This window comes from Cetorhinus maximus, chromosome 16, assembly GCF_964194155.1.
Source record: "Cetorhinus maximus chromosome 16, sCetMax3.hap1.1, whole genome shotgun sequence".
NCBI classification, from domain to species: domain Eukaryota; kingdom Metazoa; phylum Chordata; class Chondrichthyes; order Lamniformes; family Cetorhinidae; genus Cetorhinus; species Cetorhinus maximus.
The window spans coordinates 73,305,248-73,449,426 of record NC_135894.1 but is presented as its reverse complement, the minus strand read 5'-3'; the positions used below and the strand labels follow the sequence as shown (position 1 = coordinate 73,449,426).

Genomic DNA, 144,179 nt, shown 5'->3' with positions numbered 1-144,179 from the left:
GTCATTTAATCTCTCCTGCCTTACTCCCTTTTCCAGACCTTCCTTTTTTGTTCTTTCCTCCCATCCCCTCTTTCCCTGCCTCGGTACTTGCTTTAAACCTGTTACATCTCTATTTATTCCAATTCTGATGAAAGGTCATTGTTATATTGTTATATTATTCTTAAAGTTCTAGGAACTAACTGTTATGTGAATATAAATCTAGGTTGTCACATTCACTGTCACACTGGGCATATGCCGAGTGACAATGCTGCAGTTTATCAGTCCACCAGCCACATGGAGAGCAGCAAGAAGCATACTGAAGAAGCTCCAGCATCTTGAGGCTAAAGTGTGGTTACTTCTAACTTATGGGGACCAGAAGACATAACATGGTGGCAGCAGGGTGTCTGTGAGTAAAAACCCAAACATTTTAAACAAATTTAATGCTGAATTGGATTGAAAAAAATCACCCTGAATTAGTGTCTAGAGACAGAAAAACTGAGTGAATTGTGTGAAAATTAAATGGCCAACACAGCAATAAACACAGCTTCGACCCATGATGAATTGGGAGGCTGATGATGTCTTAGAGATATTTGAGAGCTGTGAACCGACATTTAGTAACTTTCTAAAAAGCATTCATGAAGAAGAAAGGGCCTACAACATCCTTTTGTGGGCAAGAGAGAAAATGTTCAATTTATTTAATAGCTGGGAGCTGAGTGAAGATAACAGTGAAAACTCAAAGGACAAAATTTTACGACAGCGGGATTTTACGTTCCCGCTGAAGTCAACGGGATTTATAACAGCTCGCCGCATTTAGCGGCCCCGTCCCCGCCAAAACAGGGCCGTAAAATTCTGCCCAAAGTTTTGAAAAATTCAGCAGACATCACCAGCCAAAGCCAAATCATCGGATCTACTGATGTAAATTTCAAGGCCTGAGGCAGGAATCAGGTGAGACTGTTGACAATTTCTTAACAAGTCTGAAAAACACATCCAGAAAATGTAAATTCAATGACACAGATGGAAGGCTGCAAAATCAGCTCATTTGGAACTCGGCACACACTGAAGTACAAAAAGATTTAATTGGATAAGACACAATTTCTCAGGCTGTAGACACTGCCAGAGCACAAGGACCACAAGTAGACCGATGAAGACGCTAACTATCCAAATGGCTTATGTTCAATTAAGTCAAGAGAAAGGCTGAAGCAGTGAAACCGTTACAAGAGAAAGCACATCAGACTGAGAGAGAGATGTGCAAGAGTTGTGGACGACAACATGAGTTCACAGACAGAAGGAAATCTCCTGCGTATGCATCAACCTGCAGATCTTGTGGAAAGCCCAATCAATGGGAAAAGATGTGCAGAAGAAAGAAAGAAAATGGTAAACAAGTTATCAGAGACAGAGGAATGCGAGGAATGAGAAGTAAAATGAGCCAAACATCCATACCCTGGAAGATGACAATGAGTTTGAGGACGCAATAGGCATAGGAACCATACAACTGCATGAAATGGCTGGATGCATCAGTTCCCAAAGAAAGGAAATTCATATAACCATTCAGTTCAGGAAGACAGTGATAAATAAGCCCACAACCATAAACCTGAAGCTGAATCTTGACACCAGACCAGTAATATCATCCCGCTCAGGCTATATCAGAAGAACTTACCTGAAAATTTGAAAGAAAATGGGTACCCAAGGAAAGGCACTCTGACACTGAGCAACAGTGTGTGAGAGAACTGAGATTCAACAGCTAGGAATAACCCAAATCAGATGGACACACAAAGGAAAGGCTGTTACAACAGAGGGAAACCTGCCACTCTGCAAGTAGATGCTTCTACAAAAGGAGTGGAAGAAGCCCTGGTACAAGAGGGAAAACCGATAGTGTTCGCATCCAAAGCTCTAACATCAGTTAAAACCAGATATGCAAAATAGAAAGAGATCTTTTAGCAACCATGTATGGATGTGAGACATTCCACACATGTCTCTTGGAGAGAAAGTTCATAGTAGAAACTGATCATCATCCACTGGAGCAGTGGAGCAGATCTACAAGAACAATCAGTATAGAGCTCCAGCAGGACTGCAAAGGTTACTCTTGAGGCTTCAGGGTTAAGGTTTTGAACTGAAATACAAGCCAGCAAAAGAAATGGTGCTTAACAGATGCCCTATCTCAGTTGTCACCAAATGAGGAATATGAGATCTAGGTACAAAGATGCATCACCTAGTGAACTTCACACCACTGAAACTGAGTCAAATTAGATACTGTGGGGAAACCCCAATGGAACAGACAGTTCTGCCATTAAAATGTGGTAAATGCCCATTAACTACAGTTTTAACCGAAAGGAAGATTCATCCTAGATTTGCACTAAGTGCAGTAAGCGAGCAGTTAAAACAGTGTTTTACCCATTGGCCGCAATGGCAGCTTCTCACACCATATCATCCCAAACACGCCACATTAATTATGCATTCCTGGGAAACACGCTGTTTCAATGGCTGATGAGCTCCGATTCACATGCCACGCCTTAACCTCACTGCTTCATCATGCCGGGCGCCACATTTAAAGTACAGCTGTGTGCACACCTCTCAGTGCTTCCAGCCTAGGGCTGCTGCAAATAAGACATGGCCCCGAAAGGTAAGAAGACTGCAGGCCCCAAGTTTAGTGATGCATCCCTCGAGCGCCTTTTGGACATTGTGGAAGCCCACCGTGATGTCCTCTACCCACGCTCTGGCCACAGGAGGGGCAGCAACATTATCACTCTGGCTTGGTAGGCGATGGCAGTGGCAGTGATCAGTGTCCCTCTGATCAGTGCCAATGCTGCACAGAAGTGCTTGGCCATCCAATGCAGTTAGAGTAGGAATGATCTGATCCATGCTATCAGGGTAAAGCAACCATCTCATCACTCTAAACTCACACACTCAAGCTCATCACACATTCACTGGCATCTCACTCACTGCCAACTCAAGGGACATCACCACTCACTCTCTCACACACACTTTCACATCTCCATCTGGCCTCATCTGCTCTGCAGACTGCCTCCTCAGCCCTCACCATCTTGAGGCCACTTGCACAGATCAACATGTGTCCCCACACAAATCCTGGGATACCCTCCTTTCCCAGTACAGCCCTCGCCCTGCAGCCTCTTCCCTTGCCTGAGGCCGCTTCTCCCCCTTCCCCAACAAGCCCTAGCCCTGCAGCCATTGAAAAGTCACCCCCACCAGGCTGGTCTGCCTGTCAGCTCCCCTAAAAGCGATGTGGTGCTGTCTGTCAAGCTGATGACTGCGAGTGCTGCCCAAAGCAAGATAGGAAAACAAAGCTCAAAGTCCCAAGCAAAGTGCAGCTTGCCAGGTGCACGTCATTTATATGCAGTTGTCTGTTTAAAGTCTATGGATTATTGTTATTGCATTCACACCATGTGGGCGGAGAATCCAGTGTGAGGGTACTAGTCCAGTGGGCTAGCCTTATAATGAGATGTAGATGTATTACAACGAGGTTCCCAACGTCCGATTGTGGGAAACGCGACCTGGCATCGACAGGCTGAGCGGACAATTGCAAACTGGTTTCACAACGTCATGAAACCGATTTTGGCCTTTTCGCCATATTGTCCAACACCAGCAAACGTGGAAAATTCTGCCCTAGGCGCCTGGCTTTAACACTGTAGGCACTGGTTTCCTGGGCTGACAAGTCCTTTATCTTCCTTTCTCTACCACTTCAAGTGGTGCTACCCCCTCTGGTTTTAGCATAAGTAGAGGCAGGCTGCTCATTCCCTTGCTCTGAATGCTCAGATGCTCTTGGCCAACATCCTCTGGGTTTTGGAGACTCTGAGAACCCCTTCAAAAACTGCCCCAATTGCACCTGTACAGGGGCAGACTCAGCCATTGGGGCAGGATGCAGCATGTGGGGCTTTGACTGAGGAGAGAGGCAAGTGTATGTCTTGTGGTTGTGTTTATATTTAATTCTGTCACCAGGTAGCTGGGAAACCCCCATCTCTCCATCACCAATGGCCAGGCATGCAGAGATCCAGCTTATGCCCATTGCCCTGTCCTCCACAGCTGTCAAGGTGGAGATGATTGGAAGATCACCTCTGGTTCTCAGCCTCTCCCTGGTCTCCCTGCTCTCTTCACCTCAAAGGAGAGAAGGATGACACTTATAAGTGTGATCTGTGGAATGTTTTGAGATGGGAAGACAACATTTTTGGAGGTCACTGTAAGGAATGGATGTTCTACTTCTATAAGGGTGAGTGTTACTGGTGGCTGTTCAGATTCTTTTTTATTCACTCATGGGATGTGGGCATCGCTAGGCCAACATTTATTGTCAGAATCCCTAATTGGGGATGTGAAGGCATGCCTCAGCAGAGAGCGATGGGCGCTTGTCTGGGAAGTGATGTGCTGGAGAGAGGCTGAGAAGGCGGAGAAAAGGAGTTTATACTTGAATATGCCATGCTACTAATGTCTCATCGCTTCATTAAACCTCTTGTGACACTAGCTATGAAGAGATATTAATGTCTATAATGTTATTAGAAATTATTGTTAAATTGGATTTGTAGTAGGGTCTGCATCTATGTGTGTCTATATGTGTCTGTGTGTGGCTTAATTGGTTTAAAACCAGCTAATCTTGGTGCTTTGATGTATGGTAGTTTTGAGATGTTAATTAGATAAACATAAGGAGTTAAAAGGTAAAGTGCAATTTACATTTGTTGAATAAACCATTCAAAAGAATGGGTGAAATCTTGCACCTAGTTGGGAGACGCCAAGCAATGTGTTTATATTACTGATACAATTGGTGGAATGAAAGGATTATTGTTAGAAGTAAAATTTAAAAACCAGTAATATAATGGAAAATTTACATTCAAACGGGAAGCTAGGTATAAACAGAAAGGAGTTTGTGTGTGTGAGTCAGAGGCATTTAAGATCTAACCAGCCTGTTAGCCTACAACTGTGTCTGGAAAAGAACGTAATTTTGAATTTGTAAGGTCAAATGTGCTTTGCCTGGTGTCTGTTTAAAGTCTATGGTTATTATTACCTTGGTGAAGATTTACCTGGGAGTGATTAATTTAGGGATTTGATTAAAAGTTATTATGGTAGTAATTTGTAGACATGTGTATGTGTTTAATTAGTTGTTAAATTAATAAATGTTTAATTTAATTTTATATAAAAACCTCTTGAGGCTTGGTGGCTTTATTCCTGAATTCAAAGCTGCATCTCAAACATACCAATTGAAAATATAGGTTATGACAGTTGTTCAAGTTTCCCTCTGGGATTTAAACAACTCAGCCTTTACCAACTGCTGTGTCATAACGCACTGTATCCAAGAGCAAGGCACCACACACCAGCTGCTGACATCCTCAGCCACCTCCAGCAATGCCGACTTGTGTTCTGTGACTGCCTTCTTCCTCCTATTCACAGGGAACAGAATCACCCTGTGGGCCCTTACAACCCACAGTATCATGTCCATGGACGTGTCAGAGATGCATGGTGCTGCATCTCCACGGTTCATCAGTCAACTTCCTGGTTCTGTCATGACTCTTTCACAATGTTTCAACTTAGATTCTTGATAAGCAAAGGGGTGAAAGATTAGCAGGGGTATACAGGAATGTGGAGTCGAGGCTACAATCAGATCAGCCATGATCTTATTGAATGGCGGAGCAGGCTTGAGGGGCCGAATGGTCTACTCCTATTCCTATTTCTTATGTTCTTATGTTAGGGAGCGAAGGGGAAAGTTAGGTTTTGTCAGGTTTTCTGGCTTTAAATAACATAAAGTCATTTTGACTTTCCCTATTCAATAAGAACTTGAGTCGCCCGCACTTTATTAACTCTAATTATAAACAGGCTCCCGTTTGGATTGCCGTTGAGCAGAATGCACATTGATGAACAGCAACAGGAAACTTCATCCATGATGCTCAATGCATCGGCCATGGCCCACGTAGACCCCTCCACCACTGACACCAAGCCAAGCAGAGCCTCATGTATCTCCACCAGATGCTCCTGCACACCCAGCCGCATGTCAGCAGTTGGCTGCATGATCCACGACTCCAGAGGCTCATCATCTGCCACGGACAGAGCATGTGCCTGGGCCCCTTCAGTCCTCCGACTGCTAGCGCCATGGGCACTCTCTGTCTCAACCAGCTGCTCCAGCGACTGTGAAGTGCCCTCACTGCTGTGATCCGGGACACTAGCCGAAGATATGATGCCCACCGAGGTGCCAGTATCTGCGCTGGTGCCTGCCTGGCAGAGATGGTATGACACTTCTAAAGATGCAACTTCATGCCCCTCAGGTGTCAGGGGGACCCTGCTGCTCTGGCTCCCGGCCCCCGCGCCAATGATGCTGAAAGGAAGAGTAAGGAAATTCGATCAGTTAGCCTGCGGACAATGTCAATGTACATGCCTGTCCCCCGGATCATCATGCGCTCATCATTCCACACGCACTGGGCAAGCCACATTGGTAACGTCACTCACTCAACAATCAGCACTGACATGGATGTTGGGAGACTACTGGTGACATGAGTGCTGGCCATACATACCTGCACGTGGAACCCCGGCCTCTCCGGCTCCAGCGGACCTGGGTGCGTGGCGCCTCTCCAGCTTGAGGGCCTCCTGTGCTCAAAACGACTAGGCAGCAAAATCTGGCCTGGCCCACCACCATCAGCCGCTCAGCGCTGTTATGTGAATTCTTCTCCTGTAAATGAAAAAATTGTATTGATAAGTGATAGTTGTACCATCAATCTCCTCGCGGCCACACAAATATGCCTAGTGTGTCCTTCGCACCCGCCCACCCACATGCTGCCTTCATCACAGTTGGGAACACACAGTTGTACCAGCCGTTGCAAGGAGGCACAATGACATGGAGCGCACAGGGCAGCACATCCATCTGTGCCACAGGACCTTGAAGATCCCCTCACACTATGTCATCACCCTGACTTCCACATGTCGTGGAGTTCAACCAGTGCGCCTGGGTGTAGATCCTCCAGGTTGACCGCACCACAGTCATGTGGGTGTCAGTCCACCACATGCTGCGGGTGCAGAACCCATCTCATCACAACTCTCTCATGCTAACAAATACATAGGCAATATCTGGTGGCCCGCCCAGCTAAGGACTCGTGCCATCATTGCACTCAGGCCACTCAGGCATGGGTGGTCCGCCAGCGGGGGAGAAGGTTACATGATGGGTGAAGTGAATGATGCCAACATGCTACTCACCCTTCCCATGTGCAGCAGGTCATTGAAGCGCTTGTGGCACTGGGTCCATGAGCACCGCACCACGCCGTGGGAGCTCACAACCTCTGCAACCTCCTCCCACACAAGTCAAGCGGGGTGGCCTCCTCCTCCTGTCTTCTGGGACAAGCACATCCCGCCGTGCTGCCACCTCCTCAAGGAGGGCAGCAAGGCACCCATCAGAAAACCTGGGTGCACAGTCGCCTTATCCTCCTGCATGGCTGTATTAGATGTGCTTTGCCCCCAACCTCTGGCCATGTACAACAGCCTTGGTGTGGCGGCAGCTTGGCCTTTAAACAGGCCGCCAGCTCGCCATGGGGCTCGGCGGCGATTGCCGTTCTGCCTGCGCCTGCACACTCCCGCTGTCCCCGGGAGTCGCCAGACACGCTGGGCGGGCCTTAATTGGCCTGCCTGCACAAAATGGCGGCGCAGTCCCAATCCTCGGGTGTGGTGCCCAGGCTGTTCATAATTTTTCAGGAGTGGTCTAACAAGGCCTCTGAATAGATGAAGTATGACTGCCACCCCCTTGTATTCTAGTTCTCTAGGTATAAAGGCCAGCAGTAAAAAAGCCTTTTTGATTATTTTCTGTATCTGTTCATGACATTTTAATGAGCTGTGGTGCTCATTTATTTAAAGATTTGCCAGATCTGCTGAGTAATTGCAGCATTTGCTGTTTTCATATCTGGATTTCCAGCATCCACATTATTTTGCTTTGGTTATGGAATGTGTACTTGGCTCTTATATCGTCCACAGGAAGAGAAAATCTATCTCAGGATGCAAGGCCCTTTCCTCTTCTCTCTGACCCACTCCACTCCCCGAGCAATGGAGTTGCAACAACGTGCGGTAAATTCTGTCCACAGTGTCAATCTGTTCACTTCTCATGTGAACACCAGCTTTTTCAGCTCCCTGCCCCAATGCTTGCTCCGGAGGGGAAAAAAAAACTGACCTGCATTTATGTAGCGCTGTTCATGGCCACCGGGCATTTCAAAGCATTTTACAGCTGAGGAAGTACTTTTTTGAAGTGTGGCAACTGTTTTGGGAAAAGTGGCAACCAGCATGCACACAAACAGCATTGTGACAATGACCAATTAATCTGTATTGTTTTGATATTAAGGGTAAATATTGGTCAGGACATTGGCAATTACTCGCCTGCTCTTCTTCACATTGGTGCCATGAAATCTTTTACATCCACCCGAACAGGCAGCCAGGACCACAGTTCAATGGCTCAGCTGAAAGACGGCACCATTTTCTTTTCGTTCATTCATTCACAGGGTGTGGGCATCACTGGCTAGTCCAGCATTTATTGCCCATCCCTAGTTGCCCTTGAGAAGATGGTGGTGAGCCGCCTTCTTGAACCGCTGCAGTCCACTAGGTGTAGGTACACCCATAGTGCTGTTGGGAAGGGAGTTCCAGGATTTTGAACTTGCGGCTTTGAAAGAACAGTGATATAGTTCCAAGTCAGGATAATGTGTGGCTTGGAGGGGAACTTGCAGGTGGTGGTGTTCCCATGTGTCTGCTGCCCTTGTCCTTCTAGATGGTAGAGATCTTGGGTTTTGAAGGTGCTGCCGAAGGAGCCTTGGTGACTTGCTGCAGTGCGTCTTGTAGATGGTACACACTGCTGCCACTGTTCGTCAGTGGTGAAAGGAGTTAATGTTTGTGGATGGGGTGCCAATCAAACGGGCTGCTTTGTCCTGGATGGTGTCGAGCTTCTTGAGTGTTATTGGAGCTGCACTCATCCAGGCAAATGAAAAGTATTACATCACACTCCTGACTTGTGTCACGTAGATGCTGAACAGGTTTTGGGAAGTCAGGAGATGAGTTATTCTCTGCAGAATTTGCAGTCTCTGACCTGCTCTGGTAGCCACAGCATTTATATGGCTAGTCCAGTTCAGTTTCTGGTCAATGATAATCCCCAGGATGTTGATAGTGGGGGATTCAGCGATGTAATGCCATTGAATGTCAAGGGGCAACGGTTAGGTTCGCTCTTGTTGGAGATGGTCATTGTTTGGCACTTGTGTGGCTCAAATGTTACTTGCCACTTGTCAGTCCAAGCCTGGATATTGTCCAGGTCTCGCTGCACTTGGACATGGATTGCTTCAGTATCTGAGGAGTTGCGAATGGTTGAACATTGTGCAATCATCAGCGAACATCTCCACTTCTGACCTTATGATAGAAGAAAGGTGATTGATGAAGCAGCTGAAGATGGTTGGGCCAAGGTCGCTACCCTGAGGAACTCCTGCAGTGATGCCCTGGAGCTGAGATGACTGACCTCCAATGACCACAACCACCTTTCTTTGTGCTAAGTATGACTTCAACCAGTGGACAGTTTTCCCCCTGATTCCCATTGACTCCAGTTTTGTTAGGACTCCTTAATGCCACACTCATCAAATGCTGTCTTGAAATCAGTCACTCTCACCTCACCTCAGGAGTTCAGCTCTTATTTCCATGTTCATATCAAGGCTGTAATGAGGTCAGGAGCTGAGTGGTCCTGGTGGAACACAAACTGAGCCTCACTGCGCAGGGCATTGCTGAGAAAATGCCCTTGGTAGCACTGTTGACGACGTCTTCCATCACTTTACTGATGATCGAGAGTAGACTGACGGGGTGGTAATTGGCCAGGTTGGATTTGTCCTGCTTTTTGTGCACAGGACATAGCTGAGCAATTTTCCACATTGTTGGGTAGATGCCAGTGTTGTAGCTGTACTGGAACAGCTTGTCTAGGGGCATGGCTAGCTCTAGAGCCCAAGTCTTCAGTACTATTGCCAGAATGTTGTTACAGTCCTTAGCCTTTGCAGTATACAATGCTTTCAGCCGTTTCTTGACATCACGTGGAGTGAATTGAATTGGCTGAAGACAGGCATCTGTGATGCTGTGGACCTCCAGAGGAGGCTGAGATGGATCATCCGCTCGGAACTTCTGGCTGAAGTTTGTTGCAAATGCTTCAGCCTTATCTTTTGCATTGATGTGCTGGGCCTCCTCCTCCTGTTAGTTGTTTAACTGTCCACCATCATTCGTGGCTGGATGTGGCAGGACTGCAGATCTTAGGTCTGATCCATTGGTTGTGGGATTACTTAGCTCTGTCTATCACTTGCTGCTTCTGCTGTTTGGCAAGCAAGTAGTCCTGTGTTGTAGCTTCACCAGGTTGATGCCTCATTTTTAGATATGCCGGTGCTGCTCCTGCACCTGTCATTGAACCAGGGTTGATCCCGCTTGATGGTAATGGTATTGTGGGGGGTATGCCGGGCCATAAGGTTACAGATTGTGGTTGAATTCAAGTATGCTGTTGCTGATGGCCCACAGCGCCTCATGGATGTCCAGTTTTCAGTTTCTAGATGTGTTGAAAATCTATCCCATTTAGCACGGTGATAGTGCCACACAACACAATGGAATGTTCCTTCAATGTGAAGGCAGGACTTGGCCTTCACAAGGACTGTGTGGTGGCGACTCCTACTGATACTGTCATGGACAGATGCATCTGCACCAGGTAGATTGGTGAGGACAAGGTCAAGTAAGTTTTTCCCTTTTGTTGGTTCCCTCACCACCTGCTGTAGGCCCAGTCTGGCAGTTATGTCCTTCAGGACTCGGCCAGCTTGGCCAGTAGTGGTGCGCCCGAGCCTCTCTTGGTGAAGGACATTGAATTCCCCCATCCAGAGTACATTCTGTGCCCTTGCCACCCTCAGTGCTTCTTCCAATTGGCGTTCAACATGGAGGAATACAGATTCATCAGCTGAGGGGGACAGTAGGTGGTAATCAGCAGGAGATTTCCTTTCCTCCATTTGATCTGATGCCACAAAACCTTGTGGGATTCAGAGTCAATTTTGAGAACTCCCAGGGCAACTCCGTCCTGAGTGCATATCACTGTGCTGCCATCTCTGGTGGTCTGCCCTTCTGAATGGGACATGATTTACCCAGAGATGGTGGTGTCTGGGATATTGCCTATGAGGTATGATTCCATGAGTATGACAAAGTCAGGCTGTTGCTTGACTAGTCTGTTGGACAGTGCTCCCAATTTTGGCACAAGCCCGCAATTGTTACTAAGAGGGACTTTGTAGGGTCAGCAGGGCTGTGTTTGCCGTTGTCCTTTCTGGTCCCTAGGTCAATTCTGGGTCCACCTGGTTTCATTCCCTTCAGGCTTTGTAGTATTTTAATATAACTGAGCAGCTATTTCAGTGTCAAACACATACATTGCCATGGCTGTGGAGTCACATGTAGGCCTGACATGGTAAGGTCAGCAGATTTCCTTCCCTTTAGTGAACCAAATGGATTTTTACAAAAATAGACAATGATTTCATGGTCACCATTACTGAGGCTATCTTTTTAATCCCAGATTTGTTAATTGAATTTAAATTCCACCAACTGCCATGGTTGCCTTCAACCCATGTCCCCAGGGCATTAGCCTGCACAGGTCTCTAGATTACTACTTCAGTGACGTTACCACTACACCACTGCCTCCCCAACAATGCACCACTTCCTCAGTACTGCACTGCAGTGTAACTCTTCGATCCAACCAAATAAACTAAATTAAGAAAATCAGGGACAAAGTAAAAGGCAGCCCCTTAAAGGGAAACTGCAAAAACAAAGACAAAACTTAAAGGAAACTTGCAAACATTAAACCAAAATGTGATTAGCAGGGTCAATAAAACATCCAGTCCCCGCGGCGCCTGCCGAGCACGGAAGGCCTCGACAGTGCCAACAGACACCGCCTGCTCATTCTCCAGGGACACCCGGCCGCGAACATAGCCAAAGAGGGGCAGACAGTCAGGTTGGATTACCCCCTCGATCGAGCGCTGCCTGGACCTATTAATGGCCAACTTGGCCAGGCCCAGGAGCAGGTTCGCAAGGAGGTCCTCCCCCATCCCGTCCCCCTCCGCACCGGGAGTGCACTGCAGTGTAACCCTTTTGAGTCAACCAAATAAACTAAATTAACAAAATCAGGCACAAAGTAAAAGGCAGCTCCTTAAAGGGAAACTGCAAAAGCAAAAGACAAAATTTAAAGGAAACTTGCAAACATTAAACCAAAATGCGATTAACAGGGTCAGTAAAACACCCAGTCCCCGCGGTTCCCACTGAGCACAGAGGGCCTCGACGGTGCTGGCAGACACCGCGTGCTCCCTCCCCAGGGACACCCGGCCAGGAACATAGCCACGGAAGTAGGGCAGACAGTCAGGCCGGACGACCCCCTCGATCGCCCACTGCCTGGACCAGTTAATGGCCAACTTGGCCAGGCGCAGAAGCGGGTTCACATGGAGCTCCTCCTCTCTCCAGGCCCCCCCTCCGCACCGGGTGTGCACTGTAGTGTGGTCAGCCTTGATTTGGAGATGTGATAACAAGCCGTGTGAGGTAGCTCCATAATGCATTGTGCCTCAATTCTTCCACAATTAATCAGAAGAGGTAAGCTGCAGTGGATTCTGTTATAATATGAGTTCTTTAGATATCTCAATAATGAGATCTTCTGACTCATATATTTAAATGTAACCCCTATATTGTTAACCTTTAACTATCTATAGATCCCAGGCTACGGTCATGCACGATGCTTTTACCTACATGCAGGCTGGTTCCAGAGTGATCTCCCTAGTCTGTTCTCTCAGTCTATTACCATGTGACTCTATGCATCATACTGTGGGCAGTGCTATTCTCCAGTCCCACATTAACCCATGCTCTGCTGAGCACCTTTACATTGCAGTGGCTTGCAGGCACACACGACAACATACAACAAACTATAGGGCAACTTCTCCTGTCTTCCAGCCTACAACATTACAAGGGATTGAAAATCATCATGTTTCAATGTGCAAGCTCAGAAACAAGGCAAAAATAGCACCTATGATCAGGATTATCCTGATACATTTAATGATGCACAGTTGTTTTTTTATTTATTCTTTCACAGGACCTAGCTAAGCCAACATTTATTGCCCATTCCTGATCATCCTTGAGAAGGTGGTGGTGAGCCACTGTTATCTTTTTAAGATAATATTTTTTTCTTATTTTAGAATAGCAAGACATTTTCATGCAATGAAATTTATGCTCTCTTACGTAATTTACCATCCATTTTATAGCCATGTTTTTGTAACACAAAAGAATTAAACCATAAAAAAGTAACTGATTTATAGTTTCCAGATGTAAACAGATAGAATTGCACAATTACATGTGGTAAATATGGAACTTCTCTCCTTCCTTTCAGCTTTTCCCATATTATATGGGTTCACCACAAAGCTGCTTGATCACCCTTCAAACCAACTATTATTTTTTTGTTTTAATTTGGTGGATGGTTTTACAGCTGGATAATCTTCCTGCTACTTACCCTCCCCATTTATTCGAGCTGGGGACTAACTCTGCATCAATGGCTGCTTTCCTCCAGGGCAAACAAGTTCTGGAGTGCAACTTGAACCTGGGTCTACTCAACAGGTCCGACAGCATCTGCGGAGAGGAACACAGCTAACGCTTCGAGTCCGTATGACTCTTCCTCTGATGAAGAGTCATATGGGCCCGAAACGTTATCTGTCTTCCTCCGCGCAGATGCTGTCGGACCTGCTGAGTTTTTCCAGCTATTTTTGTTTTTGTTTCAGATTTCCAGCATCCGCAGCATTTTGCTTTTAGCTTGAACCTGGGTCTCTCTGGTCCACAAACAGGAAAGCTGCCCACTGAGCCACAACATGGAACTTTATTCCAGCAACCATAAATCAATCAACCTGACCCCAGGCTGTGACTTATTACAGGCATTGGTCCTGGATTGGTCAGTAGGAACACTAATTCAAAAATAACCAATGACCAAGGTTACCTCAGTATTCAAACCTCTTCACTGTGAGGACGGATGGCAAAGCAGAGAGACTCAGGGCATCATTGCAACTTAGACTGAAGCCTTTATATTGGTTCAGCCACGTTAGTTGATAAAAAAGAAAAATAATTTTTAGCAGTTAACAAACATGCATGTTTCAAAAGACATTCGGTACTCAAAGGATAAAGCTCAATTTCATTTCAGTACCAGTGGCAAAACATTTGTTTTTGCAGTGGCTTCTATTTTTTGCAGTCCACTGCTGTTGTGATTAATTTGCTTTCAACATCCGTAGCTTTAAATATCTGTAATAAAAATATTTCTTCATTCTGACAAAATCTTATTTCTCTAGCCTCTCCTCTCTGAGGGTGTACAAAGTAAAATAGGTCCACAGATCCAGATCACTTAAACTTCATAGGGCAATTTTGGCAAAGGGTAAATCAGACACCAAGGCCCAGATTTTCTTCTCTTGTGGCAAAAATCCCAGAAAGGGCCGAAAATTCTAAGTCCCGCCCCTGGGGGTGGGACAGGAGTTGGGCCGGGGTTTGCACATGGGCGATTCACAGGGGCAGCTGGCAATTTAAATCACCAACTGCCTCTGATGAAGTAGAATTTTGATTGGCCAGGAGTGTGAAACCCGGAGTGTGCAGTTTAGAACAAGTAAGAGGTCTAAAACTTGCTGGATTCACTTGGATAGCGGGATCCCTTTGGAGAGAAAAGGTACCCCTTTGGATAGGGTCATCTGACATTTTTGGGAGACATAAGGCACCCTTTGGGATTGTTAAAAGTGAACATGATTATGCACTTTTTACGCACAAATTCATTGGAACTGTCAAGCTGCCAAAGAACTGTCCAGCTGTCACAGAACTGTTAAAGAATTGGCCAACAGTCAAAGAGCTGTTCAACTGTCGCAGAACTGTTCAAAAGCTCTCCAGTGGGCCAAAGAACTATTAAAGAACTGTCCTGCTGTCAAAGAATGGTCCACCTGTCAAGAACTGTTAAGGAACTATCTGGCTGTCAAAGAGCTATTAAAGAACTGTCCAGCGTTCAAAGCTGTCAAAGCTGTCAAGGAAGTATCCAAGGACATTAAGTGAATTGGCATGGAGGGGATAAGGGAAAAGGGTGGCAGTTGAAGATATGGGTTGGCAAGAGATGTCACTAAATTGGTATGTGGATGTGAGGGGCCATGGGGCTGGGTGAGGTGCATGGGCTGGCATAGGTTGGCATGGATGGAGCATAGGGGTTGTGTGGGGGTGAGCAGATGAGGGGTGAGGGCAGGAAGGACGTTTTTGCTTCATTATTATTTTTTATTTATTTAAACGCAGTGCCGGAGCACAGAGGAAGGCCTTACACCCATCCCACCTCTGCACCCAGCAGCCTCCGCCCTTGTTTCGAGTTGCCCACCCCGACTCCTATCTCAGTGCTTGCTCCCCAGGAGTGCTCCAGTGAAGACATTTCCCCAAAAGCCAAGAAGAGTGCAGTCCCCCGATTCAGTGCCACATCCCTTTGACATCGTGGAGGCCTGCCGCAATGCCCTCTACCCCCACTCTGGCTGCAGGAGAGCCATCAGTCTCACCACTCCGGCTTGGGATGCAGTGGCAGAGGTGGTCAGTGCCAACACTGCCCACAAACGTTTAGTCATCCAGTGCAGAAAACGGTTGAATGATCTCATCCGTGCCGCCAGGGTAAGTCAATCATCTCATCATTCTCAACTCACCGACTCACAAGTCCATCACACACTCACTGGCATCTCACTCACTGCCAGCTCAAGGGATATCATTACTCACTCCCACTCCCTCCATCTATCACTGTGCAGGACAAGATCACACACAATCAACGGGAGACATCCCAGACCAGGGGTGGGGGGGGAGGGTGGTGGGATGGAGTGCCGGACATCAAGGTCCTCATTCCATTCGAGAGTCAAGTGTTGGGGTAGGCTAGAGAGGACGTCAGCCATTCCTGCGGTGATGGTGAGGTCGGTGGCAAACACCCACATGACGATCCTGAACCACATCACCCCGCTTTCAATGCTACTCTGAGTCCACTGCTCTGTGTGCATCGTAGCAGCCAAGCACTAATAATCTCCATTTTCTGTCCGAGGCATATCTGACACGATGCGCTCAGGCAACTTTGACCTCAACTCAAGCACCGAGAGCACCTCGGATGAGGACCCTGAGGGCAGTACCGTTGAAGGCCCGTCAATGTGCTCACTCACACCCTCCACCAGCGCAGTGACACACACCTTGGTGGGACCTAGATGTAAAGCAGCCTCAGGATCACAATCTAGTGAGCACACCACACAATCTGTTCCACAGCAGGCGGAGGCCAGGACATCCTTGGTCGCCGGCACTCGGAGGGCTGCTGGAGGCAAGGAATCTTCTGAGTCCGAGTCAGATGATGAGCCTCTGGACTCAGTCCTCAATCAGCTGTTGGAGTATAAAGACAATCAGGGGAACATCAGGAAGGGATGTCTGGTGCATCCTCAGATTGCAAGGGACAATGGAGGAGTCCATCCGTCTTCAGTTCGAGGTGATAGTGTCAGCATGCTAACGCACTGGGGTCAACACTGGCAGGATGGAGGCCGCCATGGAGACCTTGGTCCAGGCCATGGGTCCTGCACTGCTGTGCGCACAGCATTTCATTGTTGACGCCATAGTTGGCCTCCAACAGTGTCAATGTGAGAGGGGTGCGGGGAATCTCAACCTCATGGAGTGCATTCTACTCAAAGAGTCAGCCAGGGGCCATCAGATATCCATAGGGAGGAGGATCAGCCAGTGCACACCTCGGGGCCATCCACCCAGGTGACTCTGGAATGTCCGACCCATCCAAATCCCCTCTTCCTGTGACCCTCGCAGCTCCAGATCCCCAGGCTGAGGAGGATGCAGCTGACCCACAGCAGGACATCCAAAGCAGAACAGGGCCTTCCAGGTCTCAGCCCTACAGGGGATGCATGCCAAAATCATCACACACAGGATGTCACAGTCAGCAGGCTGCCTCCACCTCCGCTGTGGATGTCTGGGGAGCACCAAGACGTAGCGGCAGGGTTAGGAAGGTTAAGGAGATGTATTTTCACAGCCTGGGCATGGGTGTTAATCAATTGTACATAACATTCACTATTGCAAATAACCTCCCAAGAATGTCTCCTTGCCTATGGCTCCTTGTTATGATGAGCAGTGTTCATGTCACTCAGATGTGAAACCTCGGTTCCTGCACAAGATGAAGGCAGGTCTCTCAGTCCAGGGCCTCTTCCCTGTGCAGTGTGTAACCTTCAGAGCAAAATAATGGTCTGGCTTCACACTCACTGGACACATTAGTGATGCCTGCACCTCGATGGTGCTTGTTATTGCAGCCAGAATGTTGTGGGCAGGCGTCAGGGAGTTCCGTCATTCTCTCTGTGTGCTCTCAACACCTTTGAGGTGGGGCTGGCCCCCCATCTCTTCAGCGTCTGTGACCAGTGACACTCTGCTCCTGACGCTACAGGTGCTGAAGGCTGACAAAGGTTCAGGTGCATTTAAAGTTTCATGGCTGCGTCTCCATGATATGACCATGTTCAAAGAGCGCAAGCGAGCTGCCCTCAGCCAGCCAGGAGTAGACATTGATAGAGGCTATGTGAAGATCTATGGAGTGTCCTCACTGCATGTCGTCATCATCCTCCTGGGTCTAGTGACTATTAGGGCCTCTGCTGCGTCTCCATGACATGGGCCTGAGCACTGAGGGTATGTACTCTGCCATCAGCCACACAGGAGTCAAACATTCACAGATGCAAGGTGAGGATACCAGAACTGTCCTCACTGCATCTCATCATCATCCTCCACGAATCACGCAGCTATGAGGGCCTCCCAAGCATGCCTGCCTCGTCTGGCCAGTGCGAAGGCCTCATTACCGGCACCCTTGCCTTCCAGGGCCTCACCCCCTTTGAGGAGCTCTTCCATCTCCTCCTCAGCCAGATCCTTCCCCCATTGCAGCGACAGGTTGTGTAGCATGCAGCAAGCTACGATGGTGTGTGACACCCTCTGGGGACTGTACTGGACCTATCGAGGCACCGGAACCTCATTTTCAAAATGCCTATCGTTTGCTCCATCAAAGTCCGGGTCGCAGCCTGAGCCTCATTATACCTTCGCTCTGCTGCAGTCTGAGGCCACTGAATGGGCGTCATCAGCCACGTCCCCTGTGGGTAGCCCTTGCCCCCCAGGAGCCAACCCTGCAGCCCCTGTGGGCCCAGGAAGGTGTCAGGGATCTGAGGCCTGCTAAGGATGTAGGAGTCATGGATGGTCCCTGGGAATCGTGCGCAGACCTGTAGAATGTGTTTGTGGTGGTCGCAGTCCAGCCGAACATTCAGCGAGTGGAATCTCTTGCAGTTGACGCAGTTGACTGCTAGTTGCCATGGAGATCTAAGCGCCACCTGAGTGCAGTCAATGGCACCCAGCACCTGTGGAAAACCAATGACCTGTGCAAATCCCAGTGGTCTTGCTTCTTGGCTTTTCTAATCCCCGGCAAAATGCACAAGTTCTGTGCCTTCAAGAAGATGGCGTCCTGGATACACTTGTGTGTGGAGGCTTGCGAGATCACACACAGATCACCTGTGGAGCCCTGGAAGGAGCCACTACTGTAAAAATTGAGCACCATGGTCACTTTCACAGACACTGGCAATGGATGCCCTCCATGTCCTCATGGTGCCAAATCCTGCAGTGGGTGGCGTATGTGGCTGACCAGTTCCCTAGACATGCACAGTCTTCAGCGACACTGGTCCTACGTCAACTGCTGGAATGACAGGCGTCATCTAAAGGCCCTGGGTCCAGTGAGGTGCCTATAAGCAACGGTTTGTTGTGAATCTTCAACTGCATGTGCAGCAGGGCCTGCTGCCCCGTCATCTTGAGGGAGCCAAGCCAGGTGCCTCCGCCGCACTCTTCTTCTTCTCTTGCTCTGTGTGAGCCATGACACATGCCGCTAAATCACCAGGCTCCATGATCCTGATGTTCTCCTCCTCCAGGATCAAGGAGAGAGATGTATGGGTTAGCATATATGTCCTCATAAGCTCTCCTGGTTAAGTCTGAAGGCCCCTTCACACATGTAGGAGAGTGCTGGCCACCACATGGCTGTCCGGAACCCCACCCAGCTCCGCCCCACTCCACTTGACCCGTTGGCAGCAGCTTCGCCCACTTGACCACATGCTGTGCCCTCAGCTCAGGCGCAGGCATTCTCCTAACCCGCACTGCAAGGCTGCACTGTTAGCTTGAACCATGGGGGAGGCTGGTCTAAACCTTAATAAAGACATTGCTGTGAGTGCCTTTACCATGGCCACCTTTTGCAAAGGGATTGTACAACTTGCCCTGTCGGCCGTTGTTCTGCTGCCCCCTAAAACGCACTTTAATTTGCAGGCAGTGCCCAAGGGGTGAAAAGTGCTGGAGCATGTGGTGGCCCTTTCATTCTTTTGTGTTGCTTGAGTGGGCAGTAAAGCTTCAGAGGCCTGACTCCCAGCATGTCAATGGAGCTGCTGCTGAACGGTCTCAGCTGTGGAACAATGCTCACTTTTGACAAGGTTTTCCAACTGCGTGGCCGTTTCCCTCACCACCACCCCCCCCACCCCCCCCTCCACCCTCCTCCCATATTGTGCTTGTGTACTTCCTTCAGTCTGTGCTGCCTTGCCCCCACTCCACCTCCCCAGCCCCACCCGTACTGGAGCCCTTGCAGCTGAGAAAAAGCGACTTGCCTGTGCCACCCCCACCCACCCCCTGAATAGGCGGCGCCTCTTCCTTGATGTCCTACAGGTGATGCTCACGAGCGCTGCGCAAGGCTATGGGCACTCACCTCCAACTTCCCTTCAAAGTTCAGGTCACCAGGTGCACGCCTATTAAAGGCAGTCATGAAGAACACCATTCTGAAGTCACAATAATATGGGCGGTAAATTTGGAGTGGGGAGTGATTCTGGCACAAGGGCACAATAATGAGCTGCAAATGCATTAAAATTAAAATTAAGTTCTTGACCAGCAGTGTAGCCGGCCGTTGACAGGTGGTGCAGACGATCAAAAACAGACGATGGCTTCATGACAGCGTGAAACCGATTTTTGGCCTTCTCGCTATATTGCCCGCTCACGCCCACCATGACACCCGCCGCCAATGGGGCGATTCCACCCATTGCCTTAAACAGATTAAATAATATTCAGTTCAACTGGCTCTTCATTCTTTCAGTTTACTCTTGAGAGCTCTAACTGACTTTTTGTTTATAAAGGTTTGTTTTTGGAGATACCCAAGTTTAAGAGACCTGCGTTGGATAAGTTTTATATATAAACATTAAACAATAATTAAAACTACCTTTTTAACTAGAAGCCCAAGCAACGTGTCCCTGCAATAATCTGTTGAATAATCTGTATTTTACAATCTTTTAATCATTGTTCTGGACTGGTTGGGCTCTAACAATAATTGAAATAAACAGAGAGCTTTTGAGTTCCTTTCAAGTGAAGCAGCATTTCACTTGCATTTCCCTCAATTTAGTCTACTGCATTCTTGCTCCCAATGCGGTCTCCTCAACATTGGAGAGACCAAACGCAGACTGGGTGACCGCTTTGCAGAACACCTTCGGTCTGTTCGTAAGCGTGACCCAGACCTCCCTGTCGCTTGCCATTTCAACACTCCACCCTGCTCTCATGCCCACATGTCCGTCCTTGGCCTGCTGCATTGTTCCAGTGAAGCTCAATGCAAACTGGAGGATCAGCACCTCATCTTCCGAATAGGCACTTTACAGCCTTCTGGACTGAATATTGAGTTCAACAATTTTAGATCATGAACTCTCTCCTCTATTCCCACCCCCTTTCCGATCCCCCCCTTTTTTCTTTTTTTTCCAATAATTTATATAGATTTTTATTTTCCCACCTATTTCCATTATTTTTAAATGTATTTCCATCCATTGTTTTATCTCTGCCTTTTAGCCTATTTCGATTCCTTCACCCCACCCCACCCCCACTAGGGCTATCTGTACCTTGCTTGTCCTGCTTTCTACCCTTAATTAGCACATTCCTTAGATAATATCATCACCTTCAACACCTCTTTGTCCTTTTGCCTATGACATCTTTTGGCTATCTCCACCTATCACTGGCCCTCTATCCAGCTCTACTTGTCCCACCCGCTCCCCGCCCCCCACCACCTTAAACCAGCTTATATTTCACCTCTCTTCTATTTTTACTTAGTTCTGTTGAAGAGTCATACGGACTCGAAACGTTAACTGTGTTCCTCTCCGCAGATGCTGCCAGACCTGCTGAGTTTTTCCAGGTATTTTTATTTTTATTTTTGTTTTGGATTTCCAGCATCCACAGTTTTTTGCTTTTAGCTTTTGAACTAACTTGTGTAGCCACTCTCTGCCCGATTAATTATCAAAATATTAAGAAGTACTTCCGCTGTACAGTTATAAAATAAACTTCTCAGTGCCTCTGAGTCATAAGGCATGATGTTTTCAATAATCTGATTGACAGTAACTGTCAATTTGTATAACGCATTTACTGGAGCAATAGTTTCTGCAAAAACAATATTCTTGTACCTGATCTGATTTGGACATTTCCAACCATTTTCTCATACAACTATGTGGAGATAGTCAGGATATTGCATTACTCGCTGCAACATTGAGATATGCTTTCAAAAAAATACATCTCTGAGTTGTGTTACCCCAGGACATCACTTGTAGGTGCTTCATGATTTCTGAGAGAGAAATCGAATTTTTACTTTTGCCCACAAATGCTGCCAATTCTAAATGATAGAGAAGGGGACAGCACAGCATTGTGAAACATGGGATTCAACTTAAGATTCCCCTTAGACTGAATTCTGGTTTCTGTCAGTTTGTGGTAAATGCTAATTGAAAGCCGTGTGCAACCCAACAGAGAAAAAGGGATAGAGAAGGTGGCTCTGCAATGTCAGGAAAGGCACCAGAAGCTACAATGCCAGTCATACTGGACTACTCTGATATATCTTTGTGAGGTGATAGATTGGCACTAACTGAGATGTAATTTATTTGGTATCTACTACAATTCACTTTCACAGTCACATCTTCCTCAGTGACTGTTTCCAGCTTTGGCTTCTCCCAAGTGGATCCTAATTGAAATCCTACACTTCTTGTTTCAGATCCACCCATGATTGCAGATAGTCAGTGTTCCTCGAACTATTGCTTTGCCACACTCTATGATACACACTCAAACTCCAGTATCATCACATACACATTCTCAGTTTTTCTCTTCAGCAGCATCGACTCGTTCTATCTCAGAGTTATCCTGAACTACAGTTCCATTTCATCCTTCAACTCATCCAACACTTTAACAAAAAACTTTCTCTTCCTTTGGGGTGTCAAGATCCACACAACAACATTAAGAGTGGAATCGTCCCAAATTTGCACTAAGTGCAGTTTGTCAATAAAACAAGAAGTTGTAATATTTTCCTTCTGTTAATAACCCTGTCATATTTCTTATGTACTGGAAGACAGGTTGTTGGGTGCTTTTGGAGTAAATATGGTAATTGGAGTAAGAGCCAGGGTGACCGCGAGAGTCTAAAACCAACAGTAAGAAGTGGTTTTGATATGTTAATGAACCAAGAGAAACTTCAATCAGAGTTTTACATAAAGCATTAATAGGAGTGGTTTTGAATTGAGTTGTTTTAGTTTGAAGATATATGCAGGTTGTAAAAAGGTGTAAGTAAGATAAAGATAGGGTAAGTTTGTTTTTTATAAGTCTTAGAGCTAGGGTAAAGAAACAAGTTTAATCAATTCTGGGAAGAAAGCATTTCTGAAGAGACCGGCTGAGACAATAGGGAAATCAAAGGGAAGGAATGCATTTAAGGAAATACTGAAGCCCAGGTGGGGGTAGCTGCTTAGATCTCCCAGAAGAAAGCAGAATAGCTGGTCAGAACTCGCAGAAGACAGTGTGAACAAAGCCAGACTGGGATAACCAGGTGCTGTCAGCCTCAGAGGACACACCAAGGAATAAAAGGTGCTGTATGTTTTTTTTATTCACTCACAGAATGTGGGCTTCACTGGCTGGGCCAGCATTTATTGCCCATTCCTAGTTGCCCTTGAGAAGATAGTGGTGAGCTGCCTTCTTGAATCGCTGCAGCCTATGTGGTTCAGGTAAACCCATAGTGCTGTTAGGAAGTGAGTTCCAGGGTTTTGGCCCAGCGACAGTGAAGGAATGGAGATATATTTCCAAGTCAGTCTGGTGAGTGACTTGGAGGGGAACCTGCAGGTGGTGGTATGATGTGAATGTTATTTGCCACTTGTCAACCAAATCCTGGATATTGTCCATGTCTTGCCACATTTGGACATGGATTGCTTCAGTATCTGAGGAGTCGCGAATGGTGGTGAGCATTGTGTAATCATCAGCGAAGATCCTCACTTCTGACCTTATGATGGAAGGACGGTTATTGATGAAGCAGCTGAAGATGACTGGGCCAAGGTCAATGCCTTGAGGAACTCCTGCAGTGATGTCCTGGGGCTGAGATGACAGACCTCAAACAACCACAACCACCTTCCTTTGTACTAGGTATGACTCCAAGGGAAGATGGTTGTGGTTGTTGGAGGTCAGTCGCCTCAGCTCCAGGGCATCACTGGTTTTCCAAATGCAGCAAGACCTGGACAATATCCAGGCTTGGGCTGACAAGTGGCAAGTATCATTCATGCCACACAAGTGTCAGGCAATGACCATCTCCAACAAGAGAGAATCCAACCATCGCTCCTTGATGTTCAGTGGCATAACCATAACTGAATCCCCCACTATCAACATCCTAGGGGTTACCATTGACCAGAAATTGAACTGGACTAGCCATATAAATACTGTGGCTTCAAGAGCAGGTCAGAGGCTAGGAATCGTGCAATGAATAATTCATCTCCTGACTCCCCAAAGCCTGTCCACCATCTACAAGGAACAAGTCAGGAGTGTGATGGAATACTCTGCACTTGCCTGGATGAGTGCAGCTCCCACAACCCAGAGGAAGCTGAACACCGTCCAGGACAATACAGTCCGCTTGATTAGCACCGCATCCAGAAACATTCACTCCCTTCACCACCAACACACAGGAGCAGCAGTGTGTACCATCTACAAGTTGCACTGCAAGAATTCACCAAGACTCCTCAGACAGCACCTTCCAAACCCAGGACCACTACCATCTAGAAGGACAAGGGCAGCAGATAGATGGGAGCACCACCACCTGGAGGTTCCTTTCCAAGTCACTTGGAAATATATCGCCATTCCTTCCTATCGCTGGGTCAAAATCCTGGAACTACCTTCCTAACAGCACTTTGGTGTACCTACACTGCCTTGGACTGCAGCGGTTCAAGAAGGCAGCTCACCACCACCTTTTCAAGGGCAACTAGGGATGGGCAATAAATGCTGGCCTAGCCAGCGAAGCCCACATCCCGTGAATTAATTTTTAACAAATTACTGGAATTCTATAGATTTTGAAATCTATAAGGATAGTTGCTAAACAGAAAAGTGGATGGTTAGCTCTGAGGGCAGTTAAATTAAGATCTTGTGGAACTGTTTTAAAGTACGGTTTTCTGTGTGCAGCCATTCTTGTGTTGATGTGTAATTGTGCTTTATTGTTTTTTGCTTTATTCTTTTAATAAATGTTTACTCTACTGTAAAATCAACACAAGTAGTCAGAGACATCATTTCCTGATTTCAGAACCTCTCCTCATACTATACAAATTGCAAAAACCATTTTGGCAGCTGTTTCAAGTTTCCATCTGGGATTGGGCTAATCGGCATTTACCTTCAGCCGTGCCATAACAGGTAGCGGGTGGGAAAAAGGACGTCTTACCTGCTGGCTGCAATGACAGATTTTCGTGCTGTATCATCCAAATCCAGCCTCAATAATCATGCATCCCTGGCAATACGCCGTTTCGCTGGTAGGCTGCCTACGATTCACCCGTCACACTGTCACCTTGCTGTTTCTTCACGCCAGGCACATATTTAAAGTGCAGCATGCACACCTCTCAGTACTTCCAGCCCAGGTCTGCTGTGCAGAAGATATGGTCTCAAAAGGCAAAAAGACTGCAGCCACCCCCTGATTTAGTGACGCATCCCTGGGATTCTTTTTGGACATCATTGAAGCCCGCCGTGATGTCCTCTAGCCCTGCTCTGGCCGCGGAATGTCCATCAGTGTCACCACTCCAGCTTGGGAGGTGGCAGTGGTGGTCAGTGCCAGAAGAGATTCACCATCCAGTGCAGAAAGAGGATGAATGATCTCACTTGTGCCGCCACGTTAAGGCAACCATCTCATCAATCTAAACTCACACAATCACAAGCCCATCACATTTTCACTAGCATCTCACTCACTGGCCACTCAAGGGTCATCACCCATTCTCACACACATACCCTCACATCTCCATCTGGACTCATCTCCTCTGGAGACTGCCTCCTCAGCCCTCAACCTCTTGAGGCCACTTGCACAGATCAACATGTGTTCCCACATACACACGCTGGAATGCCCCCCTTCCCCAGTATAGCCCTCACCCTGCAGCCTCTTCCGTTGCCTAATGCCTCTTCTCCCCATTCCCCAAACAAGCCATAGCCCCGCAGCCGTTGTAAAGCTACCTCCAGCCGGTCTCATAAGTAAAGATCCATCCATCAGTCCCCCTAAAAGTGATGTGGTGCTGTCTGAGAAGCCTGCTGCTGATGACCGCTCATGCTGCCTAAAGCAAGGTAGGCAAACAAACCTTGAAGTCCCGAGCAAATGCAGCTAACCAAGTGCACGTCACTTATGTTCAGTTGTGAAACACGTCAGCGTGCAATCACGTGCTTGGATGATCCAGTGTGGCAGGATGATTCCAGTGGGCTGGGCTATAATGATATGCAGATGTATTATAATTAAGTTCCCAACATCCAGCGGCTTATGGGTGGAGCAGACAATTGCAAACATGTTTCACGATAGCATAAAACTGATTTTTGGACTTTCTTTCATGATGTCCGTTGCCAACGGGCATGGAAAATTCCGCTCTAAAATTCCAACACCCCTCTGCATCCTTCTCTCTCACTTTCCTCTGAACCCATTCCAGCTCCTCAGCTCACCTTTTGTTTTGTTTTCACTGTCGTCTCTGACCCCATAAAAGCAATCTTCAGAAAAGGCATCAGCTTCATCATCCTAGGCCCATAATGAATGAATTTTGAGCTTGGCAGGAAGCTGAGCTCTTCTTCCTTCACCGATTCCTCTGTGCCCATGTTTTTGTCCAGGTTTTGTCCCCCACACAGCGGACCCTTTTACCTGTCTTCAGAATTCTCATTCCACCTGGACCACTCCCTCTGGTCCCTTAACCTCTCTGGAGTTTTCCACTGGGAATGGCTGGAGTGACATCAACCATCTCAATTTCTCTGTTCCCTTCACTCACTCTCATCTACCTCCCTCTGAACTTGCGGCACTCCATTTTTTCGAGCCCAACCCTGACCATCGCAATCAAGCCTGCTGAAAGGGGTGAAGCTGTTTATGTTGCACAAACAGACCTCTAATTTGCATTGGATGATGGTCAGCTCTCTCACCTCTGCCTGAACTGCAACTTCACCACCAAACATCAAATCATCGTTTTCCAACCAATACTAAATGCATCTCCTCTGGAGATCTTCCATCCAAAGCCTCAACCTCATAGTCCCACAACACGGATCAGCCCACTTCCACCTGCTACCCAAGATCCACAAACAAGAATGCTCTGGTGAATCCATCATTTTAACCTCTTCTTGCCCTTTGGAATGGATTTCTTCTGATCTGAACTCTATCTTTTCCTCCTTTTGTTCAGTCTCTTTCTACCTACATTCACAATTCTTCCAACCTCTGCCACTTTAACAGTTTTCAGTTTCCTTGCCCTAACCATTTCCTTTTCACCATGAACATCCATGGTGAAATTCTTCTACATCTCCAGCCCCCACCAAGATGGCCTGAGAGTGCTTTGCATTGCCTTAAACAAAGGCCCAATCAGTGCTCTTCCATCACCACCCTCCTCCACTTGGCTGAACTTGTTCATACATTGAACTATTTCTTCAACTTGTCATTTCTGCCACCTCCAGTAAGATGCCACCAGCAAACATATCTTTCCCTCTCCTCCGCTTTCAATATTCCAAATTCTAAAAGTTCACTTCGCTACAGCCTGGTCCACTATTCCATCACCCTAACATCCATTCCTCTTTCCACTGCACCTTCCCATGCAAATGGAGGGAATGTAACTTCTGCCCTTTCATCTCTACCCTTTCCACTGTCCAAGGGCCACACTCGCTGTCTGACCTCTCTGGCTTCAGCCTCCCACACTGTTCCAATGAAGCTCAAAGGAAGCTCCTCTTTCGATTAGGCACTTTACAACCTTCTCTACTCAACAACAATTTCAACAATTTCTGACCACCTCTCCCATTTCTTTTAAGAGTGGCTGTTAATTACTATTTTGCTGTTGCCATTTACACATCCTGTAGGCCTGATCTTTGTTTCTTCCTTGTCCCATTACCATGTCTTCTGCTTGCTCTATAATGCCTTTCTCTATTTAATCCATCCTGCCTTCCACCCTATCACAGACCTCCTCTTTCGCTCTTTCCTCCCTTCACCCCTTTCCCTGTCTTTATACTTGCTGCAAACCTGTTACACCTGTAATATTTTCCAGTTCTGACAAAAGATCACCAACCTGAAATAATGGAGGTAATTTTAACCGCCCAAAACAGGTAGGTTGGGTGAGGTGGAAACACCGCAACCTGCAAGTTCCCCTCCAAGCCACTCACCATCCTGACTTGGAAATATATCACCATTCCTGCACTGTCGCTGGGTCAAAATCTTGGAACTCCCTTCCTAAAATCGCTGTGGGTGTACCTACACCACATGGACTGCAGCAGTTCAAGAAGGCAGCTCACCACCGCCTTATCAAGGGCAACTAGAGATGGGCAATAAATGCTGGCCTAGCCAGTGACGCCCACGTACCATGAACGAATAAAAAAAACATTTTTGCCCCAGCGACTGTGAAGGAACGATGATATATTTCCAAGTCAGGATGATGAGAGGCTTGGAGGGGAACTTCCAGGTGGTGGTGTTCCCATCGTCTGCTGCCCTTGTCCTTCTAGATAGTAGTGGTCATGTGTTTGGAAGGTGTTGTCAAAGGAGCCTTGGTGAGTTCCTGCAGTGCCTCTTGTAGATGGTACACACTTCTATCACTGTGTGTCAGTGGTGGAAGGAGTAAATGTTTATGGATGTGGTGCCAATCAAGTGGGTTGCTTTGTCCTGGACGGTGTCAAGCCTCTTGAGTGTTGCGGGAGCTGCACTCATCCAGGCAAGTGGAGAGCATTCCATCACACTCTGACTTCAGCCTTGTAGATGGTGAACAGGCTTTGGGGAGTCAGGAGGTGAGTTACTTGCCGCAGAATTCCCAGCCTCTGACCTGCTCTTGTAGCCACAGTATTTATATGGCTAGTCCAGTTCAATTTCTGGTCAATGGTAACGCCTCAGGTTGTTGATATCTCCTCCTTCCAACAGTACAATGTCTTCCATAATCCCTATTCCCACCCTATCTCCCTTTTTGCCTTCTCTGTCTTTTATGCATATATTTGAATAAGTACCTTCTGCCCCAGAACTGGTTCCAATACCCCAAGAATCTAAAGCCCTCCCTCCTGCACCATGCCTCAAGCCATGCATTGATCCTATCTTCCTATTTCTACTCTGGCTAGCACGTGGCACTGGGAGTAATCCAGGAATTAATACCTTCGAGGTCCTACTTTTAAACTTCTTCCCTAGCTCCTGAAAATTTGACCATAGGACCACAATCCCTCTCCTATGTCATTGGTGCCAACATATAACACAAGTTCACACCCTTCCCCTGCAGAATATTCTGCACCCTGGTCATGATGTCCTTTACCCTGGCACCAGGGAGGCAACACGCTATGTGGGAGTCATGGTGACAGTTACAGAAATGCCTGTCTGCCCCACCCCCTGACTATGGAGTATCCTATTACACTTTGTTGGTCCCTCTTGTGTAGTTCCTTGCCCATTGGTGCCATGGTCAACTGCATTCCTTTCTCACTCTCTGTATCCTGAGCTTTCAATTAGTTTTCTTCATTTAACTGAGATGAACTTCCATTGATAATGAGCAAACTGGAGTTTGCTGCACTCACAGCAACACAAAACTGTTCTACTCTACCCTGCTTTAGGAAATCCCCTCTGCAATTTAATAAATAGCCATGTACAGCCTTTCTTTTAAACTAAATTTCCTTCAGTTATAATGGAATATTTGTACACAACAAAAACCTCATTTGGTTGCAACCATAATGACAACCATAATGAATACGCTCACACTTGAATAATTCAAAAATTATTTGTTTTAAAAGTCAATTATCAATTTTAAAAATGCGCATTAATTTAAGGCAATTACACAAACCTAAGAGTTCTGATGGTATTACTTAGATTTTGAATCACATGATAACTAAAACCTGTTTGGAACAGATCTATTACAGAATTTATCTCTTTCTGGAAGGACACACATACGAAAGAAACATGTCTATTTCATTTTTTATAATGACTCGTTCAGGGTGTAAGTTATGTGGCAGGTAATGTGTTGTCATCTCTCAGGCATCCACAAATGCCACATTGATGCCTGTGAACATCATGTTGGTAGGAGTACCAGTCACTGTTGTACAGACTGACTTCTCCTGGAAGGGCCTGGACATTGGCAGTCTTCATAACAACCACTGTATCCGGATTCCTGCCTAACAATTGTAGAATTGACCTCCGGATATTCTGTAGTCTTCAGATATAGACTTCTACTGGAAAAGTGCTGAAATGAGACCATAAGGTGATGGCTATAATGGTGTCCTTTCCTCCTTTAATTTCATCCAGTTCATTTGCAATGTAGTGCAGGTCCTGGCTCGAAACAGTGTTGAATCGGATTGGTGGGCCATGAGGTCGATATTCTACCATGATGTTGTTTTCCAAGTCCACAGCAAGGTGAGGGCCAATATTTTTAGGATTGCCAAGATTGAATATTTTGAGACCTAGAACAGAAAAAGTAACATTACTTAACACGCTAAGACACAATCTTGCTGATGTTCACATATGAAACTGGGAGGATACATCATTTCAAATAGCAGAACACCAAAATGGAACCACAGCCTGCTAATTTAAGAGATGTGTTAGGGACATAAATCATACAGTGGAATCTTACAACAAGCACAGACAAGCTGACAAATAAGCAGAAATCTCCTGTAGCATATTAGTTTGCTTCCATTTAGTTTGTCAATTATTTATTCTTCTTCCATGTTTCTCCGCCTTAAACGTATTATAATTATATAATTGAGGAACAGGCAGACTGCTGACCTGTTCCCAGTGCTCTGCCAATGCTGGTCTATCTGACCTCTGAGCAACAAGCAAGGCTGCTGAGAGTTAACTGTGTCCGATTTTCTCTTCCTTCCTTTGAGAAATACTTCTATCCAACTTAGTGAACAGAGGAAGCTTACTCTGTGGGAACAGAAGGGAATACATCCTGTTGAACGTCACTGTTAATTGGGTTAAATTCAATCATTGTTTATTTAGGCAAAAGTGGACTCAGGAATTCAATAAGTTACCAATGTCACCTGAGAATTTTCTAACTATATTAGTTGATCTCCATGGATAAAAAATTGTCTTTCTTCCTGTAGCTATCACTCTGCCTCTTCTCCCCACCATAATTCCTTTGCTGTCTGTCTCTGTTTATCTGCTTGTCTTGCTCTCCCTTTTTTCCCTCTTACTCTGTATTCCACCCCTACACTTTTGTTGTCATTTCTCTTTTACTTTGTCTTCAAAAGAGTATTTTCCTGCAATTTTTTTCCTTCCATCTGGGACATCTTTCATAAACATCACTTTACCGATTCATACGTCACATGTTGAACCATCTTTAAAACCAAGTACGACAGACTTCAGTGATGGCCCTCGTGTATTCTGTAGCTGAGTGCTGTGTAACAGCATGGACCAGAAGTGGCCACACTTGACTGGTTGATGTTGAACTGAACACTGCAATGAGATGCATCATTAGAACCCTCAAGTCGACCCCAACACCCTGGTTACCCATGCTGGCACACATCGCACCAACCCTGCCCCCCCTCCACCTCACCACCACCACCAATTTGCCACAATGCAGTAACCCTCCGTGAAGCTCAGCGAACTGAGGAAAACAAATGCCTCCCCATGCACCAACCTCACCAACATCCCTCACCTCCACTTGAAGTCACGTAAGCCCTTTTGGACCCATGCAATTTAAGCCCTGAAGAAGCTTGGAAAAAAGAATGGCCCTCACAAGAAGTGACGAACGAACACCTCGTGAAAGACCCGACACAGAAGATCCCTGGTATCAACCTCCCATGAAGCTCATGGGCATCCATGAACTGCATTCATATAAACCATGGCAGAAGTGAATACCTGATGCACAAATGGAAAATTAAAAACTTTCCTGTATGTGACTGTGGTCGCCCAGAACAGACCATGGCACACATAACAACTCAATGCCCACCTCAAAATACAAAGGAGGTATTACAGTAACACACACCAGTACTCCTGACATAACATCCTGGCTTGACCACCTTGATATAAAATTATAGTTCTTGCTCTATATCCAGCCATATGAAAGAAGCAGCAGCAGCCCAGGCAAAACACCAACATGGCTAACACCATAGAATGGATCAGATGTTGATACATAGACAAATCAGGAAAAGGGGAGACTCAATGGGGACAGGAGATAGGGGCTTGAGGGGGACAGCAACACACACGAATTAGAGAAATTGGGAGCTTGTGCTGGGAGGAGAGATTGAGACAGAGCAGGAGTCAGGGCCAGGGTTTGGGAATACAACCAGAAGATCTTTCTTTCGCTAGGAAGATGGATCAAAGCAATTGCTACAACTGCCACTGACAGGCAGGGCCCACTGCAAGACATAGAGGCAAAAGAAACTCAGGGCCTGTTTTTTTTAAAAATTCACTCACGGGATGTGGGCTTCGCTGGCTGGGCCAGCATTTATTGCCCATCCCTTGTTGCCCTTGAGAAGGTGGTGGTGAGCTGCCTTCTTAAACCGCTGGAGTCCATGTGATGTAGGTACACCCACAGTGCTGCTCGGAAGGGAGTTGGAGGATTTGGACCCAGTGACAGTGAAGGAACGGCAATATATTTCCAAGTCAGGATGGTGAGTGACTTGGAGGGGAACTTCCAGGTGGCGATGTTCCCATCTACCTATTGCCCTTGTCCTTCTAGGTGGTAGTGGTCGTGTGTATGGAAGATGCTGTCGAAGGAGCTTTGGTGAATTCCTGCAGTGCATCTTGTAGATGGTACACACTGCTGCTACCATGCTTCGGTGGTGGAGGGAGTGAATGTTTGGGGATGTGGTCCCAATCAAGTGGGCTGCTTTGACTTGGACGCTGTCAAGCTTCTTGAGTGTTGTGGGAGCTGCACTGATCCAAACAAGTGGGTAGTATTCCAGCACACTCCTGACTTGTGCCTTGTAGATGGTGGACAGGCTTTGGGGAGTCAAGAGGTAAGTTACTCGTTGCACGACTCCTAGCCTCTGACCTACTCTTGTAGCCACAGCATTTTTATGGCTAGTTCTGCTTCTGGTCAATGGTAACCCCCAGGATGTCGGTAGTGGGGGATTCAGTGATGGTAATGCCATTGAACATCAAGGGGCGATGGTTGGATTCACTCTTGTTGGAGATGGTCATTGCCTGACACTTGTACGGCACGAATGTTACTTGCCGCTTATCAGCACAAGCCTGGATATTGTTCAGGTCTTGCTGCATTTGGGCATGGGCTGCTTCAGTATCTAAGGAGTCGTGAATGGTGCTGAACATTGTGCAATCATCAGCGAAGATCCCCACTTCTGCCCTTATGATGGAAGGAAGGCCATTGATGAAGCAGCTGAAGATGGTTGGGCTAAGGACACTACCCTGAGGAACTCCTGCAGTGATGTCCTGGAGCTGAGATGACTGACCTCCAACAACCACAACCATCTTCCTTTGTGCTAGGTATGACTCCAACCAGCGGAGAGTTTTCCCCCTGGTTCCCATTGATTCCAGTTTTGCTAGAGCTCTTTGATACCACACTTGGTCAAATACTGCCTTGATGTCAAGGGCAGTCACTCTCACCTCACACCAGGAGTTCAACTCTTTTGCCCATGTTTGAACCAAGGCTGTAATGAGGTCAGGAGCTGAGTGGTCCTGGCGGAACCCAAACTGGGCGTGAGTGAGCAGGTTATTGCTAAGCAAGTGCCACTTGATAGAACTGTTCATGACCTCTTCCATCACTTTAGTGTTGATTGAGTGTAGACTGATGGGGCGACAATTGGCCGGGTTGGGTTTGTGTATAGGACATAACTGGGCCATTTTTCACATAGCCGGGTAGTTGCCAGTGTTGAAGCTGTAGTGGAACAGCTTGGGAGGGAGGTTGAAGCCAGGACCTGGAACCTGAGACTATGGCTGAGAAGCAGTGGGGTGGCCAGGTCAGAGATACAGAGCAGTAAAGCTGTCAAATGTATTATCACGAATAAGTCAGATCTTTGGAAAAGGACCAAAACCTTTTTATTTTAAGAGTTGAATTGATCATACTTCTCATGCTGCTCACACACCCATCACTCATCCATCAGCTATCCCTAACAGTCAGGACTCAGGCATAGCATTCAGATATTTGATTTCACCTGCCAATGAAGCCAGCCTCACATCCATATTGTTGGATCTCACGGATCCTCATCACCTACTTGTTGTGAGCGGTGGCCGAGTTGTACTATTGATAGAGTTGATCCGCAGACACTTCTTCGCTGGAAACATTAAGTTTCTTTACAATATCTTCAACAGCAACTATGCATGTAATTTCAACTTCAACTCCATCTCTGCACTGACTGGTGGTAGCTCGCGCTACTCTCCTGTTGTCTATTACAGGTCATGTGATCTTCCTTAACAAGCATTACTCTTAAAGGCACATTACACACTAAACAAAACCATAATTACTACATTCCTCCCCCTTTAACTCGGCCCTACATATTATGTTTAAAAGTAAAGAAGTTCAGGTGGTTTCCTGGTATGTGTGGAATGTCTCAGCTCCACAACTTCAGATTCTTTGTCAGGGACCTCCTTTTTTGGAATTGCCTGAACATCAAGTGCTTCTGTGGGCACTGTGGGTATCCTCAACTCTTACAGGAAATGTAAACCTGGTCTTGATAACTGGTGGAACCAAATCTTGGTGATTTGTGTCTCTCTTCCTTAAATGGTCCACACGTTTATGGATTATCTGGTCGTCCACCTTCACGTGGTAAGATAGGGGTCAAGAAACTGCACTATTTTCACCCGGTATGACCAGTTTGGTCCTTCCCCGAAGTTCTTCACGTATCCCGGCTCTCCCATGGTAAATTTCCTCTCGCGACTATGCCAGGCGTGGCTAGTTTTCTGGCTTCCCTGACTCCTTTCCACCTTCCCTTCTAAATTCGGCGTTATTAAACTCAATCTTGCCCTGAGATGGCGTTTCAACAATAACTCTGCAGGTGTGACAGCTGTTGTTGTATGAGAGGTAGTCGTGTAATGAAAAAGAAAGTGTGCTAGTCTGGTTGCCTAGGAATCACCAGTTAGCTTTTTCATGCCTGTATTGAACATTTGAACCACCCTTTCAGCCAGCCCTTTTGAGGAAGGGTGATACTGTTGAGGCTGATAAACCGTTGAAATTCAGCACTCGTAAATGCCATGCTGTTATTGGGAACAACTACTTCTGGTAGTCCGTGAATGGCAAAACTCTGACGTAGTTTCTCAATTGTAGCGCCCGACGTTGGTGACTTCACCTCATATACGTCCAACCATTTTGAATGGACATTGACAATGAGCAGAAACCAGGAAAGGTCCAACGTAGTCAATTTGTAACCGTACCCAGGGTCTACCTGGCCGCTCCAGTGGGTGTAACGGACCTATGACTGGCAACTTCTGCAATTGCACACTGTGCTTTACTAAACTCTCTATTTCGCCATCCATCCCAGGCCACCACAGATAGCTGCGTGCTATGGTCTTCATTCGGGAAATTCCTGGATGGGCACAGTGTAGTTCAATTAAAAGTAGCTCCCTTCCCTTTGGAGGAACTATAACTCGTGCTCCCCACAATAAGATGCCATTCTGACTAGTTATCTCATGTCTTCTGTTGAAGTACGGTTTCATTTCGTCAGATACGGACTCCTGTGACTAACCATGTAGCACTTGCTCTCGTACTTGAGATAGGACTGGGTCCGGACTTGTCCACTCTCTGATCTGTTGAACACATACCAGCAAGGAATCCAAGAAATTTGTTATGACACAGCAGTTGGTAAAGTCTGAGTTGTTTAAATCCCAGAGGGAAACTTGAACAACCGTCAAAACCTATATTTTCAATTGGATGCAGCTCTGAATTCAGGAATAAGACCACCGAGCCTCCAGAGGTGTTTTATGTAAAACTAAATTAAACATTTACTAACTAAACAACAAATTTAAACACAGACGTCTAGAAATTACTACCACAATAACTTTTAAACAAATCCCAAATTAATCACTCCCAGGTAAATCTTCACCAAGGCAACAATAACCCACAGACTTTAAACAGACACCAGGCAAAGCACATCTGACCTTACGAATTCAAAATGTGGTTCCTTGCAATTTGGTTCTTTGCAGACACAGTTATAGGCTTACAGGCTGGTTAGATCTTAAATACCTCTGACTCACACACACAAACTCCTTTCTGTTTATACCTAGATTTTCCTTAGAATGTAAATTTTCCATTGTATTTGTCACATCTTCTAATGATAACATTTTCATCCCACTAATTTTATTAGTAATATAAACGCATTACTTGGCATCTCCCATCCAGGTGCAAGATTTTACTCCCACTCTTGAATGCTTTATTCAACAAATGCAAATTTACACTTTACCTTCTAACCCGACTCAATGTTTATCAAATTAACATCTCAAACTACTATACATCAAAGCACCCAGACTAGCTGGCTTTAATCCAATTAAGATACACACATAGACACAGACCTTACTACAATTCAGTTTTAAAAATAACTTCCAATATCATTGTAGACATTAATGTCTTTTCATGACAAATTTAACAGTAAAACAAGTTCTTCCACAGGAACATGCTCATCATTTTCTTGTAAAAGCAAACTACTAAGTGCTTTGGCGTTTGCAATTTTATTTCCAGGCCTATGTACGAAAGTGTATTCGTATGCTGCAAGGAGCCCACTCGCTGACGTGTAAAATGACGCGCGGTGATGTCGGGCAGACGTCCCGACGTCATCGCCCGTCATTTAGATTGTCAGTTCGGCGGGCAAGTAGCAGCGTCAGCTGTGCGCCCGCCGAACTGTCAAAGGCCTATTAAGGCCATTAAGAAAGTTATTAAAGCCTTAAGGTTGGCGGGCAGGCAAAGAGCCCAGACGGCCTTCGCATTTTTCATGAAACCTCATCCACGGGCGGGATGGAGTTTCATGAAGTGTTTTAAAATGTAATAAAAATTTATACTTTTATTCTTTGACATGTCCCAGCTCATGTGATAGTGTCACATGAGGGGACATATTTTAAAAGTGTTACAATCCTTTATTTGAAACTTTATCACTGAAACAAATCTCCCTGAGACACCTCCGTACCTTGGGGAGATCTCTGCACTCTTTCGCGCGCATGCAAGGAACCTCTCAGGGAATCCCCCCCACGCCCGCACAGGAAGCGCTCAGTGCTTCCGGGTGTGCGTCACACTGGGTGGGCCTTAATTAGCCCACCCACGTAAAATGAGGGTGCCGATCGGGTCCAGGCTCGCTCCTGCCCGCCCCGCACAACACCCCCACCCCCCTGACGGCAGGAAAATTCAGCCCAAAGTGTCATTTGTGTTTCTGTGTCTTCTTTCTACGTGCCACCTTCTTACTCGCACTGACTTTAATCTTGGCCTTCTTTTTGATTTCAATATTGGCCAGTCTACTCTCAGTTGCAAGCTCGACTTGAGTGAACTGAGTGGTTGGGTCTCCCAAAATTTCATCATCTGTTTGCTTCGAAAATCCTACGACTTTTGCCTCAATCTGAAGAAGATTCACATGGACTCGAAATGTTAACTCTGTTTTTCTCTCCACAGATGCTGTTAGACCTGCTGGGGTTCTTCTAGCATTTTCTGTTTCCGTTTCAGATTTCCAGCATCCGCAGTATTTTGCTTTTATCTTGGAGTAAATATCTGAATTTATTGTTTCAGGCTGTTCTACGTTGTAGATCTCACTGAGCTTTTTTTCTTTTGTTTAAAAGCCTGTTTGAATCTTTCCTTGCACTGTCTCATTGTATGTCCATTTCTGTGACAATAATAACACTTGATTTTTTTAGAACAACAATCATTATAAGACTGCTTGTTTCCATCTCTATTGAAATTATTCTTTGCTTTTGCTGCTAAGTCATTTTTTCTCATTTTCCAGCTAGCAGGGTCTGTTTCCTGCTTCTCAGCAGAGTCTTGCATTTTCGCGCCCTTTTTGGCTGGAGTTTCCCACACTAGTAGAGGAAGGCACCATTTTGCACTCACTGTATGGCTTTTCAATCTCTTACTGCACTTTCCATGGCCAGTGCTATCTCTAGCACCTTCTTAAAATCCAAATTCGCTTCGGACAATAATCTCTTCTGAATTGTGTCCTCATTCACACCTCATGCTAAACAATCTCTGAGCTTGTCATTTAGGGATGTACCAAACTCACAATGTTCCATTAACTGCTTCAAACTTGCCACATAGCATGCAACTGTCTTCCCTGGAGCTCTATTTCTCGAGTTAAACATGAACCTTTGCATCATTACCAAGGGCTTTGGCTGGTAATGACCCTTCACGAGGTCCACCAATTCATCAAAATTTTTGGAATCTGGGACACTGGGTGCCATCAAACTACGAATCAAGCTGTAGTCTTTATTTCCACATGTACTTGAGAGGATCGCTCACCTCTTCTCTTCCCCCGTAATCTTGTTCGCTTGGAAAAAGAACACAAGGCGTTCAATGCAATGAGACCAATCGTCCATGGCTGAATCAAAAGGATCAATTCTTCCGAATTGCATCATTCTGAGAGGGGATAACTTCTTCGATTCGAACAAAACTTCAACTTACAATTACTGGGCGAGGTAGAGTGCCGATTTCTTTTCAACTTGATTTCTTCTGTGTAACCTTGTTTTATCCTCATCGCCTATTTGTTGTGAGTGGTGGCTGAGTTGGTACTATTGATAGAGTTGATCAGCAGACACTTCTTGGGCGGGAACATTAAGTTTATTAACAATATATTCAACAGCAACAATACATGTACTTTCAACTTCAACTCCATCTCTGCACTGACTGAAGAGGTAACCCACACTACTCTCCTATTGGTTACTACAGATCATGAGATCTTCCTCAACAAGCATTACTCTTAAAGGCACATTACACACTAAACAAAGCCATAATTGCTACACATATCTTGATGTTTCCATGCCTCCAGTTATTCATCTGTGGCAGGCATATCAACGAAACATGATGCTAAACAATCACTGACATTCTCCCCTCTACGCCACAGGGTAAGGTGGCATGCAGTGGAAGGGAGCAGAGTAGAATCAGCACCCGAGCCCTACAGAAGAGGTGGTGCTCTACATCCTGGGGCTGGCTGCAACAGATCCTGGGTACATCCGGCATCGCAGAGAATACTGGGACAATTGTACGTTACTGCCTTATGCCCCTTCTCACCTTCCACATCATCTTCATCCAGCTACTAGACATGAAGTACAAGCTGCAGACAGTGTGGCCATGGACATCTTGCATTCAATCCCATCTCACCCCACTCCCTTGGCCCCAAATATCACCTTCCATTTTTCTGTTTTCAGATACTCAAGAAATGCTGCCTATCCATCCATAGCAGCCTCTGAAGGAAGAGAGGGAGTAACAGCTCACCGCTGATGAAAAAGCACCATTACTTGATCTGACACTGGCAGCCTCCAGCAGTGATACTGGCACTGTGTGAACTTTAGAGGCTGGTATAGATTCAGGACCAGCACATGGTGAGTCAGTGGGCATGGGTAGGCTGCAGCCACCAAGGGGAAAGATTGCTCATGTGCCAGCTCACCGGAGGGCAAGGTCACAAACAAGACCTGCCATAGGGGGTTCAGATGAGAAATTTGATGAGGCTGCATACATGAAAACATTTGATGAGGGTGCAGACAGCAGGCCTGCCAGACTGTCTTCTTCCACTAGGAACATAAAAACAGGAGTAAGTCACTTAGTTCTTTGAGCCTGTTCCATCACTCAGTGAGATCAGGGCTGATCTGTCCCATATCCTTTAATACCTTTTACTAACAAAATCCAGCACAGTTTTAAAATTAACAATTGATCTGTTTGCAGAAAAGTTCCAAACTTCTACCACCTTTTGCCTGAAGAAGCATTTCCTAATTTCACTCTAAAAGATCTGTGTTAATTGATATTAATTGCGTAATTGCATTGAGATGATGAGCATTAACTGCAAATTCACTTGTGCCCCTAATATTAGACACAAACTGAAACTGTGGTTGTTGGGTTAGGAGCCTAAAATGTATAACTCTTGTAAATAGATGCTTGGAAAAAGGTGTAAAGATTGGATCCATTTTTATTGTTCACCAACTGACTTTCTGAAATATGGTAGCAGCGGCTGGTTGCCTAAAGATGAAGGTTGGAAATTAGGAAAAAAAAATCAGACAGAAAACCAGAATCCTAATGGCCATTGTGGATATTGGTAGAAAGCAAGTGTAAATTGTCGGGAATGTTATCCTCTGATGTTCTCTGAATCTAAACCATATGACCAGTGGAAGAATGAAGTGGATATGTCCAAACAGGTTAGGTCCCTACTAAAAAGAAAACAAGGTAAGACTTTGGCCTTGTCACTACCTATGAGAAGTAAAATGTGAAATAACATATTTTGGATAGCAATGAAGGTCTGCACCTTCTACTAGAGTTCTTGGATGAATTCTACAAGAAAGATGATCCATTAAATGCCTATGAGGTCAGACATTGATAGATTTCAGAAAAAAAAGATTGCCATTCCATGGAAGAATATATCAAGGACTGTAAAAGATTGTATAAAAGATTAACAAGATTCCATTTGTGGATCCCTGGTTCAGAATCATTATTTATATTGCTGTATTGTGCTAAGATATGTCATACAGACAGGTTTGTAATTGGTGTTCAGTTCTCAGAGAGGGACACTCTGTTGGATCAGATGTCTGCTGCCTTGAAAAAAGTCCTGGGGGAACCGTTATTTCCTTCAGCCTTCATGGGAAAAAGGGGCATTCCATAGTGATATAAAGAATAAAGGACTCCATGTCCGCCAGGTTTTGAAAAGATCCAGATACTGGACACATGCATCAATACAACAGAAGGGTTAAAGACAGACAGATTGAGGAAGAAATCACCTTCAGCAGATCTGGTTATTACAGTGCAAGACAGAATTGGAATAACAATAATAGGCAAATTAATCCCAGGAATGTCCAAGGAATGATTAATAGAAGATTCAAAGTATCATTATGTGGTGAACCACGCAAAGCAGAGAGGTGGGGTCCTTGAAAAGACAAATGACAAGGAGACTTCTGAGAAGAGGATGAAAGTAATAAGGCTTCCAAACAAATTATGCTGGTCACAAGGCCAGTGATGAATGTATTAGTTGCAGGCTCCTTTAACTCTGCAATAGTAGATAGTGCTTGCACTTGTGCAGTATGTGAAACAGATTGGTCTGCTTGATCTATCAAGTAGTGAGGATCAATGCAAGAGTAACAAATATAAAAGTATTATTTGTTTTAGGCATGGTAATAACAACACATTGAGCTCACCAAAGAGAGTTGCAGTTCCATATATAAAAGCTTACTCCAGCTATTTTACAAGTACTAATGGAGTTTCTACTGAGCTAATTATGTGGTTTGGGTAAACTTCTATATACAAAGAAGGCACAAATAAAATTTGACATGGAGCCTGATAAGGCAATTTTTTTGGAAAGTCAGAGGATCTGAGTTCGCCCAGTCAGGGCATGGTTATATCACCTTAACAAAACTTGATGTTTCACATCAGGTCTTGGAAAAGTATTAATAGCAGATGATATGAATCATAGAGAAAAAAGTAATAAAGAAAAAAAATAGCAAATTGTCTTAAAGTTACAAAGGTAATTTGCTCAACCTATTTGCCAAAGGTTAAAAATCCTGTTAAAAGATGCAGGTGTGGTTGATGAAGAGCGTACAAGACTAATAGAAGAGAGAGAAGTGTGAAATCTCTTTAAAAGTATCAAATGATGCCACCACATCCTACTGTAAGCCTTCCAATGGCTTTGACTTTACAAGATTTAAGGTATGGGACAAAGACAGAAATATTTTCATTCTATTTTTTGTAGACCTGGCAACTAGATTTAGTCTTTATTATATAGTAAGGACGGAAGAGTTTAAATGCACAAAATAATGGAGAAATGAATAAGGACGGCATTTGAAACACCATCAAAGTTTCGGACTAATAATGGAGGAGAATTTGCCAATGATGAGTTGAGACGTGTGAAAACATGATCGTGAATACCACAGTTGAAATTCCTTTCAGCAATGTGAATGGAATCATGCGGTGATCAATGAAATGCTGCATGCGCGAAAGAGTGCACTCTTGGTTTAGGGAATCCTCCCCCCACCCACACAGGGAGCGCACAGCGCTTTCGTGCGGACGTCATGCTGGGTGGGCCTTAATTGGCCTGCCCATGTAAAATGGAAGCGCGCCCCGATTGGAGGCGCACTTCCACGTGCCCGCTCTTAAACTCCTCCCCCCTCCCCTTCCCACCCACCCCCCACCCAACGAGAGGAAAATTCTGCCCTACAAGTTGACAGCTGCCCTGGCATGGACAGTTCATGTAAAGAATTCCCTCCAGATGGTTGGTGGATATGGTTTTCATCATTCAGTCTATGGGCAAAATCCCAAATTGCCTTCTGTGCTATACAACAGTCCTCCTGCTCTAGAATGTACTACGATTAGTATTACTTTTACTGTACATGCGAATGCACCATATGCAGGGAGACAGGCTTTAATCAAGGCTGAGGTTTCTGAGAAAATTCAGAAAGCACTGAGGTATCATGTAAATTATCTGAAACAGAACTGAACTCAGAAGATTTGGTGCATTATAAAATAGAGGGAATTGAAGTGCCCTGGTAAGCTAATAGGTCATGATGGTAAGATAGTACTTTTCAAACATCACAATCAAACTGTTAAGATTCATCACCCACAATTAATCAGAATTAATGACAAAATCTTGGACTCTGCACAGCTGATAGAAGTAAACAAGGCACCTTGTACCACAAATGGTCATGTGTTTGTGGTGAAGGACCTGAGGAGCACAATAAGATAGATCATGGGCTGGACAGTAGTAATGTGAGTGATCATGACACCCATGACAGAGCTATCACCAACAAAGGTCAACTCCAGAGTGAGTCGCTGGGTGCCATATAGTCCAGAGAGGTCTAGTGAATGGAATTATGTGACAACTATGGAACATGCGGGAAAAGCTATTGGCAAGTTTAAACATTGGTTGACTGTTCAGGTTGATGGCCAAGGAGCAAGGTCTATGGACTGACAAAATGGGGTGAAAGAGTGGAATGTAAGAAAGCATAGTGCAAAGCACAGGAATAACTCTTGTGTCAGAAAACAATCATGTAACAGAGAAAGACTTTCGGAAGGTGCAGAAGGGGGATTTTGCAGTAGTAGCCCCAACAGACATAAAAGTACAAGTAGAGGACGTAACTTGGATAAATTATACAATTAAACAGAGGCTATAGAACAGTCTCAGAACAGTTCTAGAAATAGAAGCCCTCATCATTGTGATGTTTTGGTAACTGCTAATAATTCTGAGGCTAATGAGGGAGGCTGAACAAAAGGAATTAGATAAAAGCAAAATACTGCAGATGCTGGGAATCTGAAATAAAAACAGAAAATGCTGGATAAACTCAGCAGGTCTGGCAGCATCTGTGGAGAGGGAAATAGAGTTAACGTTTTGAGTCCGTATGACTCTTCTTCAGAGCTAAAGAAGAGTCATGCGCACTCGAAATGTTAACTCCATTTCTCTCTCAACAAAAGGAATTAGATAGCTGTGAAGAGTTTGGATTGATTCTCAGCTACCGGATAAGGCTGTGACAAAGGTGGATTTATACTAAAAAAAACGTCCTTGCAAATGGGACCTATAAGGCTAAAGCAAGGCCAGTTGCTAAGGATTTTGATGAGCAACCGGGTGATACAGATGTTAGAGGGGACTCTTCCATGGCTGGAAAAGGAATCTTGAAAATCATTTTAGCTCTTTTGGCCACATATTCACGTAACAGTAGATCAATCAAAATAAAAGCTGGGTAATACTTTTCAAAGAGAAGCCTTTCTGAAACCGTCCAAAGATTTCTTATGGGGTGATACAGCAGAATTTGAGAAACGTGTTTTTAATAAGATTAGAGTAGAGTTTAAAAGTGGGAATCAGGCTTGTGGTGCATTTAAATATATAGGTTCAGATATTAAGCATTGCAGGCCTGGAATAACTATAAATCAGCAATTCTATACAGAATGTGTTACTCCCGTCCCAACTAATCACACTAGGTCATCACAGAAAGATAATGTTAAATCTAAAGAAGAGACAGAACAATTGCAAAGCCTGATTGCTCAGTTGAACTAGTCAGGCACTCAAGAATAGACCAGATGCTAGTTTTGCTGTGTTGAAGTTAAGTACTACAATGAAACATCCTAAAGTCAAGAATGTTTAAAGGGCAAAAAAAATCTAATTAAATCTGGAGGAATTCATACCTAAGTTTCTATCCTTAAGTGACCCAAAGAACATGAAACAAGTCATTTTTAACAATGCTGCACATGTTAATCTTCCCGATCGGTATTCTAGTGCAGCTGGTTTCATAATGTTTCTTATGTTGAATTATTGAAAACATTGCCCTTTAAATTGGGAAACTAAGAAAACAAAATTGGCTGTTTAAAGTACTTCGGCTGCTGAAACATTGGCTCTTGCTGAGGTTGTGAATATGGGATTCTATTCGTCAAAAAAATTTAAGTGAGATTCTATAGAATGAGCATACTGAAGATAGTGCACCCACTGAATGTTACACAGATATTCCTTCATTCTAGGATAAAGGTGGCTCTATGAAAAATGTAAGAGAGATAAAGCTACGGATTGACCTTGCTGGCTTGAAACAAATGCCGGAGAATAAGGAAATCTCCAAAATTAAATGAGTGGATGCAAGTCATCAACTAATTGTTTTACAAAAAAAAATGCATGTCTGAAGAAATTGTTAGGGGTATAGTAATTCTTTATATAGAATGTGGAGTTTTCTGATACCATTTGTTTTGAAATTTTGGTTATACATCTAAACTCTCATTTATATTTTGAGAAAAGGGAATATGTTAATTATATTAATTATGCTTAATGCAGTTGGTGGGCATTAGTTGGAGATTCACTTATTCCCCTATAAATAGGCACAGACTGAAATTGTGGTTGTTGGGTTAGGAGGTATATGCTTGTAGTATGTGATTTTGTAAATAATTGCTTATAAGGGTGTATACAGATTGGCTCCAGTCTATCCTTCACCAATTGGCTTTCTGGAACAGCCTGGCTCCGATTTTTTGACTATGGTCCCTAGTCCTAGACTCTCCAGTGAGTGGAAATAGTTTCTATCTATCTTACCTGTTCCCCTTAATATCATGAAAGCTTCGATCAAATCACCCCATAATCTTCAAAATTCCAGGGAACACAACTCTAGTTTGTTTAATCTCTCCTCATAATTTATGCCTTGTAGGACAGATATCATTCCAGTAAATCTACACTCCCTTCCCTCCCAGGCCAATATATCCTTCCTAAGGTGTGGCTCCAAGAATTGTTCAGAATGCTCTAGTTGTGGGCTACTGCTTTGTACAGCTGAAACATGGCTTCCTACCCCATTGTATTAAGACTCTTTGGACCTCCACTGAATCTAGCCTTCCACCATTTAGAAAGTACCCTGTTCTATTCTTTTTCAATATGAGAATTCACATTTGCTACATTGAAATCCATTTGCAACAGGTTTACTATCATCAAAGAGCAAGAAGGAATCTAGCTCCAACATGACAGACACATCATACTGAGTTTGGAGCCCATCCTTTCCAGCATGGAAGTGGTGGCCAGCTTCATGATAGCACTTACAGAGCGAGACGTGATGCAGCGTCTGGTGACTGCTGTCTCAGTTCCCACTGGGGCACAGGCAGAAGCTACCCAAAGTTTCAGTGGTGCAGCAGAAGCTCAGGCTCAGAATGATGCCATCATGGCTCAGGTCTCAGCGTTCAAAGGGGCAGTCCAACAATCTGCCAACACTGAGTGAGGTCCTGCCCCACGGGAGTGGCTGCAGCATTGTCAAGAACTTGCTGCCCGCCATCAGGATGATAGCAGACTCCCTCAGAATGTAGACATCTTGGCTGCTGCCAAGGTAGATAGCAGTCACCAACATAATGCTTTTGTGGATGGTCGCACACAAACTGCACAATGATGGTAGCCCTTGTGGTTCCTGTACCTCACCCTGTTGACATATGGGGCCTGCAGAGCCACTAGCATGCAGTCAGTCGCTTCCTGCAGGACTGGGAATCCCACTAACCTGGCAAAGGCTGCTCATTCTACGTCTCCCTGCTGAGAGAGAACAAGATGAAATCAACTCATCTTGCCCACAGGGCCTATATCACTTCCCAGGTGTAAAGGCGGATGGGAGATATTTGCTATGTCATTTTCTCCCAACTGGAACGATCTTGTCGTGTAGATGGCTAAGGCGAGTGTGATCTTTACAACCACTGGCACTGCCATCCTTGCTATGAGGCTGCAGGTTTTGAAGGAGATGGTACAGTTGAATCTGAGACAGCTCAGGCATTGCTCCGGATGAGACAGAGGTTTCAGAAGTGCTCTCTGAAAATCCGTGCTGGGTATAGACTTCTACAGCTGCTTGGCACTCCAATCCTATCACTGCTGACTCTTCTGGCACAGACATGGCACTTCCTTACTAGCGCCCTTCAAAGCATGGGGTGCCACGCGTGCCATGTCAGAGGTGGCCCGAAGCGTAGTACCCGAACCAACAGCATTACAGAGCCCAATTTCGCGGCCTCTATGACTGACTGGCAACAAGAACATGAAAATATTTTCTGAAACACTGCCTTTGCAAGTTGAAGCTATTAAAAATGTATCAACATTGCATTTAAAATCATCTCATAGTGCCTCAAATAGATTTCCAACTTAAAAGAAATACACTTTTCCATTTGTACAGAATTCTACTAATGAGTGATTGAATTTGTGCATATTTGCAGGCTACAGAATTCCCTTTGGCTAATAGGTGGTAGCAAAAGAGAAATATATTAAGGAAGATTTTTCTGGCACCCGTCTTCCCTGGAGCTGGACAGAAGTAACAACCTCAAAGTACAAAACTCCTGCCCAGGCCCAGCATGTTTAGTTATGTAGTCAGGGTTTTGGGGATTTTCCATGCTGTTCGAGTCTGTAGTTTCTCAAAACCATTACTCTTTATTTACAGCAAGTATTTACACATTTGGACCTCTACACAAGGTTGCAGCTTCTCCTCCTTCCAGATCTCTCTTACTTCTCAGTGACATGATCTGACATTACTATTACATCAGCATCGTGTATGTTTCTGATGTTAACCCTTTACTCTACACAGCACTGCTGGTATTTGCTATCCTGACCTAGTACATGACCCATGGTTCCCCCAGTCTGGCATATATCTCAGGCTTCCAACTGGGATCATATTCCACAATTTGGGTCTTCACTGCTGATGGAGACATCAAAAACCACAAAACATTCTGGATATACAAAAACCGAAGAACTGAATGTTGCCTGTCTTTGTCCTGTCCCTGGGTCTGCCCCCCCCACCATCCTGCCCTCCCCACTGGCCTTCCGATCACCTTTCCTCCAGGAAATTGAAGGGGGAGGCTGGAATTCCCATCTCCTGCTTCATTAGCAGACACTTTGCTGGTGTGCATTATTGCAGGTACAGTCCCAGCTCCTGTCTATCCTTAGGGAAGCCCTGGAAACCCTGAGGCAATTAAAAGGGCCATAGATGGATCAAAACAGACCTAGGGCTATTTTTCCTGCTCTTTGCACCCAGGGAAATGGCCAGTCTTTGGGGTCAAAGGGCAAAAAAATCTAGCATATTAAGTTCATGCTCAGATGAGAACCTCAAATACAAGTGTTAATAAAGGTACTCAAAGATAGGAAACAATGTTGCCATTAAGCTTAAATCAAGTTATTTTGTAATATTTCATACTTTATTTTTAAGCACTTAGTGGATCCAGGGGGTAAAATGGCAGAGCAAAACATTTTTCTAAGAGTACTTTGATTGGTTCACGTTCACCTTCCTTTTATTGGTTGGTGAGTCATTTAAGATTATTTTGATAAATCCCGAGATGTTTCCCATCAGTAACTTTCCAACTGCTTTCCTTTGTTCAGGTTTGTACTTGAGCCAATTATAAAGGCAAAATTGACAAATTTCAAGTGTCACATGTGTGTTTAAATCTGTGCTACATGGAAGAAGATAGATACAGGTAGTTAACCAAGTTAAATAGCAAGACAGACAGAAGGAGGCAGACACACAGACAGACTAACTAACCCAACCTGGAATGAATTCAGTCAAATGTTCAAACCACTGGTGCACAGTAGAACCTCCAAGCAGATAAATATTTTTTCTACGAAGACAGTCTGTAATTCTTGCAGGAGTGTCAAACCGGTGATTATTGCAGGTCGTCATTGGTCCTTATAATAAAAACCAGATGGTGATACCATGGGCTTTCCCCGGGCACATTCTCCGAGAGCTGTGGCTGAAAATAAAGAAAACCAAGAAATAGGAATCATAACGCACTATACTTTAGGTTATCAATACACTTTCACAGCTGCTAATAAAGCAAATCTTCAATTTTTAAAAATTCATTCATGGAATGTGGGCATCACTGGCTAGGCCAGCATTTGTTGCCCATCCCTAATTGCACTTGAATTTACCAGTCACAAGTTTACCTATATCTTACCTGCCTGAGGTAAAGGCTCCACAGTTATATAACTTGTAGAACTGGGTAATATGGGCCTCTTGATATTGACTTCACTGAAAATATAATAATGTTGCACATTAAACCATTGAATCAATATAAAAACTGAATATTTACAGGAAATAGCCCAATTCTAATTTTAAAAATAAAAGGGTATTTTTCAAGATAGATTAATATTTAACCTTTAAATTTATTTTGACGGAAAATGTATTGGTTAGCTATCCTACTAGATCACAGGCTATGGATAGAGAGGAGTTCTGGATGAGAAACCTGGAAGTATGGGTTTCTGAGGACATTCACAGCAGGAATGTCTTGAAATGTTTCAACAGATTTCTTGCACGACAGCCAGTCAGTTTGACAGGCAGTTTCCCTGTTAGGTGGGAATGCCTGCGGTGCAAGATCACAGCTAAGGATCAGACAGCAGATGGGATAGGAGGATTGCAAGGGAAGGATCACAAGGAGTAGGGGTGCCTGTGTTTGGGGGAGAGGAAGAGAGCATGGTGATTAGGAGAGTTGGAGATTGTGAGGTGAAAATCATGGGGGGAGTGTGCATTTGAAGTGGAGGCGAGTGTCTCAGGTGATCCTGGACAGGAAAGCAGGTATGCTTATTGGGCCATGGGGAAAACACTCCTGCACCTCATAGCCCACAAGCAGTACTGCAAAAGGCATTGACCTTCTGGATTCAGCCCTTCTTGCTTCTTTTTGCTTGCTGGGTTTCCCATTTTTGGCAGCAGCATGGAATACCCTGTTTTTGGACGTAGGTAAACCTGTGAGCTCTGTATAGGCTGGTAGTATTGTTTTTGCATTACAGGTCTGTAAGACTGTTACTATTAACTCACTGCTTCGCTGCATGTTCGTGCATGGTAAATTGTTTTTGTGTTATCATTGGTGCTCTGAAATTCATCCCCACAATAGAAAACAGGACAAATTCTCGAGGACCAGGTGCTTCAGCACACTGCATCTATGCTAGGTAACAGCTAGCAACATCTCAAAATCTATTCAAAGTCTATGATATCATTGGAAATTAATTTTAAATGCCATGCAATATTTCTCAGTTGTCCCAATTTCCATGGCCTCTCCCCTCCCCAGCTCTGTAACCTCCTCCAGCCTTATAACCCTCTGAGATATCTGCACACCTCCAGTTCTGGCTGCTTGCACAATCCCAATTTTAACTTCTCCACCATTGGCAACCATGCAACCATGGTTCAGCATGGGAAACGTAAAGTCAAAATAAAACAACCTCAAGTGACATACCTTTGGAAATAACGCATCTCTTCTCCAATTAAGAGACCTTTCTCATATCCTCCTTTAGCATGGTTGATACGAGCAGAGCAGGGAAGCTTCTTTGGTTTGTAACAGAACCAGGGCTCCCCAGTCCTGAGATCAGTAAAGTTACAGAGCGGTTTAGTTTGTGGCAAACAAAGATTACACACAGTGGTCTCTGAAGCACCTCTGTATTTGAAGGCACTTTTAAAATACACTCTGTCTGGTCGTTCCTTGCGTAGCCTTTCAAGCACTTGGATCCCTTCACTGGGATGAACGAGGGAAACAGACACTTCAACTTTCCCTGGCCAAGATAAATTAAAATTTATATAGTAAAATCCATTTTGGTTATCTACAACTGTTCCTGCTGAACCAGCTTTTAAAGCTGGGGTGTGGATCCGGCCTTGGAGATAGTCACCCCCATATTGCTTTGGGTGGCCTTCAAAATCAATCATTTGCAGCATCACTTGTAACTGATCCCCAACGTAGAAAGTCTTTGTAGAATTTAAAATTACAAAGCGGACATGTGCTGGGTCACTGCTTTTCTGAAAGGGCACAGCAGGGCTGGGTGGTTTTGGCCATTCGGTCATTTTCATAAGGAATGTCCCCTCTGACCTTTCTTCAGGGGTGAAGCTGTGATTCTGGTAGCCACATTGCAACAGTCTCTGTGTCCAAGGTTGCTTCCTTGTTTCCACTTTCTGCCTCATTGTGGAATAAAACTTTGGAGTTGGATAACTCCTCCATTTGGATTCTGATCCAGAAGCTAAATATTTATCATACTATGAAAAGGAAGAACATTTTTAATTAATATCTTTTCCATTGTCATCACACACATGTTACTTCCCAATGCACAACCTCCTCTAGACATAAAGAAGCACAAGATAATTCAGATAACAGACTTCTTCAGGATTGCTACACCATGATTAAATTCTGTAGAAAGTCTGGCCTTGGACTCTCAGACAGCTCAGTGGACTTATCCAGTTAATGTGTGAAGCTGACCAGACCAGGAAAGTTCCAGGTTTAATCCCCAGTGTGTGCAGGGTTAGCCTCAGCACTGCTGAATTAGTGAGAAGTGAAATGTCTATGCTCCCACTCCTGATCACTATCCAATGACTCCTGTTGGAACAGCATGTGTGGCATAGAGGAAGAACAGAGTTGGGCTTCCCTATGATGCCCTCCTAAAGGCCAGCAGACTCACCAACACTCGCTGTCAAGGCTAACTAATTAAAAATGCTTGGTCTAAGTACGAGAAAGCACCAGCTGCTCATGGAACTGTATCCCAGCAGGATTAATTCCCATAACTCCATTCAAAATCTTGAGAGTTTTAATTAGTTCTGTTCTTGCCAGATGATCACCTTTGACAACGTGAAACATTCTCAGTCAGTCGTTTTCAATAAGCACCAAGAACTGTGCTTGGCACAATCTCAGTTTCTTAATACAGTACATATCTGCCTTGCTATTCACATGGACAAAATTTTTCAGATGATGCAGCATCCCCTACCACCAAAAAAGTCAACAGGGAACACATGCCTGCTGACCAAGGCAGCCCCACAGCCATGGAGATTGGCCAGTAGCTTTAGTCCGAGCCGTGCCATTGAAAGCAGAGCCACTGCTGGACCACACCTGGTCTAAGTGCCGGAAACCCAGATCCAAGTATGCAGTCAGAGGGCTCTCAGTGGGGAGAAGGGAGGGGATGGGGTTCATGTTGGGAAGGCCAGGGGAAGAGGGGAGGGAGCACCTGGACAAGGGGACCCATCAGGAAATAAGGGAGGCAGCCACCCTTTCTTCCCACCTGAGGCCCAGGCAGGGTAACCTGCCAGACTTGTCCCCTGTCCCTGACCTCCTCCCACTGGCCTCAAAATTGAACAGCCCTTAAGTGGCCAAGGTGAGGGTAGGCACTTGGCCTCCCTCATTCCTGTTAAAATTGCAGACAGTCTGGGGCGGGCAGGTAGGCGGCTGGAAGGCCACCAAGGGAATTTAATGAGCACCCCACCTACAAAATCGCCAGCAGTTGCCCGTAAAGTTCTGCACCATGTTACAAAATAGAAAGGGAGAAGCAGCACTTACAATTTAAAAGGTTTAAAATTGGATAATGTTACTCCATTAAAATTATGTCACTTGCTATTTAATTGCAGCACTAAAAAACAGCAGGGACAATAAATTGACACTTCTTATTGTCAGTCTTATTATCACTCAGCAGAAAGATCCAAATTCAATAATTCTGCTATGCTGTGATCCCAATGTGACTCTGCAGTGGGGTGCAATATCTACCTGCAGATGGCTGATGCGGAAGGGGAGGAGAGGAAAGGGACAAAATGTCCTCACCAGACTAACATTGTGCACCTCCTAGCAGGTGGTCAAAGAGAGCACGGGCAGTGGTCTGGAACACAATGCTCACCCTACAGTGAGGATGTATAACCCAGCAGGACTCAAACTGGGAGAAAACCCAGCCATGTTTAAAGAGACAACAACAGGCATATAATCATCCTGATACCTTACATATGGAACATATGGTGCAGGAAAAACAAACCATCATGCTTTTAAACAATACTACTTTGAACCTTGGTGAACATGATTAGCTTACTCTAAACATGTTGGTTATACCACTCTACACACCTTTAGGTTACGCAAGTTTAGAATCAGCATTAGTACAGTCATCAGTACCAGCAACATGAAAAGGAGTCGATGGATGTAAAAGGGAAGAACAATTTCTTTCGTGGCTTGTTCATCCATACTGGAAGGTCACTGTGCACCAGTGCATAATCAGCCTGTTTACCACGCCTGTTTTGTAAATCTGCAATAAAAAAAAACTAATAAATTTAATATTGAGAAATCACTGGAACCTGAGAGTTCTACTCGTACATCATGAGGGAAGCCTCTGACTATAATTTCACAAAAGTAAAATTTTGGCAGAGAACCGGAGGGTTGGAAACGTAGCATCCATCTAAAAAAAATGGAGGTGGAGATCAGCCAGGTAATTGTAAACTTTCAGTCTTATTTCAGTTACTGGTAAATTATTGGACTATATCACAAAGCACTTAGACAAACACAAGTTAACAGTACCCATCAGCACTGATTTCTTAAGACAGTTCATGGTTAAACAACCTGACAGAATTAAATGATGAAATAGCTGAAAGCACAGATGTAAAAGACATGTGTTGATGTGGTTTCTATGATTTACACAAAGCAGGGGCAAAGATACCACACAAGAGACTGATAGCAAAGACAATGGGGTAAAGGCTTTAGGGCACATGGCCACATGCGCCAAGAGATAGTTGGAGACCAGAAAACAAAGACAGAAGAATTTTCTCAGACTGAAAAGATGTGGTCATAGGCATTTCACAGTGGACTTTTCAGAGGCTTCATGATGAATTCAAAAATGGTTAGACTATTGTGGCAGGGCGGGAGGGTGTTGGTTGGGGGGTGCAATAAGTTGGTGGTTGGGTGGGTTATGTGCTTAGGAACAAATGGATCCAGGCAAGAGGACAGGCATAGGGTTGATGGTTGGGGGAAGTGGAGAAAAGGAGAGGAGCTCGGAGAATTGGTGGGCTGCAGAGGTGGCGGTGGTGGATGGATGACGGGGTCGAGGGAGGGGGGCGTACATGAGGGAACAGGGTGGAGAAGGATCAGCAGGCACACGTGATGGGGGTATAGGAATACAAAGATATGTTTTGTCACTGGGATTAAGCATAGGATCATTTTTTGGCTCAGTGTGGGGAAGAGGTGGGAGTAAAGAGTAGTTCATGCCCCAGTTCCTTCTGTGTGTATAAAGGGATTCCGCGGAGATTTTCCTCTCAGTATCTGAGTTCTTCCTAGGATCAGGGGGACGAGGCTGTAAGAGGGGTAAATTGTTATTCAGCGTGGGGAGAACAAGGAGAAACAGTGGCCAGGCAGAAGTGAAAGGAACGTTGATAGAGACAGAGAAAAGGTTGGGGGGGGGGGGTTGGCGGGCTAAATGCAGATAGGAGACAAGGGGCACACAGGAACAAGGTGGGTTGCATTGGACCAGGGGCCAATTTCCTTCTCAATGGTAGAGGAAGCAGTACTAATGCAGGGCTGTGTGGTAGATAGTGAGAAAGAAAGCTGTAGGCTGCAGGAAGATATCAATCAGCTGGTCAGGTGGGCAGAAAAATGGCAAATGTAATTTAATCTGGAGAACTGTGAGGTAATGTATTTGGGAACAGCAAATAAGTCAAGGGAATAGACAAAAAATACAGGATTCTGAGAAGTGTCGAGGAATGGAGAGACCTAGGAGATGCTTTCATGCTTTTCAGACTGGAGCCTGCTTGCGGACATTCAGTTGTCTCCTTGATGACATTATCTAAATAGTTCTCAATGAATTAGCATCCACAGGAAGACCACGTGTAGGTTGTCATCAATTCTGGAAAAAGTTGCTCTACACACCACATTTTCAACTGCCTTCAGCAAAGAGATGGGCAGACACAGCTGTGATAGATATGAAGTTTGGGAAGACAGTTGGGATCAATTGCATCTACCTAGAACTCAAGAGCCAGGACCCAAACGAATGGATGTGGCTTTCCAAACTCTACTCCAACATCCTTGACACTGGGGTAATCCCATCTTTGCAACATTCCAAACCCATTGCCATCCAAAGCCCTGAAGATCTCCCAGCAGGTTCCTGGGAGGGTGACGGGGGTAGAGGTGCCGTGGGGCACATTTTTTAAGGCTGCTCCATAAGAGGTCCCTCAGCATCAATGGTTACATCTGTGGCTAAGGCACTGCTGCTGCAATATGCAACCCCCACCCACTCACCGATTGCTGTGGCTTGCTGGCCATAATGGTCATCGGACCTTATCCAGTCTTCAAGGGCGCCTCAGCATTGAGGCACCTTCTCCTTCATGCTGCATCCTCAGCAGTGGCCACCTCTAATGGCTGAGGCAGCCGAGCTGCCAGCCCTCTCATTAGCAACTCTGCAAGATGTGCCTCTGTCCTCAACTGGACCATGGTCCTGCCGGCAGCTATTAACTGGCCATCGTCGGTCCAAGGTATCACCGCACACAAGCATAGTGTTGGCTCCCATTTTCACTTTAAGTGGTGGGATTTCTTTGATGCTGACAAAATTCAGCCCAAAGGTGCAGCAGTGCTGAAGCCTGGGGGGGCCAAGGTATGGCGGGGTTGGAGCACGGGCAGGGCCAAGTTCGGGCGGTGCCAGGGAGTGAGAGAGTGAGTGTGTGCTGGAGTGAGTGTGTCTGTGTGGGAGAGAGAGAGAGAGAGAGAGTGAGTGTGTGTGGTAGTGACAGTGAATGTGTGTGGGAGTGAGAGGCTGAGTGTGCGTGTGTGTGTGTGGGGGGGGGGACAGGCGGGGGAGTGAGAGAGTGGGTGTGTGTATGTGGGAGAGAGAGTGTGTGTGCGTGGGAGAGTGAGGCTGAGTGTGCACGTGTGGGAGTGAGAGACTGTGTGTGTGTGTGTGTGTGTATATGGGGGGGCGGGGGAATGAGAGTGAGCATGTGTGTGTGGGGGAGTGTGGGAGAATGAGAGTGTGTGTGAGAGTAAGAAAGTGTGTGTGTGGGGGAGTGAGAGTAACAGAGAGTGTGTGTGTGGACATGAGAGTGAGAGGGTGAGTGCGTGTGGGAGTGAGTGTTAAAGAGTGTGTGTGCACATAAAAGCATTACCTGGGAGTTATTAAATAATTACTTTATGTCAAAACATAATGGGCAGGATTTTTCACTGAGCGGGTAGGCACGGACGCGTGATGACTTTGGGCGAGCGTCCCGACGTCATCGCGCACTCGCACAGTATTTCGGTCGGCAGGCATGTGCGGGAATCGCCAACAATTAAAAGGCCTGTTAAGGCCATTAACAATGCAATTCATTTAAATTTTTTGTTGCCCGTCCAACCTTACGGGTGGCGGGCAGGCGAAAAGGCCAAGTGGCCTTTGCATTTATTGCGAAACCTCATCCACAGATTTCGATCTGTCATATTAAAAATAATTTTTCATTTTATCCTGATTTCTAACATCTCCCTGCTCATGTGACAAAGTCACTTGAGGGAACGTGTTTTTTTAACATTCCAAAAATCTTTATTGTCAATTTTTAAAACTCTTCTTCTCCCTGAGGCAGCTCAGGGAACTTTTCCAGCGCACACCCGCGCACATGCGCAAACGTGCGCCCTCGCCCTCCTCTCCCCTACACAGGCAGCGGTGAGCGCTGAAGCATTCATTTCACACTGAGCGGGCTTTATTTGGCCCGCAAGCGTGAAATTGCAGTCCAGCCCCAATTGTGGACGGCGGTCGGCTTCCTGAACGCTCCCACCCGCCCCCGCCGAGCCCGCTCAACGAGGGAAAAACCCTGGCCAATGAAATATTGGTTAATTCCTGGAAATCAGTGGTCAATTTAATTTAGCTACTGCTTCTCCAGTTACATCCTTACCTGCTGTTGGTGCCCATTTGCCACATCAATCATAAAAGAACAACTTATTCCTTTATAACATCTGTAATGTCATAAAAATCCCAAGAACCTCCACTGGAGCATTATAAAACAAAATAGAGTGTGAATAAGTATCTGCCTTACTCCCAGGTTACTCAGGTTTCTCACTCAGTCTCACCACCACACACCAATACATACACACATGCCCATTCACAGTGGGTGAGGCTGAGTGAGTGAGCACCCTGAGACTGGGAGTGAGCTGGATACACACACACACACACCCCGAACCTCTCACACTCTGGTCATTTTTATTCATTACTCTTTTTTAACTTAACAATTTATTGTTATGGCATTGCTTTACTTTTCCAGCGATTGTTTCTTTTCTTAATTCCTCAACTTTTCTTTTGAAGTTCAGTTTATTGTTGTGCCTAACCTGTCTTTCTGGAATTTGTTCATTGGCCCCTTGAGTGGAAAAAATGCTCCCCCACTGAGCTAAAAGGTTGAACAAGCCTATTGTAAAAGATGCTTATGAATGCAAATCCTCCTCCCTTTTTACAAGGCAATAAATTAAATTTTATATATGTTTAAAAAGGTTACTCCCAGTTTAATAGTATCACCAAAAATCTTGAAGATTCAGTTCTCAGGTTTCTCATTGTATATCTCAACATTGCAACCAATTTGACCTTTTGGGTAAACAACAGTTTCTTGTCATCTGACAGTGAACATATTTTTGTTTCCACTTAACAGTTTCCTTTGACTTTCAGTTAACCATCTCTTGAAATGACTGTAATATTCATTGATTGTATGGAAGCACCTCGTGATCCACGTGTAAAAGTTGAATCTGATTGCACTTTTTGTGATGGCAATTTGGAAATGTTTTGTAATGTTCTTCCAGATATTTTATGAATAAAGTATATTTTTCAAAAAAAAATCTAACTTTGTTGCAAAGATTAAGGGCTGAAATTTGCGCTGAGCAGGCAGGCGCGCGCCCAACCCGCTCGAGTATAAAATGACACGCGATGACATCGGGCGAGTGTCCCGACGTCATCACGAACTTGCGTGATATTTCAGCCAGCAGGTGTGCGGTGACGCAGCATACCCGCCAACAATTAACAGGCCTACTAAGGCCATTGAATTCACAACTGAATGAAATTTTTCGCTGCAAAAAGGCCAAGTGGCCTTTGGATTTTTTAGGAAAACTCATCCCTGGGCAGGATGAGGTTTCCAACTACAATTAAAAATTAAATTAAAATTTTTAATTTTATTCATAACATGTCCCTGCTCATGTCACATGAGGGGACATGTTTTTAAACAGTGGTAACTTTTTTATTTTTGTGTTTTTAAATCTTCTGTTCCCTGAGGTAGCTCTGTGCCTCAGGAAGCCTTCACTGCGTGCACTCACACACATGCCTGAGCTTCCACACTCACCCTCCTCCCGCCCCCACCCTGGCAGCACTGCAGCGCGCGTTTCACACCATTAATTGGCCAGCCAGCGTGAAATCGATGTCAGGGCCCGATCGCGGGCAGTGGTTGGCTTCGCAACTGCTCCCGGGCCCGCCCAACAAGGTAAAAATCCTGGCCTGAGCCACTATAAATTTTGAACATTTCAGTATTCATCACGCAGATTGCCTCATTCGTTTAGGCACTCAGGGGAGGGTGGATGGGTGGTGGGGTGGTGAGGTGAGGGGCAGGTGGAAGGAAGTGTTAAGGGTAGCTAATTTTAGCTGAGATGACCGGCAACATTCACACACTGTCCACGGGAAGTGGAGCTGGGCAAGACAAATATATAGATTTAGCAAAGTTACTAGAACTGAATGAGGAATTAGTAAAGTGCGGGGTACAGTTTTTTTGGAAGCAGGAAGCATTAGAGCCAAATGATAAATACAAATAGCAGCTAATCGTTCAAAAAGGCATAGCTGTTCACACGACACATAAAAGCATTACTTGGGATTCAATTTTATGTCAAAACCAAATGGAATAATGATTGATTCCTGGAAATCAATGGTCAGTATAATGCAGCTGTTGCTTTCTCAGTTGCGTCCTTACCTGAGGTTGGTGCTCGTTTGCCACATCAACCATAAAAGAACAACTTAAATCTTTACAACATCTGTACTCCACTGGGGCATTATAAACCAAAATGTGATACTGAGCCAAGGAAGGAGATATTAAGTCAGATAACCAAAAGCTTAGTCAAAGAGGTGTGTTTTAAGGAGGGTCTTGAATGTTTTGAATTCCACATTCCCATCTACCCCCAATAACCTTTGATTTCCTTGCCTAACAAGAATCTATCTCAACGTTAAAAATATTCAATGAAATACTTACACATTTATGGGTAGCGCCTGGTTTAGTGAGCACATAAACTATGTGTAAGCAAATGCAGCAAGCACTTCAATTTTCAATTTTTTAAAAATTCACTTAAAAAGGTCTACTTTTTGTAGAATTGTGGCCTTCTGTGTGAAAACTGTTTTCCTTTCATCTGACCATGAATCCATTAAATGTGTCAATAAACAGAATATAATGGATGATAGATGCTGGAAACCTGAAATAAAACCAGCAAACAGAAAATGCTGGAAATGCTCAGTAAGTAAGGCAGCGGTGTAGAGGTAATGTCACTGGACTAGTAATCCAGAGGCCCAGGCTAATGCCCTGGAGATACGGGTTTGAATCCCACCATGGCAGCTGGTGGAATTTAAATTCAGTTAATATATCTGGAATTAAAAAGCTAGTCTTGTTAATAGTGACCATGAAACCATTGTCGATTGTCATAATAACCCATCTGGTTCATTAATGTCCTTTTTTTATTCATTCATGGGATGTGGGAGTTGCTGGCTAGGCCAGCATTTATTGCCAATCCCTAATTGCCTTTGAGAAGATGATGCTGAGCTGCCTTCTTGAACTGTTGCAGTCCATGTGGTGTAGGGAGAGTGTTCCAAAATGTAGGGAAGGAAAGATGCCGTCCTTACCTGGTCTGGCCTATATTTGACTCCAGACCCACATCAATGAGGTTGACTCTTAAATGCCCTCTGAAATGGCCTAGCAAGCCAATGTGAAATGTGAAATCAAACCCAGCCAATTATTGCCCCATCGGTCTACTCTCGATCATCAGCAAAGTGATCAAAGGGGTCGTTGACAGTGCTATCAAGCGGCACTTGCTCAGAAACAACCTGCTCACTGACACTCAGTTTGGGTTCCACCAGAGCCACTCAGCTCCTAACCTCATTACAGCCATAGTTCAAACATGGATAAAAGAGCTGAACACCCGAGGTGAAGTGTCAGTGACTACCCTTGACATCAAGGCAGCATTTGACCGAGTGTGGCATTAAGGATCCTTAGCAAAACTGGAGTCAATGGGAATCGGTGGGGAAAGCTCTCCACTGGTTGGAGTCATACCTAGCACAAAGGAAGACGGTTGTGCTTGTTGGAAGTCAGTCATCTCAGCTCCAGGTCATCACTGCAGGAGTTCCTCAGGGTCGTGTCCAAGGCCCAATGACCTTCAGCTGCTTCATCAATGACTTTCCTTCCATCATAAGATCAGAAGTGGGGATGTTCACTGATGATTGCACAATGTTCAGCACCATTTGCCACTCCTCAAATACTGAAGCAGTCTTTGTCCTTGTGCAGCAAGACCTAGACAATATTCAGGCTTGGGCTGATAAGTGGCAAGTTACATTTGCGCTACACAAGTGCCAGGCAATGACCATTTTCAACAAAAGAGAATCTAACCATCTGCCTTTGACATTCAGTGGCATTACAATCACTGAATCCCCCACTATCAACATCCTGGAGCTTACCATTGACCAGAAACTGAACTGACCAGCCATATTAACTTTGTGGCTACAAAGGACATCAGAGGCTGCAAATTCTGCAGAGAGTAACTCATCTCCTGACTCCCCAAAGCCTGACCACCAAGGAACAAGTCAGGAGTGCGCTGGAATACTCTCCACTTGCCTGGATAAGTGCAGCTCCATTCACACTCAAGAAGCTCAACACCATCCAGGACAAATCAGCCTGCTTGATTGGCACCCCATCCACCACCTCCAACATCGTCTCCCTCCACTTTGATACACAGTGAAAGCAGTGTGTACAATCTATAAGCTGCATTGCAACTGACCAAGGCTCCTTCGACAGCACCCGCCAAACCCATGACCTCCACCAGCTAGAAGGATAAGGGCAGCAATGCTTTGGAACACCACCACCTGCAAGTTCCACTCCAAGCCACACACCATCCGGACTTGGAACTATATCACCATTCTTTCACTGCCGCTGGGTCAAAATCCTGAAACTCTATCCCAAACAGCACGGTGGGCGAACTACACCACATCAACTGCAGTGGTTCAAGAAGGCTGCTCACCAATCACCTTTGCAAGGGCAGTTAGGGATGGGCAATAAAAATGTTGGCTTAGCCAATGATGCCCTCATTCCAGGGGGAAAAAAATAAAAATCTGTGGAGAGAGAACCAGGGTTAATATTTCAGCTCTGTGACCTTTCATCAGAACTGGATAAAGTTTCTGTTTTTATTTCCCATTAAATATGTGCCTCTTACTCACATTCCACCTTCGATTGACCATCTCTATCTTTAAGCTGGTAACAGGTCACTCCAGAGCTGCACATTTTGACCATGCATTGCATTGACTGCCCTGCTTGTTCAGGTACTCAAGGGGTGGAGAGGACTGAGTTGAAGGATAATTAATTACCTCAGAGTAAAGGCACCCCTAGGTAACAGTGACCACAATATGATTGAATTTTACATTCAGTTTGAAAGGGAGAAGAGTGGGTCTAAGACTAGTATCTTCAACTTAAATTAGGGCAACTATGTGGGGATGAAAGCTGAGCTAGCTGAAATGAACTGGGAAACTAGGCTAGAGGTAGATCAATAGAGAAGCAGTGGCAAACATTTAACGGGATATTTCAGAGTATTCAGAATAAGTACATTCCTACTATAAAGAAAAATTCTAAGGGGAGAACTCACCATCCGTGGTTAACTAGAGATGTTAGGAAAACATACAACTCCAGAAAGATGAGTGGAAGAACAGATGATTGGACAGAATATAAAGAATGGCAGAGAATGACTAAAAGGTTAATCAGGAGAAAGAAATTAGAGTATGAGAGGAAGGTAGCTAGAAATGTAAAAATGGATAGCAAGAGTTTCTACAGGTACTTAAAAAGGAAAAGAGTAAGTAAAGTGAGTGTTGGTCCTCTAGAGAGCAACAGTGGGGCGTTAATAGTAGATAATAAAGAAATGGCAGAAGAAATGAACAAATATTTTGCTTCTGTGTTCACTATAGAGGATACAAAAAACATCCCAGTAATAGCTACAAATCAGGAGGTGAACGGGAGAAAGGAACTTGGTGAAATTGAAATCACTAGGGAAACGGTACTGAGTAAATTGATGGAGCTGTGGGCTGGCAAGTCTCTGGGTCCTGATGGACTACATCCTAGAGTCTTAAAAGAGGTGGCTAATGAGGTAGTTGATGCGCTGGTGTTAATTTTCCAAAATTCGCTAGATTCTGGAAAGGTTCCATCAGATTGGAAAGTAACAAATATAACCCCTCTATTCAAGAAGGGAGGGAGGCAGAAAACAGGAAACTAACGGCCAGTTAGCTTGACGTCTGTCATGGGGATGTTATTAGAATCGATCATTAAAGAGGTTATAGCTGGGCACTTAGAAGAGCTCAAGGCAATTGGGAAGAGTCTGCATGGTTTTGTGAAAGGAAAATCATGTTTAACCAATTTATTGGAGTTTTTGAAGGATTAACACGCGCAGTGGATAAAGGGGAGCCTGTAGACATACTATACTTGGATTTCCAGAAGGTATTTGATAAGGTGCCACATCAAAGATTATTACGGAAAATAAACGTGCATGGTATAGTGGGTAACATATTAGCATGGATAGAAGATTGGTTGGCTGACAGAAAGTAGAGAGTATGCTTAAATGGCTCTTTTTCTGATTGGCAGGATGTGACGAGTGGCATCCCACAGGGGTCTGTACTGGGGCCTCAACTTTTTACAATTTACACCAATGACTTAGATGAGGGCAGTGAAGGCATGGTAGCTAAATTTGCAGATGACACAAAAATAGGAAGGAAAGTATGTTGTGAGAAGGACATGAGGAGGTTGCAGATGCATAAAGACAAGTTGAGTGAGTGGGCAAAGATCTGGCAAATAGAGTTTAATGTGGGAAAATGTGAAGTTGTTCACTTTGGTAGGAAGAACAAAAAAGCAGAGTACTATTTAAATGGAGAACAACTGCATAATTCTGAGGTGCAGAGGGATCTCGGTGTTCTAGTACATAAGTAACAATAAGTTAGTAGGTAGGTATAGCAAGTAATTAAGAAGACTAATGGAATGCTATCCTTTATTATGAGATGGATTGAACATAAAAGCAAGGATGTTATGCTTCAGTTATACAGGGCATTGGGGAGACCGCACCTCAAATACTATGTGCAGTTTTGGTCTCCTTATTTCAGGAAGGATGTAAATGCATTGGAGGCGCTTCATATGGAGGTTTACTAGATTGATGCCCAGAATGAGTGGGTTGTCTTATGAGGAAAGGTTGGACAGACTGGGCTTGTTTCCACTGGAGTTTAGAAGAGTGAGGGGCAATTTGATTGAAGTAAACAAGATCCTGAACGACCTTGGCAAAATGGACGCTGAAAGGATGTTTCCTCTTGTGCGTGAGTCCAGAACTAGGGGGCACTGTTTTAAAATTAAATTTAAATCGCCCTTTTAGGACAGAGATGAGGAGAATTTTTTTTCTCTCAGAGGGTTGTGCGACTTTGGAATTCTCTGCCTCAGAAGGTGGTGGAGGCAGGGTCATTGAATATTTTTAAGGCAGAGGTAGATAGATTCTTGATTGGCAAGGGAATCAAAGGTTATTGGGGTTAGATGGGAATGTGGAAATCGAAACACAAGAAGATCAGCCATGATCTTATTGAATGGTGGGGCAGGCTCAAGGGTCCAAATGGTCTACTCCTCTCCCTATTTCTTATGTTTTTATGTTAAAGGGTATCACTAATATTACTAGAGGTAGCCACCTTCACTCGTCCATTCAGCCATAACCTAGACAGTGTCAAACCAAGGGCAGAGACAAGTGCTCAGTGCATGACCTAACATCTAGTCACGGATTGTTAAAAACAGCAATTAGCAATGGAAATAGGTTGATGGCCAAGGATGGCCTGTGATGTTAAACATTATCACCAATCCTACAGAGTATGTGCAGAAGAGAACCTGCTAAGGGAGAACTAAAAGCTTAATTATTAACTGTGGTGAAAAAAGAACCTTGGACAAGGATGCTGAATCATTACACGGGGCCATTGCCCTCCATGGCCAACAAGGACATATACATTCTTCTAATGATAGATATGTTGTTAGAATAGGCAGTGGCTGTCTATTCGCTAGATTGTACAGTTGTAATAGCTTGAGCACCAGTGGAACAGGCAATGACACGGTGGGCAATTCCATCAAAAGTCAAGTCTGACAGAGGATCCCATTTCCCAATTTGCAGAAGTGCTTACCAGATGTTTAAAAATACTTGTAATGAACAAAAATTGCATATTCCTTACATCCCGAGTCATCTGGCGAGGTGAAAAAGGTTAACCACCTTCTTCAGACTGTAAAGAAAATTTGCAACAATAAATTAAAAAGAACTGGGACACATTCGGCAGGAATTTCCCCGCAGATTTCAGGACCCCGACATTGGGTCCCAAGCCCCCACTAAACGGTGCCAGAACGGAGAAACTATTTTCCTGAAGGCCGTCTCCTAATCAGCCTCCTTTGCGCTTGCGATTCAACCGAGGACGGCGGTGGGCTCCTGCTGCTTGCAGCATAATCAGACAGCCAGCAGCTCTCAAGCATGGCAGCTCCACCAGGAGAGGTGCATGCTGCTGAGATAGGTAGGAGACCTAAAGGTAAAAACAAAAAGCTACTGCGGATGCTGGAAATCCAAAACAAAAACAGAATTACCTGGAAAAATTCAGCAGGCCTGGCAGCATCGGTAGAGAAGAAAAGAGCTAACGTTTCGAGTCCGAATGACCCTTCAACAGAACTAAGTAAAAATAGAAAAGAGGTTAAATATAAGCTGGTTTAAGGGTGGGGGTGGGACAAATAGAGCTGGATAGAGGGCCAGTGATAGGTGGAGATAACCAAAAGATGTCACAGACAAAAGAACAAAGAGGTGTTGAGGTTGGTGATATTATCTAAGGAATGTGCTAATTAAGGGTGGAAAGCAGGACAAGCAAGGTACAGAGCCCTAGTGGGGGTGGAATGGGGTGGGGTGAAGGAATCGAAATAGGCTAAAAGGTAGAGATAAAACAATGGATGGAAATACATTTAAAAATAATGGAAATAGGTGGGAAAAGAAAAATCTATATAAATTATTGGAAAAAAAGGGGGGTGGGGGGAAATCGGAAAGGGAGTGGGGATGGAGGAGAGAGTTCATGATCTGAAATTGTTGAGCTCAATATTCAGTCCGGAACTCGAAACGTTAGCTCTTTTCTTCTCCACCGATGCTGCCAGACCTGCTGAGTTTTTCCAGATAATTCTGTTTTTGTTTAGGAGACCTAAAGGGCACCTAAAAATGATCACACTACTGAGATGGTGGCCTCTCAATGCAGGGCTGCCCTGCTGCCTGGCCCTCTAAGTCAGCCCTTACTGTAGACTTTATTATTGAAATTGACTGCCCACCTCCGTTCGGCAGGCAGCTGACGCACATACCAGCCCGCCTCTCGGAAGCTTCCCTGGCCGCAGGAGTGCGTGGGGAGCCCTCCCAAAGCAGCTCCCCACTATTTTCCTGGCCTTCCCCACACCAAGCTCACTATCCCAGTGCCTGGAAAATTCTGCCCATTGTTTTTAGTGGTTTCGATGACACTACAAGCTAGTCTTCTCCTCGACTCACCATATGAAGCAATGATATGCAGGAAATGGAATTGGAAATGCATGCAAGCCAACAACAACTTATATTTATATATAGCCTTTAATGTAATAAAACATCCCAAAGGGCTTAATTTTAAAACAAAGTACGACACTGAGCCACTTAAGATATTAGGTCAGATGACCGAAGACTTGGTCAAAGAGGTAGGTTTTAAGTAGTCTTAAAGGAGGAATGCAAGGTTGAGAGACAGAGAGGTGGAGAAGTGCAAAGCTTAGGGACTAGGCCACAGAAGGCGTGGCAACCAACGGTGGAGCGAATAAAATCAGGATGCTCAAGAGGCCAGAATGAGGGGAGCACAGGTATCTCAGGGGGTCGTGGGCTGGAGGAGATTACAGAGATAGGAAAGGGTTTGAAAACAAGGATGAGAATTTTAAAATCAAGACACTGCTTGACCAGGAGCCAACATAGGTCAGCGAACACAAGGGTGATTAGCTGAATGGAACTTGTTGTGACTTAAGACACAGAAAGCAGAGTTTTGTATGGCCTCAAAATTATGGAGGTTAGAATGTGTGCAATCCATGAGAATTTGACTGCCCCATTAGAGGAAGTGGTGTCCCACCTTGAAAACTTGTAGCAATAACCAGATGTTACAACCACATCTGATATTATTTGCTAAGCAAGCCAGACAGCAGAGGGAAACTTGTCTTACTGATCATAACTTTTTTTTGACGTTTCGAGTCCTCACGACCCTTCAACAGAACTGAGTATAGGTAGGAGAGGGGTGAAATATAAGCTGGTTTAAGGTTGGAGGGGGGGGAGAGAGAAGTTGAGGGGGGGGTGGTTGTAGGGACAAGCAAGCAGTGATAGGACTGCTCTAGTGGGGGTGGGGTGGAAAGACTGACAAGGTATTAGTTGTAGATTTAACAAGGCAGAAGAGACAGGCAGAAATCCTGTCAGAGAACAGAGCAATACTTCTTTGAGGTAGGCATTTCTTGAAGAGGAGTGGCAGTCAATTAAGCACAGAGATAAAAACAAAAAACTACTGCAGATGCTGGAAATCCAAAACAAAAACAAAATTACCTGGAAAAACTCAGCGGGTCTGGCAGCATCGGCGGAGAAGAAAAGAGTTGACGTTTCGAGTCCTCACGACCCTTCAACAGAACTGAGTATAGTTAGGAGAGGGGTGAAATATAAGCTGGTTTAAGGTGGGGGGGAGAGAGAAGTTGAGGGGGGTGGGTGTTTGTAGGGACAAGCAAGCAGTGATAGGACAGCTCTAGTGGGGGTGGGGTGGAAAGACTTACAAGGTATTAGTTGTAGATTTAACAAGGCAGAAGAGACAGGCGGAAATCCTGTCGGAGAACTATCACTGCTTGCTTGTCCCTACAACCACCCACCCCCCTCAACTTCTCTCTCCCCACCCCACCTTAAACCAGCTTATATTCCACCCCTCTCCTAACTATACTCAGTTCTGTTGAAGGGTCGTGAGGACTCGAAACGTCAGCTCTTTTCTTCTCCGCAGATGCTGCCAGACCTGCTGAGTTTTTCCAGGTAATTTTGTTTTTGTTTTAGATTTCCAGCATCCGCAGTAGTTTTTTGTTTTTATAACTTTTTTTTTTATGTATTTTGAAAACGAGTGGATAACTACTAACCCCAGAAGCAGAGAATCCCAGTAACACTTTTAGGATTTTAAAATTAAAAGATTTATTAACAAGAAGAAAAAAAAACTTAAGCACACAAGATTAAATTTACAGGGTGGGATCGTCCCAGATTTGCACTAAGTGCAGTAGCGGGTAGAAAAAAAGCGTTTCACCCGCCAGCACAATGGATTTTCACACCCTATCATCCCAATCCCGCCTCATTAAGCATGCATTCCCAGGAATCACACCATTTCGATGGCGGGCAGGCTCTCATTCACCCGCCACGCCGTCAACTCACCGCTTCCTCACGCCGCGTGCCATATTTAAAGTGCAGCCGTGTGCACACCTCTCAGTGCTTCTAGCCCATGACTGCTGCACAGAAGACATGGCCCGAAAGGCAACAGGGCTGCAGCCCCCCACGATTCAGTGGCTTGTCCGGAGAACAACTTTTGGACGCCATGGAGGCCTGCCATGGTGTTTTCTGCCCCTGCTCTGGGCAAAAGCCAGCAAGCAAGGTCACCAATCCAGCATGGGAGGCAGTGGAAGCTGTGGTCAGCGCCAATGCCCTGCAAAAGAGGACAGCCACGTAGTGCCGATAGAGGATGAATGGTCTCCTCTGTTCCGCCAGGGTAAGTCATTCTTCTCATCGCTCTCAACTCACACACTCACAAACCCATCACACATCCACAGGGATCTCACACCTCAAGGGACAACACCACTAACTCTCACACACACGCCCTCACATCGCCATCAGGCTCATATCCTCTCAAGTTCGCATCCTCTTCCTGTCCATGGCTCCGCTCACCACGCAAACATTCTGCCATGTGTCCTGCTGACATTCTGGCTCAAGCAGCAGAGTGGTCCCAGACCAGGTGTGAAGTGACCCACATTAGGCCCCTCACTCACTTTGAGGAGCGTGCCATCACGCTGACTGGTGAGGACGTGGACCATGCCTGCAGCGACGGTGAGGTCAGCGGCAAGCACCCAAGTGAGGATCCTGCACCACATCAACCCTCTCTCAACGCAAATGTGAGCGCTCTCTCTCCTGCTTTTGACCAATCATCTCTACTTTGGTACACAGGGACCAGGTGCCAAGCGACCGGCACCCTCAGCCAGCCAGTCCCTCAGCTCCAACCAAGTCCTCACCTCCAGCCAAGAGGACACCTCCTCCATTGAAGTGCTGGAAATAAGCAGCCTGGACGATCTGTCACAGCGCTTACCCACACCCTCCACCAGCGCAGATACACACACCTCAGTGGAACCTAGATCTAGAGAAGGCTTATGTTCACAATCTGATGGTCACCACACAGACGCGTGTCCATAGCATGAGGACGCAGGTTCAGCCAAGCACCCTGGCACTCGGAGGACTGTTGGGGAAAAGGCATCTCTGAGGTCTGAATCAGGTGCCAAGCCTCTGGATTTGGCCCCGACACCTTCATTCCCCCCTCCAAAAGACACCCCCCCAGCACCTTCATTGCCCCCCTCCCAACCTCACACCCCTCCGACACCTTTGCTCCCCCCTCCCAATCTCATCCCCCCGACACCTTTGTTCCTCCCCTCCAACCTCATACCCCCCTAACCCCTGACACCTTTGTTCCCTCCAAGCCTCACCATCCCACCCCCCCACCCACCCAAACACCTTCGTTCCCCCTTTCCAACCTCACCCACTCCACCCCCGACACACCTTCCTCTCCAACCCAACACCCACCCCCGCAACCCTGGTACATCGTCCTCTCCCACTCACACCCCTCAACAATCATCCGTGGCAGACCATGGCCAAGACACTGAAGTCCCAAAGCAGACCCTCAGTGGTGAATTTCCACCTTCCGTGCACTGCTTCACGGCTGGGCCATGTCCATCAGAATCCACCCAGCAGGCGATGGACATTCCTCCAGGGTCCCATTGCTGTCGGGCTTCAGCATCTTCGGCTCCTCGGATGTCCACGATGTAAGCGAGGCCCTAACAGTATGTCCCGATTTCTGCACATTACACTTGTCAAGACATGTTCTGCACCGACGTGTTTTCCTGCCGATGTAGGTGGTAAATTTGACATGGGGGGATGATTCCGGTGAGCTGGGCTTATAATGATATGCAGATGTATTTTTATAATGAAGTTCCCTACATCCAGCAGCAGGAAACGCAGCCCGCCATTAACGGACGATTGCAAATGTATTTCACGATGGTGTGAAATTGATTTCTGGCCTGGCTGCCACATTGTCCGCTCACACCCACCATGACGACCGCCGCCAGCTGGCACGGACGATTCCGCCCACGCAGTTAAAACAGTGTTACAAAACATTCTCCAAAAAAACCCACTTAGTCAGAACACACAGGTAAACCACTTGGCAACAGCTCCCTTATAGGTTTAAACAAAAAAATCCAGTAATATTACCCAAGGCAAAGGCTGCTTGCCTTTGAATAATGTATACCACACGAATTCTCACTCTCTTCCACTCTGCTGTGGAAAAAAGCTGAAGAAACAGACTGCTTTCTGAAAACAAAGACTTTTCTGGCTTGACACTGGACGGCTGCTTCAAATTTACAACTTTTCTCAGCACAGAGCTGGCCTCAGGACATATCCCACACACAGTCAACACAACTCAACTAAACATCTTTCCTTAAATGTCCTTTTCCCCTTTGATCTTAGAAGCCGTTGTTCTAAGCACCCCTTTGTACTCAATTTTTGCAAAATACAAAAATCGTCCATGTTTTCCTATTGCCTCCACTTTCAGGTAAAATAAGATTGAATAACCTTCGCTTGCTTACCTCTTGTGAGTCGTGAAAGTCATTTGCCACTTCTAATCTCACTTTTGAAATTTAACAGCTGAAAAGTCAAGTGCCTACTTTTCTTATAATGCAAATTTTAAACCCAACCTATTTACTCCTACATTCAACTTCACCATAGCCTCTCATTACAAATGCATGCATTTAGCTCACACGCACACAGCCTTCTTTACAGAATACATATTCACACCAGAAAAACTTTAAATTATACACAAGAACATAAGAAACAGGAGCAGCATTAGGCCATTTGGCTCGTCAAACCTGTTCCATCATTCAATATAATCATGGTTGATCTTCTACCTCAACTCCACCTTCCTGCACTATCCGCATATCACTTAATTCCCTCAAAATCCAAAAATCTATCGATCACTATTTTGAATATAAGAACATAAGAAATCTACACATCACACAGCATACACAACACAAGGATGACTTCAAAGCAGGGTTTCAGTATAATGTATGGACATACGAATTTGGAACAGGAACCCCTCGAGTCTGCTCCTCCATTCAATAAGATCATGGCTGATCTGACTGTAAGCTCCCACCTGCCCCAGATAACCTTTCCTTCCTTGTTTATCAAGAATCTATCCAGCTCTGCCTTAAAATATTCAAAGTTTCTGCTTCCACCGTCTTTTGAGGAAGGGAGTTCCAAAGACTCACTACCCTCTGAGAGAAAAAACTCCTCATCTTTGTCTTAATTCGGTCACCCCTGGTTCTAGATTCTTCCACAAGAGGAAACAACCTCTCCACATCCACCCTGTCAATACCCCTCAGGATCTTAAAGGTTTCAATCAAGTCACCTCCAGTGGGTACAAACCTAGCCTGTCCAACCTATCCTCATAAGACAGCCTGCCCATTCCTGGTATTAGCCTAGCAAACCTTCTCTAAATTACTTCTAATGCATTTACATCCTTCCTTAAATAAGGAGACCAATGCTGTACACAGTATTCCAGATGTGGTCTAGCCAGGGCCGTCTTACAACTGAAGCATATCCTTCTTACTTTTGTATTCAATTCCCCTCACAATAAACAATAACATTCTTTTAGCTTTCCTAATTACTTGCTGTACCGGCATAATAACGTTTTGTGATTCATGCGCTAAGACACCCAGATCCCTCTGAATCTCAGTGCTCTGCAATCTCTCACCATTTAGATAATAAGCTTATTTTTTATTCCTCCTGCCAAAATGGACCATTTCACATTTGCCCGCATTATACTCCATTTGCCAGATTTTTCCCATTCACTTAACATATCTATATCCTTTTGTAGCCTCCTTACGTCCTCTTTAAAACTTACTTCCCCATCTAACTTTGTGTCATCAGCAAATTTAGCAACCATACCTTTGGTTCCTTCATCCAATTTATTTATATAAATTGTAAGAAGTTGAGGCACCAGCAATGATCCCTGTTGCACACCACTATTTGTTAGGAAATAAGTTTAAGTAAGTTATATTTGTATTTGTGGGTGTTAGGAATGAGTTTAGCTTTAATATTTAAGTTGATTTGTGTTTCTGTATCTGTGCATTAGTTGAGTTTTAGTTTCACTTTAAAAAGGTGCCTGCATTTCAAATGAGAGTTTTACAACTGTTGCAGTTAAGGTAAACAAACAAGAGTAGAAGAATTGGGTTTTTGCCTAGCATCAGGGGTCCAGTAAAGCAGGTCCCTCCCACAGACACACACACAGAAAGCTAGAAACAGCAGTTTGATTTTGGAAGCTGTTTGAGTTCAGTTGGTTTTGAAAGTAGCTGTCAGGAAAGACTGGTACAAAGGGAACAAATAGCTAGTCCGAAGCCAAAGATAAGATCCCAAAATCCAGTGGGGTGGAACAGGAGAATGTCCCAAGAAGACCTTCTAGTCCAAGAAAGGACAGGTACCTATAAAATGTCCTGCTAATGAAGTTAAGAGTGAGGGACAGTAAGAAAGGCTCCAAGTTTCAGATTTTAACAGACAAAAGCTGCAGAAAGCAGGTTTAAAGCAAGAACAGCTTGCAAGAGGCAAGAAGGTCCAAAGAGATGGCTGAAGGGCTTTAACGCTTTGCTATGGGCCGTGAAGCAGTGGTATACTGTTGACGGCTGAGTCAATGAGAGTGAGTGCATGGAAGACAGCTTGAATGCACAATTGACACAGGGAAGAGGAACATCGGAAGGAGAGTTCAAAACCCTGGAGGTGAACCCTTGCGGAAGGCATCTGAGAGAAAGTGTTGGTTTCGGAGAAGATTCCAAGACGAGGTCTTGCAGAGTGGAAATTGGAAACACTCGTGTGAAAGACGGAGTGCAGTGAGACTGGTTGGGTCACGGTGTGACAAGCGTCTGGGGGAGTTGAGGAGAGATCCATTGCATCTGTTGAGGTGGCATCCGTCACTTGGTTTCAGAGAGTGGTGTGTCTGACCACAGGGTGCTTATTGGTACATGGACTGTGCACTTACTATGGACATTAGTGTATAAGATAGCTTTTGTAACTTGTGTTATCCTTACAAATCTGTATATATCTGTGAAGGTATAGTTGTAGGTGAAGGAGTATTCTTTATTTATTTATTTGTGTTGAATAAATGTTTTATTCTTTTGTTAAAAGTTTATCAGCTGACTCATGTGATTCTGTTCAGCTACTCTCCAAGTACCTAAACAAACAAATAAAAGTTAGGATCTATCAGCTGGATTCCACCCTAGGATCAGACTTGTCCAGGGGTAACCTCAGCTGGGATCATAACATATTAAAGGTCAAAATCCAGGAACTCCTGCCCTACAGCACTGTAGGTGTACCTGCACCACATAAACTGCAGCGGCTCAAGAAGGCAGGTCAGCACCACCTTCTCAAGGGCCATTAGCGATGAGGAATAAATGTTGGCCTAGCCAGCGATGCCCACATCCTGTAAATAAATAAAGAAACAGAAAAAGACCCTTTCTGCCTGCTCTGTTTCCTGTTAGCAAGCCAATCTTCTATCCATGCCAAATATGTTACCCCCCCTACACCATGAGCTTTTATTTTCTACAATAACCTTTGTGTGGCATCTTTTCAAATGCTTTCTGGAAATGTACGTACAGTACATCCACAGCACATTTTACTTCTTCAAAGAACTCTAATAAATTGATTAAACACAATTTCCCTTTCACAAGACCATGTTGACTCTGCCATGTTACCTTGAATTTTACTAACTGCCATAACACCATTAATAATAGCTTCTAACATTTTCCCTATGACAGATGTTAAGCTAACTAGTCTGTAGTTTCCCACTTTCTGTCTTCCTCCCTCACTCAATTCCCACCATATTTTCGTCTCGAAGAGATGCGCATGGGATAAGAATAAGTTTTGCGACTCCCAACTGGGTGCGGGCTGGGTGCAGGTCCAGAAGAGTTCAGGTGTGGAAGCAGACTGGTTAGAAGGCCCGCCTCAGTTCTCAGGAACATCGATCCAGCTCTCCACATCGTTCTTCTGCCCCCTCACTCTCACCCTGCTACCCACCCTCCATGTCCCCTCAAACCCCCATGCCTCCTCCATACCCCTCATATACCCCATTTTCCTCATACCCCCATGCCCAGTTTATGCCTCTTCAAACTTCCTCCATGCCCCCATTTCCCATGATTCCTCCATAGCCATTCACCCAGTATACACAATGGACAGGCCTCAGGAGCCACGTAATAGAAATGGGAAGTCTTTGAAATGTACAAAAATTAAACCTCCAACAATCTAACAGAGCTGTCATTCAAACACATACCATTTAAACTGAATAAAAATTCCAGGCCCATTGAAATGAACTTAAATCCCTTCAAGTAGTCATTCAATTGTTAAAAACAAACAGAAACCACATTAAAGATAGGTAATCCTTTAGCAACCTCTTAAAATTGTTAATAAAACTGTGTGCACAACTTCCTGCTGATCTAAATGGTTCACTAGCTTTTGAAACTTAGCCATGCATTCTTAGTGGCTCAGCTGTCAAAACAAATCATTGCAGCTCCAGAACATGGAGCCTATTGAAACTGAAACCGATGGCTCGGTTTTCCCCAAGCTACACCGGATGCCCCCTCATTCAAACAATTCCAGGAGCAGGTGGCTGTTTTATTTCTAAGTTAAAGCAGCAGGCCAATATTTTTCTAGGTTAAACTACTATGGAAATGACATCACTTCAGATCATGACACGAGTTCTCAAACACTGCTTTCTATAGTTTTGAATGCAAAGTAAAACTTTTTCAAATGGAAAAAGTACGCAAATGCATCTCAATACCGATGCAATCCTGGTCAATGTAATGGTCAACCTACCTTGTAGGACAGAGTTCTATGATCAATTATTGCAGTAAAAACACATCTAACTTATAAGGCAGCATCTAATAATGACATTTGAAGTTGTCAAAATATTTAACACTTACCCGTCAGAATGCTCCTAACTCCTCAGAAGGCTATCCCCAAGATTCCCGAACTCTCTTACTTGGCGGGTTTTCCAAAGGTTTTCATTCAGTCCAACGAGAATACTGAGGGACATGAAAAACTAATTTCCCCTAGGCCTGTCAATGATAACCGGGACGTCGCAGGCTACACTTATGGGGTTGTAACCCAAACCTCTTCCCACTTATAGGAAGTTTGCGTAGGGCTCTTTTTGAGCAGGGAATTCACATTTCCAGTCAGATGCCTCTGTTTTTCCAATTTCCACACCCATTCTTGACTTTTTTGGGTATGAAAATCCAGCCCATTGTCTCAGGTTAAAATAAGTGACCATGAGAGTGGATTACACATAAGTCAATATATCCATGCTAATGAAATAAATAAGTTTTGATCACTAAATTTGTTCAGACAAAATGAATAAGTTTTATTTTTCAAGACACTGTAGTCTGCTGTGGTTGGCTCTGGGCGAGAACCAGGTTTATAACAGAGAGCTGGACTCAGGATCCCATATTATGGGGAGGCTGTGGCGTAGTGGTATTGTCACTGGACTGGTAATCCAGACACCCAGGGTAATGCTCTGGGGACCTGGGGTTGAATCCCACCAAGGCAGGTGGTGGAGTTTGAATTCAAGAAATATCTGGAATTAAAAGTCTAATGATGACCATGAAACCATGTTGATTGTTGTAAAAAAACCCATGTGGTTCACTAATGTCCTTTAGGGAAGGAAGTCTGCTGTCCTCACCTGGTCTGATCTACATGTGACACCAGGCCACAGTAATGTGGTTGACCCTTAAAAATGCCCTCTTAATGAGGGCAATTAAGGATGGGCAACAAATGCTGGCCTAGCCAGCGATGCCCACATCCCATGTATGAATAATTTTTAAAAATTACAAATTCAACTATTTCACATTCCTAATACCATCACACAATATGCATACTTGAGAGTTGAAAAATTGTGACCAAAACCTCTGCTATCTCCTTTGTGGCTTCTTACAGAAGCCTAAGGAGCTTGCCATCAGGTCCCACAACATCCACCTAGAATGGACTAACTCCTCTGAAAGGACAAAGATTCTTCAGGATACACAAGGAAAAGGAGGGATCCAGGAACTGCTAATACAGTGCGAAAGAGCCATTCAAAATGGCAGTCAAAATCTCCCAATTCCTCATTTGGCCAGTACATCTGTATTCAGTTTAAGTTCTACTAATTTGCAAAACAGAAAAATATCCTTTTCCACAATTATTGGAATTGAATTCTATATCTTTATCCACTTCACCTGTATTAATTTTTAAAAGACATCCTTTTTAATTATTGGTTTAGTTTGAATATCTCTACTTATCCATGGAACATCATTCTTTGGTGTAGCCATTTTCACATAATAGTAGTCAATTGATTTTGTATTTTATCCAGCTCACATTAGAAGATTTCGCACCAGCAACCAGTTTGCAAACTTTTCTGCCCAACTACTTTGAGCCAAATTCACTTGCTAAAATTTGCCCCTTACAGTGATGATACCTAGCGCTATGTCACCACCATCTCACTTGACCCTTCCACTCTCTCTAATTTGTCACACTAATTGTCAGGCATCCAGTACTGGATGGGAACAACTTTTCTCCAACTAAATATTGGGAAACCAAGGTCTTTGGTTCCCACAACCATCTCCATTTCACTCCGGGCAATTGCCTGAGGTTTATCCAGACAGTTCATAAACTTGATATCCTTTTAGACCACAATACACACTCTTAATGCCAAGACCACCTACTTTCAGCTCCATAACACTGTGTTTCTGTCCCACCTTCGTTCACCTGCTGCTGAAATCCTCAACCTTGCCTTCGCTTCCTCTAAACTGTACCAAATCGAAACTCTCCTGATCAGCCTCCCATCTTCCATCCTCCATAAGCTCGAGGTCATCCTAAACTCTGGTACCCATATCATAACTCATACCGAATCCTGTTTAACCATCACCCCTGTACTCGCCAACACACGCTGGCTCCCAGTCCACCACTGATCTCAATTTTCTTCTTTGATTTCAAATCCTCCCATGGTCTCACCCCTCCCCATCTCTATAATTTCCTCTGCCTTACAACTGATTGAGATCACTGCGCTCATCCAATTCTGAACTCTTGGGCAATCCCAATTTTAATCACTCCATCATTGGTGGCTGTGCCTTGAGCTGCTAGGGCCCTAAGCTCTGGAATTCCCTCCATAAATCTCTCCACCTCTATTTCCCCCTTTAAGACACTCCTTAAAAACTACCTTTTGATCAAGCTTTTGGTCATCTGCCCTAATATCACCTTATGGGTCTCGGTATCAAATTCTGTTTGACAACAGTCCTGTAAAGTGCCTGGGGACATTTTACTATGTTAAAGACAATACATCAAAACAAATTTTTTTCCAGTCCAGTACTCTTATATTTAACTCATCATTCTATTCTATTCTCACACAAGACCTAGCAAACAGCGTTATGACCGCAAGCTCTTACAGTTATTTGCCCCATTTACTTCCCAGAAACGAATCAAACATTACTTCTTTCATTTTCAGAAAGATACTAGCTAACTAAGAAACAAAGGAAAATAGTAGGCCTTTAAGTTCCTCAAGCTTGTTCCACCATTCAGTTAGATCACAATTGATCTGTACCTCAAATTCAATTACTCATCTTTGTTTCATATCCCTAACTATTTTTACATAAGAAAAAATCTTCAATCTCACTCTTGAACATTTCAAATAACTCAGCATTCACACCCTTTGGAGGGAAGAAAGTTTCAGATGCCACACTCTGATTTTAAAACAATGCCTCTGGATTCCTTTATCATAGGAAACAGTTTTGCTCCATCTGCACTCAAACTTATAAACTCAGGAACACAAACCAAGTTTGTGAAACCCATCCACATAATTTAATATTTCAACCCTGGTATTATTCTGGTGAATCTGCACTGTAACTCCTCTAGGCTTGTAAGTAGGAACAGAACAGACTCTCACAGGCTAGTATATATTTCTTGAGGTTTGGTAGTCAAATCTGATTGCAGTACCCCTGATGGGGTCTGACCAACTAAAGTATCACTTTCTCACTTTTGTGTTTCACTCCCCTTAAGATTATTGTCCATTAGCTGTTTTTCATTAGCCTGTTTAACTTCTGGATGCATTCTAAAAACATCTTCCACTTTGACTACATGTGTTAACTTTATTTCAGCCCATTTTGGGATAGCTAAATATCCTAGTTTTATTACTCTCTTGTCCTTGTATACCTGTCTGACTTGTGAGTAGGTTTTAATCATTCCCTCATCTCCACTGTTTGTCAGTTTGCAGTGTACAGCAACAGCTGTACCATTTCTTTTTTTTTAATTCACTTCCTTAACTCTTGATGCAAAGAACTGTATTATTTCACTTTTTTAAAGAATTTATTCGCTCTTCCATTAGCATTGAGTCTTAAAGCAACTTCCAGCATTCTCCTTCGAGTCTGGTGTGTTTTTTTTTAGGTTATTCACTTTGTGTGCAAGAATAGTGAAGTAGAATCTTTCTTTAACAGATGTGGAACTTGTAAATCTTGATGTTCAGAGGGACTTGGGTGCACTCATAAAAGAAACACAAAATTTGTATGCAGGTACAACAAGCAATTAGGAAGGCAAATGGCATGTTGGCCTTTATTGCAAGGGGTTGAGTACAGGAATAAATAAGTCCTGTACCATCGAGGCCTTCTGTGCCCAGTGGGCACCGCAGGGGCTGGGGTGCTTTATAGACCCCTTTAATCACATTTTGATTTAATGTTTGTAAGTTTCCTTTATTTGTTAATTTAGTTTATTTGTTTTGTAACAAACGAGTCACTATTGTAAAGGGTTTTGGTAAGACCACACTGGAGTACCCTGTGCAGTTTTGGTCTCCATATTTAAGGATGTAATTGCATTGGAAAACATCCAGCAAAGGTTCACTAAATTGGTTCCTGGGTTGAGATTGTTGCTCTTTGATGGGAGCTGAATAAATTGGCCTATACTCTCAGCAGTTTAGAAGAATCAAAGGTGATCTCATTTAAACATACAAGATTTTGAAGGCACTTGACAGGGTAGAGGCTGAAAGGTTGTTTCTGCTGGCTGGGGAATCAAGAAGACGGGAGAGCGGGTTGGGCACAGTATCAGGATATGGGACCAATCATTTAGGACCGAGGAGAAATTTCTTCACTCAAAGGGTTGTGAATCTTTGGAGTTCTCTACCTCAGGGGGTTGTGGATGCTCCGTCATTTTATATATTTAAGGCTGGGATAGACAGATCTTTGGTCTGTCAGGGAATCAAGGGATATGGGGACCAGCGGGAAAGCGGAGTTGAAACCGAAGATCAGCCATGATTGTATTGAATGGCACAGCAGGCTTGACAGGCCATAAGGTATACTCCTCCTATTTCTTATGGTTTTACATTCAAATTACATTTTAAAAATCCCTTATTAGTATCGCCAACCTATACTCTTTTCTCTCCCACTCTCTTGAAAATGTTATAGCTAAGAATTTCAGGTCCCAGTCCAGTCTAAACCCAAGTCTCAGTTTTCACTGCACATCTTCTTATCCTCTCCTTGGTTATTGACATCTCTAACTCTATTTTGATTGAATGCTTTGTGTATTCACAAACATAACAGCAGGGTTACCAAGGTTATTAAGGCTCGGCCTCAAACAGTGACCAATCAGAAGAAACGAGTTTGTGGCTAGAGAACAGAGGCAAGTAGGGACATCAAGAGAGGTAGTGGTGAGGTATAGCTGGGTGTCATCAACATGCACATGGAACCTAATATTTTGGGATGATGTCACCAAGGGGCAGCAGGTAGAAGATAAATAGGAAGGGGCCAAGAATAGATCTCTGCGGGTCAGCAGAGATAACGGTGTGGGAACAGAAGCCATTGCAGGCAATTGGCTATCTACGACTAGGTAGACAGAAGACAACTGCACGGTTAACCAAACATAAGTATATTTTGGAAATGAAACATTTATTCTGGTAGCAGCAGAAATAGCAGATACTCACTTTAAAATCAACAAGGGAGTTCACCTAATCCTTTGAGACGAGTGAATCAATGTTTGTTGAATTAACCTAAATAGCCGAAGCAAGACTGTCACCAAGCAAGGTATGAAGTGAACAGGCCAAATATATCCGTCAGATACCAAAAGCCCAGTTTTTTTTCTTAGGGAAAAAGAAGCACATTTTTTTTCTTCCACTTGCTCATATACTTTACAAGGAGAAAACAAACCAAAGAAATCATCGGAACTCAAATCATGTTCCTCTTTGTGGTCCGGTAATAAAACTTCAAGCTGGAGACGAAAAACAGAACATGCGACTCTGCAGTCATTCTGAAAATAGTATTTTTCTTGTTAAGATGATAATCATGTCAGGGGAAAACTACCCCCAGTCCTCCTCCATCTCACTGGCCAGTTTGAATACCAGGGAGGGGTACCATTACTTGGAGAAATTCAGTAAGAATCAAATCTCGAACACAGTGGAAAGTTTCACTGCACACTGGGGAAAATGATTAGAAATGCAGTAGTCACAGAAGACCTGTTAGTTAGTGGCATAGACAGACATTTATGTAACCGTAAATGTAATTCCCCATGGTATGCTGCCTCCCTGGTACCAGGGTACAGGGTCTCACTGAGTGGATGTGCAAGGGTAGATGCTGAGAAAATGTTTCCCCTGACTGGGGAATCTAGAACACAGGGTCACAGTTTCAGGCTAAGGAGTTGGAGGACTGCAGTGAGGAGAAACTTCACTCAAAGGGTTGTGAACCTTTGTGAAGCTCCCAAGAGAGCTGTGAATATTGAAGACACAGGTTGGTCTGTTTTCCAGTGCTAGGTTGGTCTGTTTTCCAGTGCTAAGTGAATTGAGGGATAGGAAGATAATACAGGAAGGTGGGGTTGAGGTACAAGATCAGCTTGCTGAATGGTGGACCAAGCTCTAGGGCAAAAATGGCCTAGTCCAGCTTCTATTTCTTCATAAAAACAAAAAGCTAAAAGCTACTGCGGATGCTGGAAATCCAAAACAAAACCAGAACCACCTGGAAAAACCCAGCAGGTCCGGCAGCATCGGCGGAGAAGAAATCAGCCAACGCTTCGAAGCGTTGGCTGATTTCTTCTCCGCCGATGCTGCCGGACCTGCTGGGTTTTTCCAGGTGGTTCTGGTTTTGTTTTCTATTTCTTCATGTTCTCCCTTCTTCCTTCCCCCACCCCAGGTTCTCCAGCTCCTCACCGAACCAGGTATACCAAGCAGGCTGAGGTTCTCTTCCTGGTGACCGCCCCATAGAGTTTTGGGGAAGGAGGGGGCGCTGCTGAGGAGGCAACTTTTAAGCGTGAAGGTGGCCCCTGGGGGTCGTAGACTGCACTTCGTCAAATTGCTATCACGGGGATGGTCGCAGCCCTTTCAGGTAACAGCCAATGAGTTGTGAACTGACGGCAAACGGTCTGAATAGCGGAGTCACTATATGCAGACAGTGATACCGCTATATCTCAAATAAACTCATCTACATCTTCATGTGTAGAGCACAGAGTGCAATGCGGGACAAGTCCAGTTAACGCTCGTAGGCGAACTTTACCGATCAAATGCCACCTCTGAACGACCGAACCTCGTTGGTCATGTATTAAAATCTGATCTGGGTTACACCCTGTGTGAAGGTTAGTTTCTGGCTGTGTCGCTAGTCGTGGAAAATGACTGATTCAAACATTTTCGTTTTTCACATATGTAGTGGGGCGTGGTTTATGTACCAATTTCCCCCTCTCACTTTAGACGGCATCATTCTCACTGTAAAACTTATCAGTTTGCTCGGAACTCTTTCTTCCCACCATCCCATCCACACATTGCTGACTGCAAGCAGGAGGATTGCCTGTCTACGAATGGTTCACTAAAAGTAAGGAGGTTTTGTTTCCCATTTCTAACAAGTCGATGTCTTGTAGTTAGTTAACAGCGGATCCTCAATTGTAAAAATGAATGTAAAAATATAATGGCGTTAGTGCGCAGACAGTTTTGAATTAATCTCAATGCTGGCGATATTGTAGCAACTGCATTTAGCAGGTATCAAACTGTAAAACTTGACTAATAACATACAACATTCTGGATTAACTTGTTACACATTAGCATTTTCACACAAGTAAATGTACTCCCACAAACAAAGCTCTGAACAGTTTACATCAGTTAATTCAATAGAGGAGAGTTAATGAATTGCGAATAAAATTTCGTGGAAAACTGATGTTAAATCGGTCGTAGAATGAACAATTGGCCTATAGTTGTGATTGTAAATATTTTTAAAATGTTGTCAAAGTTAGGGAGTTAAAAGGGAGAATAGACCGTCAATGCGCAATGAGAATGGTTAACCTGTTTTTAAGTTTGAAATTGCGTATGAAATGGAGGCATTTAAATGAAGGGTTCAAAGGTGGTTGTTGAAACATTATTCATCGCAGTTTTGTTCATTGACAATTTCAAAAACCTTGGCTGGTCAGTTCGATCAAGTAAATGGACAAGTGGTAACCCCGGTAAGAGGGGCTTCTGTCTCTGTTACATGTTGAAGCAGTAATTGTTCCCTTGCGCTGTTGGGTACGAGCTGATTGTTCCCCATTTGCCTCTGAGTCACAAGGTTCGATCCTAGGTTTATGAATCTGCCAGGAATTAATGCACATTGGAGGTCAGTGTGAATTTTGTGCTGTTTTGTTGGAACTCCAGCCTACCTCATGTATCCTGGGTGACCATGTGTACAGAGGCTGTCGAGACTGCAGTGCACCTGGGAGTCTGAGTTTTCTAGATGGTAAGTTCCAGGATGTGGTCACCCGCCAGCCCTTGTTTTAGAAGGTGTGTGGTCACCTGCCAGCCCCTGCTTTAGAAGGTGCAGGAGGTGAAGAAGTGATGATCAGCAGACATGGGCAGGAGGAATACAAAAGTAGTGCAAGAATCCTCTCAATCATCGGCACTCACTAACTGGTTTGCAGTTTGAATACCAGGGAGGGGTACCATTTCTTGGAGGAATTCAGTAAGATCCAAATCTCAAGCACAGTAGAACATTTCACTGCACACTGGGGAAAATGATTAGAAATGCAGTGGTAACAGAAGATCTGTTAGTTACTGGTATAGGCAGATGTTTATGTAACCGTAAATGTAATTCCCCGTGGTATGCTGCCTCCCTGGTGTCAGGGTAAAGGATATCACTGAGTGAATGTGGGAGGTTCATGAGGGGAAGGGAAACAGCCAAAGGTCATGGTCCATGTTGGAACCAATGCCATAGGGAGAACAAGTGTTGAGGCCCTTCAGGCAGAGATTCGGGAGCTGCTGCTTCTTGCAGTTCTCTCCCCGAAGACAGGTCTGATCCACAGCTCCACAACCTCCATCACAGGCAGGGCAGGGAGGCAGGTCCTGAATTTACTCCACCCGGAACGGGAATCAAACCCTGTGCTGTTGGCACCAATCTGATGCACACCCACCATCCAGCAAACTGAATATTTGTATCGACTATATGGTACCTCATTGCTTTTATCTAGTCCTTATCTAGTAGAGAGAGGAATCCATTCCATTCTCTCACAAGCTGTTTTTCAAAAAGAAACTTCAAGGTCTTGTCCAATTTTGCTGTGAGCGAACTTGTTATGACTTGACATGAATTCCCAGAATTCCCTCACTTTTCTATACTGAGCCTTATTCTAATTTTTGTTATTTTACCATTCTACAAAGAAGGTATCCACTAAAGTATTACTAAACTACAATGTTAGATTTTAGTTTCTAATAATAGTTAGATTTTAACAATTAGTATTCTTGTTAGTAACCTTCTAATCTTAGAAACATAGAGACTAGGGGCAGAATTTTCCTGTTGGCGTGCGGGAAATTGACGCACGGTGATATCGAGTGAGCGTCCTGATGTCACGGTGCGCCTTCACGATATTTTGTTGGCCGGGCACGCGATGATCTCAGATGCACGCCCGTCATTAATTAACGGGCTACTTAAGGCCCTTGAGGCACCAATCGACTGCGATTTTTCGGCACCCATGCAATCTTCAGATTGGCGCATGGGCACAACGGGCAGGCGGGTAGGGCACATTTGTATAAACCTCATCCATGGGCGGGATAAGAGGGCTCGCTGGGGTCCCGAGTGTGCTCTCTTAAGTATTGATTTTTCAAAATTACTGCCTGTGTGATCTGCAATACTTCAAAACGCAGACCAGCTGCTTGGTCTGGACTCACAACCTTCAGGCCAGCACTCTGCAGTGAGGAACCTTTTTTGGGCCTGCAGGTTTCAGGAAGCCTTCGCTTAGCCTGGGAATGGGAGCTGTACTCTCCACTGGAGGCACCTCCTTTGAGGAGGAAGGGAGGGCTAGAAGGGGGAGGAGGCCAGGAGTGCACATTCAGCCTCCATGGGAGCCACCTTCGGGAGGACAGTTGCAGGCACAAGGGGTGCAGGGCCAAGAGGTAGTCCAAGGCAGGAGAGGCTGCAGAAGATGACGCTATCCTGTTGCCAGGGTACACAGGCAGCGAAGCAGCTACCTCAATTTGTCTGACTCCCAGGTGCACTGCATCTCTTCACTGCCCTCTCAGGGTGACCTCGACATGGGCAATATCTGCTGGCCCACCCAGCAAAGGACACATGCTGTCAATGATTCAATGCAGTCACTGCAATCAGACTTGGAGGGAGGGAAGGGGAGGGCACCAGGAGGAGCTTACCTTCTGGGCTAAGTGACCAATGCCAACATGGTACTCACCCTTCCCGAGCGCAACAGGATGTTGAAGCGCTTGCGACACTGGATCCAGGTGCGCCGCACCACGTTGCGGGAGCTCACCACCTCTGCCACCTCCTCCCAGGCACATTTGGTCATGTGGGGGGGGGGGGGCTCCTCCTCCTGTCCTGGAGTACCAGGACCTCCTGCCATGCTGCCACCTCCTTGAGGAGGGCAACATGACAATCGTCGGAAAAACAAGGGACACAGTGCGCCCCTACCCTACCCTCCTGCCTGGCCTGCTCACCAGCAGCGTTCTGGGAAGCCCTTCCACTGGCCATAATTCACAGTTTTGGAAAGGCTGCAGCAGCTTTTTAAAACAGGCCTCCGGGTCGCCATTGGACCCGATGGCCATTACAGTCCCACTGTCGCCTGCCACTCCCGCTGTCCTAGGAAGCTGCGATTCATGCTGGGTGGGCCTCAATTGGCCCGCCTGCGTAAAATGGTGGCGTGGACCCGATCGCGGGCAGCGATTGGGTCCGTGCCCGCCTGCGCCTGCACCCACTCCAGCTCTGTCCTCCCACCAGCCAGAAGATTTAGCCCTAGGAGCAGGAGTAGGCCATTCGGCCCTTCAAGCCTGCTTCGCCATTCATTATGATCATGGCTGATCCTCTGTCTCAAGACCATATTCCTGCTTTCTCTCCATACTCCTTGATGCTCCTAATATCCAAAAAAAAAATTAATTTCTTTCTTGAATATACTCAGTGACCCGGCCTCCATCGTCTTCTGTGGTAGAGAATTCCACAGGTTGACCACCCTCTGAGTGAAGGAGTTTTTCCTCATCTCAGTCCTAAATGGCCTGCCCAATATCCTGAGACTTTGGACCCTGGTTCTAGACTCCTCAACCAGGGAAGCATCCTCCCTGCATCCCATCTGTCTAGCCCTGTTACAATTTTATACGTTTCATTCAGATCCCCTGTCATTCTTCTGAACTCAAATGAATACAGGCCCAGTCGAACCAATCTCTCCTCATACCACAGTCCTGCCATCCCCTTCGCTGCATTCCCTCTGTGGCAAGTATATCCTTCCTTAGGTAAGGAGACCAAAACTGCATGCAATACTCCAGGTGTGGTCTCACCAAGGCCTTGTATAAATGCAGTAAAATATCCCTCCTTCTGAACTCAAATCCTCTTGCAATGAAGGCCAACATACCATTTACCTTCCTAATTGCTTGCTGCAACTGCCTGTTTACTTTCATTGACTGGTGTACAAGGACATCCAGATCCCTTTGTACATCTACATTTCCCAATATACCACCATTTAAGTAATACTCTGCCTTTCTGTTTTTCACTCCGGAGTGTGTAACTTAACATTTATCCATGTTATACTGCATCTGCCATGTGTTTGCCCACACACACAACTTGTCTAAATTGCCCTGAAGCCTCCTTGCATCCTCCTCCTCAAGTCACAGCCCCCCCCCCAGTTTTGTGATGTCAGCAAGGTTTGCAGAATGTTTCAGATCCTTAAGCATTAGGACCAGTTTGGAGGGGGTGCGGTGGGTGGGGAGTTGGGGTGCGCGGTTTTGGAGGACCACCTGTAGAAGATAGATGGGTTGCACCTGAATAGGACTGGGACCAATGTTCTTGCTGAGAGGGTCACTAGTACTGTTGGGGAAATGAAAATAATTTAACAGGGGGAGAAGAAGAAAGAGGCAGCAATGAGATCAGAGGATCAAGATAGAAACAGCAGTTAAATTAGAAACGTCTCAAATTGTAGGGACAAGTTCGAGGAAAACATCAAAAGAGATGAAGGAGAAATTAAATTATATGTACGTCAATGTCCATAGTGTAATTAAAGGTTGGTGAAGGCAAGGCACAATTTGTCACATGGGATAATGGCATGGTTTCATTCATAGGGACATGACTCAAACAAGGCCAACAACAGATTCTCAATATTCCTGGTTACCAAGTATTCAGGAAGGAAAAGGGGGAGTGTGTGTGGCTATTAAGGACAATGTTATAGTTTTAAATGGAAAGGACTATACGAAATGGTTCTGGGACTGAATCCATTTGGCTTGAGTTAAGGAACGGAGGGGAAACTGTTACATTGATGGGAGATCCTTTTATAAAATTCCAAACAGCCTGAAGGTGATTGATGAGCAAATTTCAAATTTCTTCAGAAGAAGTTATTTGGACTCAAAACGTTAACTCTTGTTTCTCTGTCTACATAAGCTGCCAGATCTGCTGAGCTTTTTCAGCATTTTCTGTTTTTATTTCAGATTCCTAGCATCCACTTTTATCTTAGAGCAAATTTCAAAGTTGTGTAGCAAAAATAGAATTATAAATTAGGAGATTTTAATTACACTAATATAGACTAGGAAAAACATAATGCTAAGAATAGAGAAGGAAAGAACTGTCCCAATTGTAAAGGAAAACTTTCTCTGTTAATATGTATCCCGGCCAACAAGAAAGGAAGCAGTTTTTGACCTGTTTCTAGGAAATGAATAAGGGCAAACATGGAATGAGTTACAGCAGGAGAACATCTAGCTGATAGTGACCTCGACATAACTAAGTTCATAGTAATTATGCAGAGACCAGAGATCAGAAAATATTAATGATAAAAATGAACAATTGGGGAAGAGCTAATTTCAGTAATTTTAAGAGCACAGATAGATTGGAAAAAGCTATTCCAGTGAAAAGCAGTAATGCAGTAATAGAAGGCATTCAGGGAAGAGAGTGTTCAGGCACAAACCAGGCATATTCCACTGAAAGAAAAAGTTAGAGCCTACAAAACTAATGTGCCTTGGTTGCCAAAGGAAATAAAATCTAAAATCAAGCAGAAAAACTGTCAGGAGCAACATTCAGTTTAATAACCAGGAAGATTGTGGAGAGTACAGGAAGGCACTGAAAAGGTTGGTACAGGTAACAGAGTGATTAGCTGGCAAAAATTCTATAAACATATGAAGTGTAAATGTTTTTCCAGGGAAAAAATTGTGCTTATCAAGAACACAAAAGGAAATGTTTATGCAGAGGAATAGAACGTGGCAAAAATGTTAAATGAATATGTTCCATCAGTCTTCTCAAAGGAAGCAGATGATGTAAAGGTTACATGAAAAAAAGAGAGGGAATTTATAGACAGAAATAGAGATGTACTAAAAAGATTAGCATTACCTAAAGCTGGCAAGTCACCTGATCCAGATGAATGCATCCTAGGTTGCTGAAAAAAGCAAAGGCAGAAACATGAGAGGTATTGGTCAATCTTTCATCCTCTTTGGATAGAGCAGTAGTGTGAGAGGACTGGAGGGTTGTTCATGTAATGCTGATACTCAGAAAGGTGAGAGGAAACTGGGCCAGTTAGCCTGACATCAGTGGTGGGGGAGTTACTGGAAACCAGTATCAGGGACAAAATAAACTTTCATTTGGAAGATTGTGAATTAATCAAGGAGTGCCAGCATAGATTTATTAAAGGCAAATTGTGTCTGACAACTCATTTCAGTTTGAGGTAACCAAGGAGGTTGATGATGCGCTAGGTGTTTGACAATAAGGACTTTGGGAAAACATTCAACAAAATGCCATACAGCAGGCTGGTTAAGATGGAAGCCATTGGAATTAAGCAGAAAGTGGCAGGATGGGTGCTCATTGACAGGAAGCAGAGGCAGGTGGTAGATTTCAAATTTTTTAGGTTGGGAAGGGGTGTGTGATAGTGTTTTCCAAAGCTCAGTTTGAATCCATTACACTTGTCAACATTTCTAAATGACCTAGTCTTCACAAAGAGGGGAGGCAGTGACTGTGTGGTAATGTCACTGGACTAGTAATCCAGAGGCCAAGGCTAATGCCCTGGGGATGTGGCAACTGGTGGAATTTAAACTGAATAAATACATCTGGAATGAAAACTAGCCTCAGTAATGGTGACCATGAAACCATTGTCGATTGTCATAAAAACCGGTCTGGTTCACTCAAGCTCTTCAGGGAAAGAAATCTGCTGTCCTTACCTCGTTTGACCTACATGTGACTCCAGACCCACAGCAATGTGGTTGACTCTTAACTGCCCTGTGAAATGGCCTCTACAAAATCTGAAAAGAATGAAATCAGACAGACAAAAACAGAGTTACCTGGAAAAACTCAGCAGGTCTGGCAGCATCGGCGGAGATGAAAAGAGTTGACGTTTCCAGTCCTCAAGGGTCATGAGGACTCGAAACGTCAACTCTTCTCTTCTCCGCCGATGCTGCCAGACCTGCTGAGTGTTTCCAGGTAATTCTGTTTTTTGTTTTGGATTTCCAGCATCCGCAGTAGTTTTTTGTTTTTAAATCAGACAGACACCTGGCATCAAAGTCAAAAAGGAACGAAGCCAGCACCAACCTTGGCACCAGAGATGACCACAGCACACCCAACTCGGATGACCCTGTAAAGTTCTCCTTGCTGACATCTGAGGGGGTGGGGGGATTGGGGGGGTGGGGTGGGGAGGGGGCGGTGCTAAAGATTGGGAGAGCTATCTCAGTGACTAGTCAAGCAACAGCTTGACACAGTCATACTCTTGGAATCATATCCTACACACAACATGCCAGACACCACCATCACCATCCCTGGGTATGTCCTGGGTCCCACCGGCAGGACAGACCCACCAGAGGTGCTGGCACACTGCTGTACAGTCAGAAGAGAGTTGTCCTGGGAGTCCTCAACATTCCGAGTTCCATCAGGTCAAACATGGGCAAGGAAGCCTCCTGCTGATTACCACCTAGAGTTGCCCCACCACCGTCCCTCTCATCTGCTGATGAATCAGTACTTCTCCATGTTGAACACCAATTGGAAGAAACACCGAGGGTGGCAAGGGAAATGAGTGCACTCTGGGTGGGGACTTCAAAGTCCATAACCAAGATTGGCTCGGTAGCACCATCACTGACCAAGCTGGCCAAGCCCTAAAAAACATGGCTGTGGGTGACCAAGGCTGGGAACTAAATACTCAATGGTACTGAATATTTAGGATGGACAGGCAAAAAGGAAAAGGAGCTGGCGTGGTGTTGTTAGTTAAGAATGAAATCAGTGCAATAGTGAGAGAGGATATTGGCTCAGAAAATATAGATGTAGGCTCAGTTTGGAGGTGCAGCAAGCACCAAGAAGGCAAATGGTATGTTGGCTTTCATAGAGAGAGGACTTGAGTACAGGAGCAAGGATGTCTTACTGCAGCTGTACAGGGCCTTGGTGAGACCACACCTGAGTGCAGTTTTGGTCACCTTACCTAAGAAGGGATATACTTGCTATAGAGGGAGTGCAGCAAAGGTTCACCAGATTGATTCCTGAGATGGCAGGATTGTCATATGAAGAGAAATTGGGCAGACTAGGCCTGAATTCACTGGAGTTTAGAAGAATGAGAGAGGATCTCATTGAAACATATAAAATTCTGACAGGAACAGAAAATACTGGAAAAACTCAGCAGGCCTAACAGCATCTGTGGAGAGAAAAAAAAAGAGTTAACATTTCGAGTCCTAATAACTTATTCAGAGCTAAAGAGTAAAAATGTAATGAAATTTATACTGTTTAAGGGGGGTGGAGCAGGTGAAGCTGGATAGAAGGCCAGTGATAGGTGAAGGCAAAGGAGAGGTTGCCAGACATGTCATGGACAAAAGGACAAAGGGGTGTTAATGATAGTGATACTGGCTAAAGGAGGTGCTGATGGTGGCATTAAGGTCAGTAAGCAGAATGTAATAGTAGCAGGACAAGGGTAAGCACTCTGGGAAGAACAACATGAACAAGTGACAGATGGCCCTTGCAGGGGTGGAGTGGGGGGGAGGGGACGGTGGTGGGAAAAAAGATAGAAAATAGGATAAAAGGTGGGGATAAAACAATGAATAAAAATAAAAATAAATAAAAATAAGTGGATAAAAAATAAAAATTAAAAAATGAAAATGAAAAAAGGGGATAAAAGGGGGTGAGGGTGGAGGAGAGAGTTCATGATCTGAAGTTTTTGAACTCAATGTTAAGTCCGGAAGACATGTCAGAAGCGCAGTTTTGGAAAGTGGCATCATTGGAACAGATGTGACGGAGGCGAAGGAACTGAGAGAATGGGATGGACTCCTTACAGGAAATGGGGTTTGAGGAGCTGTAATCAAGGTAGCTGTGGGAGTCGGTGGGCATGTAATGAATATTGATGGTCAGTCTATCACCAGAAATTGAGACAGAGAGGTCAAGGAAGGGAAGGGAAGTGTCAGAGATGGACCAAGTGAAGGTGATGCATCTGTCCATGACAGTATTGGTATAAGTGACCACTGCACTGTTCTTGTGGAGACAAAGTCTTGTCTTCACATTGAGTGTACTGTCTATTAAGTTGTGTGGCACTACCACTGTGCTAAATAGCATAGGTTTCGAACAGATCTTGCAACTCAAAACTGGACATCCAAGAGGCCTTGTGGATCATCAACAGCAGCAGAATTGTATTCAACCACAATATGTAACATCATTGCACGGCATATACCCCACTCTACCTTTAACAAGCCAGGGGATCAACCCTGGTTCAACGAAAAATGTAGGAGGTCATGCCAGGAGCAGCACCAGGCATATCTAAAAATGAGGTTTCAACCTAGTGAATCTACAATACAGGCCTGCTTGTGTGCCAAACAGCGGAAGCAGCATGTGATAGACAAAGCTAAGCAATTCCATAACCAACAGATCAGATCTAAACTCGGCAGTCCCGTCACATAAACAACTAACTGGAGAAGGCTCGACAAAGATTTCCAACCTCAATGATGGGGGAGCCCAGCACATCAGTGCAAAAGATAAGGCTGAAGCATTTGCAACCATTTTCAGCCAGCAGTGCTGAGTGGATGACCCATCTCAGTCTCCTCCTGAGGTCCCCAGCAATGCAGATACCAGTCTTCAGCCAAATCAGTTCACCCCATGTGATATCAAGAAATGGCTGAAGGCATTGGATACCCCAATGGCTATGGGCCCTGACAACATTCCAACAATAGTACTGAAGATTTGTGCTCCAGAACTAACTGCGTCCCTAGCCAAGCTGTTCCAGTATAGCTACAGCACCAGCAACTACCCGACAATGTGGAAAATTGCCCAAATATGTCCTGTACACAAAAAGCAGTACAAATCTGAACTGGTCAATTATCACCCCATCACTCTCAATCATCAGTAAAGTGATAGCACTGTCAACAACGCATTCTATCTAGTGGCGCTTGGCAGTTACTCAGCAATGCCCTGATCACTGATGCTCAGTTTTGGGTTCCACCAGTGACACTCAGTTCCTGCCCCCTTTACAGCTTTGCTCCAAACATGGACAAAAGGCCTGAACTTTTGAATGGTGAGAGTGACTGCTCTTGACATCAAGGCAGCATTTGACCGTGTGTGGCATCATGGAGCCCTGGCAAAATTGAAGCCTATGGGAATCGGAGGAAAACTCTTCACTGGTTGGAGTCATACCTAGCACAAAGGAAGATGGTTTTGGTTGTTAGAGATCAATTATCTTGATCCCAGGACATCGCTGCAGGAGCTCCTCAGGGTAGTGTCCTAGGCCCAACCATCTTCAGCTGCTTCATCAATGACCTTCCCTCCATCATATGATCAGAAATAGGGATGTTCACTGATTGCACAATGCTCAGCACCATTCGAGATTCTTCGGATACTGAACAGTCAGTGTCCATATGCAGCAAGACCTGGACAACATTCAGGCTTGCGTTGATAAGTGGCAAGTAATATTTGTGCCACACAAGTGCCAGGCAATGACATCTCCAACAAGAGAGAATCCAACCATCTGCCTGTAACATTCAATAGCACAACCTTCGCTGAATCCCCCACTACTAACATCCTGGGGATTACCATTGACCAGAAACTGAACTGGACAAGCCATATAAATGCTATGGCTATAAGAGCAGATCAGAGGCTGGGAATTCTATCATGAGTAATTCATCTTCTGACTCCCCAAAGCCTGTCCATCATTTACAAGGCACAAGTCAGGAGTGCAATGGAATACTCCTCACTTGCCTGGATGAGTGCAACTCCAACAACACTCAAGACGCTCAACACCATTCAGGACAAAGCAGCCTGTTTGATTAGAACCCCATTCACCAGTTTACCCATTCACACCCTCCTCGACTGACACACAACGGCAGCAGTGTGCATCATATACGAGATGCATTGCAGCAACTTGTCAAGCCTCCTTCAACAGCACCATTTAACCCGTGACCTCTACCATCTAGATGGACAAGGGCAGCAGATACATGGAACACCGCCATCTGCAAGTTCCCCTCCAGGCCACCCACCATCCTGACTTGGAAATAAATCACTGTTCCTTCACTGTCGCTAGATCAAAGTCCTGGAACTCCCTTCCTAATAGCACTGTGAGGATACCTACACCACATGGACAGCAGCTGTTCAAGAAGGAAGCTCACCACCACCTTCTCAATGGCAAATAGGGATGGGCAATAAATGCTGGTCCTGCCTAGATCATATAATCTCTCCTCATAAATGTGATGTATGGAGCCCTGGTAACATATTGTCTACCTATCTTTTCTAAGGTGTGGTGCCCATAACTGCATGCAGTGCTCTAGGTGTGGTCTAACAGGCTTTGTGTAGCTGTGGCAAATGTTCCTCCAAGGATCTGAAACCTTATGAATTTGAAAACCTGATGGAAGCATGTTGGAACTGGCATTTACATAGTTTAGATGTGTGATGTATCAGATAAACCCCAAAATCAGATAAAGGCAGCATTCTACTGTAAGGAGTGTTTTTATAAATATACCTTCACAACATGTAAAGTATATCCTTGATAACTTGTGTATGAAGATTAATATGGAATTAAAATATGATGCAACTGCTCTTATGTAATTCCCTAATGGAATTACATAGAAACCGGACCTTTGGCTCAATCAACCTTTGTTGTAATCTTACTTCCTTCTTTGAAGCAATAAGCGCCTTGCTAGACACCAATTCCAGACATTGACAGCCTTCTAGCATACTGCCACAAGGATATTATTCATATGAAGCATCACAATAGCCAAAGTTTGCTCCCTTCAGTAGTTATCACAAGCCTTTCCTGAGGGATCCATGAACTGTAATCAGACAAAATTCAGTCAACTATTTCCTTCCCTAAGGTTGTTAATGTGTTTATGCAAGCCTATTCCCACCCTACTCCATCTCATCCCTGTCAGTATAATCTCATAAAGTATGCTATCAGCACATCCTTCTATTCCTTTCTTTCATCTACTTATCTAGCTGCCGAGTTGTAATTCTTCCTAGATATGCCCGTAGCAGATTCGTTGTTGTGAATAATTGTTTGCGAATGTGTCTCTGTACAAATAAAATGAAAAACTGTACGTGAGCTATGATGATGAGAATATTCTCAGAATTCTTTTTCTTTGTAATTTTCCTTGTTTTGTTATTACATATTTAAGAAACAGGAAGTGATCAGATGATTGGTAACATTGGTGAACTGTGAGCCCCAAGGATGGATCAACGAGCAACGAAAGAATCGGCCTTCTCCTGGCCTATATGCCGGTTGCTTTTTAGGCTGTTGATACTGATGGTGTTGCTGATGATGATTCTGTACCTTTATCATACAAAGGTTTGTAGAATGATAAAAGAGCTTGTTTAACATCTCAGTTTATTATGAACAAGACTTGGAGCAGCAGAATTTAAAAATGTGGTGTGCATGTATGCTGACTGTGTGCTGCAAATAGAAAGCAACCGTTTGTGGGGTGGGGGGAGGAGTTCATAATTTATATCAAATTTCTCTTGCTTTCCAACTTTCACATCTCGTTTTCATCTCTCCTGATGCCATTGTCACTCCTGCAGCAATATAATTCCATTGGCAGCAGCTGTCCTCTAGTACCTTGCTCAAAAAATTGTTATTCATGTTTGAGACCTGACAAATATTGACTAGCTATGCAAATAAAGATTACTCCAGATAAAATTAGGTGTGTCTGTAGCTGATGTTCAAACATCTAGCAAGTCGATAGCAATCAGGATTGGAGACACCGCCTGGTCATGGTGTTTCCCTTCCAGAACCCACATGTGCTGAGGCTCATTGAATCATTCTTAATGCTGCCTGGACAAGATCAGTTCACTCAACACCAACCAGATATTGAACTTGGAGCCTTCCTGATCTGCACAGTTTGGGAACATTAGGGAAAGAAATTCTGGTTTAGCTTCAGCTTGCCCACAGAAATGTGGAGATGTGAAACCTCCATCTGTTGGCCTGTCACTGATCTCATCCCAAATCAAGGGGACAGGATAGTTTACATAAATATGGCAGGTGTCATCATCTATAGTGATCCAGCAGAGGCACATGCCCCTCACATAAGCAGGAAATTCTTGGAGCACCTCTACAAAGGAGGTTGGGGTGGGAGGGGGGGGGTAGAGCAGGAGGCTTAGATTAGACTGAAGAGAGATCAGGTATTTTTTTAGTTTCAATGAGCCTTTTCCAATTAGCAGCCAATTCTTCTCGCATTAGTTACAAATTGTCATTGCAATTTTAGGCACACATTTTGCCATAAACAAAAGGTGAGGGCGGGCAAACTTGGTGCTCATTAAGACAAAGGCAGCAGAATTTTGGATGACCTCAAATTAATGGAATCACAGAATGACAGAATGGTTACAACAGAAGGAGGCCATTTGGCCCTTTGTTTCTGTGCTGGCTCTCCGAAGATGCAATTCACCTCGTGCCACTACCCCACAGTCTCTCCATAATCCTGCACTTTCTTCCTTTTCAGATAATTATCCAATTCCCTCTTTAATGCCCCTATCGACTCTGCCTCCACCGCACTCTCAACCAGTACATTCCAGATGCTAACCACTCGCTGCATGAAAATTTTCCTCATTCCATTGCCAATTACCACCAATGGGAACAGTTTTTCCCTACCTATTCTGTCTAGACTCCTCATGATTTTGAATGCCTTTATCAAATCTTCTCTCAACCTTCTCTTCTCCAAGGAAAACAGTCCCAATTTCTCCCATCTATCTGAGTTCATCATCCCTGGAACCATTCTTGTGAATCTTTTCTGCACACACTCCAAAGCTTTCACATTCTTCCTAAATTGCGGCGCCCAGAATTTGACGCAGTATTTCAGTTGAGGCCGAACCAGTGTTCAATGTTTGCTTTTATACTCTAAGCCCCTATTAATAAAGCCAGGAAAAGGGGAGGCTGGCAAATTGATGCGGGAAGGCATTGGCTTGCATGTGTCTGATGCTTTTCCAACACCATGCTATTTTGCCAGTATTGGGAAAGGTGATCGATGGGCTGCCAACCCAGATCCATGTCTAAGTGGCTAAAGGCCTCTTGCCACTGCCGCTTGCAGTGGGGGGTGGGGGGGAGGAATCTTTGGGATGTCCTCCTTTTTGGCCACTCTATGGTCTAAGAGGGGACTCCTGGTAGCAATGGCCACCACCATGGCAACAGTATTGCCTGCCCTCAACCACCAAATGCCCCCACCCCCAACTCCCCACTTGCTGGGGTGGGCTGGCTGACTGGTCCCAGCATCCCCGACCCCAGTTTCCAGTTACTAGACTTTAATGGCACAAAGCCAATGAAGTGCCATCCTCCTGAGGTGTTCCCTCAGCAATGACCAGCCCTAGGGTGCTGGTCCTCTGATTGGGCCATCGGTTCTTTGGGGTGGGCCATTGTCCTTAATGGGACAGCTGTCCTGGTGGCAGGTATGTAATTGTCTGTTGCAGGAAAAATGCAGTCCTGAGTCCCGCTGCCTACTGAAGTGAGGTCAACTACCTCCAGCTTTTGATCTGGGCAGTGGGACTCCTACCATCTCTGCAGAATTCCGTAACATGTTCAGAATGCCCAATTCAGCTGTTTTCTAGAGTTATTTGAATAGAACAACTTCTTTAGACCAGTTGGCTGCCGCGTAGCTCTGGCTTCTATGTTTCCTCAAATCTGACACCCAGATTTATCTGAACCATGGGGCTGAATTTTTGCCTGGGCCTCCGGACCTCGGTGTCAGAATCAAATAAGGGTCCAGGTACTCCACTTGCCGGGAGCAAGATTGACACTATGATGGTCCTGGAGCTGACCTCCTGATTGGCTGCAACTAAGTTCACTGACCAATTAAGGATGGCAGGATGGCCTTCGTGCTGTGAGCACCAATCAGAGGGGTACAATATGCAGTGTAAGTCTCTGTAATTAAAAGTTGGTTAGCGTATAAAGTCTAGGCTCCAGTTCTATCCTTAAGCAGCTTGTTATTCAACTTCTACTAAGGCGATCCTGTTGATAGAGGAGAATCGGGGATGAGATTGGGAAATGTAGTCCATGTGGCCAAGATTCCTGATGACCACAACCAAGAGGGAGCATTGGCTGAGGAATATGTAAATTGATTGAGCTAATTCATGTTGTTTGCCTCTCTCTTCAACAGCTTTAACTCCATTTACATTGCTGCTTTTCTGGTTTCTGGTTCCACATGGTCCTTCATCTCATCCATCACTTTAACTAGGCCTGTTCCCCAAGGTCCACAAGCAGAATGATTCTAGAAAATCAACATTTCAACTTGTTCCTGTTCTACTGCTTTAGTCTGCTTAGTTCTTGACTCAATCTTTTCCCCCTTATGCAGCCCTTAATCAATGGGAAAAAACCTGTGATTTTTGCTAATTTCTTCTGTCACTTGATAATTTCAGGTTCTCTGATCCCAAACTTCTCCTTCTCACTGTGAACATCAATGCTTATATGCCTACACCCTCATTATGGGACAATCTCCGGTGTCTGTTCCTTCCTTGAACAATTCCAAACAAAGTGTACTCATGACAGGTGTCAGGTAGAAAATACAATTGAGAACCAAGAGGAATACAGAAGATTCGGAGGGGGGGTAAAAAAGCATATTAGAGAAGCAAAGAGGAATTATGAGAAAAGACTGGCAGGCAACATAAAGGGGAATCCCATAGTCTTCTATCTGTATATAAATAGTAAAAAAGTGGTAAAAGGAGGAGTAGGGTAGGTTAGATACCTAAAAGATAATTTGCACATGGATGAAGGGGCCATGGCTGAGGTATTAAATAAATCCTTTGCATCTGTCTTTACCAAGGAGGTAGATGCTACCCAGGCCATGGTGAGAAACGAGGAAACTCTGTCACGAGAAGGGTTCAAAATTGATAAGGAGGAAGTGTTGAATAGACCGTTGGGTGCTTAAAGTTGACCAGGAATCGGGACCGGATGAGATGCATCCAAGGATATTGAAGGAAGTGAGAGTAGAAATTGCAGGGGCACTGGCCATAATTTTTCTGGCCCCTCTCTTCAACAGCTTTAACTCCATTTACGTTGCTACTTTTCTGGTTTCTGGTTCCACATGGTCCTTCATCTCATCCATCACTTTAACTATGCCTGTTCTCCAAGGTGCACAAGCAGAATGATTCTAGAAAATCAACATTTCAACTTGTTCCTGTTCTACTGCTTTGGCCTGCTTAGTACTTGACTCAATCGTTTTCCCCTTATGCAGCCCTCAATCACTGGGAAAAAACCTGTGATTTTTGCTAATTTCTTCTGTCACTTGATAATTTCAGGTTCTCTGATCCCAATCTTCTCCTTCTCACTGTGAACATCAATGCCTACACCCTCACTATAGGTCCGGTGTCTGAACAATTCCCAACATGTTCCAATCCAGTGAGATCCTGAACAACTCTCAGTCTTTTTCCCCTTTGTAAATCACTGCTTCTTTCTTGGCTGGAGGTGGGTGTGTTTTGGAAAATGAATCTGAAGTACAACTAAATTTATTATTTTGTAAAATTGTTCCTTTCCACAGAATGAGGAAGAATCAACCTTGGGAATAGAGGCAAATTGGAAAAGTTACCAATCTCCAGCGTCTTATTCCATAAATTTACAACAAAATGAGAATGAAACATCTCTTTGGACACACAGACTGTTGCAATGTGGCTACCAGAATCACAGCTTCACCCCTGAAGAAAGGTCAGAGGGGACATTCCTTATGAAAATGATCAAATGGCCAAAACCACCCAACCCTGCTGTGCCCTTTCAGAAAAGCAGCGACCCAGCACATGTCCGCTTTGTAATTTTAAATTCTACAAAGACTTTCTATGTTGGGGATCAGTTACAAGTGATACTGCAAATGATTGATTTTGACGGCCACCCAAAGCAATATGGGGGTGACTATCTCCAAGGCCGGATCCACACCCCAGATTTAAAAGCTGGTTCAGCAGGAACAGTTGTAGATAACCAAAATGGATTTTACTATATAAATTTTAATTTATCATGGCCAGGGAAAGTTGAAGTGTCTGTTTCCCTTGTTCATCCCAGTGAAGGGATCCAAGTGCTTGAAAAGCTACGTGAAGAACGACCAGAGAGAGTGTATTTTCAAAGCACCTTTGAATCAGGAGCTACCACCGAGACCACTGTGTGTAACCTTTGTTTGCCTCAATCTAAACCACTTTGTAACTTCACTGATCTCAGGACAGGGGAGCCCTGGTTCTGTTACAAACCAGAAAAGCTTCCCTGCTCTGCTCGTGTCAATCATGCAATGGGAGGTTATGAGCAGGAACTCTTAATGCAAGATGAAGAACCTTTTTTCCAAAGGTATGTCACTTAACGCTCTCTTTTCTTTACTTCACATTCCTGAGACAAGGGCACATTCACCAATCTCATGTTCCATTGCATGTGAATGGTAATGTGGAGGAGTGTTAAATCCTTGTCTCTGCTTCGAACTCCTTTTGAACGTGGCTTGCTGCTGGGAGTGTGGGATTGATGGATGTGCTTTATAGAACCAAACCTGTCATTGCTGGAATGTCAATTTGAAAACAGGAACATGGAGACTTCTGGGCACGTCATAGCTTTCAATTGGAGATTAGAAGCTCTTGAGTGGCAGAGAAATGGTTGTAAATTTAATAAGTAAGAAGTGCGGGAGGAAAATGCAACGCATAAGTCACCCTAGACCACTCCAAAGAGATGCCTGAAGGGCACCATTAGCAGATATTTTGAAATTGAGCCATTTCCTGTTCCCCAGACAGCGAATGTTATGTGGTACAGAGGGAGAGGGATGGGGCACAAGAGTGAGCTAAAATTCAAGAAAATTGTAAATTCTTGCATACTAACTTAAATTCTGCACCCATGATGAGGCATCTCACTAGTACTGCCCAAAAGAATTGGAATGAATCTATCTACCTTATGTCAAAGATTCAATTGCCTTTTGGTAAGTAGATATTTATTATTTTCCTCCATCAACTTTGGTCTTCTCTCCTGAAGCTGTTGAGTATTGACTGAATTATGGGTCTATAGGTGCCTGTAACCCATCAGTACTACCCTTAAGTGACCCTTGTTTATGCCTGAGTCTTACCCTCCAAATATGTTTTACCCAGCTTCCCATGTATGTGCACATTCAGCAACTGTACTGGATCGTGATCAGGACAAAGAACACTGACTGGCTTCATCTTAACTAGCCAACGAGTGCCAAGACTAGTTCTAGCTCCATCACCATCAGTGCCAGGCACTCAGCTCTGTTGCCAACTTTAGCCTGACTCGGGCCTGACTCCAGCCCACACCCAGAGACCAAAATACCACGTGAGTGGGCTAGCTTTTAGAAGTCAGGATCACAACATTGGAAAACGGCCCGACTCGTAGTTCCCAAAGTTAGGACAAAAATCCATCCCGACGTCCCAGATTCAATCCCTTCTTGTGTGCTGTATTAGATGGTCTGGACTGATGGTGATGGAGCTAGAACTAGCCTTGGCACTCGGCTAGTTAAGATGAAGTCAGTCAGTGTTCTTTGTCCTGATCACAATCCAGGGAAGTGACCGTGTGACTGAAGGGGTGGTGTTGGAAAGGGAGGTTCTATTTCATGGGGCACTGGCACCAGTACTGGAACAGGAAGGAACTGTACTGTTGGGATGGGCTCCAACTGAACTGGGCTGAGACCAGGGTACTAGTAGAAAGGATAGATAGGGATGTCACGAGGGCTTTGAACTATTAAGTGGGATTGAAGAGGTGGGGGTGAGGTCACTCAGGTGGAAAAGGTACTATCGATAATAGTTTAAAAAAGACAAAAGTAAAGAGAGCACAGCACAGTCAGAAATGTGCTTCAGGCACTACAGGTGTAGGGAAAAAATTAAACCTATGAAGTAGGAGAGAGAAATAGGAAACATATGAGTAAAACATTCGAACAGAAGGACAGGTAAGCATTCTATGTACAAACACACTGTCTGCATTGGAATGCTGCTTTTTGCTGCTTTGGGCTTCATTTGAGTGCTTAAGTTGGAGTTTGGTGAGAGAGGGAGTTTGGCGAAGAGGGAAGGAGGGTGACCCTTTCATTTTCTACCTTTCCTCAGTAAGAAGAATGGCAGTCTTGGTAAGTGGGACTTGGTGAGTATTCCCTTTGTCCTTAATATTCTCTAAACTAGAAGAAGTAAAAGTAAAGAGTAATTTAAGGGAAAGTCATGGCAGGGCAGCTTGGCTATTTGGATTGCTCCTCCTGTGCAATGTGGGAAGCCAGGGGCATTTCCAGTGTCCAGGGCAATCACATGTGCAGCAAGTGTCTCCAGCTGCAGCTACTCAAAATCTGTGTTTTGGAACTGGAGCAGCGACTGAAGTCACTGTGGAGCATCTGCAAGGCGGAGATCCTGGTGGATAGCACATACAGTGAGGTGGTCACACTGCAGGTAAAAGCATTAGCAGATAGTGCAAGAGTCCCTGGGTCCACCTCCCTCTCGAACAGATTTCCTGTTTTGGATACTGCTGGGGGAGATGGTTTCTCAGGGGAATGAAGCATGAGCCAAACCTGTGGCACCATGAGTGGCTCAGCTTCACGGGGGGAGAAAAAAGAGTGTGGGAGCAATAGTGATAGGGGATTCTATTGTAAAGGGGTCAGATGGACGTTTCTGCGGCCACAGATGTGACACTAGGATGATATGTTGCCTCCCTGGTGCCAGGGTCAAGGATGTCACTGAGCGGCTGCAGGACATTCTGAAGGGGGTGAACAGCCAGAGGTCATGGTCCATACTGGTACCAATGACGTGGGTACAAAGAGGGATGAGGTCCTGAAAGCAGAATATAGGGAGCTAGGAAATAAATGATAAAGTAGGACCTCAAGGGTAGTAATCTCAGGATTATTCCCAGTGTCAGGTGCCAGCAAGATCAGGAATAGGAGAATAGACCAGATGAATGCATGGCTGGAGAGATGGTATAGAAGGGCGGAATTTAGATTCCTGAGGCATTGGGACAAATTCTGGGAAGATGGGACCGATATAAGCTGGACGGGGGCGTGAATCGGAGGGCCACACCTGCTCCCGCACTTCCCCCCCCTAATGGAGGGAGAATTTTGCCCCTGGAGTGTGTTACAAGATGGCTTTTTTCAGACCAGTACATTGAGGAACCAACTAGGGAACAAGCTGTCCTAAATTTGGTATTTTGTAATGAAAAAAGGTTATTTAATAATCTTGTTATGTGGGGTCCTTTGGGAACAGTGACCATGGGAAGAATTTTCCGGTTGGCGAGCGGGGGCAGGGCCTGCTCGCCGACGCATAAAATTATGCGGGATGACATCGGGCGTGCATCCCAATGTCACCGTGCGTCATTTAGATTTTCAGCTCTGCGAGCGTGCAGCTGAGTCGGCTGCGCGCCCACCGAATTGTCAAAGGCCTATTAAGGCCTGTTAAAAACTAATTAAAATAGTTAAATGAGCTGTCCGTCCAACCTTAAGGTTGGCGGGCAGGTGAAGAGCCCAGGCGGCCTTCGCATTTTTCATGAAACCTCATCCATGGGCGGGATGAGGTTTCATGAAGTTTTTGTAAATTAAATAAAGTTTTCCGTAAATGTTCCTTGACATGTCCCAGCTCATGTGACACTGTCATATGCGCATGTGCGAAAGAGCACAGGCCCCGACTCAAGAAATCACTCCCTGTCCACACTTGCTTCCGGGTGCACGTCACACTGGGTGGGCCTTAATTGGCCCACCCATGTAAAATGGTGGCACGGACCCGATCGGGGGACGCCGATCGGGTTCGCACCTGTTCCCGTCCGCCCCCGCACAACCCCCCAAGGGGGGGAAAATTCTGCCCCATAATATGATAGAATTCTTCATTAGGATGGAAAGTGAAGTAGTCCAATCCGAAACTCGGGTCCTAAATCTAAACAAAGGAAACTACGAAAATATGAGGTATGCATTGGGTAAGATATTTTGGGGAACTTCATTAAAAGGCAAAAGCTAATATTAAAGAACAAATGTTTGCATTGCAACAGTTATACATTCCTTTCTGGTGCAAAAACACAAAAACACACAGGAAAAGTGGCCCAACCATGGCTAACAAAAGAAAATAAGGATTGTATTAGATCCAAAGAGGTGTCATATGAAGTTGCTGGAGAAAGTAGCAAATCTGAGGATTGGGAACAGTTTAGAAATCAGCAAAGGTGCACCAAGAGATTGATTAAGGGGGGAAAAATAAAGTATGAGAGTAAACTTATAAGGAACATAAAAGTGGGCTGTAAAAGCGTCTATAAGTATGTAAAAAGAAAAAGATTAGTGAAGGCAAATGTAGGTCCCTTACAGTCCAAAATGGAAGAATTTAAAATAGAGAACAAGAAAATGGCAGAGCAATTAAACAACTACTTTAGTTCGATCTTCACACAGGAAGACACAAATAACTTCCTAGAAATGTTAGAAACCAAGGGTGCAGTGAGAAGGAGGAATTGAAGGAAATTAGTATTACTAAAAAATAGTGCTGGAGAAATTAATGGGATTGAAAGCTGATAAATCCCTAGGGACTGATAATCTACATCCCAGGGTACTAAATGGGGTGGCCATGGAAATAATGGATGCGTTGGTTGTCACCTTCCAAAAATCTGTATGTTCTGGAACAGTCCCAGCAGATTAGAGGGTGGAAAATGTAATCCCACTGTTTAAAAAAGGAGGGAGGGAGAAAACAGGGAATTACAGACCGGTTAGCCTAACAGCAGTAGTAGGGAAAATGCTAGAGCCTATTATAAAGGATGTGATAACAGGACACTTAGGAAAGATCAGCAGGATGAGACAAAGTCAACATAGATTTATGAAAGGTAAATCATGTTTGATAAACCTACTGAAGTTTTTTGAGGATGTAACTAGCAGAATAGATAAGGGAGAACCAGTGGATGTGGTGTATTTGGATTTTCAGAAAGCTCTTGATAAAGTCCCACATAAGAGATTAATGTGCAAAATTAAAGCACATGGGATTGGGAATAATATATTGGCATGGATTGAGAAATGGTTAGCAGACAAGAAACAGAGAGTAGGAATAAATGGGACTTTCTCGGATTGGCAGATGGTAGCTAGAGGGGTACCACAGGGTTCAGTGTTTGGGAGCCAGCGTTCACAATATATATCAATGATTTGCATGAGGGAACCAAATGTAATATTTCCAAGTTTGCTGACGATATGAAACTTGATGGGAATGTGAGCGGTGTGGAGGATGTTAAGAAGCTTCAAGGTGATTTAGACAAGTTGAATGAGTGGGAAAATACATGGCAGATGCTGTATAATGTGGATAAGTGAAGTTATCCACCTCAGTAGGAAAAACAGAATGGCAGAGTAATATTTAAATAGTGATAGATTGGGAAATGTTGATGTACAAAGGAACCTGGGTGTCCTTGTACACCAGTCACTGAAAACAAGCATGCAGGTGCAGCAGGCGGTTAAGAAGGCAAATGGCATGTTGGCCTTCATTGTAAGAGGACTTGAATACCAGAGCAAGAATGTCTTACTACAGCTGTACCGGGCCTTGGTGAGACGACACCTGGAGTATTATGTGCAGTTTTGGTCTCTTTACCAAAGAAAGGATATACTTGCCATAGAGGGAGTGCAACGAAGGTTCACCAGACTGATTCCTGGGATGGCAGGATTGTTGTATGAGGAGAGAGTGGGTCGACTAGGCCTGTATTCACTGGAGGTTAGAAGAATGAGAGGGGATCTCATTGAAACATATAACATTCTGACAGGCTGAACAGACTGGATGTGGGGATAATGTTTCCTCTGGCTGGGGGGGTCTAGAACAAGGGGCCACAGTCTCAGGATACTGGGTAGGTCATTTAGGATTGAGATGGGGAGAAACTTCTTGACTCAGAGGGTGATGAACCTATGGAGTTCTCTACCACAGGAAGATGCGGAGGCCAAGTCACTGAATATACATAAGAAATTAATAGGTTTCTAGACTCTAAAGGCATCAAAGGGTATGGGGAGATAGCGGGCGTATGGTGTTGAGATGGAGGATTGGCCATGGTCATATTGAATGGCGGTGCAGTCTCAAAGGGCCGAATGACCTACTCCTGCTATTTTCTATGTTTCGCACAGATTATAAGGAACAAATTGAATGAATTGCAGGCAAAAATTCAACTTGGGAGTGTATGACCTGGTAACCATTACAGAGACATGGCTGCAAGATGATCAGGATTGTGAACTAAATATATCGAGTTATAAAGTCTACAGGATAGATGGGGAAAATGGTAGAGGGGGTGGTGTGGCCTTAATAATTAAAGATGAAGAATATAATAGGAGGTAAGCGGGCAGTGTAGACTTTATGCAGAAAGTTAAAATGGAAATAGAAATGGATTCAAGGCTGAAGCAGGAGTTGTGGATAAGCCTCCTGGTAGCAACCGGGAAGTGTTAACTTGTATAAATGCTGAGGTTAGACGAGCATGTGGCAAATGCAGTGGAGTTATGAATGGGGGTTTTTAACTTGGATGTAGATTGGTATGAGCAGACTAGCACAGGTCCGAAAGGCAGTGTATTTCTTGGGTGCCTCTGGGATAGTTTTCTGCAGTGACGTGTCCTTAGAACCCACAACACAACCACGCATGTTACAAATAGTAATGATTCGTGGGCTGGATTTAGTTAACAGCTTAACTGTGTGTGAACAATTGAAAAATTAGTGATCATAGTATGATCAAGTTTGATGTAGTGTTTGTAAGGGAGAAACATGAAACAGCTACTAAGATCCTAGATTTAAATAAGACTGAGTTTAAAGGGATGAGATAGAGGCTGAATAAACTGGGCAAATATGTTTTGGGGTAAGACAACAGAGATGGGGAAGCTGTTCAAAAAGGTAGTAATATGATGCGGAAACAGTTTAAAGCTGCAAAGACATTTTGCTTACCGTTTTTGACAAAGATTAAAACCCCTGCTACAGGATGCGGGTCTGTTTGATGCAGAGAATACAAGGCTGATCGAAAGATTAGTGCAAAATGTGAAATGTGCGGATGTGCTTGCATCTTCTGCTGCTCACTCACTCATTTTTTCGGAACTGTTTCATCCAATTCAGGGTTGCGAGAAGTCGGAGCCTATCCCAATAGGCAATGGGCGCTAGGCTGGGAACACCCAGGACGGGACGCCAGTCCATCATGGCACATACACACACTAAGGGGAAATTTAACCGCAGCCAATCCACCTAACCAGCAGAGCTCCAGGGACCCGGGTTTGATCCTGACCTCGGCTGTCTGTCCGTGTGGAGTTTGCATGTTCCCCCTGTGCCCGCGTGGGTTTCTTCCGGGTGCTCTGGTTTCATCCCACCGTCCAAAGACGTGCTAGTTAGCTGCATTGGCTACAGCAAATTGTCCCTTAGTGTGTTTACGTGTGAGTGTGTGCCCTGTGATGGACTGGCATCCCGTCCTGGGCGTGCCCCCCCTAGCACCCATTGCCTGTCGGGATAGGCCCTGACTTCCCACAGCCCTGAATTGAATGAAGCGGTTCTGGAAAAGTGAGTGAGTGAGTATCGGAGGATGCCAGCACGTTCTATTGTAAACCTTCCATTGTCATGTGAATTTAATGAGATAGTTACCATGGATCTAAAGGTATGGGCCAAAGGGAGAAATAGTTTCATTTTACAGTTTATAAATATGGCAACCAAATTTAATCTTTCTACACAAAAACAGAATTACCTGGAAAAACTCAGCAGGTCTGGCAGCATCGGTGGAGAAGAAATCAGTTGAAGTTTCGAGTCCTCACGACCCTTCGGCAGAACTGAAGTATAGTTAGGAGAGAGGTGAAATTTCACCTCTATATTTTATCCTATATTTCACCTCTCTCCTAACTATACTTCAGTTCTGCCGAAGGGTCGTGAGGACTCAAAACGTCAACTGATTTCTTCTCCACCGATGCTGCCAGACCTGCTGAGTTTTTCCAGGTAATTCTGTTTTTGTTTTGGATTTCCAGCATCCGCAGTAGCTTTTAGCTTTTTGTTTTAATCTTTCTACAGTAATACATAGCCAGGACAAAAGGGTGATTGTAGATAAAGTCATGGAGAAATGGATAGGGACCGGGCTTGGGCATCGACTAAGTTTCTGACTGACAATAGAGGCAAATTTTCTAATGACCATGTTTAGAGATGTGTGAAAATATGAAATAAAAACCAGAAAATGCTGGAGAAACTCAGCAGGTCTGACAGCATCTGTTGCGAGAGAAACGGAGTTAACATTTCGAGTCTGTATGACCCTTCTCAGAGCTCATATGAACATTGTGGTCATGAATATCATAGGTGAAAGTTATTTCAGCGATGGACTATGTGAAAGGAATCACGCAGTTATAAGTGAAATGCTACATAAAATCCTGGAAGATCAACCAAACTGCAAGTTGACAACTGCACCGGCATGGGCAGTCCATGCAAAGCATTAACTTCAGATGGTTGAAGGGAATAATGTTACGATCCCCATAGATGTTGATAACTTATTTTAAATAAGAGATGAATTTCCCAGAGACCAATGGAAAGAACTGCAGGGCAAGGTTTCATATCTTAAGACTTTTACTGTTAACAAACTAAAATCAGCATAAATCAAACATTACTTAACATGAAATTATACAAAACTAAAGAAAAGATAATTCCGCATTAACTAATTAATTTAATCAAGATTCTTTTTACAACTCCTTTTGCTGTGCACTGCACTTCTGGTCGATTGGTAGCAATACGTTCCAGAGCATTCCCAGCTTCCAGCAGGCTCACGTCTCCCTGCTACATAAGGTCAAATTTTCTGGTATCATCCCACACAGTCTGAGTACTCCAGAACAGAATTTCACCAGCAAGACTCACTTCGAAACCTGCTTGTTCTTTAAACCTTCAGAAGTCCCATCAGTCCTGCCCCCTTCCTTTCAAACAGAAAATCAACTTTTACAAACATTCTGCTCCATTGTTAACACAATATAGTTCCCCCTGTTCTCCACAGCAGTAGTTGCTATCACTCCACTTAGCAGTGATTCCTTTCTCTCTTTGTCTCTGTGCCCCTGTCTCCAAAAAGTAGTGCTCTCTCTCTCTCTCTCTCTCTCTCTCTCTGTGTCAAGGTGTAAAAACTGATGCTTGATTTCCAGTAGGTTTTAATTTGGGTCTCTTTTTCCATGACAACCAGATCACATGGGCCCGCCTCCCAGCAGAGTATGATCACCAACCCCATTCAGATCACTGTGTTCCCCCTTAAGTTAAGAGAGACATTCTAAAGCATAACTGTCTTACAAAGTTCCGCATTCTTAACACCCCCCAAAAATTATAAAAGCATTAATATAGTAATGATTTTTCCATAAAGTGACCTGTGATTGGAGGAGCAGTTTCATTCAGGACCTTCCATTCCACTTACCGGAATTTTGAAAACTGCCTCCGGGGACCATATTGTGGAACTTCATGGGCCACATCTGGCCCGCGGACCGCCTGTTGGACAAGCCTGGCTTAAACCGTAACAATCACTAAATGTGACAATTTAAGATTTAAAGTCCAGCTTGTGTTGTGGGACTTTTGGCCTTGATTTAACCCAATACATGGAGGACAACTGGTATTTTGTGAATCAAATAAGATTTATTAAGTAACTATGCAATTCTTTAAAAAGAACAATAGTCAATCAATAATCGGCGGCTCTTGTTTTCCGCAACATTGGAGCACAGGTTATGCCTTCCTCGACTTCTTCCCTTCTCTTCAAACTGTGCTGCTGGTGTCTCTCCAATTCCTCCATTTATCCTTTTCCTTGGGCTCCTTTCATATCATGTTGGTCCATATTATTCACACAATTGCCCAGAGTTGATGTCATTATCTATACATTGTCTCTTTCTCTGCTAGAACATGTATACTTACAGATTCCAAAGGTATTCAAAGGTCACAGTTCACGTCTTGCTCGCAGGGGCACAATTTCTGCAACCTTGTGGTTTACCATTTCATTGTCTTTCTTGTAAACAGCTGCAATTGTAAATGTCAGCACACATCTAATCATTCACAATTAATTTGCAATATAGGATCCAAAAGTACATCGCTTAGTATAGTAAGCATAATTTCAGATGTGAGATATACAGCTTAAGCAAAATGCAGCGCATTGTTACAGTGCAGAGTATAATTATCCACCAGCGTAATCGCATCTTTTCTTAAAAGAATCTTACATTCAAACACATCAACCCATTAATTCTGCATTAGATCAACCCTTACATGACCTTTACTGTAACACAGAGTTTCAGACTAAGGGGGTTTACACACATTAGTTAATTTTAGCAAGTACCCAGCCCACACAGCCCAGCTGTCTAGGAACATCTTCCTTTTACGTGATTTTGTACATGCAAACTCTCTCAAGCAACTTAACAGCCATATATTGATATCCTTTGTACAACATCAACTATCATGATTCGCTATTTGACCTTGGCGTAAAATATCATAAAAAATCCAAAAAGATAATTTTAAAAATCGAAATCCACTGAGTTACAGTGTGAGTTCTTAAAGTCCCAAGTCTCTTGCAAATGAATTTCTTTCACTACTTGTTGATTCACTTTCATCCAATCTGCATGGAAGATCTCCTTTTTTATTTTGTGTATTCTGCATGATGTTTTCATGTCCTGGTTAAAAGATTGTACCATAGTTTTGCATCCTCCATGTTACTTTTTAAAATCTGTATTGGATTGTCCATAGTCTGGACAATTTGCAATTCACAATTTGCTTCTTTGTCATGTTCTGGATAATATTGCTGACTGCTGGTAAACTGTCTGACTTCTGGATACTGGTATCTGTAAGTTAGAATCCAAGAAGAAACCTCTTGTCAGAGCACTTCCTACCCTCTGGATTCAGTAATTCCCTTTGTTTTTCTTTAAAGTCCGACACTAAATTGTCATCAGGGTTTCCACTTTTTAAAACCGACTCTGAACTACTCTGTTCAGGTTTTAACTCTGGATCTCCATTTTCTTCTATGCCTGCATATTTTTAATGTCCAAGCCTGTGAAAAAAATCTCCACCAGCCAAACATCTGAATTGTCCTGCATAACGATTGAATTCACCACATCCTGTTTAAATTTAGGACCACTTTTATCTTTAAGATTGTTTTCATGGCTTAATCCTTCAGTGTGCTTTTCCAGAAGATGCAAGTTTAACACTGCCTCTCTTTGTGCAAGCAATTCATTTCTCTGTTGAGTAAGTTGCTTTAAGAACTTCAGTATTGCTGAAGAAAGAGACATGTTGAAGCTTTTCGTCTTGCACTCACCACTTTGTAAGAATTCCAATATAAGGGGAAAACAATAATTTATAATGTATACAAAGACAGTGCTGATTGGTTGGCAACTTTCCAACCAAGTTTCCCCCTTAGTATTCTTGTGAAGTGTCCTGATGAATGCAAGACAAAAAAGCTTCGGCATGTTTCTTTTTATCAGCAACGCTCGAGTTCTGTACTACCGAAAGAGAATTCAAGAACTTTGTTCAAATTATGTTGATGCTCAGCCAAAAGAATTTGATACTCCTTTTTGATCAGTTCACAATTTTTTAAATTTCCATTTGTTTTTCATCTTCCCATTCAGTTCCAGCCTTGTCTGCTTTCCCACGCCTTGCTATGTTCCCCGCACATTTTTAATTCAGATTACTTCACCTGTTCGCCTACTGCCGTTAACCGCATCTCAGCCTGATGCGACAATGTCTTGTTAAAATTAGCAGTCTCAGTTTCTGACTGTTTGGACACATCTTAAGTCAAAACAGTAATTATTGCAGCAGGGTTACAGATGATCATGGATTGTTTTAAGACACCTGACTTTTCCTGTCTTACTTCAGTTTCAAAACCTCAACAGGAATTTCTGAAATCACTGGAGACAGCAATACCTTACTGCCATGCCATTTCCTAATAAAAAAATTACACCATCAATAGCAATTTATGAATAACACCCACAATTACAGGGCTGGAAATTAAACCACATTTTAAGTTAACTCTGTACAAAGGAACAGGTAAAAAATTTCCAACAATACCCCATATTGATACATTTTTATTTAGCGAGTTTTCTGGAGGGAAATTCCCGTCACCTGCCAACATCAGTGATGTGCTGATCTCGTATCTCTAAGAATAGATAGGCCATGGTTTTAGGCTAAGGGGTGGTAGATTTAAATCAGAGATGAGGAGGAATTACTTTTCTCAAAGGGTCGTGAATCTGTGGAATTCACTACCTCACAGTGCAGTGGATGCCGGGACGCTGAATAAATTTAAGGAGGAGAGAGACAGATTTTTAATTAGTAATGGGTTGAAAGGTTATGGGGAGAGGGCGGGAAATTGGAGTTGATGCCGAAATGAGGTCAGCCATGATCGTAATGAATGGCAGGGCAGGCTCGAGGGGCTGAATTGCCTACTCCTGCTCCTAGTTCTTATGTCCTTATGTTCTAATATCAATTGGCTTTCCTGCCTCACCAGACAAGAATGAGCACACTTTAACTTTAAACAGAAAACTTCCATAATTTCCTGCATTCTGTCCTACTATAGTTGTGAATACAGGATAACCTACAGGTTTGTCATAACTTTTACCCACTGAGACAATATTTTCTGAAGGAGGACTATGCACCCACACAATTACTACAGTTTACTTTTTAATTTTGAACATTCAGCTTTCACATGTCCTTTTTTATGACAAAAATAACGTGTTGATAGTGCTGAATCAACCCTAATCTCCGGACTTGTCTGTCTTACTACTCTGAGGAGAGTCTATTTCTTTCCCTTACCTATTTTCCTCACTTTGACTTGGTCTCTTATCCCTCCTGTTTCTCTGTGAGGTCACAAACAATGGCTTGTTGCTAACATGATTGTTTGACAACTCGTAGTCATCTGCCATTATTACAGCCTCGATTACCTTAGAAAATTCATGGTCTTCCTGGTGGGACCTTATTGCCAAAGGGACACTATTTAAAACATTTTCCATGAGCATCATCTTTCTAAGTTTTTCAAACCTTGATCAACCTTCATTGGTCTGTGCTACATTTCAAATATCATTTCCTTTTCTCTAGTAAATTGCACAAAAGCCTGACCCTGTTTCTTCCCAAAATTTTTGTCTGTAAACTGCTGGCACGAACTCATGCATTGAGAATGGCAATTTTTACTGTATCATAGTCACCAGATTGTCCATTTCAAAGAGACAAGTACACCTCCAAAGCCTTCCCAAGAATACATTCTGAAATAAAATAGTTCAACTTTCTTTTGAACATTGCTGTTGCTGGCAGTTTGCTCAAATGACACAAAATACATTTCAACTTTTTTCTCACTGAATTTAGGCACTAAGGAGTTAAATCTAAGCCATCTTCAAATTTTACTGCCACCCGCTGTGAACAAAGTTCAAATTTTCTTTCTATTTTTTCTCATTCTAGTTTTTCTTTTCCTTTGAAATTCAATGTTTTCCATTTTCCCCTTCCCTTTCCAACTCTCTTTCTCTCTCCCTTTGGAATTCTAATTTGAACTTTGAGGGTAAAAAGGGTGATCCCGACAGCACTCACACTGAGTTGGCTAGAGTTCAATTACAAATAAAACAATGTCAATTTCAGAAAAAAAGAAAAATGCAAGCTGTTGCATTTTTCTTTTTTTCTGAAATTGACATTGTTTTATTTGTAATTGAACTCTAGCCAACTCAGTGTGAGTGCTGTCGGGATCACCCTTTTTACCCTCAAAGTTCAAATGCTGAGCCAATTCTTCAACAACCTCTGCATTTTTAACCCCTACTTTCAAGTTGACTCCTAATTTCTCTTCCAGTCTTCAAATAAACCTTTGTTAACTGTACAAGGCACTAGCAGACATGTCGTCTCTGTCCAGAAAGTCCTGAGCATTGAAAGTAGCCATGCTGACTTTTCACCGAATAGAGCAAGAGTAAATGTGAAATCTTGTTTGTTTAAACTCTGGAAAATTCCAGCGCACCCCTTTAACAGCTTCTGGATTCATCTCCCGCAAGAGCCCCCAAATTGTTATGATCCCCTTAGAGACCGATAATTTTTTCAAAAAGAGATGAATTTCTCAGTGACTGACAGAAGGAATCGCAGGACAAGATCTTACATTTTAAAACTTTTACTGTAACAAACAAACTAAAATCAGTGTAGATCAAATATTACTTAACAGGCAACTAATAAACAAAACTAAAGAAAGGGTACTTCTGTTTTAACTAATTATCTCATTCACGGTTCCTTTTTTTCAACTCCTTTAGCTATGCACCACAAATCTGGTGAATGGGTAGCAATTTACCCTGGGAAGTTAAGGAAATAAAAAGGCTTCTTAAAACTGCTTTAGCTGCAGAAACACTGGTTCTCATGGAAGCAGTGGATATAGGGTTCTATTTGTCAAATATTTTAGGTGAAATGAAATACAAGGGGTGTACTGAAAACAGTTTTCTCATTGAATGTTACATAGCTAATTGTTCCTTGTGAGATAATCTACATTTTACAAAAAGATTAAAGATTGACCTGGTTAACATGGATCAAATGCTCTTTCTTCAATATGTTTTGAAATATTGTTTGTGAGCATTAATTATTAAGTTTGATTTAAAGAAAAAAAGGAATCTGTTAATTGTACAATTGAACAGAAAAGATAAACAGGTGGAGGGTATTGATTATATGATTACTTGAGCATATATGAAACAACACTTATTGACACTGGTAGTGGGTTGTAGAGTTAGGAACTGTACATTCGTAATGTTTCATTTTGTGAATAAATCTAAAACTGAGTAAAGCTTGACTTCTGGTCTCCTCCTTCACCAGCTGGCTGTCAGAGGTTTAACACTAGGGTTTTAAAGAAGGAAGTGAAATGTTGCAGATGGACCAATTATAATCTTCCATGGAAAATTGTGCAAGGCATTCTGCAATTTAAGAAGGGTGAAAAAGGGAAATCAGAATTATAGACAAGTTAGATTAATATCTGTGGCAGAATTTTCTCTTTGAGGTCAGGACCCCTATGTCAGGATCAAATGCATATTGTGACCTTGATTTGTGTTGGGAACAGTCACCAGACAGCCAATTTGGCAGGATTGGCCGATTAGTGACTAGAGGGCAGGCTTGCCATTCAATTGAGGACAGCAGGTGGGCAAATAGGAAGCCTTCCAGCACTGAACTATAGTCTTCTGCTGCAGGTAAGGGAGTTGGGGGGAACCTGGGATGGAAGCACCCTCCAAGTATTTTCAGAATTGTTGAAACTAAAACAGTTACAGCTGCCAGAATGCCATTATGGAAGTGAAATCCCTCTAGGGATTGCAACTGTGGCCGTTTGAAAACGGGTGTGGTGGGGGGGTGCGGGGGGGGGGGGGGGGGGGTGTTAAAAATGATATAGAGAACTGCTCATCTCACAACTTAATTGGCTACCCGTCACTGCTGGCGAGTAGTCACTGCGACTCCTACCTGACCCAGAAGCAGTAAGATGCCAGCAAAGCAGCACGCCGCTCTCCTGTTGCAATTTTTCTACCCAACCGCATTTGCGCCCAGCCCAATGGCCTTTGGAAATTCAGTCCTCTGTCTTTAGTCATGATCTACCAGACACAGCATCCCACTGCTTCCATGCTGGAGGCAACCAACTGTGAACCCAAAATCACTCCTGCCTCCAACATCTATAACCCAGATATCAACTGAAAGCCTCGGCTTATACTCTCCTTTCTGCCATAATTCCCAGCTTTTCTCACTGATTCAGGCTGCATCACTCCAGACAGCCTGTCCCTAGCCAATCTTGGTACTTCCAATCTGGAACATGTTGACTGCTACCTTGTTTCACACCTTGGGATGTTGTGAAAGGTAAGATCCAGCTGCAGAAATAAATTCAACACTTCCCTTAAAAGTGTGTTTTCTTTAGGGTTTACTAATTTAGTCATCTGTGCAGATGGTCTGCTTGGAAGACAGTTAAGCCTGACTGGCATTCCTACCTATGCAGGATGATAATTTGCGATTATTGTTACAAATATGGGGTTTACAAGTTTGTTGTGTTCTGGGGCTGTCTTTTAATTTAGAGTAAAATGAAGGGGGTTCTAAAGTCTGCCCAACAACAGGCCTGGGTGATGCAGCTACTAAAGAGCAAAGGGAAGCCTGAGTTGTTGTGCTGGGAAGAAGGTGTAAGTTGTTCACATTTGGAGACAATGGCTGCAGCATCTGTGTTTACAGTGGTTAGGCTGTTAGTCTCTTAAGCCCCAGGAAGGTGTTGAAAATGTTGGGCTGTATATAGTTATATATTTAAAACTGTTACCAAGATAGAATAGCGTTGGAGTCAGGGGTCTAAAGAATTGCTAATCAGCATCTGGACACAAGGCCCATGTGATCCATGTTGCCATGGAGATGGGCTTTGAGAGGAGTAGATTGCTGAGGAAACCATGGAAGTATTGATTTGCAGGTTTTCTTAAAATATCACTGAACTTCACGGGCAGGTCTGCCAGGTTTGGGGAGAGAGAGCAGCTAGAGGTTGAAAGCCTCCATAATTCACTGTGTAGGAATGTAGGTAGGAGCTCATGCTCAGATTGAAAAGACCAAATTCATGAGGATTTAGAATGAGGCTGGAAGATTCGCCTAGCTTTTGCGAGAGGGAGAAACTCCAGGGAAAAAGCCCTAGGCATGAAAGACAGTTCTGAGGCTAAAGGTTACCAGGCTGAGAAGGAAAAAGAATGGAAGTGAACTTTCAGGAATTAAGAATGACTTTGGGTCGAGTCAAGAAATATCAAATGTCTACATAAGGGACAGTGTAAAATGTATCTATAAAATGGGTTTGTTGGTTGTGTTAAAAGTAAAAGAGGAAAGTTCTGTTCTGTAATTTGTAAGTTGCCTATAAAAATAATGTTTAGTCAATGGTGCTTTTAGTCTGTTACAGTAAGTTTTAAAATGTGAAATCTTGTCATATCATCCTTTCAGCTACAAACTGGAAGTTTGAATTTCTTTTTTAAGAGTTATTGGTCTCTATGAGGATCATAACAAAATATCAGACTTGAGTCAGGCGAGTGCTTCAACTATCCAAGTGAACTGCAGCATTAAATAGCCAAAGAGATGTACATAAGGGGCCAGTGTGTCACTTTGTCTTTTGTCCATCAGGCTGAGGGAGTTAAAATTCCTCCTTTGGTAAGGAAAGAAGCCTTGATTATAAAATGGCTGGACAGGGCTTGCTGTTCACATACATAGCCAATCAATGCACTGCCTGAAACCAGCCAGAAGAGACTATTGATCACTGGGTGGGAGTATAATCATAGACAAAGGGATCCCTCCTTGGATCCCTCATGGCTACGCGGTTTGGGAGGGGCCCGTGATTTCCTGACTGTGCTTTCAAATGATAAAATACACACTTTTATTCCCAAGTTTCTTGTGTTATGAAATTTTCGCATGTTACCATTCATGTATGCAATTGTTTAACATGCAATAATATATTTTCAGTGGGGTCAATGTCAAGACGTCCATATTACCCAGTGGTGCAGCTTATGTGATTGTAAAGTCTTCATCTCGCACAGGTAAGAAAATGACTAGCAAAATAGAGGTTTAATGTGCTGCAGGACAAGTAAGAAGAATGTTGGTGTAATTCTTCACTGTAGATACTATCTTGGGCTCCAAAGCTTTAACTTGCTATAAAAGGGGAAGTTATAGCAGTGACAGAACAGTGAACTATTTGTTCTCAATGGCACAGCAGCAACATGTGGGCATCTTTGGAGTAATTCAGCAGGAGGGTTGGCCCTCTTTGGAATTCCAGTAAAATCAATCTCATGGAAGGCTATTGCCAACCATGTCAATGCAGCCACCCAGATCCTTCATATCAGCTGCAAGCAGAAGACATTCACTGGTATTGGGAAGAAGATGATGGTAAATCATTAATGTTCTTTAGAAAAGGAAATCTGCCAATCTTACCTTGCCTGGCCTACGTGTGACTCCAGGCCCACAGCAATGTGGTTGACTCTTAAATTGCCCTCTGAAATGCCTCACAACCACTCAGTTGTCTCAATCTACTAAAAAGTCTAAAAAAAAAAGCAATGAAACTGGACTGTTTACCTGGCATCGATCAAGGCATTGGGAATGACAATGGCAAACTCAGCCCTGTCAACTGTGCAAAGTGCTCCTTAATAACATCTGGAAGCTAGTGCCAAAATTGAGAGAGCAGTCCCATAGACTAGTGAAGCAACCTGACACAGTCATACTCATGTATGACCCATACCTTAAAGACGATGTCCCAGCCACCACCATTACCGTCCTTGGGTATGTCCTGTCCCATCAGCAGGACAAACTTATCAGAGATGGCAGCACAGTGGTATACAGTTGGGAGGGAGATTCCCTAGGAGTCATCAACATTGACTCTGGACCCTGTGAAGTCCCATGACATCAGATCAAACATGGACAAGGAAACCTCTTGCTGGTTACCACATACCACACCACCCAGCTGATGAATGAGTTACTCCTCCATGTTGAACATCATTTGGAAGAAGCACTGAGGGTGCCAAGGGCATTGGGTGGGGGGCCTCAATGTCCATCAACAAGATTGGCTCAGTAACATCACTACTGACTGAGCTAGCCAAGTCCTAAAGGACATAGCTGCGAGACTGGGACTGCGGAGGAACTGTAACAGGAGAGGGAGCCAACAAGAGGGAAAAACCTATTTGGCCTCATCCTCACCAATCTACCCATCACAGATGCATCTATCCATGACAGTATTGGTAGGAGTGACCACCACGTAGTGCTTATGGAAAAGATGTCCGGTCTTCATATTGAGGATAAATTCCATCATGTGTGACGTTAAATGGGATAAATTTCAAACAGATCTAGCAGCTCAAAACTGGACATCTATGAGGTGCTGTGGGCCAACAGCAACAGCAGAATTGTACACAACCACAATTTATAAGCTAATGGTTCGGCAGATCCCCCCACTCTACCATTACCATCGAGCCGGGGGATCAACCCGGGTTCAATGAAGAGTGCAGGGGGCATACCGGGAGCAACACCAGGCATACCTAAAAATGTGGTGTCAGTCTGGTGAAGCTACAATGCAGGGCTACTTGCATGCCTAACACTAACAGCATAAGCAGCATGCAATAGACAGGGCTAAGTGATCACACAACCACAATGGATCAGAATTAAGCTCTGCAGTCCTGGCACATCCAGCCTTAAATGGTGGTGGAAAACTAAACAACAAACAGGAGGCGAAGGCTCCACAAATATCCCCATCCTCAATGATGAAGGAGCCCATCACAGCAGTGTAAAAGACAAGGCTGAAGCATTTGCAACCATCTTTAGCCTGAAGTGCCAAGTGGATGATTTACCTTGGCCTTGTACTGAGGTCCTCAGCATCACAGATGCCAGTTGTCAGAAAATTCGATTCACTCCACGTCGTATCAAGAAATGGCTGAAAGCACTAGATACTGCAAAGGCTATGGGCCCTGACAACACTCTGACAATAGACTTGTTCTCCAGAAATAGCCACACCCCTAGCCAAGCTGTTCCAGTACAGCTACAGCACTAGCATTTACCTGACAATGTGTAAAATTGTCCAGGTAAGTCCTGTACACACAAAGCAGGAAGACCAGCCAATTACCTCCCCATCAGCCTACTCTCGAACACCAGCAAAGTAATGGAAGGGGTCTTCGGCAGTGTTATGAAGCGGCACTTTCTCAGAAATAACCTGCTCACTGAAGCTCAGTTTAGATTTTGCTAGGGCCACTCAGCTCCTCATTACACTTATCAGCTAAAGCTTGAATGTTGTCCGGGTCTTGCTGAATAAGTGCACGAACTTCTCATTACAGCCTTGCTCCAAACATGGACAAAAGAGCTGGACTCCTGAGGCGAGGTGAGAATGACTGCCCTTGACATTAAGGTTGCTTTTGACCGAGTGTGGCATCAAGGAGCCCTAGCAAAACTGAAGTCAATGGGAATCAGGGATAAAACTGTCCACTGGTTGGAATCAAACCTAACACAAAGGAAGGTGATTGTGGTTGTTGAAGGTCAGTCATCTCGGTCCCAGGATATCACTGCAAGAGTTCCTCAGGGTAGTGTTCTCGGCCCAACCATCTTACCCTGCTTCATCAATGACCCTCCCTCCATTATAAGGTCAGAAGTGGGGATGTTCGCTGATGATTGCACAATGTTCAGCACCATTTGCGACTCCTCAGCAGTCCGTGCCCTTATTCAGCAAGACCCGGACAACGTTCAAGCTTCGGCTGATAAGTGGCAAGTAACATTCGCACCACACAAGTGCCAAGCAATGACGCCCTTCAACAAGAGAGAACCTAACCATCACCACTTGGCATTCAATGGCATTACCATTGTTAAATCCTCCACTATCAACATCCTGGGGGTTACCATTGACCAGAAACTGAACTGGACCAGCCATATAAACACTGTGGCTACAACAGCAGGTCAGAGACTAGGAATTTTGTGGCAAGTAACTCACTTGCTGACTCCCTAAACCTTGTTCACCATCTAGAAGATACAAGTCAGGAGTGTACTGGAATACTCTCCACTTGCCTGGATGAGTTCAGCTCCAACAACACTCATAAGCTTGACACCATCCAGGACAAGTTAGCCTGCTTGATTGGCACCCCATCCGCCACCTTCAACATTCACTCCCTCCACCACTGATGCACAGTGGCAGCAGTGTGTACCATCAGAAGATGCACTGCAGGAACTCACCAAAGCTCCTTTGGCAGCACCTTCTAAACCTGCGACCTTTACCATCTAGAAGAACAAGGGCAGCAGATGCATGGGAGCACTACCACCTGCAAGTTCCCCTCCAAGCCACGCACCATCCTGACTTGGAAATATATTGCCGTTCCTTTACTGTCGCTTGGCAAAAATCCTGGAACTCCCTCCCTAATAGCACTGTGGATGCACCAACGCCACATGGGCTGCAGCGGTTCAAGAATGTGGCTCACCGCCACCTTCTAAAGGGCAATTAAGGGCACAATTTTCCAGTCGGTGTGCGGGGGCAGGCCCGACACGCTGACGTGTAAAATGACACGCGATGACGTCGGGCGTGTGTCCCGACGTCATTGCGTACCATTACGATATTTCGTTCGGCGGGCATGCGCCAGAGGCGGCTGTGTGCCCACTGAAATGTAAACGGCCTATTAAGGCCATTAAGAAATTAATTGAGCCACTTGTGAATGCTGCCCATCCAACCTTAAGGTTGGCGGCAGGCGAAAAGCCCAAACGGCCTTTGCATTTTTCAGGAAACCTCATCCATGAGTGGGATGAGGTTTCCTGAAGCTTTTATTAAATAAATAAATAAATTTCTACAAATATAAAAACATGTCCCCACTCATGTGACACAGTCACCTGAGGGGGCATGTTTAAGTACATTTTTTAATTGTTTCTTTCATTATTTTAATGTCCATTCAAACTCCCTGAAGGACTTCCATGCCTCAGGGAGATTGCTGAGCTCTTTCACGTGCATGCACTAAAAAGTGCTAGGCCCGAATCTCCCTCCTCCCCCTGCCCACACAGGTAGCTCTGAATGCTAACGGTCACGTATTACGCTGGGCGGGCCTTAATTGGCCCATCCCCGTAAAAAGGCGGCGCGGAGCTGATCGCAGGTGGCAACCAGCTCCACGCCCACCCCCACCCAGCCTGCCCGCCATAGAGAAAATCCTAGCTTAAGGATAGGCAATAAATGCTGGCCTATCTAGTGGCGCACATATCCTGTGAAAGAATCAATTAAAATGTGTGCCCCTCACTTTTGCACACACTTTGTCATGTCCGTGCTCATGACACAAACCTAGATGACTTAATTTATTCTACCCTATCAAGATCACTGGGTGTTAGGTGTACCCCAAAACAATTCCAATCAACAACTTTCATTTATATAGCTGTTTTAAAATACATAGATGCTCTACAGAGATTCTTGAAAGCATAATTGAACAAAAATTGACACTAAGGGCTAAAAATTTATCAGCTGCCATTTTCAAGTGTGGAATTTATGATTAGTCCATGTCCAGTCCTGTTGAGGCAGGCAGCCAAACTCAACATATGTTTATGGCTGGCTAAACATTCAACAGAGGGCCCGGCAGCGTGCATGGCAGCAGTTCAGTCCAATGACCTCACATGGATAGTCAAGGCATTGAATGCACCTTCACATGACATCTCCTATCCCCCGTGCCACTAAACTCTCACACTGCCCTATGCACCACACCCCCATCAATCACCCATCAGCAGTCCCTTGCTCTCAGGACTCAGGCCTAACATTCAGAGCCCAACCTCACCCACATGTACCCACCAATGATGCCAGCCTCACACCCAGATCTTGCTACCTCCACATACGTCCAGCCATTCTGCTGTGGTAGGCATTTCACCCAAACACAGTGCAACATAACCACTAGCATTCTTCTCTCTCTCTGGCCCAAGGAACCAAAGCAGAACCAGAGGGAGACAGGCAGATCCGCATCACCTTAGCCTATTGAAGAAGGCTATGCTAAGCATCCTTGAGCGACTGCCACAAAGGTTGTTGCATTCAGCGCTGTCATGATGATAGTTGATTGTGGTAGTGGATCCAGCATTAGATACTACATTGTAGTCTGTACTGGATAGGGGGTCACCTGACCTGGGAGTTAAAGGTCAGATAGCTCATGTTGGAGCTGGTCTTGATAGAATACGATTACTGCAGATATGTGTTTATGTTAGGAAAATGTGTTATCGATAAAGTTAGCTCAAAAAAAATGTCGACGGCCCATGTGCATCATTGAAACAAAAAACAAGAAATGGTGTCAGAAGTAAACTAAATGCAACAATGGAGATTCGGAAACCACTGACAGAGCTCAGTTTGGAGGGAAATCTTGCCAAACACTGGAGGAGGTTCCGGCAGTGATTCGAGCTGAACCTCACAGCAACAGGCAGTGATAAAAATGACCCTCAGGTACAGTCCGCCCTCTTTCATCGCGTAGCAAGGGAAGCAGGCCAAGAAGTCTATAACACATTCACGTTTGAAAGTGATGAGAAAAAAATGACTTGAAAGAAATAATGGAAAAATTCGAAGCTTACTGCAGCCCTGAGAAAAAATTACATATGAAAGAAACCAAATTTTTTACGTGCACGCAAGGCAGTGACAACATTAGTCAGTATGTAACTGAGCTGAGAAAATGAGCTAAATCATGTGAATTTGCAGAGCTTGGAGAATCACTCATCCAAGATAGAATAATTTGCAGAATCGTAGATGACACTTTGAGAGAATGGCTTTTGAGAGAAGTTCATTTTGCACTGGAGAAAGCAATAAATAATTGCAGAGCGGCAGAGACAATGAAATGCCAGATTAAACAGGTGACAGATGATGATAAGCCGCACACGGTCAAGCAGTTAGATGCAGTTAAACAGAAACAGCCCTGGAAAAGAACAAATAGACAGTCTGAACATAAAAAGAGCAAAACTGCTATTAAAACATTTAAATGCAGCGAATGCAGAACAGATCATTTACCACGTAGCTGTCCAGCCTACGGAAAGCAGTGTAAGAACTGTGATAAACTAAATCATATCGCTAAGATGTATAAATCGAAGAAAGTGCACGCGATCGCAGATGATGACGTAGACATCGGAACTGAACTTTTCATTGGTGCAGTAAGAACAAATTCCAAAGAAAACGAATGGAACATGGTGGTGAATTTCAAGCTTGACACAGGTGCACAAGCAAATGTCATTCCCATAAGCCTGTGTGGTCAGATAAACAAAGAAAAACAGCTAACCAAAACAAAAGTGAAGCTGTCTACTTATACAGGTTAAAAAATTGCAGTGGAAGGCAAGTGCTCACTTAAAGTGAACTACAAAATACAGTCTCAAGCACTTCCATTCACAATGGTGAAAACTGATGCAAAACCCATTCTTAGAATCAAAGCTGGTGAAAATCTGAAGCTATCACAGAATTTTAACGGCACAGAAGGAGGCCATTCAGCCCATCATTTCTGCACCGGCTCTCCAAATGAGCATTAAGACCTAGTGCCATTGCCTTGCATTTCCCCCATACCCCTGCACATTGTTTCTATTCAAATAATCATCTAATGCCCTCTTGAATGCCTCAATTGAACCTGCCTCCACCACACTTCCAGGCAGTGCATTGCAGACCTAAACCACTGGCTGCGTGAAAAAGTTTTTTCCCACATCGCATTTGCTTCTTTTGAAAATCATTTTAAATCTGTGCCTTCTCATTCTTGACCCTTTTATGACTGGAAATAGCTTCTCCCTATCTACTCTGTCCAGCCCCCTCATGATTTTGAACATCTCTATCAAATCTCCTCTTAGCCTTCTCCTCTCCAGGGAGAACAGTCCCAACCTCTCCAATCTATTCGCATAACTGAAGTTTCTCATCCCTAGAACCATTCTTGTAAACCTCTTCTGCATTCTCTCCAATGTGTTCGCATTCTTCCTATAATGTGGAGCCCAGAACTGTGCACAATGCTCCAGCTGAGGTCTAACGAGTGTCTTATATAAATTCAACATAACCTCCTTGCTCTTGCATTTCATGCCCCTGTTAATGAAGCCCAGCATACTATATGCTTTATTAACTGCTTTGTCCACCTGTCCTGCCACCTTCAATGATCTATGCACATATACAGCTAGGTCTTTCTGCTCCTGCACCCCTTTCAAAATTTCACCCCTTATTTTATATTGTCTGCCCATGTTCTTCCTACCAAAATGCATCACCCTCACACTTCTCCGCATTGAACTTCATCTGCCACCTACCTGCCCACTCCACCAACTTATCTATGTCCCTTTAAAGTTCTACATGGTCCTCCTCATAGTTTACAACACTCCTAACATCCGTTAACTTTGAAATTGTCCCCTGCACACCAAGATCTAGATCATTAATATATATCAGAAAAAGCAAGGGTCCCAATACTGACCCCTGGGGAACTCCACTGCAAACCTTCCTCCAGCCCAAAAAATATCTATTGAACATTACTCCCTGCTTCCTATTTTTCAGCCAATTTTGTATCCATGTTACTACTGTCCCTTTTATTCCATGAGCAATAATGTTTCTCACAAAACAAAAACAGAATTACCTGGAAAAACTCAACAGGTCTAGCAGCATTGGTGGAGAAGAACAAAGTTGACGTTTCGAGTCCTCATGACCCTTCAACAGAACTGAGTAAAATTAGGAGAGGGGTGAAATATAAGCTGCTTTAAGGTGGTGGTGGGGGTGGGGGGAGAGAGATCCACCCCCACCTCCCACCTTAAACCAGCTTATATTTTACCCCTCTCCTAATTTTACTCAGTTCTGTTGAAGGGACATGAGGACTCGAAACGTCAACTTTGTTCTTCTCCGCCGATGCTGCCAGACCTGCTGAGTTTTTCCAGGTAATTCTGTTTTTGTTTTGGATTTCCAGCATCCGCAGTTTTTTGTTTTTATCTCAATGTTTCTCACAAGCCTGTTATGTGGTACTGTATCAAATATCTTTTGAAAGTCCATGTACACCACATCAACAACATTACCCTCATCAACCTTTTCTGTTACCTCTTCAAAAAACTCCATCAAGCTAGTTAAACACAATTTCCCCTTTAGAAATCCATGCTGGCTCTTCCTTATCAACCCATATTTTTCCACGTGACTACTAATTCTATCCGAATAATTGTTTCTAGAACCTTGCCCACCACTGAAGTCTGTAATTGCTGGCTTATTCTTACAACCTTTTTTGAACAATAATGCAATGTTTGCAATTCTCCAGTCCTCTGGCACCTCCCCTGAGTGTAGGGAAGACTGAAAAAACTCTCACTTCCTTCAATGTCCTTGGATGCACCTCATCCGGTCCTGGTGCTAATCAAGAGAATAATGACTGTCATCACTGATGACATCCTGAGCGGTATAAAGATGTGTTCCAGGGGATGGGCTGCCTAAAAGGAGAACATACCATCAAGATTGACAACTGTGACACCCAAAATACACCCGTAACAAATACCAGTAATGCTGAGACACCGACTGAAAGCAGAGTTGGACAGAATGGAGAAACTTCACATTATCAAGACAAATGAAGAACCAACAGTGAGTTAATCCAGTCGTAATGGTAGAAAAATCAGATGGGAATCTGCGAGTCCGTCTGGGTCCCAGAGGCTTAAACCAGGCAGTACAAAGAAAGCATTACCAGCTGCCCACAGTAGAAGAGATCATGTGTAAGTTAGCCGATGCTAAATACTATTCAGCCTTGGATGCGAGTTCAGGCTTCTGTCAGGTTGTACGGGCAATGCAAGTTTTTACGCTGACCTTTTGTATTAATTCAGCTCTGGAGATGTTCCAGCAAACAGTGAAGCAGCTGTTTGAAGGGTTAAAGAGTGTGGAAACCTACATCGATGATGTGCTGGTCTGAGGAGCCTCACGAGAAGAACAGGACCACAGACTGAGGCAGATGCTGGCCAGAGCTAGAGAAAGGAACCTCAAGTTGAAGAAGGAAAAGTGCAAAATAGGTCTTCATGAAATCGGGTACTTGGAACATGTGCTAACAAGTGAAGGACTGAAGCTGGACCTGAGTAAAATTGAAGCAGTCGTAAACATGCTGTTCCCAGAATTTAAGAAAGACCTGGAGAGGTTTTTGGGACTGGTGACTTATCTTGGGAAATTCATTCCAAACATGTCAGACCTGACAGAACCTCTCAGAGAACTTCTACAAAATGATGTGGAATGGCACTGGGAACAAATCCACCAGGAAACTTTGACCAGTCTGAAGAGAACACTGACCCAGGCACCAGTGTTAAAGTATTACGACATCAGTCAGCTGGTCAAGATCTCAGTGGACGCTTCAAAGACTGGCCTGGGAGCTGTCCTTTTGCAAAATGAGGCACCAGTGACATAGGCTTCAAAGGCAATGACTGAAACACAGCAGCGGTATACCCAAATAGAGAAAGAAATGCTAGCAATTGTGTTTGGCCTAGAACACTTCCACCAGTTTGTCTATGGCAAAGATGCGGAAGTAGAGCCTGATCATAAGCCTTTGGAAGTTCTACTTAAAAAGCCCCTGAACTGTGCACTACCAAGAATCCAAAGATTACTAATGTGCCTGCAGAAGTACGAGGTCAGAGTTAAATACAAACCGGGCAAGGAAAAGTACATCACAGAGACTCTGTCATGTGCACAACGAGCCATCACAGAGGAAGAGGATAAAGAAATGGAAGCACAGGATCACATGCTGACAAAGAACTTACCTGTGGCTGTAACCAAACTGGACGAGATCAGGAAAGCGACCAAGAATAATGCCACCCTGAGAAAACAGCAGCCGGTTGTGCAAACTGGCTGGCCCACACATCCGAGCGGAGCCCTTTCTGCTGTACAAGAATACTGGAACCTTCGTGAGGAACTTCATGTAGCAGAAGGAATACTTTTCAAGGGAGAAAAGAGCATAATTCCTGCAACACTGAGGAAAGAAATGCTGCAGCGCAAACATGAAAGTCACCTCAGCATAGAAACACGCAGGAGAAGAGCTTGAGATGTAATGTATGGAATGGGAGCACCAAATGATGAATGCGTGTGCAGTGTGCCGGTAAGTCGCAACAAAAAGAACCACTTCAACCACAGGGTCCCAGAGAGGCCCTGGCAATCAATTGGAATGGACTTGTTCACATTTGACAACAGTGAGTATCTACCAGCAGCAGATTATTATTCAAAGTTTTTTGGGTTTGTGCTGCTGAGAAATGATAATAAGAGCATCACTGTGATAAATCATTTAAAATCAATTTTTTCTCGCCACAGCGTACCTGAAGTGCTGATCTCAGATAAAGGTCCACAATTCTCAGGCACTGAGTTTTGCAAATTTGCAGAGGACTGGGAGTTTTTCCACACTACATTAAGTCTCAAATATCCACAATCCAACGGAATGGTGGAACATACTGTGTGGTCCCTAAAACACCTGTTGAAGGAGGCAAAGGTGGACGGAAGAGACCCCTACCTGGCTCTGCTGGATTTCAGAAATACTCCATTAGAGGATATTGGACCATCTCCAGCACAGCTCCTGATGGGGAGAAGATTAAGAACTAAGCTTCCAACTGCGCCCCAACTGTTATTTCCACAGTCAATGAGCTACAGCGTGCAGGACCTGCTCAAACTGAGACAGCAGAAGCAGAAACAGTACTTTAATCTCTGCCTGACCTGAATGTGGGAGACAGTGAGGATTCGGCATGAAGGGATCTGGAATCCTGCTGTTGTCACAGGAATCACAGGAAAACCAAGGTCTTTCTTAGTGCAAACTCCAAATGGACAACAGTACAGGAGAAACCGGAAATTCTTACGGAAAACAAATGAAACACAACCCTGCTCTGAACCTGAAAGTGTAGCTGAAGATCAAAAACCAGAATGCACCAGTGAAGCAACAGATAACCAGAGAAAGCCTGAGAGTCCTGAAAACTATCCAAGGGGTGATAGAGACACAGAGCCGGAGAAGGCCCCTTGTCCTTCAAAATCACCCCTGTCACCATTCAGAACATCCAGTGGAAGGATTGTAAAAAAGCCACAGAGATACAGGGATGAGTAAAAGACAAAACAGACTGATCAAAGCAGAGTGAGAAAGGATAAGAGACTTTGTGTACTTGAGTTGTATAAAAGTTTTTTTTTAAAAAGAGGGATGTCATGATAATAACTGATTGTGGTCGTGGACTCCAGTATTAGATACAATACAGTACTCTGTCCTAGATAGGGGGTCAGTTGACCCGGGAGTTAAAGGTCAGATAGCACATGTTGGAGCCTGTATTTATAGAATTCAGTAACTGCAGATATGTGTTTATATTAGGAAAATATGTTATCAGCAAAGTTAGCTCAGCTACAATGTCCATGGCCTGTGTGCATCATTAAAACAAAAAGCAAGTCAAGCACCACCGAAAATATTCAGTCTGATTCTGCTTTATGGCTCTTCTGACTCACTTTCGTCCTGTAACCTGGCATGAAGTGCAAACTGCAGATCACATGATCATGAACTTCCTGCTTTCAGCTTCACTCAACTCCACTATTTTGATTTTCTGTTTTCAGATACGCAAGAACTGCTGCCCGTCTAACCACAGCACCCTCAGAAAGGGTGAGAACTGCTGTAAACCTCTTGAGGCAGAAGCACCGTCACTTGACCTGACATTTGCAGCTAACCGCTCAGATGCTGACGTAGCGTGTTGTTTTGGAAGCAGTTCAGAGAAGGTTTACCAGACTAATACCTGGAATGGGTGGGTTGTCTTATGAGGAAATGTTGGGCAGGCTAGGCTTGTATCTGCTGGAGTTTAGAAGAGTAAGAGGTGACTTGATTGAAACATAAAAGATCCTGAGGGATCTTGACAGGGTGGATGTGGAGAGGATGTTACCTCTTGTGGGAGAATGTAGAACTAGAGATCACTGTTTAAAATTAGGGGTCAGCCATTTAAAACCGAGATGAGGCGAAATTTTTTCTCTGAGGGTCATGAGTCTTTGGAACTCTCTTCCTGAAAAGGCAGTGGAAGCAGAGACTTTGAATATTTTTAAGGCAGATGTGGATAGATTCTTGGTAAGCAAGGGGGTGATAGGTTATCAGGGGTAGGCGGGATGCAGATTTGAGGTTAATATCAGATCAGCCATGATCTTATTAAATGATGGAGCAGGCTCGGGGGGCTGAATTGCCTCCTCCTCCTTGTTTGTATGTTAGTATGTATGCTCATATCTTAGGGAATAGTATTTAGTCAGTATCTGCACAGGGTGATCACTTGGCATGACTGGGCTGCAGCCAGGCCAGGGGCAAAGGCAGTTTGTGTGCCAGCTCCTCCGAGAGACTGGCTCAGGTACAGGAGACTCAGATAAGGACTTTGATTAGAGCAGTATACAGGAGAAACCTGCTAAGGGTTCACATGAGACACTCGGTGTAGAGGCAGGCCTTCCATACAGCCTCCTGTCACTGTCAGAGAGCATGGAGGATTCTGGTTCCAAAGTGACATAGGGAATCACACAGATCTTTGAGCCCAACCATTCCCATGTGGAATAATAACCATCTCCATGACAGCGCTTGGGGACCCGGACATGACTGGTGACTGCTGGATACTGTCCCAGCTTTCAGTGCAACCCAGGTAGAAGCCATCCAAATGTCTAATTGTTGTAGCTGAAGTTCAGACAGAGGTCCTGAGATCCATGCTTCCTGTCATGCAGGCCCAGACTGCTGCCATCATGGATACAGGTCTAATGCATAAAGGCTCTTGCAGGCTAACACAGTCCAGCAACCTGTGCTGCATCTGATTACCAGGATTGCTGAGGTGCTGCCCTGTAGAAGTGACAGTGGCTCCATGGTGCACAAACCTGCTCTCCTCTCTCAGGATGACAGCGTTCATGTTCTCATTGCCACTCCGCCAGCGCCCTTGCTGTTGCCTGTTAGTCAGCCAGCCCAGACTGCAGCCACCAAGAGGAGGTGGTGCAGTCCAAAGCTGAGACCTTATGGCCATCTGCTGTCTCCCCCAGTGAAAGTCAGCAGCTTTGCACCTGCCATGCTGCAGCCACTGGCTTAGCACTGCTGGGGAGCACTAGGATAGGCAAGGGCACCTGCGAGACAGGCACTAAAGGAATGCATAAGTTCAGCCCCTTTTACATTATTGAATGTGTTTTTGGGTAAAGATGTTATGGCAGGGTTTTTATTGTTACTTTTGTGACAGGATTTTAGCCAAGAAGCTGCTGCTATGGGATGTTGTGGAGAAAAGGGAAGATGGGGAATATTGGAGCAATGGTCGTAAATAATGACCCAAAGGAACCAAAGTCTCAGTAGGTGCTCATGGACAACCGGTCTGGAGAGAAGGGGTTCTGGATGCTTCCTCACAGACTGCTCTTCCTGAATTAGCCTCCATGTCTCCGGTGGCAATGTCTGTGCTCTCATGATAACAAGGTTTTGGAGAACCGTGAGTTTAGAGACAAGCTAGAGCGAGTATTGTAGGGCTCTGCTTGAGCTCCCTCTGAGCGATCCAGGCAGCTTCAGAATACCAGTCGACTGCTCCAAGATATTCTGAATAGCAACATAGTTCCTGTTGTTGGCCCATTGGACATGTATGGTCAGGTGGTGGAGCGAAGTTGTCAGCTATGAGTACAGGGTTATCCCTTTTCTCCAAGCAGCCAGTTTCTGGCACTTTGTGGTCGGTCAAAGTGGAGGAACAGCAGACATGCTGAGGATGAAGGTGACCTGGCTGCTGCCAGATTGGTAGGCATTCACCAACATGATGATTTAGGCATGGTGGCACGGAAACTGCATTTTAATTGAGTGGAACCTTTCTAGTTCCTAGATCTCTCCCCTTTGACATTGGGCCCCACAGAGCCACAAGGCTGCAGTCAATGGCTCCCTGGTAATCTTGCTACACTGGCAAATCCATATGTCCTCTCCTCCTGCTTCTGTCTGGTTAGTGAGGAAATGATGAACTCTCCTCGCCTTGTGTTCAGGGCCTCTGTTACCTCTCCAATGCAGCAATGGACAGCGAACTGTGATGTTTGCAATGTTGTCTCTCCTACCTGGAAGGACCTGGACATGTAGAAATTAAAGGGGATGATGACCAAGGCCACTGGCAGCACCATCCTTTCCCTGCTGGTCCTATTGAAGGAGTCGGCACTGTACTATGAGTACCCCCTTGGTGAATTGCAGGTGCCTCATATATTGCTGCTGGCTAAGGTGGAGATAGAAGTGCTCCCTGAAAACCCTTGGTTGATTGAGCCTTCTGAGAAGTGTCCTTCTATATGAAGATAGTGTGGGGGTGGAGTTAAGGTAGAAGATCAGCTATGTACTTAGTAAATGGTGGAGCATGCTCAAAGTGTCAGATGGCCTACTCCTCCTCCTCATCCCTCTGTGCAGAGCTTCCCCTCTCTGCAGCCTCAGCTCCATTTTCCTGTTTTGTAGACCCAGAGGATCTGCAGTTACAGCTCCGATGAGTGCACTACCCTTTCTGTCACAAAATTCCTCTTCCATCTCTACCAGGAAGCAGCAGCACTCCCAGATCCTGTAAGTTACCAGAACTCATTCAAAACATCCCATTATATTTCCACAAACTTTGCTAGAACAACAGCAAATGGAAAATGCCTCACCTGCAAGTTAAATGACTGGTCCTTTAAATCGTTCTTGTGGTGGGGTCCCTCGTGCAGCTGAATGGCTGTTCGATGTCACAATCTATCCACTGTGAAAAAGCTTCCAGCTAATGCCCTTCCTAACATGGGGGTCACACTGGAAGTAACCAGAAATATTGTGTGCGCCATTTTGAGGGCCTCTGGCTTCTATAGCGCCAGCTTCAGTAGTGCTATGGAGCTTAGTTTTGCAGTCTATAGCCCTGTCACCCTGATGTGGAGGTATTATAGAATATCACCCTTTACCCCCTAATAAAGTTGTAGGACTTTGAAACACTGAAACTGTCTGAGTAATGCTTTTGATGAACTCAATGATATAATAAAACCTTCCCTTACATGTAGTGTATATGAGGTAAAAGTACCAATACATGTACCAAGACTTCATGCACTTCACTTGAAGTACTGATGTACTTCAGGAGGCTCGATCAGTTATGTTGGTCCCTGAGAGATGAGGTTGAAGTTGCAAAGGAGTTCATGTGTGCTACATCTTTCATAGGTTTATTAATTCAAGATAAATGTGGGTCCCATATGTCGTCATGTTCTGTGTTTATGTTTGTATGTAAACTTGTTGAGTGGTAAGGTTAGCTGCTACAATTTATTGTCCAAGCCCTGATGCCTTGGGTAGAATATTACACTTTGGACACTTCATGAGTGGTTATTATTTTCTGTAGTATTCAAAGTGTTGCTTACTCATTGTAGAATGTTGAGAGAGAATTTTCAAACTTTTATTGGGAATGTCAATATATAGCTGACTGGATTGTCTTAATGTTATTGACAAAGAACGTTATGATCTTGTTGCAGGAGGTCAGCTGTCGGGGCTTCAGGGAAACAGTTGAAAGTGGAAAATAAGGCACATAGTTGACTTACAGATGACTTCATCTCACTAGAGTGATTTTTGGTTCATGTTCTGAAAAATAGAAGAAACATATGAGGGCTACTTGCATTATTCACAGCATTGTATATTGACCCAGCCTGCTGTTAGTGGTATAGATAAAGCTCCTGTTTAATCTGATAGACATTGGATAATAAAGATTATCAGTGGAGCAGGGCTCACTTACGGAAAATATTGTTGGTACTGGAGCCAAGAATATATCATAAGCAAACCTAAAAAATTGCATAAGTTCCTTTCATTCTTTCTTCTCTAAGAGATTGCAACTTTTGTTGGGGTGTTATTCCATAGGTCACAGAAATGCTCAAGCAATTCACACAATAAACCATGTTTTATATATGACAGTAGTGGTTAGTAAGATATTGGAGTGGTGCCGTCTTGGCTGATGCCAATCCGACTTTTGCCTTGTCTGTTGTCCATATACAACCATTTGCCCTTTGGGATCACTGGTTACATGCTCATCGTGGAGACTTTGGTTGACTCATTTATTATTTTCTCTGTCCTTAGTCCTGGTAATGATTGGCTAATTCTTCAACATGGAATCTGGTGTCTTCCTAATTTGTTTGGCTCAGTGTTTTGTATCAATAAGACACAAGCATGTGGGATGCTCTTTGAGCCACTTACCTCATCCTTTCATTGTGAACCCCTGCCATCTGACAGCCTTATCAATCATTCCATAAATGTTGCCCTCAAGACATTTTAATCACACTTGGTACAAAAAATGATTCCTATTATTACCCCTGAAGCTGCCTTTTGCCAGATTGTATCTGTGTTTCCATGTCCTTCGCTTGTCATTTTACTTGCAATAATGTACAAAGTTAACCTTTCCTATTCTATTTAAGAAGGAAGACTCACATTGATCTAAAGACTTTCCTGACCTCCTGATGTCCCAAAGCAATTTACAATCAGTGAAATACTTTTACAATGTAGTCACTATTGTATTGTAATGTTAGGAAGAATGGAAGCTGATTTGTGCGTAACAAAAGTCCTACCCATAGCAACGTGGTAATGACCCCATAATGTGTTTCACTGATGTTGGTTGAGGGATCAATATTGGCCAGGTCACTGGGGAGGACTCCTCTCTTCCTTTTTGAAATAATACCAACGGATCTTTTATGCCATCTGAGAGGACAGATGGGACCTTGGTTTAATGCTCTTGTAAAAGATGGCACCTCCAACAGTGCGGCACTTCCTCTGTACTGCACTGTAGTGTCAGTCTAGGTTTTGTGCTTTAAGTCTTCAGGAGCCTGTAGACATCCTGTGTGATCCTCGTTTAATCATTTCATTTCAATGCTCAGGAGGCCATGTTTTCTCATCTTTCATCATTGCATGTTCCTCTCTTACCAGGGATTGACTTTGTGCACTTTCTCTGCACCATTTCCAGGGCTTAATAATTTCCCATATGCCTTGGTGACCAGAATTTGATGCAGAAATGACAGAATATTTTTCACAGTATTGTCATTTAACTATTTTTCTTTTATATTTCTGTTTAACTGTCTTTGGTAACTATAGAAGGCCTTTTGGGATTTTCCAGAAACTGTGATAAGCCAATTGAAAAAAAAACATATACCTAAGGTGGAGGGCAGTGGTTTTTGAGTATTTAAATGCTTTATCTTTATTTTCAGGCACAGGAGTTGGAAAATGTGTCCCTGGTAAGCCTCTGCTTTCACCATCTGGATTTTATTATCAGGACCAGTGGATTTCATCAAGCTGTAACGTTCAGCATTTCAACACACCTACAAGTATAACAGACTGTCTCAGTGGGAAAAAAGTTTACATTTTTGGAGATTCCACTATACGCCAGTGGTTTGAATATTTGACCGAATTTGTACCAGGTTAAGTTTAGTTATTTCTCATATGTATTTTGATCTAATCTCCTTTATGTATTACATATACTCCAATATAGTTTTGTGTAGTTCCCAGGTAAATTATTCTTCCCTAAATGTGAATATATCGGTCAGCATTTCTATACAACACACCTTAGTGTATTGAATACTGGAAAATTCCACAGGGTAAATGTTTTGCTGGTGGGAGCTAAAGGGCACTTTCACCCATTCTTGATAGTCATGTTTGTGGACTCAAGATCATTACCAGCAAAACATTCACATGGATTTTATTTTCAAAGCAAACAAGCAAATGTGATAACTGCTGAAATAAAATTAGGCAGATTACAGCTCAGCAAATGGAAAGACTGGATTTCTTTGCTATGAGTGTTGCAGCATTCCGTCACAGATCCAGTAAATTCAAAGTGGTGCACTGGACCATTTGGCCTCCTCCTGAGCTGAAAAAGTCCATGGAATTCTAAATGCTGATGGGAGGGAACTATACTGCAACCCTAGGGAGAGGGCTTCAATTTGAGGCATTCCAAGGGGTGCAAGTGCTTCTTGGCTCCAGTTACATCATTAGGTTACCTTTGGGGCTTTGTTGAGGGTTTTCCTAGTATATGGTGGGAATTCCATCGAGTTCATCACCTGGTAGCCACATTAAGACCCACGCCTCCTCAGTGCAGGGGTAGATACAACTCATAGGTTTAAGAAGATTTCATGAACACAGGAAAGAAAAGTAATTGATCTTTGAAGAATTGATGACTTACAGTAAAACAATGGTTACACTTCAAAGCAAAAAGTAGTTTGTTGACGGTAAAACACTTTGGGACATCTCGAGATCGCGAAACGCACAAATAAATGCAAATCTGTTTTTCTGCCTGATGGCTTCCTTGGCTGATCTCTGAGGGAAATTGTCGAAATGACACAACAACTTTCTTCAGACTTTGTATGGTTTTGGGTGTGCTATTTCACTGTAAAATGGTGCAGTCTGATTATCTGCCACTTCATCAGAGCAGGGTTCTCCATTTTGAGTTATTGCAGAGTACTGACACCAAATATTTAAATGGCTCTGTTCCTTTCAATTAGCATAGCACTAGTTGTCTGTGGTGAAAGGGATGGGTGTCCTGCCTTCCCAAACTTTTTCAGCCCCTCAAAACAGCCAGCCACAGTTTCCTGTCCAATGATTCTATTATTCTAAAAATGAAGCTCATGTATGCATCACTAAGCAATTGAATCATTGCAATTTTTTTGAAAGCCACAAAGTCTGAAGCAACAACTAGCGGTAGGTGACAAATCATGTGGTTAAAATAATTTTGAAGTTGTTTCTAACTGTTCTATACAAATGCACAAATGGTGAATGTGACTATGGTGCATTATCCTTTATTATTTTTCTCAATCTCTCTATAACCCTTTGATACTGATGTCCACCCCATCCCCTTTAGCACATCATCTTCTTAGGCCACCCTTCCATGTTCCCATTTTTGCCAATCTAACATTAGACTCTCTAGCAACATCTATTCTTCCCAGCTAACAGCTTTAACTCTGGCTTTTTCCAATGCTCTATCCTTGATCCCGGTTCTTTGTCGTCTACATGATGTTATTTGTTAACATCATCTGAAACCCATCTGCTACTGAAACTCTCATCCATGCTTTTGTCATCTTCAGACTCAGTGCTACCCTGGCAGGCATATACCAACTATGCCTGAGTCATTGCGTTGCAATGCCTCATCCTGTTTCGTTATCACTTTGATGTTGGCTGTTTTCGCACCGCATTTAGGCTGACATAGTTAAGATGTCGTTCGGAAACTTTTTCCTCACGACCAGTAGGACTGACTGTCGGCAATGGATGTTGCAGAAGAGAGTTTGCTGTGTTGAGCTTACCTGGATGATACTCGACATGGAACTTATGCTTTGGTAGTTTGAGTATCCAACCCTCTATTCGAGTGGGTAGTTTATTGTTGATCAAGCTTACTATTGGTCTATGATCATTTATTATTTCAAACTCCCTTCCTTACCATTGAGGTCAAGTTTAGTGAAGTGCTTAGCACCATTCACTTTCTCTATGATATCGATTATCAGTGTAAAGTGTCTTTCTCGTTGTATGGCTTGGTTTGGTGACTGTGTAGCAACATGGATTTCAGTCTGCTTCTCACTCTTGGGTTCCTTGATGACTTGTATGGAGACAAAAGGTGTAGGCCCATTCCAACCTTCTCAATAATGTCAGGGTCAAGTAGGCGCTGGAGTTCCTTCTGTTTGCTTTCTGACATGAAATGATATTCATTGGTGTTGATGTACAACTTGGGTATATTAGGGTATACATTAAGCTTGCATGTAACACTTTTCAGTTTGCTGATACCAATGAAATGGTCAGCTTGCAATTCAAGAATATTGTTAGTTTGTATAGGAATTGTGTATGTGACTGCAATCATGTGCAGATCTGTTGCTGCGTGGAAACTGATAAGCGCGTCATATACTCCAGGTATGACATGCTCTCGAGTAAGTGTCTCAAAAATATCTTCCAATTCTTTATCTCCATAATGGAGAAGTAAGGCCTTTGGTCCTTTGTCACCTGTGATTGAAAGCCTGCCATGACACCTTCAAAATGTCACAGCTACTTTTGCCAATGTTCGAATAAAACTGATGGCTCCGAATGTACATCAAAAGGTGATACATTGGTCATAGACAATGCCACCCTGATCAGCAACACCATACATGATCAACAGTCCAGGATTGTGTTCCTTTCAAAGAAAAAACTCTCTGGAATGAACGGAAATTATGTTTTTTTTGATTCGATGGTTATTTTGGTGAAATCACTGTGTGTATACACATTGTACAGGCTTTGCTGTTGCTAATCCCAAGCTAGAGCACCTCCTGTGTGTATTCCCTGAATCTCCAACTTAAAATGCTGTTTGTCGAAAGTAGGCAAACAGCTCCCAAGAGTTTCAAAATGCAAATGCTTCCTGTTTTTTTACCATCGCTGTTGCCAGAAACAGTAAGATTGTGTTGTTAAAACATGGACTACTTTATTCCTTTCTACACTCCCTCTCCTTTTATCTGTCTATGGTAGCCTTACATGGGCAAAATACACAATGCAATTTTCAATACACTACAACCACCAAAGCATTGCTCAGCCTCACCCTGCCTCTGAATTTGTTAGTTCACATGGCTGTTCAGTCTGAGTGGTTCTTAGCTCTTCTGTTTACCCAGTTATCCAAGTGCTTCCTCGCTTAACCACTGGCCCTCACCTCAATTACTTACCAGTCCACTAGCCCACCTGCCTGTTTCCTCTGAATGCTTCTCAGGACATTTATCGATCTGCCTGTCTCAATTATTTAACCTGGCTGCTGGCTTGTCCTCCTGAACACCCCATCCTTATATGAAGTTGATGGTTTAGGTAGAGTAGTTTGAGAGATGAGAGTCTCTCTAATTTAACAACTGAGATTCTAAGTGATTTATCTATTCTATGCCTGTTAATTTTTATTCACAGAATTACATTTCAGCATCAAGTTAAATGATGTGACATCTTCTGTTTTAGGTCTGAGGGAATTTGATCTCGGCAATCCTAAAAAAACCGGCCCTCATCTTGCTTTGGATATAGACAACAAGATCAAAGTGGAATATTATGCCCATGGCAAACCCATCCGAATCTTACCCATTTCGAGTCAGGATCTACCATTCATTGCAAATAAACTGGATGAGATTAAAGGAGGAAAGAGCACCATTATAGCCTTCACCATATGGTGTCATTTCAACACTTTTCCAGTTGAACCGTACATTCGAAGGCTCCAGAACATCCGCAGGTCAATTCTGCGATTGCTGGACAGGAGTCCAGACACACTGGTTGTAATAAAGACTGCCAATGTCCAGGCCCTTCCACGGGACGTCAGTCTCTACAACAGTGACTGGTATTCCTATCAACTAGATTTAGTGATGAGAAAGATGTTTGAGGGCATCAACGTGGCATTTGTGGATGCCTGGGAGATGACAATAGCACATTACCTGCCACATGAATTACATCCCCAGCAAGTCATTATAAAGAATGAAGTAGATGTGTTTCTTTCATATGTATGTCCTTTGGAAAAGAATTAAATACTGTTTTAGATCAGACTTGGTAATCATGAGATTCATATTACATGACAGAATGAAGAGATGAGCAATCAGGACTACAAGAATTCTGAAAGTGCTTTTTAAATGAATGTACTATTTTACTTTAAATGTGGATGACCTACAGGCTGTAATGTTTTTGAAATTGATGGTAGGCCAAATGTGAAGAATACTTTGTGACACATGTAGATTATTGTTGTTTTTACAATATGCTTGCAGGAAGGCTATTATGTGGTTGTATTGTTTTTTTGAATTGCTCTTTTGAAGCATTGACCCCTTCTTGGTATATGGTCCCATTTGTACCTAGCTTGCCAAATAACTCCTTGAGGGTGTGAACCCAAAAAAGTCACAAATGTTTCAAGCGAATTAGATGAGTGACAATGGGATTTACAAGTCTAGATTTGCAAACTTTGATATACTTGTGAAATGGTGTAAGTTGCTAGCAAGGGTGTGGGTGGCCATCCCTTGGCAACCTGCCAGATATGACTTGAAGGATAACAACCCACTGGAATTCTCACCAATGCTGCTTCTGAAACCAAAGGCTGAAGTAGAGCCCAAAGATTGTTAATGGTAATTTTCATCACAGCACTCGATTGCTAAATGATTGCAAAATGACCTTTCTGTAGTAGGTCCAGTTTTCTCCTCTTGGATTTTCCATCTATCCAATCGGCTAGTGGTGGTAAATAATGGCTTAGCAACATCACAATTTTTGGTTCTTCTTCCACAGTGGGCTAATGGCAACCATGAGCACGCATGATTTTCTGCCAATGAATGGGGTACCTTTGTCTCCATGTTCAAAATTAGAATCTGTAATCCTGTCCTGCAGGATACAGTACCAAGGGCACTAAATTGTACAATCCATTTTTATCATTTATGTTTTGCTGCCAGAAAGTTGAAGTTTGAACTATATTTGAGTGTCCTTTTGTGGGTCAGGGAATGAGATCTATTCTTCTTGGAATGCACTTAGATAGAATCAATTTTTTTTGGGAGGGGGGTACTTTTTGGATTTAACAAAGACAGGACAATGATTCAGCAATTATACAATATTTGGAGCAGAGCCCAGCCTGAGGATGGGGATCACTCTTTTTCCCTTCCATCTCAAACATTTTTACACCATTTATTATAAGAAAGAAAGAAATAAGAGCAAGATTAGGACATAGACCCCTCAAACGTGCTCTACCATTCAACACAATCAAGGCTAATCTGCACTCTCAACTCCCTACTGGAGGAAGGTTTGTAGTGGAGTTCCCCTGGGATCAGTAGTAGGACCCCTACTGCTTTTGATGTATATTAATGGCCTACGCTTTGGTGTACAGGGCACAATTTTAAAATTTGTGGATGACACAAAACTTGGAAGTACTGTGAATTGTGAGGAGCATTGTGTTAAATTTCAAAATAGCAGACATGCTGGTGGAATGGGTGAACAATTAGCAGATGAAATTTAATGCAGAGAAGCATAAAGTGATTCATTTTGGCGGGAGGATAGGGGAGAGGCAATATAAGGAGCAGAGGGAACATGGGAAAATAAGATATGGGAAAATAAGACATAGGAGTAGGCCATATTTAGCCCTTTGTGCCTACCCTGCTATTGATAAGATCAGGGCTGATCTGGTTGTGGTCTCAACTCCACTTTCCTATCTGTACCCTATAACTCTTGACTACCTTGTCCATGAACCAATATAAGGGGAAAAGAACAATTTATACTGCATGTGAAGCGAGTGCTGATTGTTTGGCAAGTGGACTCTGGTAGAGGTGTTGCCATGGGAAATGCATCAGTGATGGTGACTGAAGGTTAACTGCCAAGCATTGTTTGAAATTTAAAGCAGGCAGCTTGACTTTGACTGGTCAAGGCATTGCCCTGAGGAATGAGTCAGCAAATGGCTGTTACTCATTTTGTTTACCTGAAACAGGCATAATGTGTACATGTTCTTTCTGTCTGCAAAGAAAGGCCCTGTGATTTAATATATTGTAGGGGGTGGTGGTGTGTGTCAGCTTCACCTCTGACTTCTAAGCGGTCCGAATCGCTCCCACTCCCTGGGTTCTAGACCTTGGACTTATTTGGGGGTTGTGACAAAGTGCAGCAGACAACTGGTTTTGGTGCAAGAAAAAAAGACTGTGTTTATTGAAGTCACAAATGAACTTATAATATTAGGATTACACTGAGATTATACAGACTTACAAAGTACACTTAGTTAAGAATGGGGAACGCACGGCATAACGAGGGAAAATCACGCTACTAATCCCCTTACCCTTGTCCCACCCCCAAAACCTAACTAAATTGAACTAGGAGAGGTCAGGGATCACGCTCACCAACCAGGGTTCCTTGACAGTTCGAAATCCAGCCAGGTAAGCTGGTTGCAGTTTTGGGGTACGCTCTTTGTGTCCTCTGGGGCCTGCCGTCCCCACGTGGTCCTGGTCTGTGGAATCCGCGAAGGTTCTTCAGTTGGGTGGAGGGCGCGGTTGTGGGTGTTCGATCTTCGTGGAGGGCTGCGGTTGCGGCCTTGTCTTCGGTTGAGCCTGCCACCCTGTGCCCCTCGCCGTGATGTTGCCAACGGGCCTGCAAACCTCCAGATCTCCTTCCTCCGCTTGGCTCAGCTCCCTGTTTAAACTCTGCTCACCCTCCTGTGTCAGCTTTCAAAACTGCTCACCCTTCTGTGTCCCTGCCCAAAACTGCTCACTTCAGATCTCCTGGCCCAGTTATACTGTTTTTTTTCAAATTTCTTATCTCAATCCAAATCAAGGTTAGTTCTTTGTTTGTTTTTGGTGGGCTTCCCCAGGCGATTGTTGTCTCGTTTTTAATGGGCTTGCATGATGTTTATCATTGTCTTCTTGCCCCCGTAACTGGTCTTGAACTGAAAGCCATTGTATGTGTGGAGTATTGGTGGATTCGCATAATTGCATTGATTGTCGTCTTCCTGCCTTAGTAGTTAGTAGCGATTATTTATGCAAGATTTTGATGAGCTTTAGTTTAAGTCTTTCTCTGGGTTGATTGCTTTAAAGGGAAGAATGCGTATTCTGTCTCCTCTCGTTGTCTGGTTTCAGGTAAGAGTCCAGAAGTCATATCCTTGTTGATGATATGAAAAATGTGGGAGTTTTGAGAACCCTTCAAAATGTAGCTTCCAGTACACAGAAATGTACCACACTCCGAGCCCGACTGACAATCTTAAATTGGTTGCCTTATCAGTCATCAGTGGTGCATTCTCCATGGCAACACCTCTACCACTTGCCAACCAATCAGCACTCTCTTCACATACAGTATCAATTGCTTTCCCCTTATATTTGGTATTCTTGCAAGTGCCATGATGAGCGCAAGATGAAAAACTTTGATGTGTCTTTTTTTCTTAAACTGTGTCCCCAGTTCTAGACTCCCCCACAAGAGGGAACATCCTTCTGGTAACCACCCTATCAAGTCCCCACAGCATCTTATTTGTTTCAATTAGATCCTAAGGGGACCTGGGGACGTATGTGTTCAAATCATTGCAGTTGCCAGGGCACGTTGAGAGAGTGATTGGGCATATGAGATCCTGGATTTTATAAAATGGGGCATGGAATACAAACTCAAGAAATTTATGATAAAGGTGTATAAAACACTGGCTTGGCCTCAACTGGTGTAGTGTCAGTTCTGGATATCACACTTTGGGAAGGATGTAGAGGCAATAAGAGATGATGCAGAAAAGATTCACGAGAATGGTTTGAGGGATGAGGAACTTCAGTTATGTGGCTAGAATGGAGGAGCTGGGGCTGTTCTCCTTGGAGAACAGAAGATTGAGAGAGATTTGATAGAGATGTTCAAAATCATAAGGGGTCTGTACATATAGATAGGGAAAAACTTGATGGAAGCTAGAACCAGAAGGCACCAATTTAAGGTGATTGGCAAAAGAAACAATGGTGACATGAGGAAAAACATTTTAATGCAGTGAGTGGTTAGGATCTGGGGTGCACTGCTGAGAGTGTGGTGGAGGCAGCTTCAATTGTGGCTTTCAAAAGCACAATGGTTATCATTATCTGAAGAGAAAAAAAATCAGCGGCTATGGGAAAAAGGTAGGGGAGCTGCACTAGATGAATTGCTCTTGCACATAGCCGGCACAGACACAATGGGCTGAATAACCTCCTTCAGTGTTGTAATCCTTGTATAATTCTATGAATTCCACTTTTCAGCCAGCTTCCCATATTCCTTAATTCTGTGACAGATCAAAAATCTATCTATCCAACCCTTGACTATACCCAACAAGATTTGCACAAACCTCTGGGGTAGAGAATTCCAAAGACTCACAAGCCCCTGAGTGAAGAAATTTTTCCTCAATCCGAAATGATCACACCCTTATGCTGAGGCTGTGCCCTCTTGCTCTAGATTTGCCAGCCAGGGGAAACAACCTCTGTGTCTGCCATGTCAAACCCCTTCTCGTATATTAATGAGATCACCTTATTCTTCTAAACGCCAGAGAATTTACTCAGCCTTTCATCGGGCAACCCTCTTAACACAGGGACCAATCTAGTGGTTTAGATAAATCCTTTGGGATTACAATTACATTTTAGTCTTGATTTCCCAAGGTCAAAGAGCTAGTGATCGTTCTGGCACCAGACATTGGCATAGCTATTGGGCCTCTAACTTTGCTTACTGCATTCTAGCTGTGCTCAATCTTCTGGCAAGCTGATTAGTGAAGCAAAAGCTGACTTCACTGCAGACACATGAAATTTCACTTTACAAAGTAAAATTAAACAACTAAGGTCCCACATCAAATTTCTCAATGTTCAGAGTCTGTTCCGCGCCTCGCATTTTCTTGGGAAATGAGCCTGGTTTGTTTTATCCCTGTCAGTAAAGCAAGTTGTTATTTGTAAAGTGGTGGCGTATTACAGTTCACACAGAGAGTCCAAGTTGCTGTGGCAACGTGCACTTTTTTACATGCATGTTGTATTCTGGAGCTATGAATAGTGATGGTAGGGGTTCCAATTTTCTTTCCATCACGTGGCTGATCATGAATCTCTCCCACTCTTACCGACTTCCATTGGCATGCTTAGGAAGGATTTGTAGGTTGACATTCAACCTGTTTGGCCACATTATGAACACACCATCCTTGGTTATTAAGTCTTGGGTTGGGACTTGAACCCAGAGCTTCTGGCTCAGAGACACTACATACTGCAGCGCAAGACCTCTGTATTTGTAAATTAACTGGCAACTTGACACTTTGGGTAGGGTGGGATTTTCTGTGCTGCCACATTACATTGCTAAAGCGTCTATTTTTGCTGCAGCCCCATTTTACCACACTGAGCCCAGAAGGGTTAAAATTCTGAAGATAGAAGATCTCCTACTTAAGTGAAATTAGGTGATGGATATGGGCTGTGTGAGTTGGTGTATTACTTATTTTGCATCGTGATGGGTGGCTAAGTTGTCTTTATTGAACAAAAGTGAATCTGCTGATAGTAGTTGCTCTGTACAATCCTCACACTGTGAAATAAAACAGCTCAATGATTGATGTGGAGCCTGGTCTTACCTCGTGTTAACTTGATACACATTTGAAAAGATCAGAGAAACACATGGAAGGATAGATGTCCGTGTCATCATAGTCCAGTAGTTGGGTCAGTTGGAATCTATTATTTGGATGATAAGCAGTTTACTATAGCCATAATATGGCCGGTATGAAATGAACGCACCTGTAAAGTTACATTGCCCACCGAGACAAGAAGTCACACTGGCAGCAGCATGGCTTAAATATAATCCAATTAAATTAAGGTCCTGGGATCTTGCTGGATCTGATTTCCACTTTAGATTGTCCTATATTTGCTCGCCACATTCCAACTTCATACAGCACAACGTGGTGCTAACTGGTAGGAAGCCCCCCACCACCCGACCAGCGTTAATTAAATGCTTATGCAATACTCAGTGTGACAAGGGTTTCCCACAGGAGATGTTATGCATCAAGCGCAGTTGCACGATCCACTGTGGCTGATGCGGTTACTGCAAAGACGGAACCGAGTTCATGGCCAGAATTTTCCCGTTGGCGTGCGGGGGCGGGACCTGCATGTCCGGGCGTAAAATGATGCGCGGTGATGTCGGGCGAGCATCCCGCTGTCAACGCGCGCCATCGTGATATTTGGGGAGCCGGGCGCCATCAATCAACGGGCCAGTTAAGGCCCTTGAGGCAGCAACTGATCGCGATTTTTCGCAGCCCGTGTGATCTTCAGAACGTCGCGTGGGCGCGACGGGCAGGCGGGTAGGAGACATTTGTATAAACCTCCTCCACGGGCGGGATAAGAGGGGTGAGTGGGGTCGCGAATGTGATGTTTGAGGTATTTAAGTGTGCAAGTAACTTTTACTTGCCTGTGTGAGCAGGAAGACTTCAAAACTCATACCAGCTGCTAGGACAGGAGTAAAAGCCTTGGTCAGGACTCTACAGTAGAGATCATTTCTGGGGCCTGCAGCTTTTAGGAAGCCTTCCCTTAGCCTGGGAATGGGAGTTGTGCTCTCCACTGGAGGCACCTCCTCTGAGGAGGAAGGGAGGGCCAGAAGGGGGAGGCCAGGAGTCCACATTCAGCCTCCAGGGGAGCCACCTTTGGGAGGAGAGACACAGGCACAAGGGGTGCAGGGCCAACAGGAAGTTCAAGGTGGAGGGGACCGCAGAAGATGCCACTATCCTGCTGCCAGGGTATACAGGCGGCGAAGCAGCTACCTCAATATGTCTGAGGTGCAGTGCCGAAGGAGGCTCCGTCTCCATCTCCGTCTCTGACTCCGTCACCCCCATCTGTCAGATTATAGGCCCTGAGATCTCCACAAACTCTGTGGATGGGCACCCCATGCCAGTGTCTCTAAAGGTCACAGTGGCCCTCAACTTCTATGCCCCCGGCTCTTTCCAGGGGTCGGTGGGTGATCTCTGTGGAGTCTCCCAATCAGCTGTCCACACTTGTGTCAAGCAGGTTACAGATGCTCTGTTCAGGCGTGCATTGACCTTCATCCACTACCGCTGGGGCGAGGCCAGTCAGACAGAGCAAGCCAGAGGCTTCGCAGCCATTGTTGGCTTCCCCCGTGTCTAGGGTGCGATAGACTGTACACATGTGGCCATCAAGGCGCCAGCAGGTGAGCCCGGTGCCTTCGTCAACAGGAAGGGCTTCCACTCCATGAACGTGCAGATAGTCTGTGATCACAGGATGCTGATTCTGCAAGTCTGTGCAAGGTACCCAGGCAGCTCCCACGACGCCCACATCCTCAGACACTCCCAGGTGCCGAGGCTCTTCAGTGCTCCAGCCCAGCTGGATGGATGGCTGCTGGGTGACAAGGGCTATCCCCTCAGAAGGTGGCTCATGACACCTCTCCACCATCCAAGAACAGAGGCTGAGCAGTGGTACAATAGGAGCTACACCTCCACAAGGGCTGTGGTGGAGAGAACTACCAGTCTTCTCAAGATGCGCTTCCGATGCCTGGACCGCTCAGGGGGCACACTCCAATACCCCCCAGATCGTGTGTCGCTGATAGTGGTTGCATGCTGCGCTCTCCACAATCTGGTGCGGGAAAGGGGTGATGCAGTGGACGAGGAAGACGTAGACACAGTTGCTCCGGATGCACACGATGAGTCCAGCAGTGTGTCCGAGGATGATCACGTACAGGGGAACGCTGAGGGAGTAGACACTGAGCCAGGCACACTCCAGGGAGGCAGGGACACCTGGGAGGCTTTAATCAAAAGAACTTGCAGCTAGAACACCACAGATGGACCTTCAACACACGCCAGGGCTGCAGGCTCCACACTCGATACCTGAGTGCTAAATCTGCCTGGATAAATAACATTAACTAAGGCCCTTGTCAATAAACCTCAATGTCAAACAACTCACTCATAACATCATGGCTTCCTGTACACATGCAGAAGTAAGGAATCACCTGAGACAGGGCAACATGTCAAGATTTATTGACCAAACAAAAGTAAATTCAAAAAGCAAAACAAAAAAGGTGTTGGACATCACACCGAGTCTTCGACTAACCACTATGGGCCAACATAAAAGCACCAGTGAGAAACCCGTGGTGTGCCTAAGGTGCCTTAAATTTACGCTTACAGGTGCTACGCCTAGGTGCTGTTCCCTCGCTGGCACTGGCACCTGCTGACTCTGCTGTCCTGTTGGCCTTGATGACCTTGGCGGATGTCCACTGGCCCGTGGAGCCTGTGCTGGCCCCGCCTGGGAGGGAGCAGCCAGCTCCACAGCTGGCATCACCCCAGTCACCACAGCCTCATCGGATGCCACGGTCATGGCAGAGGGGCAGAGGAACTGCTGCCCTCATCCAGAGCGCCCTGAGAGGAGCCCGCAGAG

The 144,179-nt window shown here is 44.3% G+C and overlaps 1 protein-coding gene and 1 pseudogene across 2 annotated transcripts; one reads left to right on the top strand and one right to left on the bottom strand.

The window, feature by feature from the left end:
* Window positions 1-29,235: 29,235 nt before the first annotated feature.
* LOC144691698 (NXPE family member 3-like) lies at window positions 29,236-52,021 on the bottom strand (annotated as a pseudogene). Its single transcript, XR_013579189.1, has 5 exons — window positions 51,849-52,021; window positions 49,224-50,011; window positions 47,952-48,025; window positions 47,545-47,747; window positions 29,236-29,925 (listed from the first exon to the last, which is right to left on the bottom strand). The product of XR_013579189.1 is annotated as an NXPE family member 3-like (transcript).
* A 28,032-nt stretch (window positions 52,022-80,053) lies between these two features.
* LOC144691696 (NXPE family member 3-like) lies at window positions 80,054-141,313 on the top strand. The gene is made up of 7 exons (XM_078560052.1): window positions 80,054-80,149; window positions 92,326-92,495; window positions 96,667-97,454; window positions 114,467-114,540; window positions 131,583-131,792; window positions 135,319-136,881; window positions 140,552-141,313. The coding sequence occupies exons 2-6, from the start codon at window positions 92,379-92,381 to the stop codon at window positions 135,870-135,872; spliced, it is 1,743 nt and encodes a 580-aa protein (XP_078416178.1). The 5' UTR covers window positions 80,054-80,149; window positions 92,326-92,378; the 3' UTR covers window positions 135,873-136,881; window positions 140,552-141,313.
* The last annotated feature ends 2,866 nt before the right edge of the window (window positions 141,314-144,179 follow it).

Coding starts and splice junctions, on each gene's coding strand:
- LOC144691696 (XM_078560052.1), top strand. CDS start 92,379: ATGGATCAACGAGCAACGAAAGAATCGGCCTTCTCCTGGCCTATATGC. Junction 92,496..96,666: donor TGTACCTTTATCATACAAAG/GTTTGTAGAATG, acceptor TCCTTTCCACAG/AATGAGGAAGAATCAACCTT. Junction 114,541..131,582: donor AAAGTCTTCATCTCGCACAG/GTAAGAAAATGA, acceptor CTTTATTTTCAG/GCACAGGAGTTGGAAAATGT.